The sequence below is a fragment of the Biomphalaria glabrata genome, chromosome 4 (assembly GCF_947242115.1).
Source record: "Biomphalaria glabrata chromosome 4, xgBioGlab47.1, whole genome shotgun sequence".
Classification (NCBI taxonomy): domain Eukaryota; kingdom Metazoa; phylum Mollusca; class Gastropoda; family Planorbidae; genus Biomphalaria; species Biomphalaria glabrata.
In genome coordinates, this window is record NC_074714.1 from 54,815,379 (window position 1) to 54,926,008 (window position 110,630).

The 110,630-nt window shown below is 37.2% G+C and overlaps 4 protein-coding genes across 13 annotated transcripts; 2 read left to right on the forward strand and 2 right to left on the reverse strand.

The window, feature by feature from the left end:
- Nucleotides 1-292: 292 nt before the first annotated feature.
- Nucleotides 293-41,640, reverse strand: LOC106051419 (uncharacterized). Of its 6 annotated transcripts, none has more exons than XM_056026155.1 (12): nucleotides 41,485-41,640; nucleotides 28,819-29,167; nucleotides 24,463-24,505; nucleotides 20,583-20,768; nucleotides 19,101-19,210; nucleotides 16,077-16,221; nucleotides 13,884-14,068; nucleotides 10,425-10,496; nucleotides 8,273-8,417; nucleotides 7,217-7,474; nucleotides 3,154-3,224; nucleotides 293-3,033 (listed from the first exon to the last, which is right to left on the reverse strand). In XM_056026155.1, the coding sequence occupies exons 2-11, from the start codon at nucleotides 28,936-28,938 to the stop codon at nucleotides 3,163-3,165; spliced, it is 1,326 nt and encodes a 441-aa protein (XP_055882130.1). In that variant the 5' UTR covers nucleotides 28,939-29,167; nucleotides 41,485-41,640; the 3' UTR covers nucleotides 293-3,033; nucleotides 3,154-3,162. The 6 variants fall into 6 exon arrangements, with proteins under 6 accessions (XP_055882130.1, XP_055882129.1, XP_055882128.1 ...); XM_056026154.1 differs by lacking the exon at nucleotides 41,485-41,640 and adding an exon at nucleotides 30,510-30,758; XM_056026153.1 differs by lacking the exon at nucleotides 41,485-41,640 and adding an exon at nucleotides 30,505-30,758.
- Nucleotides 41,641-43,412: 1,772 nt separating this feature from the next.
- Nucleotides 43,413-53,647, forward strand: LOC106053417 (small integral membrane protein 29-like). The gene is made up of 5 exons (XM_056026571.1): nucleotides 43,413-43,553; nucleotides 48,129-48,331; nucleotides 49,196-49,221; nucleotides 50,309-50,417; nucleotides 50,608-53,647. Exons 2-5 carry the CDS (start codon nucleotides 48,170-48,172, stop codon nucleotides 50,665-50,667), a joined length of 357 nt encoding a protein of 118 aa, XP_055882546.1. The 5' UTR covers nucleotides 43,413-43,553; nucleotides 48,129-48,169; the 3' UTR covers nucleotides 50,668-53,647.
- Nucleotides 53,648-54,521: 874 nt separating this feature from the next.
- LOC106053420 (high mobility group protein HMG-I/HMG-Y-like) lies at nucleotides 54,522-69,639 on the reverse strand. 3 transcript variants are annotated; one of them, XM_013208969.2, is made up of 5 exons: nucleotides 69,486-69,639; nucleotides 59,628-59,719; nucleotides 58,765-58,842; nucleotides 58,407-58,451; nucleotides 54,522-55,934 (listed from the first exon to the last, which is right to left on the reverse strand). In XM_013208969.2, exons 2-5 carry the CDS (start codon nucleotides 59,697-59,699, stop codon nucleotides 55,884-55,886), a joined length of 246 nt encoding a protein of 81 aa, XP_013064423.1. In that variant the 5' UTR covers nucleotides 59,700-59,719; nucleotides 69,486-69,639; the 3' UTR covers nucleotides 54,522-55,883. The 3 variants fall into 3 exon arrangements, with proteins under 3 accessions (XP_013064423.1, XP_013064419.1, XP_055882548.1); XM_013208965.2 differs by having other exon boundaries at nucleotides 58,765-58,845; XM_056026573.1 differs by lacking the exon at nucleotides 69,486-69,639 and adding an exon at nucleotides 68,024-68,159.
- Nucleotides 65,701-109,260, forward strand: LOC106053422 (uncharacterized). Of its 3 annotated transcripts, XM_056026568.1 has the most exons (12): nucleotides 65,701-65,747; nucleotides 68,009-68,100; nucleotides 79,559-79,790; nucleotides 83,856-83,895; nucleotides 87,318-87,485; nucleotides 88,449-88,561; nucleotides 90,300-90,438; nucleotides 95,798-95,994; nucleotides 98,322-98,399; nucleotides 101,049-101,124; nucleotides 104,217-104,576; nucleotides 108,874-109,260. In XM_056026568.1, the coding sequence occupies exons 3-12, from the start codon at nucleotides 79,644-79,646 to the stop codon at nucleotides 108,900-108,902; spliced, it is 1,347 nt and encodes a 448-aa protein (XP_055882543.1). In that variant the 5' UTR covers nucleotides 65,701-65,747; nucleotides 68,009-68,100; nucleotides 79,559-79,643; the 3' UTR covers nucleotides 108,903-109,260. The 3 variants fall into 3 exon arrangements, with proteins under 3 accessions (XP_055882543.1, XP_055882544.1, XP_055882545.1); XM_056026569.1 differs by lacking the exons at nucleotides 65,701-65,747; nucleotides 68,009-68,100 and adding an exon at nucleotides 75,224-75,312; XM_056026570.1 differs by lacking the exons at nucleotides 65,701-65,747; nucleotides 68,009-68,100 and adding an exon at nucleotides 75,237-75,365.
- Nucleotides 109,261-110,630: the final 1,370 nt, after the last annotated feature.

Below are 110,630 nucleotides of genomic sequence, written 5' to 3' on the forward strand. Positions count from 1 at the left end.
AATGGCGGGGGTCTTAGTGTACGCGGTCTCTTGCCGCGAGTCTGACCCACCCGTCAGACAGAACAGTGTACACTGTTCTCATTCAGGCCAGTGAGAGGGAGTTCTTGTTCACTTTTGCTGGCCCAGAGTTCCAAGAGCCGAAGGCTCAACTCTACCTGACAGTTTCAAGAAAAAGAAGAAGAAACTACAGCAGAGAAATCTAATACAAGGCTTTATAAAGCTAGAAGGGAGGAAATAGACTTAGGACATTCTCAGACATTACGCAACCATAAACAACAACTCCACCACAGTGTTGAATGCAATTCATTGAGAGTTTAATATCTCCAAATTCAATTCAATAAAATAATTACTCCAAAGATAAACAATATTGACATCCAACATCAATCAAAGAAATAAATCATGCATGTAGTAAAATGGCTTGACTGAGATAAGATAAACAAGAAAAACATTAAAAAACCCAACTTTTTTTTACAGACAATACCCTGCTTTATACAAAGTATAGAGCGATTATTTTTTTTCTTAACTAATGAATATTAGATTTGTTTAAAAAATCATCCGTTCCTACATGCTTGGTATCCGCTACTTGCAGTCAACTTTGACAAGTATCACATTTATTACATCAATGTTTTGACTGTATAAATATAAAAGTTGTTATAGATCTTTTCTTTAGTAAATATTACAAATTCTTATTGTTCTGCTCAGAGGCGTAGTGAGGGGGGGGGGAGGAGAGGCGCCAAAAAATATAAATGTATTGTAGATATTTTAGTTAGGTAATACATGCTAAGGTTATTTTTATTATATTATTATTAAATACTTTTTCTTTATAAGCCTATATTTCTACGTAATGTTCATGGAAAATGGGAAGGTGGGTGGTGGGGCAACAATAAAATTGCCCCGGGGGCGCACATTTTGCTCACTACGCCTCTGGTTCTACTAGTCATGTTTCAGTTGTATGCATCTACTTTTCCTTATTGTATTTAAATAAACTTTCTCAGACGAAATGGTCAAAAAAGCTTCTAGGAATCAGTCTGATGGGATTTATGGTGTCTCTCATTTCCTGAATGTGATCTTCATTTACCTCTTTGGATACTCTGTAGAGAATTGGCTGATGGAAGTTTGATAGCTAAATCTATAGGATGTGAAGGAAATGTAGGATACTGGGAAATGCTTCACTTACTGTATAGCTGAATGTGTAACAAATGTATCTGCTATATGTTTTAATTATAGTATAAGACTAACATTGTAAACCACTTGTAAAAAATAGCTAGGTCTATTGCATTGTCTTGCCATCAGCTAGATCTAACTTTATGATTGTTTGAGCAACATCTAAAACTCTATGTTAAGTAAGTAGAGAGTTTTAAGTGCAATTAAAAGAATGGAAATGGAGCAGTGGATCTCTGCTGTGTTTATTTTCTTGTTTTTTGAGTTTATTTTTTTGATAACATTAGTGAACATTGGCTTCTGAACGTGGGGGTCCTGTGTTTGAATCTCGGTGAGGACAGGGATTTTCAATTTCTGAATTTTTAGGGCGCCCCTGAGTCCAGCCAACTTTAATGGGTACCTGACTCATATTTCTGAGAACTGGAAGTGAGAGACCTGACTTATATTGGGGAAAGTAAAGGTGGTTGGTGGTTGTGCTGGCCACAAGACACCCTGCTCGTTAACCATTGGCCACAGAAACAGATGTCCTTAACATCATCTGCCCTATAGATCACATGGTCGGAAAAGGGAACTTTACTTTTTTTACTATACAGAAGAACAAAACATTTTTAAAACTGTTCCAAACTTGATGATTTGTAGAAATGTTAGTTTCAAGCTTGATGAGTTGTAGAGATGTTAGTACAAAACTTGATGATTTGTAGAGATGTTAGTTCCAAACTTGATGGGTAAATGTAAGTTCCCTACTAAGGGATGAAATGACTGGTAGTGTTGTTACTTCCCAACTTAATAATTGATAGTTATGTTAGTTCCAAATTTACTGAAGGTTTGGGATGCAGGGATGCAAGTTTCCAACTTAATGATTGATAATAATGTAAGCTCCCCACTTAATGAGTGGTGGTAGTGTTAGTTCCCAGCTTAATGATTGATAATAATGTAAGCTCCCCACTTAATGAGTGGTAGTTATGTCAGTTCCCAGCTTAATGATTGATAATAATGTAAGCTCCCCACTTAATGAGTGGTGGTAGTGTTAGTTCCCAGCTTAATGATTGATAATAATGTAAGCTCCCCACTTAATGAGTGGTGGTAGTGTTAGTTCACAGCTTAATGATTGATAATAATGTAAGCTCCCCACTTAATGAGTGGTGGTAGTGTTAGTTCCCAGCTGAATGATTGGTAGTTATGTCAGTTCCCAGCTTGATGATTGGTAGTTATGTCAGTTCCCAGCTTAATGATTGATAATAATGTAAGCTCCCCACTTAATGAGTGGTGGTAGTGTTAGTTCCCAGCTTAATGATTGGTAGTTATGTCAGTTCCCAGCTTGATAATTGATAGTTTTGTAAGATCCAACTTAATGATGGATAGTAGTGTTAGTTTCCAAGTCAATGATTGGTAGTTATGTCCATTTATAACTTTATGATTGGTAGTTATGTTAGTTCCTAATTTAATGTATGTTTTGGCATATGAGTTTCCAACCTAATGATTGGTAGTGATGTGAGTTTCAAATGTATTAATTAGCAGAAATTAAATAATTTAGTAATTGTAGCTGAGCTCACTTATTAAATTTGGTCTAGGGGTGCGCTCATCAGTATAAGATATGTTCTAAACTACTTTTAAAAAAAAAAAAGGTTGATTTAAATAAAATTACAAACATATACCTTGGTACATTTCAGTAAAGGAAATTATTTTTAAAACAAAATGTTCTGTTTGACACAAGATGATGAATAAAAAACCAATATCTGTGAAATTGATTTGTCCCTGTAATTTAGACTGGCTAGAAGTCTAGAAGTTTGTGAGGCAGTCTTCTTTGCCTCCGCCGACTTTTCTTTCCGAAAATTGTGTTTTCGCTGTTATTTTCATAGTTTGATCTTTGGTCTGAAAAAAAAAAAAAATGTCCATGATCTATATAAAGAAAACAAAAAAGATTTTAATTTGTGAAATGTTACAATTATTATAAGCTTATATTTTTTTAAGAGTTAGTACTTTCTTAATTACCTGTAGGGTCTATGTCTCATTCTTAGTATCAATAGACTGGTACACATCAGGTAATGGTGCTTTTGAGGTTTCTGTAAGGAAACATGATGCCATTCATAGGAAGCATTTAATAAAAATCAAAATTTCCTTAGCAATTTCCTTAGAAATACATATTCTTCCAAATGAAATATGGACATAATTTATTTAGAATGAAATGAAATAGTTTATCACCAAAATTCCTTTTCAATTGCAGGTTATTCTGTTTTAGTATTTATATGTTTCCTTGGTCAGACCTGTCAATATCAAACTGTGTTAATTAGTTTAAAGTCTTGGTCAGACTTCTCAACATCAAACTGTGTTAATTATTTTAAAGTCTTGGTCAGACTTCTCAACATCAAACTGTGTTAATTATTTTAAAGTTTTATTAAGTGAATCCTAAAGACAGTGTAATCACAATTTTTTGTGTGTTCATTAGTTAATGAAAAGTTTCAAGGCCAAATCTTATCTTATCTTATATAATACAGACGTTACTTCAGAAAAGAAGATGATTACGTCCTACGCGTCATGCATTTAGTCATGCATATTAACCAATGACTTAAATTCAGCCAAGTCACTGGTTTTCCTGGCTAGCTCAGGCAACCCATTCCATGCTCTAATAGTACTAGGGAAGAAGGAGTATTTGTACAAATTTGTCCTAGCATATGGGACGAGGAATGTGCCTTTATCTTTGTGTCTTTCAGAGTATTTTATTAAATTTTGTTTTTGTATTTGAAGATTATGGTTCAGTGTTTTATGTATGATTGCTACTTTACTTTTGAGCCTTCTGTCCTGAAGGCTTTCTAAATTTAGTGATTTTACTAAAGGTGTTACTCTAGTCAAATGTGAATATTCGTTTGTTATGAATCTCACTGCTCTATTTTGTGTCTGTTCCAGTTTCTTAATGTTTTCTTGAGTTGAGGGGTCCCAAACGGAGGATGCATATTCTATTATTGGCCTAACCAAGGTTAAATAACATTTTAGTTTTATGTTCTTATTTGATTTATAGAAATTTCTTTTAATAAATCCTAATGCTTTGTTTGATTTTTTTGTAGTTTCATCAATATGTGGATTCCATGATAGTTTTTCATTTATTATAACACCTAGGTATTTTGCGTTTTTAGTCTGTGTTACTGGTTTGCCATGATAAGATAAGTGGAATTAATTTGTTTTAGTTTTTTTGTTACTCTTAACAACTGACATTTTTCTGGGTGGAAAGACATGCTCCAATTTGATTCCCATTTCTGTAATTCATCTAATTCTCTTTGTAAAATATCTGTGTCTTGTGTTGTTTTTATTGTTCTATATATTATGCAATTGTCTGCAAATAATCTGACTTTTGTTCCTGAAGTAATGCAATTTGGTAAATCATTTATGTAAATTAAAAATAGTAGTGGACCCAAGACTGTTCCTTGAGGTACACCTGAGTTTACTGTTATCGGTGTTGATTTAGAGCCATTTATTATTACAGTTTGTTCTCTCCCTATCAGAAAGTCTTTAATCCACTGATGCAGTGAACCATTAATGCCGAAATATTTTAATTTTTTAAGCAAACTATGGTGGTGAACTTTGTCAAAAGCCTTAGAAAAATCTAGCAAGATAGCATCTATTTGTTCACTATTATCTAAACCTTTTGAAAAATCATCAATTAGTCCTATTAGTTGTGTTTCACATGATCTATATTTCCTAAAGCTATGTTGGTATGGTGTGAGGACATTATGTTTGTCTAAGTGGTTTATGATGTTGCTACATATTATGTGTTCTAGGATTTTACATGTGATGCTGGTAAGTGATACTGGTCTGTAGTTTCCTGGGTCAGATTTTTCTCCTTTTTTAAATAGGGGGGTGACATTAGCTTCTTTCCAGTCCTTTGGTACTCTGCCCTGGTTAAGTGAAGCCTGAAAGAGTATTTTGAACACTGGGGCTAGCTCATTGCTTAGTTCTTTGAGTAATCTAGCTGGAATATCATCAGGTCCAGACGCTTTATTTGGTTTGGTGTTGGCTAATAGTTTTTGAATTCCATTTTCTTGTACTACTATATCTTCTATGTTGTCTACTTGGTTCAAATTCAGTAATATGTCTTTTTCTCCTGGGGTTGAGAATGCTGATGCAAAGTATTTGTTTAGGATGTTTGCTTTAGTTTCATTATCATTATGTATTATGTTATGTTCATCTTTTAATGGCGCTATGCCTGTTGTTTCCATTTTCTTAGACTTAATGTATGACCATAGGTTTTTGTTGTTATCTTTAGATATTACATTGTTTATGTATTCACTCTGCAGCTGTCTGCTTACTTTTTGGGTTAAGTGTTTAATTTTTATATACTTTTTGTAAACTCTTTCTGCATTAGTTTCTTTAAATTTTCTATATAGGTTTTCCTTCTGTTTACAAAGCTTCTTTAGTCTATTATTAAACCAGCATTTATTTATTTTGTTTGATGTGTATTTAGTTGGTATATGATTTTCTATAATGCTTTTAAGATGGTTTTTAATGAAATTCCAGAGGTCATCGACTGGTTGGTTAATGTCTTTTTCTAATAAGAATGTTTGTTGAAAGTTTAATGCAGCTTGGTGTAGTTGTGTTAGGTTACATTTATTCCAGAGTAAGATTTTTCTTTTGGGTTTTGCATTGGCTACTGCTTTTATCTGACTGTGTATTTTTATGATCTCATGGTCTGATAGACCAGGGATAATATCATAATCAACTACTAATCCAGGTCTGTTGGTTAAGAAGAGATCTAATGTGTTGTTTAATCTAGTTGGCTTTTTAATGATTTGATCTAAACTTAGGTTGTGTAAAGTTTCTATGAAAAGCTCATTTATGTCCTTAAGGTTTTGGTGTTTATCTATGGTTAGTGTTTTCCAATTTATATCAGGTAGGTTGAAATCACCCATAATCCAAAAAACTGCATTTTTATTTGTCTCTTTAAGTGTAGTAATCTGATTACATAGTTCCTGCATGTATTCTAAACTAGAATTTGGTGGTCTGTAAATGCTGCCTATTATTAGGGATGTTGAGGTGGTATTAATTTTACAAAATGTTGATTCTATATTTTTTGAGTTAGGTAAGGTAATTTCTTCTGCTATAAGAGTGTTTTTTATTGCTAAAAGAACTCCTCCATGATTATCAGCCCTATCTTTTCTAAAAATTTCATAATTACTATTGAAAATTTCTGCATTATAAATTTCAGGATGTAGCCAAGTTTCTGTGCCTGCAATTATGTCTGGTTTCTCACATTCTAATAAAATTTCTAAGTCTGCTGTTTTGTTCCTAATGCTTTGAAAATTTATTACTAAGGTTTTAAGGTATTTTGGTGTTACTTCTTTAGTAGGTTTGTTGTATTAATTTTAGTTAGATTTAGGTTTAACAGGAGTGGATCTGGCTAGTGGTTGGTGAGTTTGGTTTGGTTTGGGATGGTGTTTAGGATGTTGTATGGGTTAGAAGTGTCTGCATCAAAGGAATCAAACAGTCCTGATGTAAACTGAGGTAACCCACAAATGTTCTATAAGCCAGAGGCATAAGGGGGGGGGGGGGGAATGGGGCACGAAGCCCCTGGCGCCACATTTAGGGGGGGGGGGGGGGTCCCACACACAGAGAGGCGAAAAAAAAAGTATTGTAGATATTTTAGTTAGTCAATACATTCTAAGGTTATTTGTATTATATTTTTATTAAATACTTTTTATTTATAAGCATATATTTCTATGTGATGTTCATGGAAAATGGGGGGAGGGGGGGTCTAATATTTCATATCAACATTAAATAAGACGTGCCATAGACCCCCCCTTTTTTTTTTTCCCCTTTTTGTCCCAAAACTTCAACTTGATCCCAGATTGTGAATAAGTAAAGTGGGAGAAATAATGTGTACAAACGTTTTGCCAGACAGACAGAGCGAGTTGATATATGCCTAAACTTTGTCAAAATATCTTACACCAGTGGTAGTGTGATCCTATAGGAATTTAGTTTAAAAAAACGAAAAGATACTGAGATACTGATGTCAATAGACTGTCCATGTATGGTTATAAAGCATGCCTTGTTGTAATGAACTCACTTTTAGCCAACAGATCTGTTAGTATCTCTCTACGCCAACACAGGACAACAATGATTGCCACGAGCAGGGACGATACTCCCACGGCACAAACAATGACAACTATGACGCCAAGTGACAAGCCTCTCTGATGACCTCCCTTGGCTTCCTCCCTCTCCTGAGAGTGCCCTATAAGAACACTAGGTGTTCGGGAAGCTGAGGCTGATGTCACTTGAGCTGGATAAGAGCCAGCAGCCTCTTGTGTAGTTTGTGTTTCAGGTTCTTGAAGGGAAGAGAGTGAAAGAATAATTTTAGTGTGTACTCTTGGAAATGAAGTTTTAGTAAAAATGATTACCATGGGAAGGGTTTGTAAAATGTCAAATCTTCATGTACCGTACTCATTGTGAAATGACCAGCATGCTATCCAGCCCACGTTTGCATTCATGGGATCGTGGGTATATGCGAAATGTTCACTTCTTCTAGCCTTCGTAAGACAGAAAGTTCAAAGTCACGGCCTATTTAGATCAGTGTTTCTCAAACTGTGATCCGCGGAACCCTACTGTTCCGCGAGGCCTGAATACTGTAATTACTAGAAGGCCACTACGTGAATTAATCTCTCAAAAAAAGTAAGCAAAGTGATCCACTAAATACTCTAAATCTAATAAAATACTCAGAATGACACAAAGATAAAGGCACATCCCTCGTTCCATATGCTAAGACAAATTTATACAAATGCTCCTTCTTCCCTAGTGCTATTAGAGCATGGATTGGGTTGCCTGAGCTAGCCAGGAAAACCAGTGACTTGGCAGAATTTAGGTCATTGGTTAATATGCATGACTGAATGCATGACGCGTAGGACGTAATCATCTTTTTTTTTTAAAGTAACGTCTGTGTTATATAAGATAATATAAAATACTCAGAATGTGCGAAGTGTTCCGTTAGGGAAAAGTTTGAGAAACGCTGCTTTAAAATTAAAACAAACTGGCTAGACCTGACAAGATAAGGGTTCTAAAATACTTAGAGAGTTTCAACTTATAATATATAGCAATATGACTCGAAGCATCAACTGGATCAACCTACCAGTGACATTGAGTTGAAACCACTGAGTAACTATCATCATGCAGATGTTTTCACAGCATTGCTCCGCAGGACACATACTATGTGATATCGTTTTCCAACACAGGCACTGGTGTTCAATATTGCTGAATGGGTCAATCGGCTGCAACTAAACACAAGAAGATCATGAAAAGATGTTCTGAAAATGAGATTCGTGGTGTTGAATATTTTATTAGACTTACAGAAACATTACTTTAAGACGCAATGAATGAATGGCTATCAATGGACCTCATTCACCAAAAAAAAGAACGGTCACGTGATAATATTGATAAAACAACGGGGAAAAAATGTCACGTGATAACCATTGTTGATTAAAATTAGATCGTAATTTGTATAGAAGAGAGAGAAAATGACGTAGCTAAATGTTGTTTGTTTACGATTGGTGAATGAGGTCCAACTCTGATGGTACATATGAAACATAATAATGTTTCTTGCTTCTTCTTTAAGTTTAAGATAAGAAGATAATTGTATTGGTCCAATCAAATAGAAATTCAGTTTGACTACAAGAGACCAGCTCAGCGTAACTACTGTAACAATAACAATATAGATGCAACTACGAACAACATTCACACACGAAACATATACACACTCACAACCAGGGCTTTATGAATTAGACTTCTATGTACTTCTCGATGACGACAGATGACCTTGTAACACTGACCGAAAGTGGGATAAAGGAGTTTTTAAATCTTTCTGTTTTAGTTTCGACTTCAAAAATTAAACAGGAATACGGCATTTTAAATGGCTACACAATCCTAGCTGTGACCTACATATTTTGCTTGAACCAATGAAGACAAAGCCGTTGTCTACGGTGGTCGATTTCAGTTCTATTTTCGCCGTTTACGCCTGTCTTCGACGGTAGATTTCCTGTCTTGTAAGAGCTCTCCAGATGTCTTTTTCGAAATCTGCTGATCTCTTCTATGCCAGTTTAAGCAAACTGGAGCCTTAGCTGGTCTTTAAAGCGTTTTCGTACAGCACCTCTAAAGATTTTTTTTTATAGAATACTACCTACACAGTCAGAAAGCCTGCTATTCTAACTGGATTAGGTCACTTAAATAGCAAAATACAAAAAAATACTTTTTTATTAAAGCTTATATTAAGTGTATCAATTTGTTTGAATCAGTCATGTAATTAAATATGTAATAGATCTAGACTACAATATAAAAAATCTGTGTGATAAGAATTTTTATTTTTACCAACTGTTTTTGTTAAGCGCTGCTTCATGCTTTTAGCTTTCTCTATACGCTATGATCCTATCACTTGTCTGGACCAGTTGGGAAGGGGAAGGGGGAGAAAGAACGTGGTATCTGGGTGATCGCTTTTTAGATGTATTTTTTTCGAACTTGCCTGCTCATGTTTCTTAAGCGAACGCAGTAACCACTCTGCTAGCGAAGAGTCTTGAACATGAAAGATTGCGTAGTTATCTATTGTTTCTATTTCACTCAGACGACAAGCTAAAATAAAGGGGACTAATTCAGCTTATACCACCACTTCAGTCAAGTACTATTTTCCCCTTGTTTAAGATACCAAACAAATTAATTTATTACCAATAGTTAATTAACTAATTGGTTATTTTTTCTTATTGCTTTGATTCTTGTGCTGTCAGTGTGAATAGTAAAAAGTAAAGTAAAGGTCCTCTTTCAGACCTTGCGATTTATGGGGCAGGTAATGTTTAGGCCATCCGCTTCTTTGGCCCACGGTTAACGAGCAAGGTGTCATGTAGCCAGCACAAGGACCAACTGTATTTAGGCTACACTCCCCAACTAAAGTCAGGTACCGGAACCCATTAGAGTTAGATGGTCCAAGGGGCACCCTAAAAATCCCGAAATTCAAAATCTCAGTCTTCACCGAGATTCGAACCCAGGTTCGGAAGCCAATCACTTAACCACTCAGCCACCGCTTAAAATGAATAATTGTGCAACATTTCAGCTTCATCCGAGATTGGGTGTTGGAGAAATAACTTTTGGCCAGACAGACACACAGACAGACAGAGTGAGTTGATATAGGCTTTGTAAAAACAGATCGCAAATTCAGGCCCACCCAACGGGTCACTTTTACCAGCCACACTTCCAAATGTACATAGAAATAATTTGAATGTTTCGATGCTAAAACTTACTACAATGCTGTACAGGTCAGAGGTCAAGTTGAGGAAATGAACCACACCTTCTGGCTCTGATGGTGTGTACAACTGAAACAGGGACGAAATACATTACTAATATGAAGGTCAAGGCTTAGATGGATATATTAGGTCAATAATAGTTAAAGTTTAGAGTAATGGATTAGTTCAATAAAGGTCAAGGTTTAGAGTAATGCATTAGTTCAATAAAGGTCAAAGTTTAGAGCATTAGTTCAATAAAGGTCAAGGTTTAGAGTAATGTATTAGTTCAATAAAGGTCAAGGTTTAGAGTAATGCATTAGTTCAATAAAGGTTAAGAGTAGCCTAATGTATTGATTCAATAATGGTAAAGTTTTAGAGGAATACATTAGTTCAATAAACGTTATTTTCACCATTTTACTACTAATATTTTTAAAGTATTTTCTTTATCATTAACTTGTTATCTTATAAATTACATTCGTTCCTTTAAAAAAAAATTATTATATTCAAAAAAGAAGATTATTACGTCCTACGCGTCATGCATTTAGTCATGACTTAAATTCTGCCAAGTCACTGGCTAGCTCAGGCAACCCATTCCATGCTCTAATAGCGCTAGGGAAGAAGGAGTATTTGTACAAATTTGTCCTAGCATATGGAAGGAGAAATGTGCCTTTATCTTTGTGTCTTTCTGAGTATTTTGTTTAATTTTGTATTTGAAGATTATGGTTCAGTGTTTTATGTATAATTGCTACTTTACTTTTAAGTCTTCTGTCCTGAAGGCTTTCTAAATTTAGTGATTTTACTAAAGGTGTTACTCTAGTCAAATGTGAATATTCGTTCGCTATGAATCTCACTGCTCTATATTGTGTCTGTTCCAGTTTCTTAATGTAATGTGTTAATCTAGTTGTGCATGCTAATTAAAAACTTAAATTCTGCGAAGTCATTTTTTTTTTTATCTGATTCAGGAAACTACGAATTATTTCCAGCTATGGACTAAGAAATTTAGATTTTAATTTGGTAGAAAAAGATTAATTTAATGAAAATGTATACATACATCTTATCTTATATATTAAATACATTTACTAAAAGAAGATCTAGTTGTTGTTTTTTATATAAATAGGCACTACCATGTACTCTCTCTAGAGCATTTACGATTGTAATGACTATTTTAAACTGAGACAGGATGGAACGTGATAGCACACTAATGCAATGGACAACACTGAACAAGGTGAAGGACTAGAAGGGGTGTTCACTCTGTGTTTGTGATGTAACGCTGTTATTGCCGGAAGTGGAAATAGATATAAGCAATCCACTTCTTAAGTCCATATCTCCTGTGGCTCAGATATTGACTCCGGCGGAGCTGTTATCACTGAAAGGAGAAGGGGAATAGGCAAGCAACTGGCGCCTAAACCAGTAAGCTTGGGAAAGGAGGGGCTCGATAGCATCGCCTGGCTTTCAACCTAACAGAATTCTCAACCTGTGGGTCGCGACCCCTTTGGGGGTCGATTGATGATTTCCCAGGGGTCGCCTAAGACCATCGAAAATATGGATTGTATTTGTTTACTTTTCTATTGCTGTATGTGAGTGTCGGGGGGAGGGGGTCGCGGCAGAGTGGGGGGGGGGTGTTGTAAAAGGGGTCGCCGAGAATAAAAGGTTGAGAACCGCTGAGTCCTAGGAGAATGAAAACTCTGAATTCATACCCCTGCTGCCTTGCGGGTATATCCAGACAGCTTGTAACACACAGTGCTACCTATTGCAGAACCTGCGACGCTGCTGACAAGTATCGGCACTTGACATTTCTTTTCCTGCCTGATGGGGTTGTATGTGTTCTTGGCTGTCGTTCGGTGTGTCTCCTAGGTTCGAACCCTGGCCGCTGAAATCCCCGTCGTCCAGCGGGCGGTTAGGACTAGGATGTAGTTATCTCCAGAGTTCGAAAGAGTATCCGAGAGATGTGAAACATTTTACAACACATCAGTTACGTGCAAGGGCAGACTGTATGTCAAAATCCCCCCTGGCATTTCTATACAATCCGGCCCACAAATTGTATATCCTCCAATGCTAAGTCTACCTGTCCTCAAAATCATAATGTTAAGTTTGATAATGTATCGACAACTGAACCCATGCAAACAGTAACTCTATATCTTTATAAGTTTACTAGTCGACCGGCGGCATAGCATAAGCCGCTATTTTGCAGGGCCGGCCTTAGGCCACTGCAACCTATGCGACCGCAGTGGGCCTCGCACTTTCATAGGACCCGCACTTTCATAGGACTCGCTCTAATTCAAGGTGTATAAATTATTAAATTAAACCATTTTATAACTTAAAACAGATTTCCCGCGGCCTCCTGTCGAAATTGCAAAATATACAAAAAAGTCCTTGAAAAAATACGAAAATATATAGACAAAAAGTGTCATTTTGGGGTTCGATTCAATATGGAAAAAGCCAATCCTACGCGCGGCTCATAAAGTAATTCTGTACGTAGTAAAGAATGAATACAATGCATAGACGAATTTATTTTCAAATTTAAACTCTTAAATTTCACTTATTATCCGCTATCCTACCCAAACTTGGCCCCGCGAAATCCGTTTCGCATAGGGCCCCAAAATAGTTAAGTCCGGCCCTGCTATTTAGTGACGGGTGAATATACATAGTAGATTACTAGTTCTCTTTCCATGACTTCTTGGTCACAATGGTTAAGTCCGGCGCTGCTATTTGGTGTTTGTATTTCGGAAAATGTGTTAAGATTAAATTAGCATTACACTGTAGAGTCTGTAAAAGCTTTACTTTTTAAACTCGACGTTCAGAGGTTCACTTTTGGAAGAGTATATTATAAAACCTTTTACAAGTTAATACGTTCTATAGTGGCATTCAGGAAGCCCTTTTGGTGGCCAAACAGGTTCGTTTGGGTACCGGCCCACGGGGCATTTGCCCGAATGCCCATATTGCCAGTCCGCCCCTGAATACGTGGATGGTGAAAAACTCCTGAGTGGGCGACATTGTTCGGACCATAGACAATGCCCAGACTTTGATCAATGAGAAGATCTATAGTCGCCCACGTGACACAAGTAGCAACAGTATAGCAGCGAATAAGATGTTTTTGACTTGGGTATGGTGTGATTAGGTCTACAGTGTGTTACAAGACTGCGGTGCGTAACTAGTGTGTGGATAACACGATAACTAGAGTGTTTGCGTTGGGTTGTCTTAATGTGGCAATAGCGAGTGTGTTGCACAGCCAGTGATTGTATTACCTCTTTCTCTCCTAACTGACGATACCAGCGTTGATTCCACCAGAATGTGGTAAATAATTACGGAGAGAAAGAGTTAAGCTACGCATTAACTAATAAGTTATAGCCAACTGAACTCTCATATATATTTGGGGGGGGGGGGAGGAGCCCAAAAAGCTACCAGTTTATGACAACAACAAAGTCAACAAATACAAGAAAATACAGTGCCTTGGTAATAATACAAAGATATACTCACGTTGCCATGGTAATCTTGGGCTTTGTAATAATTATTAAGGTCATAGGAATATTTCACAAGCTGTATTCTGAACTGTGTTAGTTCAAATTCAGGAGGGGAGAGAGTAAATTTGACTTCTATGCTTCCCTTGGGCGACGTCTTGAGTATTACTGAAGGACTCCAGAGTGCAGGATCAGCGGCGTACTCTTTGGAAAACACAACAAATCGTCTGATAAATTCATTGTCAGGTTAACCCTTAAAGTGCTGAGCCTGTTTTACAATGAGTGCATACAAAATGAAATTACAATTTTGATGGCTAGAGGCTAAACTACCACACGCATCTTAAGGGTTAAGAAGCACTACATTTTTTTAAAAAATTAAATGCTTAAATATAACAATAAGGAGTTTGAAGTGGTCAGAGGCGGAGGGAAATGGGTGCATTAATATAAAGACATTTAATGATGTATCAAAGCGTGTAAGGCAGTGGCGTAGCAACTATATCGTGAAGGGATTCATTGCATCCTGGCCCATGACTATTAGGAGCCCGAAAAGTAATCTTTTAAATAACAGTTAAAACGTATAATTACGTTCAACGCGTTTCAAAGTGTTTATCTAGCCTATTTATCTAGTCGTGTGTTTCCATGTGTTTACCTAGTCGTGTGTTTCCATGTGTTTACCTAGTCTATTTATCTAGTCGTGTGTTTCCATGTGTTTATCTAGTCTATTTATCTAGCCGTGTGTTTCCATGTGTTTACCTAGTCTATTTATCTAGTCGTGTGTTTCCATGTGTTTACCTAGTCGTGTGTTTCCATGTGTTTACCTAGTCTATTTATCTAGTCGTGTGTTTCCATGTGTTTACCTAGTCTATTTATCTAGTCGTGTGTTTCCATGCGTTTATCTAGTCTATTTACCTAGTCGTGTGTTTCCATGTGTTTACCTAGTCTATTTATCTAGCCGTGTGTTTCCATGTGTTTATCTAGTCTATTTATCTAGTCGTGTGTTTCCATGTGTTTATCTAGTCTATTTATCTAGTCGTGTGTTTCCATGTGTTTATCTAGTCTATTTATCTAGTCGTGTGTTTCCATATGTTTATCTAGTCTATTTATCTAGTCGTGTGTTTCCATGTGTTTATCTAGTCTATTTATCTAGTCGTGTGTTTCCATGCGTTTACCTAGTCTATTTACCTAGTCGTGTGTTTCCATGTGTTTACCTAGTCTATTTATCTAGCCGTGTGTTTCCATGTGTTTATCTAGTCTATTTATCTAGTCGTGTGTTTCCATGTGTTTATCTAGTCTATTTATCTAGTCGTGTGTTTCCATATGTTTATCTAGTCTATTTATCTAGTCGTGTGTTTCCATGTGTTTATCTAGTCTATTTATCTAGTCGTGTGTTTCCATGCGTTTACCTAGTCTATTTATATAGTCGTGTGTTTCCATGTGTTTATCTAGTCTATGTATCTAGTCGTGTGTTTCCATGTGTTTATCTAGTCTATTTATCTAGCCGTGTGTTTCCATGTGTTTATCTAGCCTATTTATCTAGTCGTGTGTTTCCATGTGTTTATCTAGTCTATTTATCTAGTCGTGTGTTTCCATGTGTTTATCTAGTCTATTTATCTAGTCGTGTGTTTCCATGTGTTTATCTAGTCTATTTATCTAGTCGTGCGGTATGCGTACTGGACTGCCGTTTGGTAGACTCGGTTGTCCCGGGTTCATTTCCATCTGCCCTACCCCCTCTTTCTGAAATAGATTATCTTCAACTCTGAAAGAACACCCAAAACATGTCAAACATTTTATAAACATCATTAATCATTTAGAGGCGAGGTGGCTGAGTGGTTAAGCGCTTGGATTCCGATCCGAGAGATCCGTGGTTCGAATCCTGAAAGGGGAACTTTTACTTGGGGGGGGGGGGGAGGGGAAATCGATATGAACTTGAACTCGGGCCTACTGGTGTGAAGGGAGGAGGGAAAGTGTGTGTCTTCGTTCTATTGGAAGGCTGTCTAGACTTGTGATGTGCGCTTTGGACTTTAGCCACATAAGTCCCCAGTTCGAAACTGCCAATTTTGACCCCTGCCTTCCTGCAGCAGGTTTTGAACCTAATCATTTTCAAGAGCTTTCGAAACTTATAAAACAAAACAACGAAATCATTTATATATTTAAATGTGTTAATATTAGCAACTTTCCCGTTCCTAAATGGGAATTTAAAGAGATCACTTACTATACATAGGAAATGACCTCAGCATCAAGGCAGAATTGTCTATCTCTTCCTTGCCTTTTGCTTCCGATGAGAGAATGCTATAAGCACGGACTATATAGTTTGCGCCGCTGGCGTAGAGATACTGAATATCATAGTAAAATCTAACCTGTAAATATGAGACAATGTTGAACAGATAACTACTTTACAAAATAACGCCTTAATTCAGCTTTAAAAAAAGTTTTTACGACATTGTTTGTATGGTATTAGATTTCCATGTCCAGTCTAGATAAAATATATTTCTGTGTGTAGAACTAACTTCAGCATACTGGCCACGCTAGGTTTAGAATCAATATATTTATCACTTCGAAGATGCTGTGACATCCAAAAATGGGCTGTTATAAGATAAGATTCATAAGAATATAGCTAATTGAAAAGATATACGCTTTTTAAACAGGTTTTCAAGAGAAAGAATCACACTTTTGTTTATACATTTTTTTTAAACTAAAATTGCACGCTTTTGAAACTATTCCCTGAGTATGGGAATATTGTGATATAAATCATAATTTTGTCTTTGTTCAATAAAACGAATCCAGCCATGGAACTATACTAATGATCCAACAGTTAACGATAATTACACACATCGCACACACTGAAATGTGAATCATGTGACAGTCCCAGTCACCAGATTGTTTCCAACGTGGTATCGATACCACTAATGTGTTCTTCCTAGGCATCCGAAAAATGGCATCTGAATATAAAGCGGTTAATTTAATATGGCCAGCACAACGACCCAACCGCCTTTACTTTTCCCTAACTAATGTCAGGTACCCATTAGAGCGGTGTGTACTCAGAGGCGCCCTAAATATCCCGGAATTAAAAATCCCGGTGTTGAATAGAATTCGAACCTGGGACCCACGGTTCGGAAGCCAAGCACTTTACCACTCGGCCACCGTACCTACGCCCAGCTAGGTGCCCGATACGTTAATTGTGCAAAGGAGGGTGGTCTTGTGCTGACCACATTGCTATCTCATTCATAGAAACTGAAAGTCTAGGTTTCATCATTTGCCCCAGAGATGGCAACTAACGGGGGACTTTTACTTTCTATTTTATTATTACTTTGTTTTTTATTTGTACTACTTTAAGAGTGCCCACGTGATCGAGTTGGCAGTGCCTAGAGATTTAAAGTAGCTGTTATCGGCTTGTCAATTTGGGGTGTGTGTACTGTGTACTCATGGCACACCGGTAAAGAAAAGGGGAATAACCTGGGTAAAAAAGAATCCTTAGCTTTGTATGAGTATATTCAAGGGCCACTGCGTATTTCATTCATTAAAAAGAAAACAAAATTGTTACAGCCACACATAAATCTAGTTCCACGGCCCAGTTTTGTATGTCCCAGCATCTTTGAAGGGATAAATAATAAAATATAAACCTAGCGTAGTAGGTATGCTAATGTTGGTTCTACGCAAACCTAGACTAGACATGGAAATCTCTAATGCTATACAAGAAGCTGAAACAAGGCGTTGTTTTGTAAAGTTGTTATAAGATGTAAAGCTTTATTTTCAACCCTAATCTATGTCATATATAATTTAATGTTTAGATCTAGTGTCGGCCTCCTTCAGTCGTAGTAGAACGACTATGGTTCATCTCGCACACTTTTTCATGTGGCTGTGGAGCCCTATTTTGGAGAGACACTCCCGTCCACAAATATCGCCGGTTAAGGGGGCTTTCCCTTCGGTGGTAGAGGAGCTGGCCACCTTTCGCATTGTAAGTTTTTCTTCCAGAGCTGAGGCCCATGTCCTTTCGCTGTCCATAGTTTTCTTGGTCACTGTCTCTCTCCATCTGGTGAGGTCTAGAGCTATGTCTTCCCAATGGTCAGTATTGATGTTCACTGATTTGAGGTCCCGTTTTATTACATCTATGTAACGGAGGTGGGGGCGACCAGTTTTTCTTGTGCCAGACGCGAGTTGTCCATAGAAAATGACTTTCGGGATGCGATTGTCCTCCATCCGGCGAACATGTCTAATCCAGCGCAAGCGGCGTTGTCTGAGGCTGTAAAGATGCTGGGAATACCTGTTCGCGCAAGAATCTCAGTAATGCACACTTTTTCTTTCCATGTGATTTTTAATATCATACGGAGACATCGCAAATGGAATAAATTTAGTTTTCATCCCTTGCTATGCGTAGGTGTTAAGATCTAGATCTAGTAATTAGACATCAAAATAAGAGCACTATTATCATTTTGCAATTTTTAGATACATAATCTAGAAAGATCTAGGTAATCAATCTTAAATGTACATAAGATGATTAATATCAACAGATGAATATTTCGAATAAGGATTTTCGAAACATTATCTCAACGGGTAGCCTACTATCAGGAAATGGCTTTATTTCATAGATTTGCGTAAATATATAATTCTGTGTTTAATAGACCATTCTTTTTAAAATCCGCAAAATGGTATTGCATTATTTCTAAACTTTGAAAACTAAAGATCATTACAGACAGAAAAGGTCGATTTTCCTAGATTCGAGTCGACTTCCCTTACAGCTTGAGAAAGAGTTACGTAAATAACAATCTATATATATAGGTCTGTGAGCTGATCATTATCGGATAAAAATTTGATTTCGTTTCCAGTCTAGGTATAATATATATAGGTCTGTGGTTCTACAATAAACGCCGTTCTTCACCTTAAGAAGTTTCAAAATTAATTGTCTGCGTCAATCTACACAATTTATCATTTGAGGTCACTCACAAAGGCCGCGGGATACACATTTAAGACCTAAAGAAAATCCGCTGACAGGCGCAGACGGCGAAAAGAAAATCTTAATCGACCAACGGCGGACACTGGTTATGCTTGCCCTGGATCATGCCTGCGAGTAATTCCCAGCATGGTTCGTTACTTATGGGGTTTCTGATTCGGATCATGCCTGAATGTGACAAAATATGTAGGTCACAACTGGGATTGCGTAGCCACAAGAATTACTGCATTCCTCAATAATCTTCGGACTCAAGCCTTATATATATATCACTGTGCTATCATTTTTTACCTTTTGTAACAAGAGAGTGTTTGAAGAGTTGAAATGGAACAGACGACAGCCTATATTTGTTTCATACTGCCAGTGTATCAAATAGCCCTTCACGTTTTTGTAAGAATCGTCTGCACAGAAAAATGGAAGAAAACAAGTGGAATCTATAAAAAAATAAATACTTTATTTTTCAAAAACAAAGCTTACATTGAGTGAAATCGCATCAATTATTTTGATCATGAAATTGATTTTTAATGGGCCTAGACTAACAATAATAAATGTGTGCTATTTGGAATATTGTTTCTGTTTAACGCAACTTTCATGCTTATAGCATGCTCAGAGCGCTGTGATTCTATAACTTTTGTCGACCAGTTGGGAAAGGGGGGATGTGGAGAGAAGGATGGGGGGTGTCTGGAGAGCAGGGGGGGGGGGGAATGTAGAGAGAAGGGGGGTGTGTGGAAAGAAAGGGGGGATGTGGAGAGAAGGAGTATCTGGAAGGTTTCCGTGCTATCTTTCAAAAAAGCAATTTAAAAAAAAAAAAAAAAAAAGAAGAGCTGCTCGAGCCTGGATTCATGGAAGGCCGACATGTTTGCTACCTGGCTATTAAATTACTTATAAAAATAGTATGGTTTATTGTTTATTGCCAATTTGTAAAAAAAATTTGTGAACGACCGAAATCTCTAAACAAGGAATCTTCCTTTAGCTCATTCTCTATATAAAAGAAAAATTAATTAATTACGACATATTGGTTAACTAACTGGTTAATTAATTACAAAATTTAAATTAACTCACTCCGTCTGTCTGTCTGGGTGGAATCTTTTACACGCTATTTATAATTTATCTCAATTCCCGTTCTCGAACCAAGTTGAAGCGTTGCACAATTATTCATAGTCGATGTCAAGAGATAAATGAATTTCTTTAAAAAAGTTATTCTAGCGCTGATTCTGTTGTTACCTGTCGTGTTTATTCATGATTAGTTTTTACAAAGCTTATTTCAGCTCACGTTGTCTGTCTGGTATACAAGTTTGCACACGTTATTTCTCCCGACACCCAATCTCGGATCAAGCTGAAATGTTGCATAATTATTTCTTTTACCTGACAACACAATAATCAATAAAAAAAAGTTGAACTAATCAGTTAATTAACTATTGGTAAATAATTATTTTGTCTGGTATCTCGAAAAAGGGAAAGAAATTGTACTTAACTGAAGTGGTGATATACGTCGCCGCTTTAACTGGTAAATCTTCGATAGTCATAAGTAGCTGGTCGTGCGCTTTGCGCGCTGGACTGTCGTTCGGACTTATCGATGGTCCCGGATTCAAACCATGCCCGCTCCCATCCCCCGTCGTCCTGCGGGAGGTTTGGACTATGAGGTAGCTATCTCTAACTCTGAAGGAACATCCGAAACATGTAAAACATTTTACAAACTAGCAGAGTGGTTAGAATGTCGGATTGAGGTGTCGTGAGTTCAAATTACAGTTCGTCCCCATGTGATATATTTACCTGATTTCGGTGCATCCCATTCGATTCTAAGACCTGGGCATTTATAAAGTGTGTTCGAATTGTCAAGATAGTCATTAACTAAGCCTACGATATTTAGGTTTGAAAGTTTGACTGCAGAGAATGAGCTCCCTTGAAAGTCTGAAGGCAAATCGTCAGTGTTAAGGCTCTTGACAAAGGGCGAACACTCTGTAAAAAAAAAAGTCAATGATTTCTTAAAAGGTGACTGACTACCAAAAAAATTGGCTTGTGTATACAGACAAATCAGTGGCGTAGCTAGGGGCGGGGGGTCCAAATTCGACAGTCCTCCCGAGCCACCACATAAATGTCCTAATTTTTTTTTACATTAATCTCCTTTCGGGGGCCGGTAAAAAGTATAGTAGCTATAATACATAAAACACTAAACCATAACTTACAAATAGTAAAACAAAACTCAATGAAATACTCATACAGACACAAAGATAGAGGCACATTTCTTATTTCATACGCTAGGACAAAGTCATACAAATGCTCCTTCTTCCCTAGTGCCATTATAGAATGGAATAGGTTGCCTGAATCAGCCAGGAAAAATAACGACTAAGCAGGGTTTTAAGTCGTTGATTAACATGCATGACTAGATTGACACATTAAATGCGTAACGTCTGTAACATATGAGATAAGACGAGATGGCTAGGGATCCAATCTCCACCTAGCTGCACCACCGCCGTCTTCTAACAAAGGGCGTGCATATAACAATGTTTTTTTTTTCCCCGTATCGTGACATATCCACTGCAGTTTATTTATCACAGTCAGAACATGGTGGGGAAATAGCAAAACTCTACAATTAAATTAATGTAAAGTAAAAATATAAAAGTAGCCTATGGTAGCCGCTATTGTCAGTGTAAGGCGAGGACACTTCATCTAATTTACGAGCCAAAGTATGGGTGGATATGGAGTTACGATACTGAATGATATTCCTACCTTTGGATTGTTGTGATGATCTCGAGTTAGAGCCCTTGCTCACCGCCATATTTTTAAAAACATTTTCAGCACTGACACTATTTTTAGGCCGTTAGATCGTATGTCGGTGTTTGTGTCAGACGTGTCAATTGAACATACCAGATGGCAGACTTCATAAGTGGATGACCTCGTACGATTTAACATACCAGATGTCAGACTTCATAAGTGGATGACCTCGTACGATTTAACATACCAGAAGGCGGACGTCATAAGTGGATGACCTCGTACGATTTCACATACCAGAAGGCGGACGTCATAAGTGGATGGCCTCGTACGATAACGAACGCGTGAACTGGTTTTCACTAGAATGTTCTCGTAGTGTTGACAATGATGTCAGTCTGAGACTTTGCTTTTAACCACCGTATTACGCTAATACCCGGATGAAAATAATACAATGGAATGCTTGGAAAAACTCCTACACGTCTGGTACAGAATTCATTCACGAAAAAAAAAAAAACAACGACCGGATCATTGAGCGGGCTATTAAGCAACCGTCAAGTCGGCAGAAGAGCTGAATTAAGCTAGAAATATATACTACATATTATGCTAATTTAATTTGAAAACTCACGGAGCGTCTAATACAGTAGCACCATATTATCACTATATCGCGCAGAGATTTCGTAAAAACATAACATATCTCAGTACAAGTCTTCACCTAGTTCAGGAGAGAGACTTTACGATTAGATCTAGTTCCTACAAACGTGGGATAACTCGGTACAATCTAAGCCAATAAATTTACCATATCAGTGTTAATGCTGTTGACTACATGTTTAAAAAAAGGCTCACTAAAGAGTAACGTCCTTACTGTTATAACTCTTCTTCATTTGAAGTGACAAAAACTTGTCAACGCCTTTCTAAACAAATATTTATAGCAGGCCCCTATTTTATTTGTTTTTAACTCAGTAGGCCTACAATAGAATTAACAAAAAGCTATACAAAGCTTTCGTTGCTTTGTAAGACAACAAAAAGACATGCCCAGACTTCTTTTTGTAAAGAATATTCTAAAGAAAGATTAAAGGATTTTTAATACTAAAGAACACTCTTTGAAAGAAGATTTTTTTACTAACACATTTCTTATACAGTATGCTAGGTCAAATTCGTACAAGTGCTCCTTCTTCCGTACTGTCATTAGAATATGAAACGGATATCCTAAATCAGCCTGAAAAATCCATCAGAGTTTAAGTCTCTTATCAACATGCATTTTTAAATTTAAATGTGGATAACTGTGGCGTAACTAAGGATTTGGGAGACCGAGGGGACTTGACCTCTTTAGGGGCTCCTGCATTTTGACCTTTTACATCATGACATGAGATAGTGACGTAATATTTAATGTAAAAACTAATCTCGGACCCCAAGATGACTGGCTAACTTTAAAAATCACAAACTAAAACTCTATGACTATATTGTTATAAACTTGGTGGTGGCACAGAGAGGGGTAGTGGTGTGTGTGTAGTCAGCCGACGCAAATCGCCCCAGGCCAGCGCTAGACGAGCGGTCAACCGCGACGAGCTCCGACGGTCAGCCGAGTCGAGTGTCAACGAGACGGAGAGGCCAGTGCAAGAGTTGATACGGCGGTACGGTGTTATCGGAGAGATATTTGTACAGTGTACGTGCTGCCAATTGTACAGTATTGGCTGTTATTTATTCAACTATTAAAGTGTTACGTTACGTTACTTTGGAGCCTTGAGTTGTCAAGTTCTTTAAGTTGGTGGTGTCTGGTGCAGTTTGCAGAGAGCCTGGATAGTGATATTCGTAACAATATTTTAAGGTTTTCAGGACTCGCAGAGACCTTCCTTCTGAGAACAGTACCAAGAAAAAGACGAGGCGGACAAAGAAAGCGATGGGAAGACACCATAAAGAATGGACGAGCCTGCCTTTGAAAGAGGTTCTATCCAAGGTAAAAAAAAAACAAACAGGAGAAAGATGGTCGACAAATCCTTTGTAGTGTCCCAACGGACCAACAGACTATAGGATAGGTGAAAGTGAAACTTGTGTTTGTCGATTAAAGTCTATTTCACGTCTAATCTTTCGACTCAGAACCGGACACAACAGAATGAGACAACATATGTTCCTGAAGCTCAAAATTGGAACCAATGAAATCTGCCCATGTGGAGTGCCACCAGAGAATGCTGAGCATGCCCTTTAAAACTGCATTCTTTATCAAGAATTTCGAACAAAACACTGGCCCCCCAAAAATCCTATAAAAAAAAAATTACATGGAGAGCTCCCTGATTTGGAAACCACTGCGCAGTTCATCTCATGTATTGATCTAGTCATCTGAACGCCCCAACAGTCCATCTCATGTACTGATCTAGTCATCTGAACGCCCCAACAGTCCATCTCATGTACTGATCTAGTCATCTGAACGCCCCAACAGTCCATCTCATGTACTGATCTAGTCATCTGAACGCCCCAACAGTCCATCTCATGTACTGATCTAGTCATCTGAACGCCCCAACAGTCCATCTCATGTACTGATCTAGTCATCTGAACGCTCCAACATAAAAATGAGAACAAAGAAAAAGAAGAAGAAGATATTCCATTTCGAATGTTTCACTGCAGTTGTTGTTATAATGTATTCGATAAAAAAATCTATTAAGCTTAGGCCTATTATAATTTAATAAAATGAACTAATGGCCATTCTTTGGCACTGCCAGGATGGATAAGCGAAGGAAAAACAATTTTCATTGTTCTCTCCCCTAAACTGTGTGCGCTGAGACAAGTCTTTGGATAGATCAAGACGTCCATGGCTCTCAAAAAATAAAGTCTTTTTTTTTTTTAAAGTGGATTGAATCAGAAAAGTTTCTTCGAATCATCTTGACTACATAGAGAACCCAATCCTTCCTGACTGATAGTCTATCACAAGTGTAATGTTGGTAATTACCTTTGGTGACAAATTCAGCTAAGCAAAGCTCACTGCTTGAAACCTGAAAGTAAAACATGTCAAGTTATCACAGAACTTATCGCAGAACGTATCACTAAACTTATGACAGAACTGTTGCTAAATTTTCTCTCAGTAATTTATAGTGATGTATCGAAAAGAGATACAAAAACAATAGTAGATGTGTTGAAATGTGACGTATGAATCGACGTTTCGGATGTATCCATAGTCAGCCTATTAATGAGAATACCATATAATGTGTTAGCAATTGTATAATAAATGGTTTATCAGAAGTTAAATACCAAAGGTGATAAGAAACAAGGCTACAAAGAAGTTTGTGTGGAGACACAAACTCAAAATCGGCCCCCGAAGTGGTCCACCAAGGCAGGTAAAAAGGCAGGTTTCGATATTTTCAGAAAGAACATCAGAATGAAATTCTATTTAAGACAAAAGACAGAGAAGAATGGAGAAAGAAGGTTGACAGATCTTGTGTGGTGCCCCAAAGGTCCAGCAGACCAAGGGATAGGTGAAAGTGAAGGTGAAGTTAGATGTGAGTCTGGTCTAACTAATGTCTTATAATGAATATATAATTGCTCTAATTGTTTTGTAAATGGACAATCTCTTATTTCTCAAGAAAAAACAACATTTCCTTAAAAAAAATTCCTTTAGGTAAAGTTACACTGCAGTTCACGCGATAATATGAAAAACTACTAATTAATTGATGTTTTAAATTATATCCAACTTATATGCATACTAAATAGATTTTTTTCTCTTCAAAAAAAGTTAACATTTTTTTTGTGTAAAAGTAATAGTTAGTATAACAGAACTTACTTAGCTTAGCAATACAAATATATATAAAAAATATATATTTTTGACAAAAAAATCTAAAACTGTTTGCATAAATATGGTATATTGATAGTTCTCCTACTAAGGAGCTTCAGATCTTTGTTACTTTTAATAGTGAATAGTTGTAAAAGTGGTGTTTTTATGAAAAAAACTGCTTGCATAATTGATTTAAAAAATTAGATTTTTCACTTTCAGAAAAGAAAAAAGTAGCCGTTGCATCACAACTTTGATTGGTCTAAAATTTTATGATGTCGGATTTTCAGTATCTTTTGTAGTTTACGAGATCAAAACGGGACGGACGGACAGACGGACCGACAGACATTCCACACAAAACTAATAGCGTCTTTTCACCTTTCGGGGGCCGCTAAAAATAGGTGTAAAATACACATTTAAATTTAAGTATTGTTCCACGGTTGAGACATAAGGGGAGAACACTTCAGGGCTCTAATAGCTACAAAGATTTAATCATTCTAATCGCCCCTTAATGTTCAATTGTCTATTAAAATTCTTATTATTGGGTTTCGATCTTAGGCCTGTGGCCAATGTTATTGTTTGAGTACTCTGTGACTTTAAATAAATTGTGTAATTGTAGTTTTTGACTGTTTATTTTTTTATTTTATTTGGAGGGCAACCAAATTCACTTCGCTTAGGGCCTCCAATTATCTTAATATCTGATATAATCAGCGACAACAAAGTCATTCTCGCAATAGTTATTGTTTTCTTATTATTTTATTATTTTATGGAATTTGAAAATAATATGAAGTATGCTTATAGCAGAATGTAAAAAAAAACTCAAATTAATTTTTCGCTACTGATTCATTGGTCGTCACTCATTGATAATAAGCCTGCAGTTATTCTTGTTGCTATATGTATGACATATTCCAGGACTATGTTGAATATTACAGCTAAGAGTGTATAGAGTATACTTTTATCACGTACCGAGTCATACCCTGAAGAAGTCTCCTCTTTAATTGTACAGCTTTGTACCGAGTCATACCCATAGACATAAATAAATATAGACTGGCCGATAAAAGAGTTTTATGAAACGAAAATTTGTGACTTGCAATTTTGTGTACTTCATTATACAGCAGTGTAGTTATGTTTAATCTCTAAGACTGAAGATCATGCAACTTTTCAGAATTCGGAAATCCGACAACAATAGATATACATGTTTTCAAGTTACATGAAGTTATTTCCTTTTTCCAGTCTATATTTATTTATGTCTACGGTCATACCCTGAAGAACTCTCCTCTTTAATTGTACAGCTTTGTTTAAGTTTATATTGAATCGCTTATCACCCGTCAGATAGCTTTGTGCCTCGATCCATTAAACGTTATTTTCTTAATAAGCTAGTAATCAACCGATAGGTAAGCGCTGAGAGACTCTACTAAAACAAACTATCATGAGACATAAACTTCCTTGATTTCAGACTCAATTCTGAGAAGGGGAGGGATACAGTAAGACCCATTCATTCAAATTCCAGTGACTTGACTGAAATTTGACAAAATTGGAACCAGTGAAATCTGCCCATGTGGAGTATCCCCAGAGAATGCAGACCACGTCCTCCAAAACTACTCTCTATACCAAGAGGCCCGTATAAGACATTGACCCCAAATCACCCCAACTATATGGAGAGCGCCCTGATTTGGAAACCACTGCGCAGTTCATCTCATGTATTGGTCTATTCATCTGAACACTCCAGCATAACAATGAGAACGAAGAAGAAGAAGAAGACGACGATACTGAACTTCCTATATGGAGAGCTCCCTGATTTGGAAACCACTGCGCAGTTCATCTCATGTATTGGTCTACTCATCTGAACACTCCAGCATAACAATGAGAACGAAGAAGAAGAAGAAGAAGACGATACTGAACTTCCTATATGGAGAGCTCCCTGATTTGGAAACCACTGCGCAGTTCATCTCATGTATTGGTCTACTCATCTGAACACTCCAACATAACAATGAGAACGAAGAAGAAGAAGAAGAAGACGATACTGAACTTCCTATATGGAGAGCTCCCTGATTTGGAAACCACTGCGTAGTTCATCTCATGTATTGGTCTAGTCATATGAACACTCCAGCATAACAATGAGAACGAAGAAGAAGAAGAAGAAGACGATACTGAACTTCCTATATGGAGAGCTCCCTGATTTGGAAACCACTGCGCAGTTCATCTCATGTATTGGTCTACTCATCTGAACACTCCAACATAACAATGAGAACGAAGAAGAAGAAGAAGAAGACGATACTGAACTTCCTATATGGAGAGCTCCCTGATTTGGAAACCACTGCGCAGTTCATCTCATGTATTGGTCTAGTCATATGAACACTCCAGCATAACAATGAGAACGAAGAAGAAGAAGAAGAAGACGATACTGAACTTCCTATATGGAGAGCTCCCTGATTTGGAAACCACTGCGCAGTTCATCTCATGTATTGGTCTAGTCATATGAACACTCCAGCATAACAATGAGAATGAAGAAGAAGAAGAAGAAGAAGAAGACTGGCAAGAAATGAAATAATGTAACTAAAGGTAACGCCTGGTCTCCGGTGGCTGGCGATATAAAGCTCGTCTGTTCCTAACCCTAACACAGTCAACAAGAGTGTCACGTGGCCAGCACAAAGACTAACCTCATGTACAGGCCCTTTACTCCGCCAAAGTATGCCAGGTACGCATTACAGTTGAATAGACTCAGTGGCGTTCTAACAATTCATACCTTTTTTGGGATTCGAACTCGAGACATTTAGTTTCGTAAGCCTATCGCTCTACCACTCGGCCACCTCGCTCCACCAAGTAATAATCTGTATTTAATATTCTTATATCTTTTTCAGTATTGCATCATGTATACAGAAGAATCCAAGCCATCATTTTACATCGTAAAACGAATGAACGCCCCCATCCCGTGAAAGCACCCTGATTTAGCGAAAGTTCAGATTTACTAGACTAACAAAATTCCTTTATAAAAAGGCCTTTAGATCTAGACTTTGAAAACGGTGCGCAAAATCTGCTTCTTATCTTATATAGTAAGTTATTGACTATCGATTGAATAATGCCACATGCGGAAAAATCCAAAGACGTTTGGTCGGTTCAAGATACATATTTTTTTCGCGTTTTTAAGCCAAATTTAAATTTATTTATTTTTTACTTTGAAAAATTATTACGGTCAAACAAAGTTTTCCCAGTGTGGCCAAAGAGCTAGTAATTCTTTTCCAAGCGATACACAGTAACTCAAATATATAGGAAAATAATTGGAGACGTTTTCGAAATCCGTGTCCAGGTTTCGCCCCCTCAGGTTCCATGAAGATGTGAGTTGAAAAGAGGTAGTGTAATAATTAAAAACGCTTTTTTTCTTCTCATTTACACATGTCTATGATTTATTCATTGAATCGCGTGCAATGTACGCAGTTTGTTTCACCTTAACCTCAATCTGAAAACGAGGCACGAATAATTGAATAAAGCTATTTATATCTTATCTTATCTTATCTTATCTTACATAGAGACTTCACCTACCTTAATGTCTCCATCCATTATATTAAGCAGGTCACAATTTCTGGAGCCGTACACTGCTGAAATGCATTGTAGTATGCAACCAGAGAGCAACAAAATGGATGTCGCAGAGCCGGAGCCCATACTGGGGATGCCTTTTGTGTCTTGTAGTGCCTCTTTCTTGTCCAGACTATCTGGCAACGAACATCTAGGACTGGTTACGCAATGCCTATGTTCCGATTAGATTTTATATAACTTATAGGCATTGCTTTAAAGAACAACATTCAACCAAGCTTTTTTATTATTATATTCCCACGTATAACATGTGTCCTTTGTTCAAAAAGATATTAAGGTGGAGTTTGAAACTTTATTGCTGAAAAGAATAATGAATAAAAATGACAATAACAGATTATAGCAACACTTATTAAGTTACAATAATTACTAAGAGAAGAAGATGAAGATAGAAGGTTGAACATATAAACAGAGATAAAAGACTCGAACACGGACCTACGAACTTGCCTCGGAGCCTAGTCGCGACCAGGTACAAGGCTGTTTCTTACTAAGTGATTGTTTTTTTGTTTTTGTTTTTATATTGTCTATAATTAGAAAAAAAAATTTAGTTTTTAAAAAAAAATAAGATTCCCCTTTCAGAGTCAGACCCTGTGGTCTAATTGGCAGATGAAGTAAAGGTCATCTGTTTCTGCGGCCCACGGTTAACGAGGGTGTCATGTGTCTAGCACACCAACCTTTCCCCAACTAATGTCAGGTACCCATTAGAGCTGGGTGAACTCAGAGGCGCCCAAAGATCCCGAAATTAAAAATCCCATTGAAAGGATTGTACTGTTGGTGCTATGTCAAAGTGCTTTCTAAACCAAAAGAATAGGACGGCCCAGCTTGTATGTGTATGATAATGAAGCGTTTTACTGTTTTCTTTTTCTTGACTCTACTTTTGTATCAACCATCTTCCATGCTCTAGCATGCTCAGTGCACTAAGGTCCTTATCTCTTTGCAAGACCTGTTAGGGAGAGGGGTATCTGGAGGAAGGTTTCATTACTGTTTTTAGGCACTCAGCAAGTTTAGATTAGAGTTTAGATTTTGTTGTCTCTGATTAGTATAAATAATATTTTAAAGTCAAATTAATATTTTAAGAAAAGGTAACCCTTTTAAACCCTACGATATATATTTGTTTTTATGTAGCACCGTCGACGAAGAGGATCTGTTTCTTTGGCGAACGGTTAACGAGCAGGGTGTCATGTGGTCAGCACAACGGCCAACCGCCTTTACTTTCCGCAACTGAAGTCGGGTACTCATTAGAGTAGGGTAGACGGGTAGATTCCCGAATCCCGAAATTAAAAATCCCATTTTTCAGCGAGATTTGAACCCAGAACCACAGGTTTAGAAGCTAAGCGCTTAACCACTCAGCCACCGCGCCTCCAGATGGCATATTGATAGGAAGGTCTGAAAAGAGTGAGTTAATGTAATCTTTGTAAAAAAAACAAAACAACACTTTAAGGTGTAACGGTTTAATTAACCCTATTTCAAAAGAAACTGTTTAAAAACCAATGCTTCGAACGATAGTACATTGAAATACAATTAAATAATTTTATTTAAAGAGCCTCTCTCTCTCTCTCTCTCTCTCTCTCTCTCTATTCTGACTTCTTTTAATGTGTTTATTATACATCTAACTACTAAGCCCTACCTGCCTGTTACCTTACTCGAACTTGTAGATTATATTGTTATCCGTAAACCAAGTAGCTGTCAGGAAGAAAAGTCGGGAAGAACTAAATATATTCAACAGTTGAAGCACTAAGCCCTACAAATTAATTTAGCGTTACGCTACCGTATTCTGTGCGTTTTGTTATTCGTTCATATTAAGTTCTAGATCTAAAGCTTCGAGTGGTTCTTGAATAGTATTATCTAGTGATATGGTTCCTAACTTACTAGTCAAGTCCCCAGATTAGTTGGGGTTGGTAAAAGATTTCTATGAACCTATGCAGAATTCTGTTCACTCTTATTCCATTACCAGGTAACATTAACAAAACAAATAAGAGGTCACGAGGTCAATAAAATTTTGAGAAGCGCTGACCTAAATGAACATCAAGGAAGTTTAAATGATAGGCTGCTATTCTAGTTTCCGAACCAGATTTATGTCATTTCAGTCTCTGACATATATTGGGAACATATTTTATTGTGTTACATACACACTAAATTTACCCACATTTCTTCCTTCAGTATTTACTTACTGATATTGTCATGTGGCAAAATATGTAGGTCACATCTGGGACTCCGCAGCCACCACGTGAAATACTGTACCCCTCTTTAATATTCGGACTCGAAGAAAAGCCTTATTATTATTATTATTATATTTAAAACGATATAATATTAATCTCTGGCACTGCAAAGATCGAGCTTAGTTAGAGAGAAACAAAATTCATTGTAGTCTCCCTTTAACAGTGTCCACTGAGACATGTTCTGGTGATGTGGCAGATCTGCAGCAGTACCCTCCCCTGACAGGCAAGAATCTTCATACAGATGTTAAGGACCTTGAAGGTATCTGTGAGGTCGGGTGTCATTATCCCCTCAGTTCCCTTAGTTGATATAACAACAGGACTGTTATTGTTATTTTAGACAACTTCCATAACTGCTTAGTCTCCAAGCTTAGGTTACCATATTTTCTTTGTTTTTTTTCGATTTCATTTTTTCTTATATTATGGTATAGTGGTTTGGTGATGTCAATAATGGTAGCGTTGTTTGTTTGTTTTTTTCTTTTGTTGCGAAGAGCCATCATTCATACCTGGCCTCTAGGCAGTGGCGTAGCATCCATGGCGCAAAGGGGTTCAATGAACTCGGGCCCACGACCATTAGGGGCTCACAGCCTGAGGCGTATCAACTATGGCGAAATGGGGTTCATTGAGCATGGGCCCATCATTTGTGTCCAGTCTGGGCTCACATGAGAACTTGGAAAATATTAATTACTTGTTTGTAAAAGCCGATTTAAACAATAGAATAAAAAAGGTACAATATTTGCATTGAAATTCTTTTGGTAAATATACCGATATAACCGATGCCTGACTTGTACATAGGTATGTCATATACCAGACTCCTCTTTTTTTTTTTTCATGTCGCACACTAAGTCTGGGAGTCTGGTAGTTGGGAGGAGTGGGGCCCACCAAGATATTCTTGATCCCGGGCCTACGGGTACCTTGCTACGCCACTGCCTCTGGGTAAAATCTTTCCCTTCGGTTTAATGTCATAAAAAAGGGAAAAAGAAATAAGAAAAAGATCTACAGTAACGGGAGGTAACTCTATCAGACGCCGTAGATATTAATCATTTAGAACACGAGAGACAGAGATATCAGTTTGTATTCGAATACGTTTTAGATGGCTTTACCAACGGAGATGTATATTCCTTGCTGAAGATAATATGTTAGAAAAACCTAGCGATATATGATACTAGTCAAAGTTGTGCGACCACAATTTTATGCAATAAGCAAAATATATAAATAATTTATTTAAAAACATCGCATCATTGTGACATAGAAATATATACATTCTGTCATATATGTCAATAGTGTATGACATTTTCCCTTATTATCAAACCAAATTAATTAGCTACCATGTATTAATTAAAAGTAAAAAAAGTAAAGTTAAAGTTTCAGAACTTGTTGGTTTAGAGGGCAGATGTAAAGGTCATCTGGTTCTGTGGTCTACGGTTAACGAGGGTGTCATGTGGCCAGCAGAACGACCAACCACCTTTACTTTTCCTCAACTCATGTCAGGTACCCAGTCTTCACCAGGATTCGAACCCCGGGCCCAGGTTCGGAAGCCAAGCGCTTTACCGCTCAGCCACCGCACCTCCCAAGTATAAATATAATTACCATTAATTAGTTAATCAAGTGGCTTTTTTTTATCGATTCCTATTTTGTTAGCAACAATGAAGATAATGTACCCAAAGTTTTAACTCGTGAAAAGGAAAGTAGGAGCCAACGTGTACAAAAACTCAAATGTTATTTCACCTTGGTTAGGCCAATAATAGAATCCTCTGTTTGGGACCCCTCAACTCAAGAAAACAGAAACTGGAACAGACACAAAATAGAGCAGCGAGATTCATAACAAACGAATATTCACATTTGACTAGAGTAACACCTTTAGTAAAATCACTAAATTTAGAAAGCCTTCAGGACAGAAGACTCAAAAGTAATGTAGCAATAATACATAAAACACCGAATTATAATCTTCAAATACAAAAGCAAAATCTAATAAAATAATCAAAAAACCACAAAGATAAAGGCACATTCCTCGTTCCATATGCTAGGACAAATTTGTACAAATGCTTCGCTAGTGCTATTAGAGCATGGAATGGGTTGCCTGAGCTAGCCAGGAAAACCAGTGACTTGGCAGAATTTAAGACATTGGTTAATATGCATGACTAAATGCATGGCTCGTAAGACGTAATCATCTTCTTTTTTGAAGTAATTCTGCATTTTATAAAATAAGAGTAAGTTAATAAAAGCTTTGTAAAAATAATGACAAATAATATGAACTCTGACTATTGGTCTTAATATCAACTCTTGAAGGCTTCGAATAATGAAATTATAGATCTTTGTATTCAATGAAAAAAAAATAATTATCATTTGTCATGGTATTTTAAGTAGATATAAATATACATATAGAGGCCTATATATAAAGAAAATAATGTTTATGTATATGTGTGTGTGTGAGTCATGGGCGTAGCCGGGGGGAGGGGGGCATTGGAATTTAGTGATGGATCATTGTGTGGTCCGACTCTTCGAGGGGAAATAACGATCGAGATGTGTAGGCCATTTTTATGTTGCTATAGCACATATCCAATGTGACTATTTACTGCACTTTATCAATGAAGACCAGCCACTGGTAGATATGTGTAACCTCTTGTACGCTCTTGTAGGCTACGTTTAAAACCCTTCCAGATGGTTACGAGTTTAAAATCCCCCTATACAGTGTTTTGAGGTTGAAAACCTCTCTCTTCAATATTATTCTTAAAGGAAACTACAGTCACCAAATTCTATGAGCGTAGCTAAGGGGGTTTTGAATTAGTTTGAGTTAGTTTAAAACCCCCCAACAGATGATTTTGAAGATAAAACTTCCCTTTTCGATATAAAATCTAAAGCAAAGTACAGTCACCTAATTCCAACAGCGTACAAGAGGTTACACATATCTACCAGTGGCTGGTCTTCATTAATAAAGTGCAGTGAATAGTCATCTGCCGAAATTGAAAAAGGCTAAATGTGGCTCAACAAAGATGGCTAAGACGGATTTTAGGAGTTAGTTATAGAGAACGGGTCTCAATCAGTAGACCCCTTAGTAAGGTTTGTTGGCTTTCAATACCGGAAATAGTGCTTGGCGGCGGGGCTCCACCCCAAACCGCACTGAGGGAGCTCACATCGCTTCCCCAGACCCCCCCCCCCCCCATCCCTTTGCTGCAAGGGCGGAGAGTCTACAATTTTTCCGCTAACTCCAGGAAGAACCTATTCGAGGGTACAATAAACGTTTTCCGAAAGAATGGAGGCTTAGAATGTAATGAAGGTTAAATATGCACACACGTACATACACACACACATATATATATATTTATATTGGCCGGGGGGGGGGAATAGTGTGTGTGCGTGTACAGTGATACAGTTCCAGAAATAACGTAGAATTTCCAAGAATTAGAGTTACGCTTCTCAGAACTGTCACAGCAGACGAGCGAGTTTTCGTGCTACTGTGCACGCTAATTCTCGTAGATTCAGTGATTCCCCGGTGTCGTGTGGAGTCTAACCTTAAGATAACATCAATCAAAAGAAACTAGATCTCTAGGATCTCATCCGCATTGGAACTGCTGCTTACATTAGAAATAAACACTTATAGAATATTTACGGTGTAAATGTTATGAAATAGCTCAGTATAAATTTTCATGTAAAAAAAAAATATAAAAAAAAAATAAGTAGCAGTTATTTAATCTATCAACATTTTTTCTTCTAATTAATTATAAATGTTTCTTTTTTTTAAATCTCCATTTTCTATAAAAAGTATCGACTTAAAAAGTGGCATTAATGACACTCATTCTATCAGCTCAGCGCATTTAGCGATGGCAATAATCTAAAACAAAGTCATAGAATTCGCATTGTATTTCTTTTCCATTACGTTCCATAGTAATTGTGTCCCCTCTTTTTTATTTCATTGTTATATAAAATAGATACAATCTAAACTTTTTGTAGTTTTTCGTAAAGTGAATGTGCAGTCGTTAAATGATGCAAGTGTAATTTATTCAAGCCTAGGAGAAGGAAAACTCTGAATCCAAACCTCCTCTGCCTTGCGGCTATAGATAAACATTTGGAAAAGTGTCGGGAGACAACCCTGAGAAAAATCAGGAGCGTGAGAGTGGTGACCCTTAGGCAGAGAGTCGGACACTGTGCTACAACCTGACAAAGCCTGCGGCGCTACTGATCCCAAACTGTATCGATATGTCCGTTCGTTTGGTCACATTAGCGGTGTTGAGGGGGGGGGGGCAGCGGCGGACTGCTGTGTGGGTTACATCGTTCAGATCATAAATAATCCCCAGGCTTTCATCTCGCTTATCCAAATCCCTAACATCAAAAACTGGAGAGGACACCATTAAATAATCCCCAGGCTTTCATCTCGCTTATCCAAATCCCTAACATCAAAAACTGGAGAGGACACCATTAAATAATCCCCAGGCTTTCATCTCGCTTATCCAAATCCCTAACATCAAAATCTGGAGAGGACACCAGCCTCGCCTTTGACGTCAGCCAAACACGTGACGTTGCAGATAGTGGTATGACCCTCTCTCTATAGAGAGCTCCACATGCACATTAAAAACGTGTTCTTTGAGATAAACCATAGCCATTACGACTGAAGGAGGCCAACAATTTATTCACGAATCATACCCTAGACACCACAGGACACCTTAACACCCTAAAAACACTACACTTGTCAGTGATACCGACCCCAATGACGCCTCTCTATAGTGCTTATGTGTGAATGTATTACATTTCTTTTTAATTGTTTTGTCATGGCATGAATGTTGACTATAATCTCCGCGGGACATTTAAAAAAAAAGTTTTTGTAGTTTTGTTGATCTTGTTGGCTTGTAAGAGGATCTCTTCCATTGATAGATCTTTACGTAGATAAATAAGTGGGACGTGGCGCCTGAAGTAGACTGTGAGTGCCAAGTGTGTTTTGTTAGGATTCTTGCATAAGACTAGAATGCTAAATGTGGCTGTTTACGGCCAGTAAGTAGGTTAATAGATTCGTAATCATATAAAAAAAAATAAATTCGGAAATGAGGCTACGAGAATTTGATCAAGTAGACGAAAAAATCTGGGAAACGTTTTGGTGTTGACCTTTGGGGAGTGTGATGTTGCTTGTTCTGGCTGTCTTGAGGTCAACTATGGATGACTGTTGAATTTCAACCAATTACTCTGCAAGCGTTTGGGTTTTATTGTTCGGGTGTATTCAGTGTAGTTGATCAACAATTCAGTCAGACAAAACGAGACACATCGGTTTTTAACAAGTGAAGAGATGTAGTCAACGCTGAAGAACAATTATCCTATGTTTATTCTAAGAAAAGGCCACAGTAAAAGTCTCTGTCAACTAAACACGTCGTTACCCTAGAGGATTATATCGCTAACTGATTTTCCGGTCTCTAACCCAACATATCCCAAACGTCACTAGTCCCGTTCAATATGCGTCTTCTATGGTGCGTCACTAAATAACTAATCTATAAATAAGGTGTCTAACAGGAGACATAGACATTTGGCTGTGTCGGAGAGTTCAATCAAGACTAAAATCGTTACAGAAGGGTTGAACACTGGCCTGCAACGTCACAACCTGTGGGCAGTTTAGACCAATAGCTCGTTGCCACGTCGTACATCGTTGATGTCTCCACACGTCTTGTCAAGTATTTATTTCCCTTGTTTGATGAGGACCAATCCTTAGAGAAGGGGACGACTAAATCGATATATATATATCCACATCTCTCATTAAGTAGCATTTATTCCCCTTATTTAGAAAACTAACAAAATAATTAAAAATAATTAAGTTAAAACTTGGCAAAGTTATTCATTGAACCTGACCATACATGAATCAATATTTTTTTTTTTTAAATTTAACCAGATAGTTAATTAATTGTTGGTGATTAATTATTTTGTTTGATATCGAAATAAGGGGAATAAATGTTACATAATGAGAGATGTGGATATATATATGGATTTAATCCCCTTATTAGGCCTACGTTTTGACACTTTTTTTTCCCGCATCCCAAGTTGATATTTTGCATAATTATTCATCATTATCATTGGCCTCCTTCAGTCGTAGGACGACTATGGTTCATCTCAGAGCACACTTCCTCATGTGGCTGTGGAGCCCTATTTTGGAGAGACACTCCCGTACACAGATAGCGCAGGTTAAGGTGGCTTTTGCTTCGGTGCTTGAGGAGCTGGCCGTTTTTCGGATTGTACGTTTTTCTCCCTGAGCTGAGACCCATGTACTTTCACTGTCCAAAGCTTTCTTGGTCACTGTCTCTCTCCACCTGGTGCGGTCTAGAGCTATGTCTTCCCAATTGTCAGTATTGATGTTCACTGATTTGAGGTCACGTTTTGTTACATCTATGTAACGGAGGTGGGGGCGACCAGTTTTTCTTGTGCCAGTCGCGAGTTGACCATAGAGGATGACTTTCGGGATGCGCTTGTCCTCCATCCGGCGAACATGTCCAAGCCAGCGCAAACGGCGTTGTCTGAGGACTAAAGATGCTGGGAATACCTGATCACGCAAGGATCTCAGTATTGCACACTTTTACTTTCCATGTGACATTCAAGATCCTACGGAGACATCTCAAATGGAATGAGTTCAGTTTTCTCTCTTGCTTTGCGTAGGTGGTCCATGATTCACTGCCATACAGCAGTGTACTCATAACGCATGCCTTGTAGACTTCCATTTCGGTCACCGTAGTTAGCTTCTGGTTTTCCCAAACTCTTGGTCTGAGTCTATGCGTTTTTTCATCTCCTCTTCTAGAGACAGGTCATCTGTAATTGTGGATCCCAGATAGCAGAATTCGTTTACGGTATTCATAGTCCATGACAAAACATGAATCAACCCAAAGATTGTTTTATATATAAATAAGAGTGCTAAACCCAGTATTTTTCAGATAAATGGCAGTAATTAGCGGTTCTTTCCCTTAGAAAAGCTTTGTTGTTTTATATACTTTTTCTTTTGATCGTTTTTCTATTTCACTATCCCTTGAGCCAGGGCCGGTCTTAGACCACTGCAACCTATGCGGTCGCAGTTGGCCCCGCACTTTCATAGGCCCAGCACTTTAATATGCCCCGCGCTAATTTTAGGAGTAAATTATTAAATTAAACCATTATAACTTATATATAATAACAGAGGTTCCGCGGCCTCTTGATTTTCTAGGGCCTCCTGAAAATCTCCTGAAATGATTAAAATCTCCTGAAAACTCATAAAAATCTACTGAAAAATAGACAAAATTGTCATTGTGGGATTCCATTATAAAATAAAAACGGCACTGTGAGCATTCATTTAATAAAAATTTATTGCAAAGAAGAATATATTTTCTAATACAAAATCTTAATTTTGACATTATGTTTATCCCTACCCAGACTAGGCCCCGCGCAATCCGTTCTGTTTAAGGCCCCGCAATTGTTAGGACCGGCCCTGCCTTGGGCCTATAATTATATAATCTATATGTAACTGTTATGATATTGTGTTACTGTCCTGATAATGTGTTAATGGCATGATATTTTGTTTACAGACAAAATGGGGGAGTGCGTATTTTTAATCACGATAACTCAACTACCAGCTAATATATTATCAAAGCCCCACAGCGAACAGGATCTTAATCACTTCCTTGTTGTGAGATAGCAGATCTCAATGACTTTGTTCCACGCACTGCTTGATACTGACATAGCGTCCCTAGATCCTTTGTGTCTTTAGACCTAATGTCTAGGAGACTGTTATAACACGGTGTCCGTGTCTGGAAATACTACACTAATCAGGGAAATGTTTTTTTTTTTTTATCACTTGATATCCTAATATTTCTGAAGACACTATATAAATGCAATCCTTTCACTCAGAGGATTGACTTTCGGTGCATGGTGTATATAGAGAGATACTAGCTGTTATACCCGTCAAAAATGGGGTGACAATAACAGAATGTTTTTTTTTTGTTCTTGGCTGTGGCCTGCTAGCGGTAGAAGATCAATACAAAAGTCGACCAGACCTAATGGTTTCGTTATTAACCTTAGAGATATGACTGCAGTTTATAGAAAAGACAGTAGAAGAGATATGACTGCAGTTTATAGAAACGACAGTAGAAGAGATATGACTGCAGTTTATAGAAACGACAGTAGAAGAGATATGACTGCAGTTTATAGAAACGACAGTAGAAGAGATACGACTGCAGTTTATAGAAAAGACAGTAGAAGAGATATGACTGCAGTTTATAGAAAAGACAGTAGAAGAGATATGACTGCAATTTATAGAAACGACAGTAGAAGAGATATGACTCCAGTTTATAGAAACGACAGTAGAAAAGATATGACTGCAGTTTATAGAAACGACAGTAGAAGAGATATGACTGCAGTTTATAGAAACGACAGTAGAAGAGATATGACTGCAGTTTATAGAAACGACAGTAGAAGAGATATGACTGCAGTTTATAGAAACGACAGTAGAAGAGATATGACTCCAGTTTATAGAAACGACAGTAGAAGAGATATGACTGCAATTAGTAGAAAAGATATGACTCCAGTTTATAGAAAAGACAATAGAAGAGATACGACTGCAATTAGTAGAAAAGATATGACTCCAGTTTATAGAAAAGACAGTAGAAGAGATGTGACTGCAATTAGTAGAAAAGATATGACTCCAGTTTATAGAAAAGACAATAGAAGAGATATGACTGCAATTAGTAGAAAAGATATGACTCCAGCTTATAGAAAAGACAGTAGAAGAGATGTGACTGCAATTAGTAGAAAAGATATGACTCCAGTTTATAGAAAAGACAGTAGAAGAGATATGACTCCAGTTTATAGAAACGACAGTAGAAGAGATATGACTGCAATTAGTAGAAAAGATATGACTCCAGTTTATAGAAACGACAGTAGAAGAGATATGACTGCAATTAGTAGAAAAGATATGACTCCAGTTTATAGAAAAGACAGTAGAAGAGATGTGACTCCAGTTTATAGAAACGACAGTAGAAGAGATATGACTGCAATTAGTAGAAAAGATATGACGGCAGTTAAAATAAGAGTTTTGAATGCTGTTTGAAGAAGATTATCTGCTACATCTAGGATTACTTCTAGTAGAAGCTCAGCATTAAAAACTGATTAATGCACATAGAGGCTCGGGGGCTGAATGGTAAAGCGGTTGGCTTCCAAACCGGGGTCCCGGGTTCGAATCCTGGTGAAGCTGTGGTTTTTAATTTTGGGATCTTTAGTCTATCCAGCTCTAATGGGTACCTGACATTAGTTGGGGAAAAGTAAAGGCGGTTGGTCGTTGTGCTGGCTACATAACACCCTGCTCGTTAACTGTGGGCCATAGAAACGGATGACCTTAACGCCATCTGCCCCATAGATCACAAGGTCTGAAATGGGAACTTACTTACTAAATAGTCCTGCATCTTGTGATTGCTCGCCTGACATTTTCTTCTTGTTTTTATTTATTTTTTCCTATTGAATCACAAATGTGTTTGTTGTTGTTATTGCTGTTGTTTTAAGAGAAAAGAGTTCCCTTAATTTAATCTTATATAATGCAGACGTTACTTCAAAAAAGAAGATGATTATGTCTTACGTCCCCTTATTTGTATTTGTAGCCGGATGCCTTTATTTTCCAATCCAGATAAATATTCTTCATACGTCTTTTAATATTTTCAATTTTAGACTTTCTGCCACCTATTAAATTAAGTAACAAACTTCTATTTCATTTCTATAGAATTGGATGAAAATAGCCAAAACAAAAGCAAATTTTGTTGCTATTAAGTGTCTAATTCATTCAAGTTAATAAGCCTCTTATAGAAACATTCTTTCAACACCTAGCTTACTTTTCCTTTTGCTCTGGATAATTTTATTTGTAAATCTTGTGAAATAGGCACGTGCCAAGAAGAACAGTCTCCTAAAGTATTGAAGCCTATAGCATTCGACTGATTCCTTATATCATTTCCTTTATCTTGGCTAGAGCTTCTTTTACAGTCAACTTCTGAAATTACATCATAGTCTTTAAAAATCTCAATTGCCACTTAGTTACTTTCCAATTCTGCGGAATTTGGAATTGTGGCGCGTGATATTTTTAAAATATTTTCTGCCTGAAGAATATCGTCGTTTGATAAACAGTGATTATTGGTTGGTATCCTTGTATTAAGAAACTAGTTAGTAGCTACTACTTCAATAGATTCTATAAAATAGATCAATACAAATATTTTTTAAATCAAAGCAGTATTCATATAGCTGGTATACAGATGGGAATAAGCTAACACGCTTGTTATATAAAGTATGATGTAATGTTTTGGACATTTTGATAGAATTTTATAAAATATTAAAATATGTATAGCCGAAATTGAAAAATAAATGTAGGCCTACTTAGATATATTTATTAATTGTGAATAACATGTTCCAATATTTAGCCACTTACTTTTTAAAAAATTGTTCGTTATTGCAAAAACATTTTTCCACTTGGTTTCCTAACGGGTGTCATAAGTCCATCTACAATTAAGAAATGTCCGTGTACCTCAGCGAAATGATCAGCCCACGTGTTCCTCAGAAAGCCCTGCGCTCAATGGACTCAACACTTCTAGTGGTGCCACGTTTCTCCTTCAAAGTTACGGTCTGCGGGCTTTTTCAGTGCACGGACCAAAGGTTAGAAACGCACTCCCCATTGATCTCAGACAGACAACATGCTACACTACTTTCAAGAAGAACATTAAGGTCTGACTATCTGTTCAACACTTTTTTTTTTAGATTAGCTTGTCATTTCAGCGCTCGTGTTTATGTTGTAATGTTATCACAGCGCCTTGAGTCTACATTTTGCTTGTTAACATAAATTAAATTATTGTTATTATTATTATAACAACAACAAGAGCAAAAGTTTTTTCTTCTCTTTTCCCATTACACAAATATTTACAATGTTGTTTTTTTTTTCAAGGGTCTCTGTTGTCTTAGATCTGGGCTCCATGCGCAAGAACCCTGCCGAATTCGCGTCATGGTTTCTTGCCACTCAGTCCACTGACACAGATTAAGGTGACCAGACGTCCAGACTTTGGAGTAACAGTCCCACTTTGGACTGTGTATCACGTTATTCATAAAATGTCCGGGCGGGACGGCCAATGTCCCGCTTTCCTTCATTTAGGAGGTCGATCAATGCCACTTTTCTTATTACTCTTTCTTAGTCTAGTTAGCCTCCATTAAGGTAGTTCAACATTTTAATACTTCATACTTGTACTAAAAGTTGTGACGAGTATTTCAGAGAGAGAAGCGCCCTATTTGACAGGTTAATGCTTTCAGATGGATCGCACGTTAAATTGTCTGCATTGTGTGTAGCCTAAATTGTGTGTGTACATTGTGAGTAAATGTACTAACATCTTTATAGTTATTGAAATAGTAAAGTAAGTTCACCTTTCCTTATACGGCAGATGATGTAAAGGTCATCTGTTTTTGTGTCCCACGGTCAACGAGGGTGTCATGTGGCCAGCACAACGACCAACCACCTTTACTTTTCCCCAACTAATGTCAGCTACCCATTAGAGCTGGGTGGACTCAGAGGCGCCAAAAAGATCCCGAAATTAAAAATCCCAGTCTTCACCAGGATTCGATCCCGGGACCCCCGGTTCGGAAGCTTCGACGCTCAGCCATTCCGCGCCTCACAAGTTGTTGAAATATTGCTCGAAAAAATCTTATGTCTGTTCTTTTTACGTCCAATGATCGACATGTGTCCCGCTTTCGCTCCCCAAATATCTGGTCACCAGGGGCGTAGCTAGGATTTGCCATCATTTTTGCCCAGTGGGGGGGGGGGGCTTGGGATTGATGATGTGGAAGCAGATCTGAAGCAGCTTGGGGTTAGGGCGTGGAGACGAAAGGCCCAGGAGAGATCTGAATAGAAGGATGTGTTGAAGCAGGCCAGAGCCCTCCATGGGCTGTAGCGCCACTGGGATGGATGGATGGAGGGGGTGGCTTGACCTCTTTGGGGCCTCTGCATTTTGCGTAATATTTAATATTTAATGTAAAAAAACACTCATTTGGGGGCCCCTCTCAAATGAGATTACGGGGGGGATTTTCTAATTCTCCCCCCACCCTATAGCTACACCACTGCTGGTCACCTCACCTAGATCTAAGTAATGGTTAAATAAAGTTAGTTTAAAAAAAAGTTCTTCATGCCTGGTTAATTCTACAGATTTAAATTACCTAATTCATAGAATCTAGACTCTATATCCAGAATTTTTTTTTCTGTGCTCACATTATAGATTCTACTTTTTATTCCTTTCGTCTATTTCTAAATTATCTGACTATTCGTTTTGTTTTCTTTCTATTTGATGACCCAGTCAGGTTTTTATAACACCGCATAAACAATATGGATGATCGTTGGATAATTTGATACTACCTTTAAAATCTATCTAGATCTAGAATTATAAAGACAATGCCTATGCTTTACTTGGTTTAAACTTCTGCTGCTAAAATACTAGATCTATAGATCTACATCTATAAAAGGTAGAAAGAGAATATATATATATGTACTATTCTAGATATCTCTTTTACTACTAGAATCTTAGACTTAGCTTTGTGATTAGTAGTAAGTAGTGACTATTATTACTATTAATTACTACTGTAACTATTAGTATTATAGTAGCTTCTTATATTAGGCACAGCTCATCAAATTCTCCTTTTAGAAACACGTCGCTTTTTTTGTTTATAATTAATTTGTTTTTATGTTTGGAGCTAAAAACAATGTTTCGGGACAGTGCATGTCCAATTTAAGATAAGTTCCTGTATTTTTGTTCCGCTTTTCCAAAGCAGATGGCAGTTTTTTAGATTCTCGGTAACCAAGTATGTAAAGCTATTGTTTAAACCTCCCCCGGCAATTCATACCCATATAAGGGATGAAGGCTATATTATGAGCCTGTTTGATCGTAGGCTGGTGGATCTATCAAAATAAGCTTCCAAACATCTTTAGAAAGACATTCCAATCACATTCATACTGTTAGCTGTTAAATAAAATTAAAAAAGGAGGTGTTTCAATGAATAATAATGAATTAAACACATTCTCCTATAGTGCACAAGGCAAAATCGTAATAAGAAATATTATTGGGATTAATAAATCTATGATTTTTTTCAATAAATAAATGTGACCTAGATCGAGATATCTAGAATATATAATTTATGAATGAAAGAAAAAGTGCGGGCTGCTAATTTGAAGCCAGAGACCATGCCCACTGCAGGTGATCACGCCAGGCGAGCGCTGGTGGTGAGGAGAGGTATACACTAAGCGTGTAGTGTCACAACCTATCATACAGGCAGTGGAGGGAAGGGGGAGAGAGTCATGAAAAGAATTATAAGCATCTATGGGAGGGAGGGGATGTAACAAAACGAACATCCAAATTATGAAAAGAAGAGGGTCCTTGGATGGGAATTAAAAGAAAGAGACAGAGAATACATGTAGCCTAGTTGAAAATATCATGTTTGTTGCATTATAATAATTAATTTATAGATCTATAATTATATAGATTTATTTCTGTTTCTACACATAGATTATATAGGTAGGCATATATATATATATATATATATATATAGAGAGAGAGAGGCAATATACTATAAATACATATTGCAGAAGTGAATCTACTTCTTTTAATACAATCTAAATAATTTTTAATTAACACAGATATAATTTATTAGCAATAACATAGTGGTGTTTCTTAACGGTGCTCGATGTGTGCTGAAGGAGAAAGCACAAAAACTGCATTTATTATAGGAGCATGAAGTGACCTGATTTATTTTAAAATAAAATCTTGACTATGAGTGGTAATTCAAAGAAACACAGCTATTTTTATAGTCCTTTAGTTGCAGAATAAGAATCTGCTTTCAGTTTTTTTGTAAGTTAAACCGTCACCAAATAAAAAAATAAAATAAAAATTTGACCTAGTTCCCGAATACGGTGTGCCTAATATAAGAATCTACTATACTATTTCTAAGTATTAAAGTATTTCAATTTGAATTTACAATGAAGTATGAAGTTACAAAGTACATTACTACTTAGTAGTATTACTATTAAGTATTACTAGTAGACTTAGTGACTTATGACTTAGACTTAGCCGTCTTAGCCTTAGCGCCTTAGCCTTATCCTTAGGCTCGTACTACTCCTAGGACTAGAATCTAGATTTTCACTAGATCTAGAATCTTAAATTGATCATTCTTCTAGATTTACTAAGAAAAAAAATTCTATATCTAGATTCTAGATAATAGTAGATCTAGAATCCAGAGACTATAATGTTTTTTTTTAACGAAATTCAATTGATTCTTAAAGCAATAATTACTAATTCTTTGTTAAAATTTACAAAATTTTTGAATTTAGATTTAATTTTTACTTATTCCAATATGGTGAAAACCCACTACTAGTACCTTACACTTATTACTATAAATGTCTGTATAATAATATCTACTAGATTTATATAGACATAGATCTCAAACCATGGCCATAGAAGAACTAAAACAATACAAGACATAAACAATAGATCTAGATGTTGAACTGAGGAAAAGGATGTGATAAGAAGATGGACTGAATACTGTAATTAGAGTTGTAGAACTTTGAAATCTCAGGATATCCAGAGCTACTAATCTAAATGTCCTGACAGTAAGATTATCCAACATTGATGAATATCCTAGATTCTACACTCTGAAGTAGCATCAGCAGTGAAAGCCCTAAAAAAGGGGAAAATCAGATGGAGTTGACAACATTCCTGGTGAACTTCTACAGGCTGGGGGAGAAACCATGAAATATATTTTTTTTTATATGCACTTTTTAAAAATTTGCAACAAAAGATAATCTGGCATTCAGAAAAATGGTCCAAGCCCTGTACCCAATCACTCATCATTATTCTACCAATTTACTACTCTGTCAAAACTACCACACCAACAGCCTCATAGCAATCCCAGCAAAGTACTGTTGAAGATTATATTAAACTGGCTAAAACTGATAGCAGACAAAATTATGTCAGAAGAACAAGATTGTATAAGACAAAGTTGCAGCTCAACAGAACAAATCCTAAACCTCAGGATACTCCTTGAAAAATACCTTCAACACCAAGAGATTTTTTTTCATGTCTTTATTGATTTCAAGAAAGCTTTCAACAGAGTATGGCATGGGGCACTCTGGATGACATTGGACAAGTATAATATAAATAAAAATATAAGAAAAGAAATCCAGAACCTCTACAAGCAAGCCACTAGTGTGGAGTACAGTAACACTGGAGACTGGTTTAAAACCACATTTGGAGTAAGACTAGGCTGTCTACTTCACCAACTCTTCCTTGAAAGGATAATGGATGATGCTCTTGAGGGCTATGAAGGTACTGTAAGCATTGTAGGAAGAAGACATAAATAATGCATTCTGGTGATAGAAGAGGGATAGAAAAAGAACTAGGTGACTTTTGATGCACTTAGACAAGATTTTCACAGCCTCTGGTATGCAAATAAATGCTGAAATAACTCAAATTATTACCAATAGCCAACAGATTTTTTAAAGTGAATCAGTATTGGAGGTGAAAAGCAAACAAGTGTTAGTAGTTTTAAATACCTTGGAGCTATCGTCTCAGATGATGAAACCAAACCTGAACTACTGGCCTGAATTGCACAGTCCACAGCAGCACTCACAAACCTCAAAACAATATGGAAAGACACAGGCATAGAAAGCCCTCGACACCAAAATCAGACTGATCATGACCCTGGTCATGGCCACATTCTTATATGCTTGCAAGTCTTGGACCCTGACTACAGAACTAGAGAGGAGAATCCTAGCAATGGAATTGAGATGCTACAGAAAGATCCTAGGTGTCACATACAAAGACCGCATCACAAACAAAGAGATTAGAGATTATTACAGCAATTAAACCCCATTATGACCTGCTAACTACCATCAAAAACATGCAAAGTAGAACTCTATGGCCATATGAGGGCCAGTCATTGAAAGAGATTCTATCCACTGTCCAACAGACTAAGAGATAGGTGAAGTTGATAGATCTTTTAGTTATTAGACTAATTATAGTTGTTAGTATTTATCTAGAATCTAGGTTACAGATCTATTCTAGTAATAAGACTAATATTATAAAATAGTATTCATACTTATTACTAGACCAGACTATATTATATATTAAAATAAATGATCTATAAATCATGACAAAGGTGCATAATTTCTTATAATTGTGGTAAGTGTAGCTACATAGTTCATTTGAGCAAAGTTTTACCAAAGTTAATTTTTAAATCAGTGATGGCAAATTTACAACTCACTAATTTGGCAATATTGTCAATTGAACAAGAAGCACTGAACTATATAGAACTATATTTAACTTTAGATCCAAATTAATTGAAATAAAAAGATATATACCCAAAGGTGCCTTCGCTTCATGATGGGCATATGCTGGTAAGACTACATTACAAATGGCGATGTTTTGAAGGAAGCCGGTGTGGACAGTATAGAAGGACTAATTATCATTTGACAGCTGCGCTGGGTCGGACACCTATCATGCATGGGAGATGACTGAATCCCAAATACAATCTTCTTTGGCGAGTTTAAAGAAGGACGGTTTAACGGAGGTGCCCCCAGTAAGCGCTATAAAGATCAACTCAGTGTCATTTTGCCCTTAGACGAAAGTAGCTGGCAGCAGATGGCACCTGAAAGAAACTGTTGGAGAGCTCTCACAAAAGCTGTATGACAAACATTTGAGACTCAAAACAAAGTCATTATTGAAGACAGGTGCAGAAGACGAAAAGAAAAGTTAAATATAATGCCAGCAGACAACGGCTTTGTATGCATGCGATGCAGGAAAAGTTGCAGGTCACAACAGGGTTTGTGTAGTCATGTGAAACACTGCATTCATCCTTAATCTATGGAATGAAAGACATTTTCATTATTATTATTACATATATAGTATAAATATAATATAAATAAATCTTGAATGGCTTATTAAATTTATAGTATTCTATTTGAAATAAATGTAATACATTTATATTTTAATTTATTGACATATTTTTGTGGTGTGTATAAATTAAAATTTTGGTTGTCCATTTCCACAGTACAAGACAAAAGCAGCAGTGCTACCTGTGTACTATACGTGATGTCTTGGAGGGATACCCAGATGACAGAATCCTATCTCAACACAACTGAAACAGTGTTGGCCGTCAACCAAGAGCATGATGGATCCAGTAATAGTAATGTGCTGTTAATCATTCTCCTGCCAATTACTGCTTTGATCTGTGTTGCAGTTGTTATTGGTGTGGTGTGTAAACCCAGTTGGGATTTTTTATATTTTTTATCTTATCTTATAAAATACAGACGTTACTTCAAAAAAGAAGATCATTACATCCTACGCGTCATGCAGTCATGCATGTTAACCAATTACTTAAATTCTGCCAAGCCACTGGCTTTCCTGGCTAGCTCAGGCAACCCATTCAATGCTCTAATAGCGCTAGGGAAGAAAGAGCATTTGTACAAATTTGTCCTAGCATATGAAACTAGGAATGTGCCTTTATCTTTGTGTCTTTCTGAGTATTTTATTAGATTTATTTAGATCTTATATAAATTGGTTTGATTAGTTTTATATGGTACTGTATGGGCCTCTTGGGTAGTTACTATTTGACTTTATGAGTCCAATTCAGATGTTGTTGGCAAATAGAGTAGCCCCATTCAGATCTCTTTTTAGCCTTTTGTTTATAAATAGTTGTAGACTTAGACAAGACTTACATAGGAATTGAACTTTTCAGTTATGCTCTTTGATTTTTTCCCCCAATTTATTACTATATCATTTTGTGTCATTTCAAGATATCCATAGCCTATTCTTGTAATAATCAATCATGATACCACCCCCTCACGTGTCCTGCTATCTCTCTTGAGACCAACAAACTTAGACCTGTATAGTTATTGATACTGTTTATAAGAACATGTGTATTATAATGGTCTTATTTTTTTTTTTAGTACCACTAAGATTTTCATTACCACCTGGACTTTTGACAATTTCATTCTAAATTCTAATATATAATAGAACAAGTGGAAATGTTGTACAATGTTTAGTTTTATAAATATATTAGAACCCATGTATCCTAACCACTTGATTCAGATTTGTGTTCATTTCTTTTTATTACAGATTGTCTGGATGCTGAAAAGAAGCAGGTAACTATTTGATTTTTTAAAGCTTTTTTTTAACTCTTTCTCTCCGTAGTTATTTACCACATTCTTGTGGAATCAACGTTGGTATCGTCAGTTAGGAGAGAAAGAGTTAAGTCTATTATATTTAAATATTATATTATTACAATATATAGTACTACATCCTTATGGTTGTAGAAACACTACGCTAATTCAGGCTCTCATGGCCTCAACCTGATACCTCAGTGGAAGCAGATAGGTGAACAATGGGTAGGGAAACTGGCTTCCTTCAGGTTACCTCAGTTTGCTTGTTTTCTCTTCAAGTTGGCCCAGTCCAAAAAGTCTACTATGCAAGAGGATCATCTTTAGAAACCCGAGGCTGGAGTGGGAGCCCTTGAATAGTTTGTGGCTGCTACAGAATAGGAATATGAAAAAATTCCCAGTGGTTAGCTTGGCCGTGGACCGGAGGACTGTGTGCCATGTATATGGCACATCCCAATCTTAGTAATAGTCAGTACCATTGTGGAACCTTCATGTAGAATTTTGAGTGAAAAGCTGATCCATGCCTGTCCGTTAGGAGAAATCTTTCTTAACGGACAAGAAGATTTGAGTTTGAAAATACTCTTCTATTTCATTTGATTTATCCCTAACTTCATGCATCGCTCTTGAAATTAATTGCCATCTTACGAGGTTAAATCCTCCATGACCAAATATTTTAGCAAGATTGCGCCAATGTGGAGTCATGCTTTTGTAGGCTAGAATAGAATAGTTTCCCCTGTAAGATGTAGCACAATAAATAGCTGCCAATACTTTTAAAATGATATCTAGTATGCATTGCCTAATTTTTTTTTCTCTTTTCCTGTACACAAGCTACAAACAAATGATACAGAAATGAAAAAAAAAAAATGTATATTGTAAAATTCAGAAAGAAGGGTGATCTAGGATAACTATAAGAGTACAAGAGGTACACTTTGATATTAGAACTGTTCTTTAATGTTCTCTTCTCAGAGAAATTGAGCAAACTCATCAATGAAATAATGGATCAACATTTTTTTAAGAGTGACCTTCTACTTTATTTTCTGGCTTTATGAAATATTTTTGGTTTATCTGACAGAATGGATAAATTACGTCACCACTTGATGCCCCTGTACAGCTTCGAGCCATCAGATAGCAGTCAGGATTGGGAAACAGATTTATTGACTCAAGAAATTCGACTCAGGAATGTATGTAATATTTAGATTATGGTACTATTTCTTTTTATTATTTTATCATGCAGACTGAAGTGCTAGGTCTCTCTTTTTATAATACTCAAATTTGATATATTCTCAATATATAAAAAAATAGTTATTCATTCATGCTACATTTCGCTGTGTTTTCAAGGCATTTGATAATCTATGTTTTTCTTTTCTTAAGAGTACCAGCCCGCCAAGTTCTCCGATATTGAAACTAAACACCATGCACTCCGAGCTGTAGCAAACATTTAAGTTACACATTCTGTACCAAGTCTTCTAACAAGAGTCCATCTGCTTTAGGTAGTTGCATGCCTCAATTGTTATACGGTGAATCATCTTAAGGCAACTGCTCTATTCAGCTCCATGCGAGACCAACCTAATGGATAGTGTTGAGTTACAGAACAGTTTGAGACCTAGGACCTACTGGTGTTCACTGAAGTTATAACATGTTACAAATCTCTCAAGGCTCTTCCATCAAATTGAATTCTAGTTTTGGCTTTTATAGTTTTGGTTTATAGATCTGAACTTAGACAAACTGAATGCACTTTGTACTTAACTCTGTACATAGCCAAACTGATTGTACTTTTGGTACTTAACTCTGTACTTAGACAAACTGAATGTACTTTGTGTACTTTAACTCTGTACTTAATGCAACCTCAACTCAGTATTTTATTTATTTTATTTTGTATGCACCTTTTATGTGCAATGTGAGTATTTTTTTTTTATTTTTTTTTTATATAAATCATTTCAGTATCAGAGCTATTAAAACATATTTTAAGTATATTAAATTTTTTTAAAGACATTGTGCATATGACAAGGGTTCAAGAATTAGAAAGTAAAATATATGAACCACAGTCTCAGCAATGTAAAATATTTTTATTTTTGAGAAAAAAAGCTTGTTCTGAAAATTTGAGTGTCTTATTAAACATTTACATTTTTAAATAGGTTTACAATTTTTATAATAAATTTGGCCAAATCTGTAGCTGTGTATTACGATACGTTTTTCAACATTTTCATTGCCATCATCAGTTGTATCTTGAAAAGTTCACATTGTTTTGTGTTGAAGCATCTTATTATCCATTTCGCCTAAACCATTAAGTACGTTAAGTTACACTTAAAACCATAATGGACGTAATGTTACACATAAACCCATAATGAATGTAACATTACACGAAGATCAAACTTAATGTGCAAACATTTTTTATCTACATCTTGATTCTAGTCTTTACTTTTATTTACAATATCTAGTTCAGTGATTTCTCGCTACGCTTCAGCTTCCACTACTCCAGGGTTTTATAAGAAACTAGCCGGTCATTGCCAGCGGCCTGCGGACCTTATTTTGGGGGTTACTAATCTATGTCAAAATTGTACCTTTCAATTTCTTTCGACATGAAAGTAGATTGTAGAAATGAGTTGATCTGCTAAGCCAACATATTCATATCAAATATAAAATACTGTGAAAAACGGTTTGCCTGAGTTGTCTAAAATGTTTCGCCCTTTAATAGAGATAAATTTTGGCATTTTCTTGTATTTTTGTTCCACTCCACCCCCTCCCCCGTTGTGGGAGGACATTAAAGGTAGACAGCGGTCTCTAGTACCATTTATGCCAAGGGTTATCCAAACTGGTTTAACCTTTTGATTTCTATGCGGGACATACATACATACGTCTTACTTTGTGCTTTATATATCAGATTAATGGGAAAACATACATACTTACTTTTTTTATTTTTGTTTGATTTTCCATGAAATTCAATCAGTGGGAAAAAAATACTTTATATATGTATTTATATATTATATATATGTAATGATTTTCACATTAAAAAATCTCAAAATGTATGAAAATGTATTGCTAATGTTAAGTCTAACGTGAGATGTGAGATGCTACACGCATGCTCAAAATTGTAGACAACCCACTTTTGGTTTCTAGTTTGTCTAGTATACCAGCCCTTGATTGTCTCAGTACAGTGATATTCTTGCAAGAGAGACAGATAAAGATCTGTTACTTTATTGTTCAATTTTGTCTACTGTATGTATGTACATTGCAGCACATAGGTTCATGTAGGATGAAATTGGGGGGTGAGGAGGTTGGTGGTTATGAAGCTTAAATATAATATATAAATACTTTAATAAATATACCATTTCTACTTTGCAGAGATCAGTTATGGCGGGTGGTTCTGGTACGCATGGCCCGTGATAAATGAGGAATCACTGTATAAGTTTATTGTTTGGCAGTGTGGGTGCATTCCATTTGTTGACTTTCCCCACAAAGTCATAGTAAGCTCAGGTTTTTAATCAAATTATTTCCTATGCTTCTAATTAGTTTAAAATAATTTTGTTCTTAAATTTACATATCATAAAGCAATAGATCTCATATTTATGTTTTTGGGTCTTACCTTTTTTTTTTGTTTATATTAATGATCCAAATTATTCTTTGTAAATTTTGTGTTTGCCTGAGAGTTGAAACAAGGGAGATTATTTTTGCGTACATCATCTATAAGTCATTATACTATGAAGTACTTTTCACCCCCTGCTAACCACATCATCAGCACAGAGAATCTTGTTGAAGAGTTTTGGTCACAAGTCAATCCTCTATTAGATACTATCACCAAGACTGAGGGCCTTTAAATACCATTAGAAATTTATTGTTTTGCATGGTGTGATCATTGGTCAAAATATATAAATGTAAACACATGTATATAAATACCATGGAGCTTATTTATCCAAATAGTCCTACAGGGAATAGCTTTACAGTCTAGTTTTTAGACGTTTCTGTACTCTCAAAACAGTTTTAAATTTTTTTTTTCATTTTTATGATTTTCCTAGTCAATCCAAATGATGCATTTAAATGGTACCTAAATGTCTTGTACCTTATTCACATGTACAAACCTAAATGTCTTCTTTTTGAAGTAACGTCTATATCATATAAAAAATAATATAACATTTTTCATGTGTACAAAGTATTTCGTGTATGTCATTTGTATTTTGTGTGTTGTGTTTTTCATATGATTTTGTATTCCTTAGTATTACTATACTAGTAAAGTTAAGTTGCTCTTTCAGACCTTGCGAGTAGGACAATAATTATAAATTTGGCCTTGTATTAAAGTGTTCTGCTTGAAAATGTTTTGGTCAATGTCGCTCAAGATATAATCAATGTAGTTGACACTTTTGGTTTTAATAAAGATGTCATGATGTCAGTCTAGATCAAGACATTTACTATTATATATTTGTCATATCAATCTTGCGTTTTTGATATTGTGCAATATTGTTTGATTATATCATGTCTTTCTATTTGGGAAATGTTTTGCACTCAATTCTTTTATACCGAATCATTTTAATCCATCCTTTTTATTAAGTTTTCTGTCCCAACAGATCTTCATCTCCACTTTGTTGATAAATCTGTCAATAAATTTTTTTTTTCCATATTTAAATAAATTGCTCAAAATGTGAACATATTTTTTAAAAGAAATATTAATTTTAACTATGACATGCCATTTTTTTTACTCATTAATTTTGAGATTAAATAGAAAGAGTTTTGTTTCAGATTGATTTTTTAAATTCATTTTTATCAAAATGCAGGCTGCACTTTTATTAAAATTTTATTGTATTATTTTTATTGAGAATATTATTTCTTTTGTTATTATTATTTTGGCTAGTGGTCACTTTTTCTCTTGCAGGGTTATTGCAAGAGAAACATCTCTCTGTAGATAAGCATCCCAACACACACACACATTTTCAAAATGTCAGTTCTAGATCCAGATTCAACCTTTATCTATAGATTGCTAACTTAACACTCTCCAAGAATAAACATATTCTCTTTCAGAATGTAGTCTACATAAACTTTCATAATTTTAAAAAAATTTAGAAATTTAAATATTTTCACAGGAAGTTGTCACTCCCCACCACCCTGTTTTTGTTTTTCTTGAATTCTTTGTTACTTTGGAATTCTTTTCTGATCAGTTATTTTCTGTAGGTGTAAAATGTGTTTGTTATTTAGAAACTTAATCATATGATGTCTTTTATCACTTAAATTCAGCATACACCATGTGATGTGCATTTAATTAACTTTTTTTTTTTTTATAACCACAAGGCAGTATATTAAAGGACACAATAATTCTTTAATTCAAATATACACTCTGCTGACAAACAGGATTTTTGAAAATTAAATTAAAAAAAAACAACAAACACACATAAAGACAAGAAAAATAAAGTGAATGTTAGATCGGTTACAATAGTTAAAGACACAATAACATAAATGTTCACCCACACTAATTAAAATAATCTGGACACTAAAATAGAACAAAATTTTGTAATTCTCTTATAGATATTGTGTAATCCTAGTCTATTAATAGCCACCAGTTCACCACTGCTAAAAGCAACCAGTTGTAAAAAGACTGGGTTTGAAAAACAACAACATAGAAACCTAGTTTGAAATATAAAAACCTAGACAAACAATGACAAATGTAAAAGCTACTGTACTGTATTATGAATGTAAAGTCCATAAATACCAAAAACAAAATTAATATATATAAAAAAAAGTATATATATTTAAACAAAATAAATGCCTTTGAAAATAGTGTACTCGGAAAACACTGAGATTCATCCTTACCTATTATTTCTTTGAAAACAAAAAAAAATGTATTGCAGGATCCTACACAAATTTATTACTTGTGAAGTTTATTCAAAGAATAATTCAAATGATGCAGTCTTAAGCTTTGATTGATGTTTAAAATAATAACTAATGTATAATAAAAAAAAACCTGACAGGATGACTAGGAATTTTAGTTTTAACAATGAACTTAGATCTAATTAATTAAACAGTGGGGAAAAAACGTCATATAAATATTCAAATTTTTCATAAAATTTTAAACACACCCGTTGTTTGTTAAATTTTTGTAGAACCATTAATATAATTTACATGTATATACTTATTGTTAGTTTAAGATTGAACAAACTGTTGCTAATATTTCTAAAAGTATACAATTTTCCAGCAATATGTAATATCACAATTACTCTTCATCCTTATTAAAATAAATTAACCCTTGGCATGCAGCTTGACAAATCTTTTAATCCTGTATTTCACGTTCTAAATAAGTAAAAGATTAATCGGACTAAAACCTTCTATCAGTTTTTTTTACTTTGTACAGAGTTGTTCATCAATAGTAAAAGGGGAGGGGCTGATTTTAAAATCCTATAAGTAACTCGGCTTTCCTCTTAGAAGCTTTGGATTTCTTGAGATAACACGTTAAATAGGAGTGTATAGTTATGGACTACAAGAAGATTTTAACCAGAAAAAAAAAAAGATTTCTCACAGATGAGACGAACACAGAATGTAGGTCACACAAACAATCAGTACAACCACTTAGTGATTTCATCGGTCAACAGAAACAGACAAAGGCTTAAACCCCAAGCATAAACACATCTCTCATGGAGATTGTTTCAACACAAGGCGGCTCTGATTTAGGATTGCTCTTCTGCTGATTTGGAGTCCTCTTCATTAGTTCTGTCCTCCTAAAAAACAAATGTATAAGCCATTAAAAGATAGGAACAAATCATAAAATACAAACGAAAAAATAAATTAGCTCAAAATAGTGCAGTGAGTTTATTGGTGACACTAGCTACGCATTTGATAAAAAAAATCATACAATAATAATAATAATTTTATTTATTTATAAAAAGCTGTTAACAAACAAAACGTAGGCTCAAGGCGCTGTGATAACATTACAAACATAAACACGAGAGCAAAACATGAAAATACAAACAGAAAGATACATTAGATCACAATAGTGCCATTAGTTTAGTGGTGACACTAGCTATGCATATAATTGATGTTTAGTAGAATGTGTTTTAACAGAGTTTATAACAGGTAATATTTTTACAAAGCTTATATCAACTCCACTCTGCCTGGTACAAATCTTGTACACATTATTTTTCCTACTTCCCATTCTCGGATCAAGTTGAAACTTTGCTCAATTTTTTTAAAGACCATTGAATTGATAGTCAGAGGCACATGACACATAACCAGGTAGTTCTGCATAATAAAATATTATGATCGTAACCTTCTTGAAGTTGTAATTCTTTACAAGAAAACAAAAGTCACAAATTTCAATCTTTATTAAGGCGTGTTTCAAATATTGTTAATACTGAATTATCTTCATTAGGGCGTGTTTCAAATATTGTTAATACTGAATTATCTTCATTAGGGCGTGTTTCAAATATTGTTAATACTGAATTATCTTCATTAGGGCGTGTTTCAAATATTGTTAATACTGAATTATCTTCATTAGGGCGTGTTTCAAATATTGTTAATACTGAATTATCTTAATTAAGGCGTGTTTCAAATATTGTTAATACTGAATTATCTCCATTAAGGTGTGTTTCAAATATTGTTAATACTGAATTATCTCCATTAAGGTGTGTTTCAAATATTGTTAATACTGAATTATCTCCATTAAGGTGTGTTTCAAATATTGTTAATTCTGAATTATCTCCATTGAGGTGTGTTTCAAATATTGTTAATACTGAATTATCTCCATTAAGGTGTGTTTCAAATATTGTTAATACTGAATTATCTTCATTAGGGCGTGTTTCTTTTAAATTTTTGTTCTATTTACAGAGAAGCTATGAAACAAAAAATACATGATGGCTGCCTGGTCGTGCGGTTTGCGCGCTGGACTGTCGTTCGGATTTATAGACAGTCGAGGGTTCAAACCCTGCCCGCTCCCATCCCCCGTCGTCCTGGGGGAGGTTTGGTCTAGGAAGTAAACTATCTTCAACTCTGAAGGAACATCCGAAACATGTAAAACATTTTACAAACATGCTTAAACACATGATTGCTTAGTTTTTTACAGATTTCAAGATGTTCCTTCAGAAATAGATATTATTATGTCCTAGCTTAGACCTACTGCAAGATGGCAGATGTTGGCAGAGTTCAAACTCAGGATTATAGTGATGACAATTTTAGGTGCATACTACATGACCATGAAGCCGTCCATTAGTTATTGCTAAGCATAGCTTAGAATGCAAGACAAAGAAAGAAGGGTGTACAGCAGGAACTCTCATTTGTGATCGAGTCAAAGTAGCATGCCTCCAGTGTCAGCAGCAACAGGCGCCCAATATGGTTCACAATCACATACAATGTGCCTCAGACAGTTGTAAAGCCTCCAGTGTCAGCAGCAACAAGCACCCAATATGGTTTGCAGATCACATACAATGTGTCTCTAGACAGTTATAAAGCCTCCAGTGTCAGCAGCAACAAGCACCCAATATGGTTCACAATCACATACAATGTGTCTCTAGACAGTTATAAAGCCTCCAGTGTCAGCAGCAACAAGCACCCAATATGGTTCACAATCACATACAATGTGCCTCTAGACAGTTGTAAAACCTCTAGTGTCAGCAGCAACAAGCACCCAATATGGTTCACAATCACATACAATGTGCCTCTAGACAGTTGTAAAGCCTCTAGTGTCAGCAGCAACAAGCACCCAATATGGTTCACAATCACATACAATGTGCCTCTAGACAGTTATAAAGCCTCCAGTGTCAGCAGCAACAAGCACCCAATATGGTTGACAATCACATACAATGTGCCTCAGACAGTTGTAAAGCCTCCAGTGTCAGCAGCAACAAGCACCCAGTATGGTTCACAATCACATACAATGTGCCTCAGACAGTTGTAAAGCCTCCAGTGTCAGCAGCAACAAGCACCCAATATGGTTCACAATCACATACAATGTGCCTCTAGACAGTTGTAAAGCCTCTAGTGTCAGCAGCAACAAGCACCCAATATGGTTCACAATCACATACAATGTGCCTCTAGACAGTTGTAAAGCCTCCAGTGTCAGCAGCAACCAGCACCCAATATGGTTCACAATCACAACAAGCACCAAAAATACAATGTGCCTGAGACAGTTGTATAGGGATTGTCCCTATCACATCCAAACATAGAAAGAGACTGTTAAGTAAAGTAATGTAACCTACCTCACTCTCTGCTTTTTTTGCCTTAGACTTCTGAGCCTTGGTGACCTGCAACGACATAATGAAATGCCAGTTTAGTTTTCAAACTACTGTGTCAATCTGTTAATAAAGATAACAAACAATCAATCAAGGGAGAAGACTATAACAAGTATTGTACGGTAACTTACAGATTGACTCTTACATATGTAAAGATGTTAAAGTTATGTATAATGCACAGTTGTAAACAAAAAGTTCCTTTAGACTAATACAGCTTCTCTGCAAGATTACTAACTAACTAAGCTATAATTTATTTTTAGAAAATAGCATACAATTCAGTGTTAGCTTTAGTCTGCTAAGATTATTTGAAATTTTAGTAACTTACCTTAGCTTTAGCTGGCTTGGATTTGTTTTTGCTGCCTTTTGGTCTACCTCTTCCTTTTTTCACCTGAGGTTCACTAGACTGCTACCATTAAAAGAAAAAGAAAGAAAAAAAAAGTTTATATATAAAACTTTATAACAGGTAACATTTTATGATAAGTAACTTGATAATTTATAGTAAGTTTAACGTAAAATTAGTTGTGACAGGTTTTCAAATGAAGGGACACACATTAGACAGAGGAATTGATCTTACTATTAATTCTTTCTCTCCTAATCGACTATACCATCGTTGAATTGACCTCATTAAATTTAAATAATGTTTAATTTTTTTAAACTTGACTTTGTGTTATATAAAAAAAGCATGCATTCTGCTTTAATTCTATACCAAATACAACTTTTTCTGATAACAACAAAATATTTGAAGCTTAATCATAAAAGGGAAGTGAAATAGTAACGAGCAAAATGAAGAATTCCTTCAAAACGTGGACAAATAATTACGGAGAGAAAGAGTTAAAGTTTGCAACACAAATGTTTTTTCTATGACAAAAGATCATTCTGTTCAGACTAACTTCAATTTTTGTTGAGAATTTTAAATGATTTAATATTTGAATGATCTCATTTGGTGTAACAAGGCCTGCTATTGAAAAAGGTTTTATCTAAGGCAAAAGACAGAGAGGAATGGAGACTGCATGGTGCCCCAATGGCCCAGCAGGCTAAGGGATAGGTAAAGGTAAGTAATATATGAAAATCAGCTTGATGGGCCCACACATTTGAGAGTGACTTCCCATCTTGACTGAGTTCAACACATCTGAGATGGTAAAATAACAGCCGATGCACTGAGAAACATGAAAACCATTCAGTACTCACCTCTGATGTGTCTTTGGTGTCATTCTTCTTCCTCTTCTCAGCAGCCTTAGTTTCAGTTTTATCATCAGTCATTGTGTACTAGTGGAAATAATCTGGCGAAGAGAAAACATAGATTACATATATCTATCTATCTTATCTCCTTAATCTAAACATATTACACATTGTTACTTGAAAAAAATAAATAAATAAATATGTCCGACGCATTTCATGTGTCAATCTAGTCATGCATGTTAATAAATGACTTAAACTCTGCCAAGTCATTGGTTTTCCTGGCTGATTCAGGCAACCCATTCCATTCTCTAATGGCACTAGGGAAGAAGGAGCACTTGTACAAATTGGCTCTAGCGAATGGAATAAGAAATGTGTCTCTATTTTTGTGTCCTTCTGAGTATTTCATTAGGTTGTTTTTTTTCTATTTGTAAGTTATGGTTCAATGTTTTATGTATTATGACTTCTTTACTTTTAATTAGTAAGTCCTGAAGTGTCTCTAAGTTTAGTGATTTAACAAATGGTGTTACTCAAATGTGTTAATCAAATTGGAATATTCGTTTTTTATAAATCTCACTGCTCTATTTACCTATATGGGGTGCATTAAAAAAAAGAATCACCATAGCTATGATTAAACCAGACTATATTTTGGTCACATAAAGGCTATGAAAATTCAGAGCCAAAAAAAAATTATAATAAAGCTTGTCTTAAGTCAGAAGATTGAGGAGGAGGGCAGTCCTAACTGTGGACTACATATTATGCCACATTCGATGCTGATCAACCTGATGGTCAATTAAACTTCTCTTTTCGCTGTCTATGTCATCTTCAGCAACAGCTTTCCTTTTGGTCTTAAATGTGTATCCCCCCACCTTTGTAAGAGTGTTCCAATTGTCTCTTTCGGAAGCCAAAATTGCTGCAATGTGTTCTCCTGTATGCTAGCTAAGACATGTTCTGGCATATAATATGTGGTCTTTGAATGCCATGAAAATAAGACTTAAGGAAATGAAGATTGCAGCTGTTCGTTAAGCACAAGCAGAGTCTGGGGAGAGGGGGGAATAGAGAAATAATCACCCCTAACCCTACTGCGAAGAGATTCCACAATGTATGCATATTATAAATAAATAATTTCAATTACAATTATTACTTTTAACTCAACAGGTATCATAGGTCTTACATATTCAGAATATTGGGGGGATTCCCCCCCCCCCCTTTTTTTTTAACAAATGAGTGAAATGTTTCTCATGTTACCTTTTTAAGTAAGGCTGTTGCTCTATCTCAAAATACCCAATTTATTGCGTTACAGTTAAAAAACACAGAATATTTATCATCCCAATTTTCATTTTAGGATTTTCCCCCATACCAGCCATTGTTTGATCATTCACAGCTACATCATATTAGTGGGAAATATTGTCCAGTCTAATTGTATTCAAAATAAGAAATAATTATTAAACCCAACTTGCCAATGCATAAGGCCTAGTTACCTCCCAAACCATTCTGAAGAGCATAGATCTAGGTCTAGACCTATATTTGATCAAATAGCAAAGTTAGGAAAGGTAGCCAGGTACAAGGTGGGAGGCAAACTAAAACCGTAAACAAATAGGCTTTTGGCTCAAGCTAATCTGTTCTAATCCCTGACCATAGACATAGAATATATATATATATATAGGTCTGTGTTCCAACCATGTCGCCATGGCTTATTAACCAACGCCAGGACATAGCACTAGGACAGGATCTTTTATGTAGATCTACTAGATCTAGACTCTTCGTTAGAAACACCATTGTTTTTTCTCCATCACGTTTATCCAAGTTCACTTTTTTTTTTTAGCTTATTACAAAATGACGTAGACCTATAATTGTCATTTTTCTTTGTAACGAACATCTATAATGTATAACATTTTTGTTTGCCGAAATCTAGTGGCTGCATTGCTGATTTATAGCAATAAATATTAAACACACTAATCCAGCGGTTCTCAACCTTTTAAGCTCGGCGACCCCTTTTTACAATTCCTCACTTTGCCGCGACCCCCCTCCCTCACACACACACACACAGCAATAGAAGAATAGACAATAACCATCCATAGTTTCGATGGTCTTAGGCGACCCCTGGCAGATCGTCAATCGACCCCCAAAGGGGTCGCGACCCACAGGTTGAGAACCCCTGCACTAATCTCTCCCCCATTTTTTAAATAGGGAGATTTCGAAACAAACAATGTCAAGGACACTATAGTTAAAAAACAATACTTATACCGTAGACACTAAACAGGGCCTATGCTACACGCGACAGAGCTGAGACATTTGGTTTTACGGAGCTAAATATTGCACACACAAAATGATCATACACTTTTTAAAATATAGATCTATAGCTTATTATAACACTTCATATATTACGTCACCAGATATAAATAACATGAAAATAAAAGATGGAGCTGTATATATCAGGGTCTGTGACTGGATATTTGGGTTTAGTCTACTGCGCACTCAGAACGCACGAGCGCGTGCTTCTACCGGCACTTCCGTTTAACTCAAAACACAATGTATACTCTACGAAGCAACAGTATATAATAGAACTCGATCATCTATAGTGTTGTGGAACTGGTTGTAATCCACATATTAATTAATATGCGCATCTACATTTTGATGTTCGTTCAACAGGTATTCGTCATCATCTGTCCCCCCTTGACTGTTCGAGTAACCAAATTTCCCCCCTTTCCCCGGTCAGAAGTTGACAGAAGATGTTAGATGTTTGCGTGTATTTAAATACAAATACCCAACCTAAAAAAAAGTAATCAGTGAACACAAAAATAAAAGCACATTTCTTATGTGCTAGGACTAATTCTAGCTATATAGTCGTTTGGTATGCGCTCTGGACTGTAGTTCGGTGGTCTCAATGGTCCCATCCCCCGTCGTCCAGAAAGAGGTTTGGGCTAGGAATATAATTATCTTCAAATCTGAAGGAACATCCAAAACATGTAAAACATTTTACAAACAATTGTTACAAGTACTTCTTTCCCAGTGCCATTAGAGCATGGAACGGATTCCTTGGATAAACCGACTTAGCAGAGTTTAAGTCTTTAAATTGCATGCACGACTTTATTGACACATGGCTACGGGTAGGACGTAATTATCTTCTCCTTTGAAAGACAGTCGGTAATTTATAAGATAAGATCCAACTAAGACCAGGACACACACCTCTGTTAAATTACCATCTTGGATAAAATAAATTCCACACAACTCCCCCTTTGTAGACACATCGCCCACCCTTATGAAACCTTTAACCAGGTCCTCTTTGAATGCCCCTTCCTAATCCACCTTAGGCAGACCCTACTTCCACTACAGACCAACATAACCACCACCCTGTACGGCAGTGCTGAACAACTGAAGAAAACAGCACACTATTTTTCCTTGGCACAGTCTGCAAAAGAGCTCACAGCTCAGCAGCAAAAAAACTGGCTAGAAGAAGAAGATAAGACAAAATAATAGGTCTACAAAGTCTACATGGTTATCGTCACACTTTCTCGCGTTATTTTGTCGCAATAACAATTACCATATCCCATGGTTACCTTGCCGACTCACAATAACTTCATGCACATATATTATTATAGCTTTTATATAGCGCTACTTTGATGCTTATAGCATGCTCAGAGAGCTTTTTGGTCCAATCTCATTTGTGGACCAGTGGGAGGGGTGGGGGAGGGGGTATCTAGGAGTTGGTTTTCGTGCTGCCTTTGGGCGCTCAGTAAACACAACTCTGCCCGAGTCGGGTGTCGGCACAAATCCGAGCACTCAATGTGTCACCCAGATCGCGACGATCCATGGTGGCGACTGAGAAGGGTCAGAGGAGTCAATTATTGCGCAGTGCAGAACGAAACACTGTCCTATTGGGGCATATTTTGCCCGATTCCGCACGAACTTTGACTCCCGATGCCGTCACTGTGGAGAGAGCGCCGAAACGGTGACGCATGTCTTGTACTAGTGTCCCCAGCTCCGCGAGCTAAGGGGGGACCTGTCTGTGCAGTCACTCGACTTGTATGGTAGCTATGAGGCACTACGCCGGACGGCTAAGTTTCTTGCCAGAGCACTACGGGAGGACTAGTCCTTCCCGCTCTGATTTTTCAATAGGAGTTCATCTCAGGTGTCGAACCTCGAGCCCCCTTCTAGGTAGCCAAGCCAAGTTCAAGCGCACTTGGCCTCTCGACCACGCTTCCCACATATAGGCCTATCTAATGTCGCTAGAGAGAGAAAGAGCATATCATTGTTAAGCTGAGTGTTAAAACGGATTCGTAATAGGCAGTGACAGAGTCATGGGCTCAAAAGTATTTTTGAGAGAAGGTCTTAAGTCTTAACAGATGTTTGTTTCATCAGGGCAGATTTAACGGCCCGCTTTTTAGTTCTTGGCTCATTACACAGGTAAACAAAGAAATAATGCTTGTATTCGTTACACAGGTCAACTAAGAAAGAAAGATTGCTTTTACTCATTACACAGGTCAACTAAGAATGAACCATTGACTGCTCACTTTGCTAGTTGAAACTAAGACCTTCACCTATGCCCCAAGCAAAATGGGGGGACGGCACCCAGACGAGCGAGACGATATGTCTGATCGTGGCGACAGCAGTGTTGACCTTGGCCTACATTCTGTTAGCGCAGCACATCATTCAGTAAGTTGATAGGTAGCTGTAAACGGTATGGCGACTATTTGACCCAATGTCCAAAAGTCATGGTGACCACAAAGGATTCACTTCGCACACAGCTAGATCTCGATCCAGAACTGACACGAGATTCTAAGACTCTCACACTATGAGTATCGTAGGCAACACACTCAATGACCATGAATACGTTTGAAATGACCCCCATTCGTCAAAACGAACGGTCACGTGACGAACATGCGTACATCAACGGCAAATACTGTCACGTGATATCCATGTTTGATTCGAATGAGGTCGTTAGTGGTATAGAAAAGACAGGGAAGCACGTGACTTAAGGGTGTTTGTTTACGAATTTCGTTATTTTGCAAGAATTTCGACTAGATTGAAAGACCTGTTGACTCCACGAAATATACGTGAAGCGGTGGCCATTGTTAGGAAACCATGGGCAATACCAAGGGGCAAAATTCAAAACGAAGCTACAGAAAAAAAAAAAAAAAACATGCAACTATTTCAATGACACCGGATATTGACGTGTGTAAAAAAAAATACACACATAAATGTAGTCAAATATAGAAAATATATATAAAGAGAAAGATTACTTGTTCTCCCCCCCCCCTCTTTTTTTTCCTGAGCCGTTCTCTCTACTCCGACTTGCAGAAATAAAAGAGTTATCTTCCCATGACTATTCGTGTTTTACCGCATGGTTATGCCACGAAGAAAATTATATATATATCTAGAGGCATTGAACTTGGTATGATTGTTGCAGTACTGCTGGTGGTAATTGTATTCACGTGTCAAAGGCTAACGTTCTTTTCTTCCCCAAAATAGTAGCCCTACAGATTTGAACTCGGTACTTTAATCTTGGTTAGCATGATCTATGCCAGCGGTTCTCAACCTTTTTAGCTCAGCGACCCCCTAATACGATTCCCCACTTAGGGGCGACCCCCAACCGTAAAATTGTTTTCGTTCATAGGCCTAGGTAGACCCTAAATGTGATTTTGCTAATGTTATACAATCATAATCAAATTTTAAATGTATATATGTGACATCCATGGTGTATTTACATAGCAAAAGCTCTATGTAATTTTATTTGGTGTAAAATAAATTTGTGCTTAAATTATATATTTAACAGAAATTTCTTTAATTTATACCATCTATGGTACAAATGTGCTTGTTACAACACTTAAGAAATCGTATGACAAAAAAAAAACAAAAACTTCCAATGAAAAATAGACGAAAAACCGAAATTTCCGATGGTCTTAGGCGACCCCTTGCAAATGGTGATTCGACCCCCAAAGGGGTCGCGACCCACAGGTTGAGAAACCCTGATCTATGCAGTCTAGCTTAATATTGCCTATTACAATTTCGAAATGTATTAGACGGTGTATACAGTACTGCATGATTTTCCCCCCAGGGCTGATACTTAGTAGCCACAAGTATTCAACAACGTCAATTTTGAATAGCGACCGGTCTCTTTCCCAGTCTCAGGTAAGCCTCACTTAGAGAATTAAAGCATTGATTTAAACAGGTCTACATCCTCACGGAAACGTCTATTTTGACAACACTGTCCACGTACACATTGAAGACTTTCCTATAAGAAAACACGAGTTTCCTGGCAGATTCGGGCAACACTTGGGGGTCGATGGATGATTTTCCAGGGGTCGCCTAAGACCATCGAAAATATGTATTGTTATTGTCTACTCTTTTATTGCTGTATGTGTATGTGGGGGAGGGGGGGGAGGGAGAAGGAGGGGTCGCACCAGAGAGGGATTTGTAAAAAGGGGTCGCCGATCTTAAAAGGTTGAGAACCGCTGCTTTAAGGGAATCTTTTGTTTCAGACGTTCTTTCGGAAATGAAGATTATCTGGTCCAAACTTAGGCTTAAAGGCAGGGGATGGAAGCAGGCATGGTTCGAACCCGGACAGATAGTTAAGACAGTCCGAGGCGTATACTACACGACCAGGCAGACTCGGTAGGACAGGGGTCCGCGTGCAGTTTTTGAGCACGCCCTGGAAATGTCCTCACCCGAATCAGGATAACACATGTGCACTTCCTGGAAATGTCCTTACCCGAATCAGGATAACACATGTGCACTTCCTGGAAATGTCCTTACCCTATACTCTAAAAAATAATGATGTATTGCCTATTGGCTACTTCTTAAAGGTCCTTTGCTCATGCCCTGCATTAACTGACTGAATTTTCTTTAAAATTAAAGACTTTATATTGTATATTACCGGTATTTTAAACCTAACACTGTTGATTGGTAGGCCTCTTGTGGCATCAAAACAACAAACGTGGAATTTGGGTCTTACACATTTAATGCATATATCATACGACGCCATCTTAGGGTTCACAAGAAATGAAATACAACAACAACGACAAAGAAACATAGCTCAACTATAACAAGTATTAACTCTTTCTCTCCGCAATTATTTACCACATTCTGGTGGAATCAACGTTGGTATCGTCAGGAGAGAAAGAGTTAATAAACAAAGAATCTAGAAGAAATTAACAATGATAAACATTTCACATACAATTGTTGTTTCTATTAGTATTTCCTTGCTGTTTCTATCAGTATTTCCTTGCTTAGACATTAGTAGATCTTTATCAGACTTTTTTTTTATATATATACATTTCTAAATTAACTAAGTTAACTCTCTGTCCTAAAATATTTTTAAAATGAACTATTTTTTGTTTTATTATTGACTTATTTCTGTAGTGGAAATAAATGAGCTACTAAGACCAAACTAATGTTCATAAACAATTCCAAATTGAAGATTTTAAACTTAAATAAAAAAGTCTTGTTAGCCTTTTTGAAAATAATTGAATACATAATTAAGTCATCATTTTCATAAGTTCTCTGTCAACACCTGACACCAATATAGTAACATCGGATGGCTGCCTGGTCGTGCGATATGCACACTGGACTGTCTTTTGGCCATCTCAATGGTCCCAGGTTCATACCCTGCCCAGTGCCATCCCCTGTCGTCCTGTTTGAGGCTTGAACTAGGATGTAGTTATATATTTATTATCAATTTATACAGGGGATGGCACCGGGCAGGGTATGAACCTGGGACCATTGAGATGGCCATATATATATATATATATATATATATATATATATATATATATATATATATATATATATATATATATATATATATGATAAAAATAGATTTTCAAAGTAGACGCCTTTCCGCTTGATCCTAGCATTTTTCCCCCACACTTATGCATGCGTTAATTAGACAAATAATATTAAAATTTAGTTCACAAGAATTATATATATATATATATATATATATATATGAAGGCGTGGTGGCTGAGGGGCAAAGCACTTGACTTTGTGTTATAAAAAGCACATGCATTTTCCTTTAACTCTATTCCAAATACAACATTTCTGATAACAAACAACAAAGCTACTAAAGCTTAATCATGACAGGGAAGTGAAATAGAAATTTATATAAGCCAAATGAAGAATTCCTTCGAAACGTGGAAAGATAAAAACGGAGAGAAAGAGTTAAAGCGTCAAGCTAATTAAGAACACAAAAGTCAAGGGTTCAATCCCAATACTGAACATTTTCTTCTCTCTATATCTTTCAATGACAAATTAAAAAAAATGTTTAGATTATTTGAACATAAAATTGTAATTGATGTTTTATTTTACTGTGGTTATAACTCGTAGTAACATTTTATTATATATATAATGCAATATTTACCTAGATCTACATTTATATTTTGCATGACAATTAGAGCCAAACTACTTGCATTTATGAGCCACAAACTGCTTGGGAACCACATCATGCCAACCTCTTCTGAATGGCTAAATATCTTTAAAATTATAGGTAAGTCTTGTAAATGTAGGCTACTAAATAGATCTAGATCTCTCGCCTGTTATTAACTTAAAACCAAGTATAATTCACACATTCAAAAAACCGCATCACAAACCAATAGATTAGAGACAGGGTTACTGCAGTGATTGGACCCCATGATGACCTGCTAACTATCATAAAAAAACGCAAGCTTAAAATCTATGACCATATTACAAGATCTTTGGGGCTCGCAAAGACCTTCCTTCAGGGAACAGTACCAGGAAAAAGAAGAAGAGGCAAAGAAAGCGAAGGGAGGACAACATAAAAGAATGGACGGGCCTGCTATTGAAAGAGGTTCTAACTAAGGCAAAAGACAGAGAGGATTGAAGAAAGACACTCGACGAATCTTGCATTGTGCCCTAACGGTTCAACAGACTAAGGGATAGGTAAAGGTAAAATAATCTACTGATATAATAGTAAATAAATATAGAGTCTAGAATGAATCTAAATATTTAATAAAAAATTGCTAATATATATTTTTAAACTTAACATGACCTGGTGCCACTGAAATGATATCTGCTAAATATTAAATATAGATATCTACTACCACGATTTATTTAGAATCTATACTTAATCTGTATATTTGTATAATTATAAATAATAGATATATCTGATATAATATTATAATATACATTGTATCTAAATACTAATAGATTTTCAATAGATTTTAATAGATTCATTCTTGAATTTCTGGAAATATATATTTATATAATTTACTTTATTTATTTAATATATATATATACAATATATATTGTAAATATAGATCTTAGACTTAGTCTTAGATACAGATTTAGCTAGATTTATTATATATAGGAATATAGGTTAGATCTATAATCTATATCTTATATAGACCTCTATGACTTTATTCTTAGAGTTAGATACATTTTTAGGTGACTTTGAGTTGACAAGAAAAAAAAATTGAAAGTGAGTTGATTGCCTTGTGTCAAGTCTAGATCAAGATCTTGACTCTAGTCTATAATAGATAGTCTAGATCTAGTAAATATATATTCTAAAAAGATCTAGGCCTAGATTAAAGTATGAACTAATAATAAAGGACTTGCGATCGTCTACTATTCTATAACTAAAATTTATCTAGATCTAGACTAATCACTAGAATAGATTCTAGATCTCGATAAAATCTCTAGCCTAATCGATTTAAAAAAAAAAAAGGAATGCGTCGCGTCACTGCCCTAACCGGCAACCGTGGAGCTAAAAATTCAAGAGGCTGAAAAAGAACATGATAAAAATAGATTTTCAAAGTAGACGCCTTTCCGCTTGATCCTAGCATATTTCCCCCACACTTATGCATGCGTTAATTAGACAAATAATATTAAAATTTAGTTCACAAGAATTCCTACCTCTTTGAATATTGGGAGTGAGGGTTTAATCAGATAGATCTAGTCCAACGACGATCTACAATAATGAATGCAAAAGAAATAAAGAGGTGGAGAATGGCCCGAGAAGGGGGCGTGTTTGTAACGGAAGTTTTTAACTTGGGCGGTCATGTATAGAATTTTTTTACCTAAAAAAATCAATTAGAACCCTTTTTAATAAAATAAAGGACACATAAAATAAATCAATATAATTTTTTAGAGGTTCGTTAAAAATGGACTTATGAATAGATCTACAGAATAATAAACCGAATTATTAACTAACAAGCATTGAAAATGTTTCTTTATTAATTCTTCATAGATCTAGAATCCCAGATCTATTTTCTCCTAACTTTGCGGCGGGTCTCTATTATTTGTTCAAGTAACTCTCTCTCTCTCTCTGTGTTTCTTTTTTCTTTGTTTTGTGATATTCAGCTAAATAAAGCATTGCAGATCTGTTAGAGAAATAGTTTTGCATTGTGACTGCAGTGAGAGCTTGCACATATTCTGCCACTATAAACCTTTGAAACTAATAGAAAAGCTGATACATTGGTCGGAGGGAGGAACTGCATTAAGAAGGGACATATAGATCTATACGTGAAGAAATTACACACAAATATTGTGTAAATAAATCTTTTTCTATGCTCCTTCTTCCCTAGTGCTATAATAGCACGGAATGGGTTTGCCTGAGCCATGTGCAGGAAAACCAGTGACTTGGCAGAATATATGTCATTGGTTAACATGCATGACTAGGTCACTAGATCGTCTAGATCAGCGGTTCTTAACCTTTTAAGCTCGGTGACCCCTTTTTACAATCCTCCACTCTGCGGCGACCCCCACCCACAAAGCAGTAGAAGAATAGACAAAAACAATCCATTTTTCGATGTCTTTGGCGACCCCTAGCAAATCGTCAATCGACCCCCAAAGGGGTCGCGACCCACAGATTGAGAACCGCTGGTCTAGATGCATGACGCGTAGGACGTAATCGTCTTCTTTTTTTGAAGTAATGTCTGTATTATATAAGATAAGATAAGATACGTTGGTGATATGACTATTATATATCCCACTCCAAAAAAAATAAAAAATAAAGACCTATATAAAATTAAAATTCAGTTTACGAAGAAGTCCTACTACACAACGTACAATAACATGTCAAGAAATATAGGCCTACATATAGGGATAATTTATAATATGAAATGAAGTACGGTGTGGTTTACAATAAACATCCCCCCCCCCCCATCGTTTTCCATAGAGAGCCTATATAGGCATTAGCTGTGGTCACTACAATGTCTTCTGCATAGCAGTTCTCCCCTCTCCACGCAATTGATGTGTCCAAAGGAACGGTAGATAACGATATATACAGTTTAGGGTCAGCGGAGTCGCAGCATTTTGCCAGGCAGCCAGGCGTAGCACTTTGTGTCGCAATCTGCCTATGGGTCACCGGTTCCTTTTTTTTTGTTTTTTTTTTGTTTCCTAAGGGTTGTCTCTCGAAGACTTGTTCGCAAGGCATCCTATAAGTTTGGATTCAGACTTTTTATTCTCCTAGGTGGGAAGCCAGCCATAGCTAATGAGTCCTTCTGTCCTAACTGGTTTAGGAGTCAGTTGCTCGCCTTTGCTATATTTCATCTGTCAGGGATAACAGCTACCCCGGATCCCTTAATTCCTAGCCACACCGTCATTTTATAAGTTGAAGCATTTTATAAGAAGCGGAGCGGTTTACATCCACTTTTTTTTAAATAAATGTAGTAGTTAGGATGACAGAACTTACTTAACTAAGCAATATAATTGTAAATAAAAAAAATTGACAAAAAAAATCTAAACCGTTTGCATAAATGTGTTTAAAATATGGTAAATTGTTGTCTCTCTTAGTAAATAGCCTCCCGTGTTAGTTACTATTAATAGTGAATAGTTGTAAAAATGGTGTATTTTTATGAAAAAACTGCTTGCATAGTTGATTTAAAAAATTAAAGTTTTCGCTTTTATAAAAGAAAACAGTAGCCGTTGCATAAGAACTTTGAATGGTCTAAAATATCATGATGCCGGATTTTCACTATCTTTTCTAGTTTATGAGATCTAAGAGGGACGGACGAATTGACGGATGGACGGACGGACAGACAGACCACACAAAACTAATAGCATCTTTTCCCGTTTCGGAGACCGCTAAAAACAGCTAACTAATAAAATTATACAATTTATTTAAAAACTAGTCAGGCTAGTGTACTTCAACAATAACATTTCATTTCGGGGAAGCTAATATATGATTAAAGTTTCAAACAAGAGCTTATTACTAATATATTACTCTAAAGCAGCGGTTCTCAACCTTTTAGTCTCGTCGACCCATTTTTGCAACCCCCCACTCTGCCGCGACCCCCCTCCCCCCGCACACACACAGCAATAGAAGAAGGGACAAAAACAATCCAATTCTTCGATGGTCTTAGGCGACCCCTGGCAAATCGTCAATCGACCCCCAAAGGGGTCGCGACCCACAGGCTGAGAACCCCTGCTCTAAAGCAAGCAGCCATCTTTCCCGACAGTCTCTCGCGACTTCACTGTATAGGTCTAGTAAAGAGTGTTTTTTTTTCAACAGGATAGGGCCTATATATCAAGACTCTGATACATAATGTCTCTAGCAAGGGCGGGAGAAATACAAGGCATTGAATGTATAAATAGAAGAAATCAGAAATTAAACATTGTTAACTAATTAACACGTTTTGTTGATTATTTTAAATTACCTCATTGCGCTGTGGAGGTGCTGTGGCTGAGAGGTAGCCTAAAGCGCTTGGCTTCTGAGCCGGGGGTCCCGGTTTCGAATCCTGGTGAAGACTGGGATTTTTAATTTCGGGATCTTTGGGCACCACTGAGTCCGCCCCAGCTCTAATGGGTACCTGACATTAGTCGTTGAAAGTAAAGGTAAGTAAGTTGGGCGTTGTGCTGGCCACATGACACCCTCGTAGAAACAGATGACATTTACATCATCAAAAGGAATAGATCGTTGTGCTGTATATTTACAATATTTGTTGTAAAGCTTTTAACATTGAACGGTTATACTTTTGTTGAAATAAAAAGAAAACTTATGTATTATACTATAAGAAGGGATTGGAAATATCTATATAGGCTATTGAAAAAAACAAAACAAAGCCCCTTAAATAAACTTACATTAACCCCAACTTGACCCCAAGCGGACACAAGCTTTGTCTGAAATATGTGTTTGGGTGGTCATTTGAAATACTGTACTAGTGGAAAGTGTGGTCAAGAGGAAGAAATGATATTGTTTCTGAAGCTGCAGAGACTATTGAAATAGTCCACTATTTTAAATACCTATTAGTACTATCCTAGACAATAAACTAAATTTTAGTGCGAATACTGATTATATCAGCCAAAAAAAGGGCAGCAAAGATTACGATTACTGAGAAAACTGTCCTCGGTTAATGTTAGTCAAAAAGCCTTAGCTATGTTTTATAACGCTCACATCTGCAATATTTTAAGTTTTAATATCACTGCCTGGTATGGCAGTCTGAGCATTAAAAATAAAAATAAACTTCATAGAAATCCTAAATGCTGCTGGTAAAATCATTGGCAAAAAACATACCCCATTTGGGCAGCTGTTTGAGACAAACATCCATAAAAAAAGCTAAAAAAGATCCTAGAAATAAAGAATCACCCTTTGTGTCAGAATTTTGTGATTTTGCCATCACAAAAGAGGTACAAGACACCGATAGCACCAATGCTAATAGAAGACAAAGAAACTTACACGTATTACTTCAACTACAAAAAAAAGCATTCGATTCAGTTCCACATGATTGGCTATTAAAAACCCTGGATATTCATAGAATCAATCCAAGAATTAAACAAACTATTAAAAGTCTGTATGAATGATTGGAAGATAAATCTGCACCTTAATCGTGATAAACTAGGTCCTGTGCACATAAGAAGAGGTATATACCAGGGTGACTCACTATCTCCACTCTGGTTCTGCCTAGCGATTAATCCTCTATCTACATTATTCCATGACACTAAAAACTGTTTTAGGGTTGACGCTAAATGTACAAAATGTGTGTCCCACTTATTATACATGGATGATCTAAAGCTATATACTGTAATTTACAGCCCATCGACTCTTCAATGCAACCTTGTTGTTCCTCTGCTAGTAGCTTATGGGCAGAGCAAAATATATACATTTTACTTTTTAAAAGCGAAGTTAATAGTGTATACACAACTGACAGACAAGTGATAGGGCGATAGTTTGATTGTTGATTCGGATCACTCTTTTTATGGAGAGTTCTGCCTTAAGTGAGTTCTATCAGCATTGAAAACGGTTCTGATATTAACTCGTTAAAACTTCAATATTATTATTATAACACCCCCTCCAGAAAGTGATATAAAGATCAGATAAGGCGTTTAATATCGGCTAGTAGTCTATAGGCCTACGAGAAAAATCAAAGCATTAAAAGCTTAGGGAGTTAAATCTGGGGAATAATCAGGAGACGATGACCCTTGGGAAGCTTCAAGCAGATATATATTGCAGGGAAAAAAACTGCTAAGCTTTAAGGGTTATTTGTTCTTCCTTTGAAACCAATAGCTTCGCGGAGGAGGAGGATCATCTGTCTGAGTAACCACGCTTTTCTGAAAATGAATTCCAGGTTTTTTATTGCGCTCTTCTTGCACACACCGAACCGGAGCTTCAACTTGCCGTCCAAGAATTTGCTGAGGCTCCTGCCTCGTTTGGTCTGTTCATCAACCTAAAAAAGAAACGGAGGTATGCTTCAGAAGTCCCAATAGGAATTAATCAGGATCCACAAATCAATGTGAATGGTCGTCTCCTTAATGTTGTTGACCACTTACCTACCTGGGCAGCACAGTGTCCATCGATGCACTTGGTCGCCTCAGACTGAGAGTATGGCGGAATATGTATCTTCACCTAGCAACAAAGATCAATGTTTTTAAAGTAGTGGTTCTCACTACACTCTTGTATGTCTCTGAGACCTGGGTACTCTATCGAAGGCACTTAAAGAGGCTCCTCGAAAGCACAAAAATGGGGGAAAATATGCAGGTCGCAACTGGGTTTGCGTAGTCATGTGAATCACTGCACTCACCATTAATCTTTGGAATCGAAGACACTGCCATTATTATGGGATCAACCATAGTCATTTAAAGTGCTTTTTTTTTTTTTTTTTTTGTAAAACAATAGGTGCCGGTACTCAGTGATGGATTGCCTAACTTTTAACATTTTGTTTAATAAATGTTGAAATACAAGAAAAGTAATACACTTTTCCCCACATTGAAAAAGGTGCTGGTACGCCGTACCGGTGTGTACCGTCACACACAAAAAAAGCACTGGTCATATAACTAGAGGAGGATAAATAAATGAAACAAGCGATCCACGGCGTAGCATACGCCGCTATTTATTGACGGGTGAGCACACGTGTCCTGAAAGACACATTTGTCCAAATGGGGTGGGTTTGGGTCAACGACTGTGTGCGCATGCCTGGAGAGCGAGGAAGGCTCGGGTGTGAGCGGGAGGGGCCGGGAGGCGGGTTAGACAGTCGGCGTGCGTGCGTGGTGTCCCGCAAGGTTGGCGACGTAGAGAATTATACATACAGAGAAGATAATATCTTATTATAATAAGCTCTCCCTCGACGGAGTTAAATGGCGACGATTAAAAGTACATCAAAATGCGCACCAGCTAACTTTAGGCCTGTCGTCCTACCAAGACGATCTAGAAAACGGAATTTCCCGAATATGCGCCTCAACACCCTAGCTAAAAGTGGCAAGGCGATGTCACACAACAGTCTTTGAAACATTAAATGCCATTTAAGTAAGTAAAAATGTTTTAAATACAGTGAAAGCTCCAAGTGTTCCTAATGCAATGTAAGCCTTTGATTTGTAATCTTCATATAAAACTGCGTGTTATATACATAATAGATTTAATTCGTTTTGTAGGCCTATACTTTGGTTGGCATTTAGAAGAAGGTCGAGGTGGATTCATTCAATGTCAGGGTCACAAGCCATGGGCGCTCTCCTAGTCTAGATCTAGTCTAGATCTAGTTCTAGTCTAAAGAGTCTCGACCTAGGCTAGATATAGCTCTAGATCTAGATCTACATTTCCACTGATAAAAACGCTTTATTTGTTGTTCATTTCTCTACGCAATAGAAAAACAAATACTAGATCTAGGCCCTAGATGAGTAGATCTAGACTAGAAAAGGTGATCTAGACTATAGATAGGCCTGGATGCCTGGTCGTGCGGTTTGCTCGCTGGACTTTCGTTCGGATTTATCGATGGTCGAGGGTTCAAATCCTGCCCGCTCCCATCCCCCGTCGTCCTGCGGGAGGTTTGGACTAGGAAGTAAACTATCTTCAACTCTGAAGGAACATCCGAAACATGTCAAACAAAACAAAACTATTACTATAGTTTATAGTATCGATAGTTCTTCTACTAGTAGTAGGTCTACTTAAGCTGGATCACTTTCACCTATAACAGTAAATTAGTTTGTTGGGCCTAGGGGCTAGGGCCGGCCTTAGGCCTAGGCAAACTAGCAGCAGCCTATGTATAGGGCCTATGATTGGTGGGGGCCTCCGGCCTCGCACATGCCTTAAAGAATTGTTTTAGAGGGAAAAAATACGAAACATTGATATTATCTTATCTTATATAATACAGACGTTACTTCAAACGTAGCAGAACTCTATTGCTCTATGTCTTACTTAGCGAAGCTCTAACTAATTTAAGTCTCTGCTATGATTCAAAGTTTATTCACAAATGTTTAGATCTACTCTTTAGACATAGAGGATATATGTTTCTTCATTTTGTCGAAATGTCGAAACCTTAGGTCTATTTATAGTCTGGTAATCATGGATCTTCCATGAAATACATTAGTCCTATCGGCGCTATATAATATGAATTTTACTTATTTGTTGATTTAGATATAGATACAGGATGGTTTAATGAACTTTAATGCTTGTGTTTCGGCCTTAATGTTGTGTTTTTCTATTTTATTTGAAGCCACAATGTTCACTTCTCCTGGATCTTCCTATTCGCTTGCCTAGGGCCTACAATTACCTTAGGCCCATTCCATGGTGTTGTCTCCCATCGTTCACCACTTCTTTTGTCTGTCTCTCCTTCTTTTCACTGGTACTGTTCCCTGCAGAAAAGTTTTTGCAAGTCGCGAGGATATCGTTATATGGCCGAATTCAAGAATCTAGTGGAGTAGCCTAGTCGAGATCTAGTAAATATACTCACGAGTCTAGCAGAGGCAGCCTTGGTAGCGCTCGGGGCACTGGGCTAGTGTCATACGTATTACTATACGTATAGGTATGTGTATTTCAATGCTGACTACCAAATGTAACTAAGTCATGAAGATAACCGTAAATAAATACATAAATAAATTATGGCTTTTATATAGCGCTATTTTGTGGACCAGTGGGGAGTATCTAGGAGAAGGTTTTTCCGTGCTGCCTTTAGGCGCTCAGTAAACACAACTCTGTCCGAGTCGGGTGTCGAACCTCGAGCCCCCTTCATAGGTAGCCAAGCCAAGCGCACTTAGCCTCTCGACCACGCTTCCCAAATACAAATGCATACTAAATAGACATTTTCTCTTTCAAAAAAAGTAAACATTATTTTTGTAAATGTGTAGTTAGTATAATAGAACTTATATAACTTACCAATACAATTGAAAAAATATTATTATTTTTTTTTTTACAAAAAATACAAAACCATTTGCATAAATGTTTTTAAAATATGGTAAATGGTTATATCCCTTATTAAAACGCCTCCGTGTATGTCACTATTAATAGTGAATAGTTGTAAATGTGGTGTACTTTTTTAATGAAAAAACTGCTTGCATAATAGATTTTAAAAATTAGATTTTTCACTTTTAGAAAAGAAAAAGTAGACGTTGCATCAGAACTTTGAATGATGTTGGATTTTCACTCTTTTTTTAGTTTACGAGATCTAAACGGGACGGACGGACAGACAGACAGTTCACACAAAACTAATAGCGTCTTTTCCCCTTTAGGGGGCCGCTAAAAAAGTGAGAGCCCTGAATTCGAACTTGAAGGCTAAGGCCTCCTCAAGCCAATACCATTAACACTGCCACGGAACTGCTTCTGAAAGTTGGTTTTGTTTTTATTCACATTTTTTTAAAATCCACAGACAATAAAGGGGACTAATTCAACTTATACCACTTTATCAGTTAAGGAAAAATTCTTTCCCTTGTTCGAGATATAAAACAAAATAATTGATTACCAACAGTTAATTAGCAATCGTTTAATTTCAATATTTTCTTTATTCTTGTGTTGGCATGTAAAAGAAATAATTGCGCAAAATTTCAGCTTGACCTGAGACTGGGTGTGGTAGAAATAACGTGTACAAACTTTTTAAACAGACCGACAGACAGACAGACAGAGTTGATATAAGCTTTCTAGAAATAGTAGTAATGATCAGAGGCGGAGTGGCTATATGGGCACAGAGACGGTACTACTGGTAGGCTTCAGCCTACACAGTTAGGGATTATAAGGCAAAATAAGGACTATATTTCTTATAAAGATTGGGAGCATGCGTACAGTTATCGATACGTTATCAAACTTAGCGTAATGATTTTGAGGACATGTAGGCCCCTTGTCCTAGAATTGGATGCCCAACATGATATAGGCCTACAATTTGTAGGCAGGAATTTTTAGAAATGCCTGGGCCGATTTTGACACCCATTCTGCCCCGGGTAATAATAATAATAAAAATACAAGTGGTAAAAATATTAATAGATTATAATTATACGAATATTTGGATGGCTGCATGGTCGTGCGGTTTGAGCGCTGGACTGTCGTTTGGATTTATCGATGGTCCCTGGTTCAAACCCTGCCCGCTCCCTACCCCGTCGTCCTGCGGGACGTTTGGACTAGGAAGTAATCTTCAACTCTGTAGGAACATCCGAAACATGTAAAACATTTTACATTTTTAAAAATTTTATATGATATGCTGACGGGGTCACCCTTAAAGCTCGAGGCCTGGGTCGATTGCCCCGCAAAAGGTAGCAGCTGAGTCTGTATAGATCTAGACATGAAATCTAAAATATGCATTTTGAAAAGAAAAAAACACACACTTTTACAATTGTTTTTGAAAAAGAAAAATACGTTAGATTTAGTTTAGATCTTAATTTACCTTCTAAAATACAGACGTTACTTCAAAAAAGATGATTACGTCCTACGCTTCATGCATCTAGTCATGCATGTTAACCAATAACTTAAATTCTTCCAGGTAACCCATTCCATGCTCTAAAACCACTAGGGACAAAGGAGCATTTGTACAAATTTGTCCTAACATATGGAACGAGGAATGTGCCTTTATCTTTGTGACTTTCTGAATATTTAACCCCCGTACCAATGAAATACCATGTAGACTCCGTTCGTAATTCATTGCAAGTCGATATCACTAACCTACATATTTATGTGATGGACCTTCCCCTACTTAAAACCGCGGAGCTGTCTTTTGTTTCATGTTGATCTAGTCCTAGATCAGAATGATATATATATATATATATATATATATATATATATATATATATATATATATATATATATATATATATATATATAATATATATATATGCAGAGAGAGAGACAGACAGATAGAGAAATAGTCAGACAAAGACTGAGAGGGCAATAGACAGAGACAGGGCCGGCCCTACAGATTACGGGGCCCTATGCGAAACGGATTGCGCGGGGCCCAATCTGGTTAGGGATAAGGATAATAAGTGAAAATTAAGATTTTTTTGGTCTATTTTTCAGGACATTTTTATTGAGTTTTGAGGAAATTTTAATAATTTCAGAAGATTTTTTTCGTATACTTTACAATTTCAGTAGATTTCCAGGAGTTCCAGACCGAGGGAACCCTGTTATAAGTTGGAATGGTTTAATTTAATAATTTACACAAATAGTGGGGCCCACTGCGGCCGCATAGGTTGCAGTGCCCTAAGGCCGGCCCTGGACAGAGACATAGACAAAGAGAGAAAGAGACGGGCAGACAGAGAAATAGATAAGATAACCTAGATTTAGATATATCGTTCAACAGGCCCCAACAACGGCCCAGTGGTGGCTTCCTAAGGAGGTTCGCTTGATAGTCAGAAGTAGATCGAGGCCTCTTCCATCTTTAAGAAATGTCTACCAAGCACCTAAGCCTACTTCATTGTCTCACGGCAGTGATGCCCCTTCTCTTTTGGTCAAGTACAGTTGGAAACGAACTCATGAAGTATACTATGGATGGATCAGGCGAATTTAACACGACCTATAGAAACAATGAAACGGTCTGTATACTGTTTGATCTCAATTTTAGCTACTAAAATATCAATATGGGGGGGGGGCGCGGTGGCTGAGTAGCTAAGCGCTTGGCTTCCGAACCTAGCGTCCTGGGTTCTAATCTCGGTGAAGAATGTGATTTTGAATTTCTCACCATATTTTTAGTTTGGATCTATAGGGGGCGGGTGCGCGGTGGTCGAATGGTTAAGCGCTAGGCTCCCTCACCTGAGGTCCTGGGTTCGAATCCCGCTGAAGACTGGGATTTTGAATTTCGTGATTTTTAGGGCGCCCCTGAGTCCACCCAACTCTAATGGGTAGCTGACTTAAGTTGGGGAAAGTAAAGAAGGTTGGTCGTTGTGCTGGACACATGACACCCTGCTCGATAACCGTAAGCCAAAGAAACAGATAACCTTTACAAGTTAACATCGTCTTCTCAATAGACCACACGGTCTGAAAGGGGAACTTTACTTTGTCTTTTCTAAAATAACAATATGTGTGGTTTAAGCCTATTTAACCCAGTGGTTCTCATTTGTATTTACTAGTGAAACCCTCCTAACGTCCTAAAATTTTAAGTTTGCACCCTACTAAACCAGGTTTTTTGTTTAGAGGGGGGGGGGGGTATAAGGGAATATATATTATGGTTAGGAGGGCTTCACTAGTAAATACAAAACGTCCTGCTTCGATTGGCAACACGTAACACTGGCTGTTTTCTTCGTAAACAGCCGTATCGCCGTATCACTCTTGTACCTCCGTATCACTCTTGTACCGCCGTATCACTCTTGTACCGCCGTATCACTCTTGTAACGCCGTATCACTCTTGTGCCGACGTATCACTCTTGTGCCGACGTATCACTCTTGTAACGCCGTATCACTCTTGTACCGCCGTATCACTCTTGTACCGCCGTATCACTCTTGTACCGCCGTATCACTCTTGTACCGACGTATCACTCTTGTACCGCCGTATCACTCTTGTACGGCCTTATCACTCTTGTACCGCCGTATCACTCTTGTACCGCCGTATCACTTTTGTACCGCCGTATCACTCTTGTACCGCTGTATTCAACTCTGTTGTCCACTCCGATTCGTCCCGGACTTGCACTAGGTACAGAGCTGACCTCACACACTGGGCTCGTTGTGCCGGACTTGATTAGATCGAGATCAAGACGTCGTCTCGTACTCACGAGATGTCTTGACTCTACTTCGCACCGAACCGTCGTAATGCCCGCACAGAACTACGCCTCTGAACAGCACTGAATTGAACCTAACCAACGTGTGTAATGAACTCCCCTTGACTGCGACACCGCATAGGAAAAAAAAAGTTAAATATCTTCCACCTCCGATGCCTAAGGCGGATCATTAAAATAAGGTGGCAAGATAAGATAACCAATGAGGAAGTGCTACCAAGAGCAGGGTGCCAGGACATCCGCTCTGTTATCAACAGCAGACGCCTTGGCTGGCTTGGCCACGTTCGTAGAATGCCAGTAGGTCGACTTCCACAGGACATCCTGTATGGCGATCTAATAGAAGGCAGGAGAGCCGCTGGTCGTCCACTTTTAAGGTATATGCAAACGCGACACTAACAGCTTGGAAAAAGTGGCACTGGATAGACCCACATGGACAGCGAGCATAAAGGAAGGTTCCCGGATTGCAGGTGCCATACACAACAATAGTAGAAAGAAGGTTGAAAGTACAATCGCGCCTGGTGATTACAGATGCCCAACCAGTGACCGCAGCTGTGTATTAAGGACTGGCCTCTTTAGTCACACAAGAAGTTGCAAAGAGAAAAGGGCGTCTCACGAGACGTAAAATACCACAAAGTAACAGAGTAAGGTTAAAAGAAGTAAAGATGTGTGTTCACTGTGCTCAGTTGTATAGCCTCTATTCAGAGTGGCATGATAAATTACTCGGTTATTCTAGTAACCAAGTTGCGTTCTCACTGTTCCCATGCTTGTGATTAATTATTAGAATTTGTATTCAAGATGTTAGCTAACGTTTTTAGTCCTAAAAAAAATAATTTAGAGCTCCTCAATTATTTTTTTTTATATAGTATCGCGGCGGATAATGCCATAATGGCATAATGCCAACGTGGACGGGGTGTGTTTTCGCTAATCAAAGCACCGTGGGCAAAAGTGAGGAATGAACTTTGCCCTGACTCACGAGAGTTCTTCTGTTCACAAAGTACAATTTAAAAAAAATAAATATCCTGCTCGCGCGAATGTGAACGCCGAATGATGAGCTACTGCGAAAAGTCGGATTCTTCTGAGAAACTAGCTTCCCCTTTTAGACCTTGCGATCTATAGGGCAGATGATGTAAAGGTCATCTGTTTCTGTGGCCAACGGTTAATGAGGGTGTCATGTGGCCAGCATTACGAACAACGGCCTTTACTTTTCCCCAACTAATGTCACGTTCCGATTAGAGCTGGGTGGACTCAGAGGCGCCCAAGGATCCCGAAATTAAAAATGTTCATCAGGATTTGAACCCGTGGACCTCGGTTCGGAAGACAAGCGCTTTACCGCTCAGCCACCCCCTCCACATTACAGCCTAAGATTTACTATATGTTTTATATATATTTAATCAAATGAATATGTCCGGCTTATAAAATTTATTTTTTTGTCCTACTTTGAAGATTGTGTCCTCCTTTTTGTCCTCCTATGGGTATGTAGGTATCTTGTAACCCAAGCCAGTCTTGGCTGTCGGCCGTCGTCACGAATGACCACACGTCTGGCTCTAGCCTGGGGCGATTAGTGTCGGCTGACTGGACACACACTACTGCCCCTATCCACACCGCCACCAAAGTTATAACTATAAGCTTTGTTTTTTTTATTTTAAATGTTGTTTGCTTCAAGTTATCAGCAGGGCCGGATTAAACAATAGGGAAAAAAGAAGCTTTGGCTTAGGGCCCCCAAGAAATATTTAGTTCTAATATAATGTGGGAAGCGTGGTCGAGAGGCCAAGTGCGCTTGAACTTGGCTTGGCTTGGCTACCTAGAAGGGGGCTCGAGATACCCCCTCCCCCCACCGGTCCAAAAGCGCTCTGAGCATGCTATAAGCATGAAAGCAACATGAATAATACAACTTATGAACTTTAACAAGGACCTGAATCAGATGTCCTTTGTGGTTTGAGACTTCCGGTCCCTTTTACGAACCACGTGACCAGGGAAAGGCTTTAACCCCGTGGCCAGGATGAGAAATTGGTTCTTGGATCATAGAATCGCACCCGTCTGATCGTAGGACACGGTCCCTTGAGCCAACGACATGAGTTCCTCCTCCCATGCGAGGCGAGGCGGGGTCCCCCATATGCCTATAATGTCCCACTGCATCCGTGGGGGGGACCATCACCACTCGTATGGGCCCCGTTGGGGAACGGAGCGATGGACTGGGTAGCATTATTAACCAAAGACCAGAGGATTCCGTAAGTTGAAGTGTTAATGGATATAGACAATTCAATACCTATTATTATAGCTTTTTATATAGCTCTACTTTCATGCTTATAGCATTATAGCAGTATAATGGCGATTTTATAGCATTATAGCATGCTCAGAGCGCTTTTGGTCCAATCTCATTTGTGGACCAGTGGGGGGGGGGGTATCTAGGAGTTGGTTTTCCGTGCTGCCTTTGGGCGCTCAGTAAACGCAGCTCTGCCCGAGTCGGGTGTCGAACCTGGAGCCCCCTTCTAGGTAACCAAGCCAAGCCAAGTTCAAGCGCACTATAGCGCCTCTCGACCACTCTTCCCCTATAAAATGCTTCCATTGGCATGCGTCTCAATTTGCCTCTAACAACCAGCCAAACTCTGGCTGTGCTACGCGGTTCGGCTACGCAACTTTGTTTTCCTAACAGCACTTATCTACAAAATTCTGTAACTTAAAAATGGTGCGGAAAAAAATTATTTGTGATTACTTTTAATTGCTGAAAGGCTTAAATATATATTTTTTTAAAATATATTTTTAAAATCATGCAGGTATATTCATCGACATATTAAAGATAAGGTCATACTTCTGATACCATTTTATTTTAATGCTCGAACCATAGAGGTGAACATATCTAAATACGCTTTTATGATTTTCTTTTCTTAGAATTCAACAGCTTTATTTACCAAAAGCTTTAGTGGCGATTGTAAGTATCCCTCTCTTTTATTTTATTTACAATTCCTCTTTTCAGCTTGCAAATTCTTCATCAAAAACATATAACTGGGTGGACAAGCTTGTCGAAAACGGCTCTAGTGATTTTTTCTAGAAAATAGAAAGTTGATGTATATCTTTGGGGAAAGAATTACTAGCTTATTTTCCAGACTGGGAAAATTTAGTCTGACCGTTATCCTTTTCTGAAATGTTATTTTCTAAAAATCTTTATCTTAAACAGACACTTCAGCGGGTTCTGCCGTATGTGGGCTTTATCCATTAAAAAGTTAAATAGATACTAACACTTTGTGCACTATATTTTTAGTTTGGGGGGGGGGGCGGGGGCGCGGTGGTCGAATGGTTAAGCGCTAGGCTTCCTCACCTGAGGTCCTGGGTTCGAATCCCGCTGAAGACTGGGATTTTGAATTTCGGGGTTTTTAGGGCGCCCCTGAGTCCACTAATGGGTACCTGACTTTAGTTGGGGGAAAGTAAAGGCGGTTGGTCGTTGTGCTGGCCACATAACACCCTGCTCGTTAGCCGTGGGCCATGACCTTAACATCATCTGCCCCATAGATCCCAACGTCTGAAAGGGGAAACATTACTTTACTTTTACTATAGACTATAGAGGCATATCATTAGAATTGTATAAACATTTTTTCACCAGGAATTTCTTGGTCTGTGGTGAAGGGGATATGGAGATCCATCTTATGTTCATTAGTTATTAAGAGCAACAAATTACTCTTACAAAATGGCAGATCTTAGGCTGATTTGATCGATTGTTCCAAATAGGGAAGACTCTCAATTTATCTTTAGAACATCACAAACAGGCCGATCTTAGGCCGATTTGACCGATTGTTCCAATTAGGGAGGCGCGAGGCCCCTCAATTTATCATTAGCATATCACAAACAGGCCGATCTTAGTCCGATTTGACTGATTGTTCCAAATTGGGTGGCGCGAGGCCCCTCAATTTATCTTTAGCATATCACTATCAGTTGTGGCTTTTGTATCAGGCATGTAAAGATGTAGAGATGAAAAGGTTTACCTATTTAGCCTTCCTCGCTCTCCAAGCATGTTCACCCGTCACTTAATAAAGGCGTATGCTAGGCCGCGGGGCCGGCTTGTGGTCTATATTTTACTTTTTCTGTCTGTCTTTGAGTATGTGTGTCTCTTTTCTCCCGTTCTCTATCTCTTTAATCTCCCTCCCTAGTCTAGCTTTCTCCATTTCCTTTCTTTCTATCTCTTTCTGTATCGTCTCTCTTTTCTGCCTTCTTTTATTTTTCTCTCTTTCTCTCTCTATCTCCATTTTTCTGTTCTATTCCCCACTTTCTCTCTTCTACTCTCCTTCCCCCTTTTTTTTTTTTTTTTTTTTTTTTTTTTTTTTTTTTTTTTTTTTTACAAAGTTTATATATGTCCGTCTGTCTGTCTGTCAAGGTGGAATCTTTTATTACACGTTGTTTCTCACACTTCCTATTCTCGGATCAAGTCGAAACTTTGTGCACATTTACTTATTGTCGACAACAACACACGAATTAACAAAAAAAAACATTAGCCAATTAGTTAATTATTCGTAATTAAGTAATTTTATTTTTATATTCAAAACGCACGAAGCTAGGGTGAGATAAGCCTTGGGTAGAAAATAATGTTAAGTAGGGCCCCGCATTTGTTAGAGCCGGCCCAGGTTGATTATATCGCTGAGAAAAGAATTGCTAGCTCGTTGGCCACTTAGTGAAAACTGTTTTTTTGAACCCTGCAATTTTTCAAGTAAAATAGGAAATACGCTTAAATTTGGCTAGAGATCTAGGTTTAGGATTCTAGGTCTAGATCCAACATCGGTTTCGAAAGGACTATCAAGTTCTTGAAAGGACTATCGCTTTCGGGAATTTCCGAATAAACGCCATTAATGATTGACTCCAGAGTTTAATAAATTACTTTTAGGAAAATGTTGCGCATCGTCTTCTAAGTCTAAATCTAAAGGCCTATCAGTGGAATATTATAAAGTGTAGTAGATCATGTCAGGAAAAAAGCTGAATGTCTTCCACCTCCGATGCCTAAGGCGGATCTTTAAAATAAGGTGGCAAGATAACATAACCAATGAGGAAGTGCTACAAAGAGCAGGATGCCAGGACATCCGCTCTGTTATCAGCAGCAGACGCCTTGACTGGCTTGGCCACGTTCGTAGAATGCCAGTAGGTCGACTTCCACCGGACATCCTGTATGGCGATCTAATAGAAGGCAGGAGAGCCGCTGGTCGCCCACTTTTACGTTATACGGATGTATGCAAACGCGACCTGAAGCTCTTCAAAATTGACACTGGCAACTGGGAAGAGGTGGCACTGGACAGATCCACATGGAGAGAGAGCATAAAGGAAGGGTCACAGATTGCAGATGTCATACACAACAGAAGCAGAAAGAAGGGTGAAAATGCAACGGCGCCTGGTGATTATATATGCCCAACCTGCGATCGCAGCTGTGTATCAAGGATTGGCCTCTTTAGTCACACAAGAAGTTGCAAAGGGAAAAGATCGTCTCTCGAGACGTAAAATGCCACAGAGTAGATCTATACACCAGGATTCTTTTTAGGGGAGAAAGGGGTGGGCGGGGTAAGAAATGTTCCATTGTTTTAAGAGTCATCAATATTTAAGAGAAAAAAAACATACCGCTTCAAAAGTTATATAAAGGAAGTAGGCCTATCGTCTTTTAAAAAAAAATGATCTTAATGTTATTTTTGTTGGTTCATGTCTTGTCTATGTCAATGAATAGTTCTACAAAGTTTCAACGTTTTACCAGACAGAACTTAGGGTAGTTCTTTGTATAGACAACTGGCTCGATGTACTAAGGGCATGATTCTATGAGGGGCGTAATTTAATGCCCCCAACTGTAGATCTTTACAAGCGTTTAAGTATTGTAAAGTGCACTCAACAAATGAGTATAACATCAGTATTCATTTACAGCAACAAATGTCTTACACATACAATATGGAATGCATAATCATCAATACTAAAAGAACTAAATGTGCCCAAATTAAAATACTACAGGGCGCCTAGACTAGATGCAATGATAAAATTACATAAGGGTTATCATGACACAACATAGCATTACCCCAAATATTCGGTAAACACAATGCAATAATAATATCTCCTTAAACTAGACAATACAACTGACAACAATCACCAACACCCTACTCAGACCAGGTCAGCTCTCCAACTGGCTGACCACAGGAAACCATATTGCCCCCCCCCCCCCCTTGAAAACCCCGTGCTAAAACAGTTCACCACTCACAACTAATAAAATAAACAAACACACACACACACAATCTCACATCTTACGCAACCCCGTGCTCTTGACAGATAGGCTGACAGACAGACAGAGTTAATGAAAGCTTAGTATTAAAATCCTGCCGTGGTGTATTCAATTAGCATGCAGGAGTTTTGCATATAACTGGTCGTTGCATGAACTACCCCCTGAGATAGGTAACATGACAGGGGAGCCAGCAGACGATCCAGTTGATGTTCACGTGACGATGAACGTAGCAGGTCAAGACAATGGTACTACAATTATGGTCTTCTTCCAATACCCACAAAAAGGTAAGCTTGAGGTGCAGTCGGTACGCAGAGGTGTCACCTGCTGCGGTTTGCTATGGGTTCCAACTGTCCACCAATCACCAGCAAAATATTTCTTTTTTTTTTTTTTTTAATTGTTTTTTTTTTAATTGTATACAAACTGAGGTGGGTATCTAGCAAATGCAGAAAATAAATTAGGCCTATCTTTTTGTATCACTCTAAATTAGGGTCAAACGGCGCAGTCCTCCGCTCTTTTCTCTCTCTTAGCATCGCCGCTGACGGTATTCTTTTTTCATTTTACGTTCGAGGTATATCTTTAAAATCTCTAAAGCATGACATTAAAATGAAACATTTAGAAAATAAAGTGCAAATTAAAAGCATATTTCATGACAAATTTGATCGTAATGTGAGTACGACTTTCGATTGAAATTATCCATGAAAATGTATCATTGTTTGAAATTACCAATGAAATTGTATCACTGTATGAAATTATCCATGAAATTGTATCACTGTATGAAATTATCCATGAAATTGTATCATTGTATGAAATTATCCATGAAATTGTATTATTGTATGAAATCACCCACGAAATTGCATCATTGTATGAAATTACCTATGAAATTTTAATCAGTGTATGAAATTATCCAAAAAATTTTATATTTATATGTAATTACCCATGAAATGTTTATCATTGTATGAAATTATACATGAAATTTTACCATTTTATGAAAATATCAATGAAATTGTATCATTGTATAAAATCGCCCATGAAATTTTATCATTGTATGAAATTATCCATGAAATGTTATCATTGTATGAAATTATCCATGAAATTTTAATCGTTGTATAAAATTACCCATGAAATTTTATCATTATATGAAATTAGCCCTGAAATTTTTATCATTGCATGAAATCGTCCATGAAATTTTATCATTGTATGCCTTACATCTTTGAATTCAAATTAACCATGTATTCATGATTCAACAGCTATGATAAAGCCGAAAGGTTTTTTTTTCGCTGCCCATGGAGGGAAAGACCCCATGAACCCTCAATGCTACTTTGTAATAATAGATATGCTACACCCCGCCTTCCAGGATGAGGTAAGGGGAAGTAATCGTTTATTCGATATTAATAATAATCCTTTAATTTATGAAGCGCAATTAACTCTTTCTCTCCGTAATTATTTTCGACGTTTCGAAGAATTCTTCATTTTGCTAATTACTATTTCACTACCCCTGTTATGATTAAGCTTCAATAACTTTGTTGTTTGTTATCAGACAATGTTGTATTTTGGTATAGAATTAAAGGGAAATGCATGCTCTTTTTATATAACACAGTCAAGTTTATAAAATTAAACATGAATTTATTTTAATGAGGTCAAAATCAACGATGGTATCGTCGATTAGGAGAGAATGGGTTAACAAACAAAATGTAGGCTCAAGGCGCTGTGATAACATTACACACATAAACACCAGAGCTTAAATGACAAACTAATCTAAAACAGTTTTCAGCAGATAGGTCTTAATGTTCTTCTTGAATATAGTGTAGCATGTTGTCTGTCTGAAATCAATGGGGAGCGAGTTCCAAAACCTTTGGTTTTATCTGACTGTGTATTTTTATGATCACATGGTCTGATAGACCAGGGATAATATCATAATCAATTACTAATCCAGGTCTGTTGGTTAAGAAGAGATCTAATGTGTTGTTTAATCTAATTGGCTTTTTAATGATTTGATCTTAAGTTAGGTTGTGTAAAGTTTCTATGAAAAGCTCATTTATGTCCTTAAGGTTTTGGTGTTTATCTATGGTTAGTTTTTCCCAATTTATATCTTACTGTACAAGGTACAGCAGAGTGATTTTCCTTATCCTTATACAGTCAGTTTATGTGTTTTAAAAAGAGTAGACTAGCCTATGCCTAACTCCTAAATTCCCAAAACCCCAACCTCTACTTCCTTGCCCCTGACTTAACATTAACACAACTTGTTTGAAATGTTTCTCTTGATAAATGTTTTCTAGTGCCCTAGTCCTAACCCTAAATTCATTTTTGTTAAATACATTAATGAAAAATTATAACGGTCAAACCAGGGTTTCACCAACTAGTCTTTTCCATACGATATAAATTATAAATCATATTTAGAGCCGTTTTTTCGAGAACCGCATCCACCCAGATTTTGTCCACCTTTTAAAAATGGGCGACTTGAATAGAGACATATATATATAAGGGTGGGGGGGGGGTGAAAAGTAACTAGCGCTGGAATTTGGATTTAAGTGAGGAGGATGCGCGCAACACGTCGACCTGACTCTCTCGCCCTAAAGCCCGTCCTTTTCCGGAAGCAAGATTTGGTCAAGACGTCAGGGACAAATTTGGGTGCAGTGGATGACCAGAGACTTTCTGTGTGTCTTGTCCTGCTCTTGAGTGCTCCACAGCACTGTGCTGGTACTTGCCTTTCTGTCCGATTCGTCTAGTTTTGTGACGTTACGCACAGGCCGCCAAGTCCAGACTTCACATGCTAGGTTTTGACAGAACCTCAGTGTACTGAGTGCCATGGACACGTCAGATACCCTCTACGTGGTTTAGCCGGCCAGTCAAAGCCGTTTCCGGGGTGTGGCCGCTGCGCATGCTACAGCCTATGGGAGCCACAGATGAGAGTTGGGTACCAAGTGGGGACCAAAAGTGAGCCAAGCTACCCTCAAAAAGAGGGTACGACTGCCTGTCCACTAGAGGTGCTACCCCTCCTAGATACCCCATACACCCCAAAATAGAGGCATAGGTCTAAATGTCTGCATGGCACTCACATCTTGACCTTACATTGTGTGTGTCTGCTGTTCTTTCCCAAGGTGCCCCTGTACTACGAATTTCCAGATGCTCTTTATGACCATGATACTTACACGGTGTATGCGGTCAGTTTGCCTCTGCCTCCAGTAAGACCAAAAATGCCAGAGGAGCCTGTCGTTCTTATAAAAACTGGCGATACAGGTAAATGTGTTCATTTTTGGGTTTTTTTTATTTAGGTTATGTAAACTATTTCATATTATATGATTTCGGTTTTCTAACAGATATCTGAAAAAGTTAAAGTATGCAGGCAGGGCCGGTCCTAACAATTGCGGGGCCCTATGTGAAACTGATTGCGCGGGGCCTAGTCTGGGTGGGAATAAGGATAATAAGTGAAAATTAAGATTTTGTGTTAGAAAAAAAAAATTCGTCTTTACTAAGTACGAAATTGCGATCAAATTATCTTTACTTTACGAACCTTGCAACCTATGGCATATTTATATGCCAGTAACTATAAAAGTAAAAAAAGATTTGTCGTTTCCGATTAAGGTGAAAATTCGCCCGATTATTACATTTTATTACATGAAAGCTGACAAAGCCTTTTTTTCTTTTATCGCGCATTAGGATTGGAGTTTTCCGCAATGTATGACACCCATAAATGACAATTTTGTCTATTTTTCAGGAGATTTTTATGAGTTTTCAGGAGGTTGTAATAAATTACGGAGATTTCCAGGAAGTTTTCGAATATATTTTGCAATTTAATAATTGCACCTAGAATTATCGCGGGGCCTATGAAAGCGCGGGGCCCACTGCGACCGCATAGGTTGCAGTGGCCTAAGACCGGCCCTGTATGCAGGAGTTCTTTAATAGGTACCGGTTAAATAAATAATTAAAACAACAAGCGAAAAATTTAAAAAAAAAAAGAAAAAGAAAATAAATAAAAATACTTAAACAAAAAAAAAACAACTTTTATTACTAGTGGCGTAGCAAGATACACGTGGGCCCGGGTTCAAGAATATGGTGGTTGGCCCCCCTCCCGTACTTTGAGTAAAATAAAAACGTATCTAACAATCAAGTAGGTATCAGCACATTTTTAAAAAGGCATTCTTTTGTCGGTACTACCTTTTAGAAGTAATGGAGTCATTCCATTCCATTCATCTCTTAGACTTTGAGCCTCCCACGCCATTTGGCGCAGAAATCAGTGTCGAGTAGAAGTCAGTCTCGATGGTAGTCAGTCTCGATGGTAATCAGTCTCGATGGTAATCAGTCTCGATGGTAATCAGTCTCGATGGTAATCAGTCTCGATGGTAATCAGTCTCGATGGTAGTCAGTCTCGATGGTAATCAGTCTCGATGGTAATCAGTCTCGATGGTAATCAGTCTCGATGGTAGTCAGTCTCGATGGTAATCAGTCTCGATGGTAGTCAGTCTCGATGGTAGTCAGTCTCGATGGTAGTCAGTCTCGATGGTAATCAGTCTCGATGGTAATCAGTCTCGATGGTAATCAGTCTCGATGGTAGTCAGTCTCGATGGTAGTCAGTCTCTATGGTAATCAGTCTCGATGGTAGTCAGTCTCGATGGTAGTCAGTCTCGATGGTAGTCAGTCTCGATGGTAATCAGTCTCGATGGTAATCAGTCTCGATGGTAGTCAGTCTCGATGGTAGTCAGTCTCGATGGTAGTCAGTCTCGATGGTAGGTAGTCTCGATGGTAGTCAGTCTCGATGGTAGTCAGTCTCGGTGGTAGTCAGTCTCGATGGTAATCAGTCTCGATGATAGTCAGTCTCGATGGTAGTCAGTCTCGATGGTAATCAGTCTCGATGGTAATCAGTCTCGATGGTAGTTAGTCTCGATGGTAATCAGTCTCGATGGTAATCAGTCTCGATGGTAGTTAGTCTCGATGGTAATCGGTCTCGATGGTAATCGGTCTCGATGGTAATCAGTCTCGATGGTAATCAGTCTCGATGATAGTCAGTCTCGATGGTAGTCAGTCTCGATGGTAATCAGTTTCGATGGTAGTCAGTCTCGATGGTAATCAGTGTCGATGGTAGTCAGTCTCAATGGTAGTCAGTCTCAATGGTAATCAGTCTCGATGGTAGTCAGTCTCGATGGTAATCAGTCTCGATGGTAATCAGTCTCGATGGTAATCAGTCTCGATGGTAGTCAGTCTCGATGGTAATCAGTCTCGATGGTAGTCAGTCTCGATGGTAGTCAGTCTCGATGGTAATCAGTCTCGATGGTAGTCAGTCTCGATGGTAGTCAGTCTCGATGGTAATCAGTCTCGATGGTAGTCAGTCTCGATGGTATTCATCGCGTTTACATCCTTTTGTTTTATTGCCTTTTATTTTCAATACCGAGATCTCTACACTCGATATAATAAAAACACAAAGTAAATTATATACTTATTTGATAGATTTAAAGTGCCATTGTGGGCCCCTATTACTCACGGGCCAGGTTTCATTGATCCCCATCGCGCCACGATGCTGATAGGAAAAAAAAGTGGAGGAATTCAGTTATGCCAACTGTCATAGTACGATGTCATAGTACGACGAAAATTAAGGGACTAATGATGATGGTGATAAATAAAGTCAAAATACAAAAGTAGGCAACGCAGAAAATCAATTTCTTATTCCATGTCCTAGGACAAATTTGTACAAGTGCTCCTTCTTCCATTAGAGCTGGGGTTCTCAACCTGTGGGTCGCGACCCCCTTGGGGGTCGATTGACAATTAGCCGGGGGTCGCCAAAGACCATTGAAAAAATGGATTGTTATTGTCTATTCTTCTATTGCTGTGTGTGTGCGGGGGGAGGGGGGGGGGTCGCGGCTAAGTGGGGGATTGTAAAAGGGGTCGCCGAGCATAAAAGGTTGAGAACCGCTGCATTAGAGAATGGAAAGGTTTGCCTGAATCAGCCAGGAAAACCCAAAAGACTTAGCAGAATTTAAGTCACTGATTAATATGAGTGTGATAGGCCTTGATCTTGTAGTTTAGTCAGAAGATGTTTGAGTTCCTTGTGCGGGTGTATTAGATGCGTTTAAACTAGTTGTGAACAAGACCTACACATTAACAAGACGTAAGGACGAACAAGACCTACACATTAACAAGATGTAAGGACGAACAAGACCTACACATTAACAAGATGTAAGGACGAACAATACCTACACATTAACAAGATGTAAGGACGAACAAGACCTACACATTAACAAGATGTAAGGACGAACAAGACCTACACATTAACAAGATGTAAGGACGAACAAGACCTACACATTAACAAGATGTAAGGACGAACAAGACCTACACATTAACAAGATGTAAGGACGAACAAGACCTACACATTAACAAGATGTAAGGACGAACAAGACCTACACATTAACAAGATGTAAGCACTAAGCCCAGACCGTTAGATACGTGAATAAAGTTTAATGCAGAAAGGTCACAGTCGAGTCTCCGTACGTAATACGTACGTAATGTCATCTTGGATTCCTAACACCAACTGACTAATAATAACATACATAAACTAGAGAACACTAATCCAGGACGTCACTAGATGTCGCGTTCAAAGTCCGTCACCTATGGTGCGTCTCTATACTAGCTAAGTGTCTAACACACAGACCTATAAATATATTATTATTATATTATATCTAGCTATAAATATATTATATCTAGACTGGACATGGAGATCTTATAACACTACAAAAAATCTTTTTTTTTTTAAAAAGTTGAAACAAGGCGTTATAAAAAAAAAAGTTCCCCTTTCAGACCTTGTGGTCTATAGGGCAGATGATATAAAGGTCATCTGTTTCTGTGACCTACGGTTAACAAGGGTGTCATGTGGCCAGCACGACGACCAACAGCCTTTACTTTTCCCTAAGGTCAGGTACACATTAGATCTGGGCTGACTCAGAGGCGCCGGAAGATCCCGAAATTTTAAAATCCCAGTCTTCACCAGGATTCGAACCCCGGTCCCCGGTTCGGAAGCCAAGCACTTTACCGCTTAGCCACCGTAATTTATTTTTCAACCCTAACCTATGTAACAGAATTTAATGTAGAGATCTAGATATCTAGATCTAGTAATTGAACTTCGTAAAAAGAACACTCTCGTCTCATAATTATTATTTAGCAATTTTTAAATACATAATCTAAAAAGATCTAGGCAATCAATCTATTTAAATGTACATAAGATGACTAATATCAATAGACTGAATTATTTCGATCTAGGATTTTCCAAACATTATCTTAATGAAAACTAACAGGAAATGGGTTATTTCATGAATTTGCGTGAATACATACATAGTTCAGTGATTAATACATAACAATATTATATCTATATCTATATCTATAAATATATATATATATATATATATATATATATATATATATATATATATATATATATATATATATATATATATATATATATATATATATATATATATATATATATATATATATATATATATATATGTATAGGTCTATGAGTTGACCAGTCGCTGATAAGAATTCGTTTCCGTTTTCCAGTCTAGATATAATATATCTTATCTTATATTATCTTATATAATACAGACGTTACTTCAAAAAAGAAGATGATTACGTCCTACGCGTCAATCATTTAGTCATGCATATTAACCAATGACTTAAATTCAGCCAAGTCACTGGTTTTCCAGGCTAGCTCAGGCAACCCATTCCTTGCTCTAATAGCGCTAGGGAAGAAGGAGTATTTGTACAAATTTGTCCTAGCATAAGGAACGAGGAATGTGCCTTTATCTTTGTGTCTTTCAGGGTATTTTATTAAATTTAGTCTAGTCTATAGTTACTCATCTTATATAATACCGTCGTCCTGCGGGAGGTTTCAACTCTGAAGTGACTGAAGGAACATCCGAAACAATTGAAACATGTAAAACATTTTACATTTTACAACGTAACTTCAAAAAAGAAGATGATTACGTCCTACGCGTCATGCATTTAGTCATGCATATTAACCAATGACTTAAACTCTGCCAAGTCACTTGTTTTCCTGGCTAGCTCAGGCAACCCATTCCATGCTCTAATAGCACTAGGGAAGAAGGAGTGTTTGTACAAATTTGTCCTAGCATATGGGACGAGGAATGTGCCTTTATCTTTGTGTCTTTCAGAGTATTTTATTAAATTTTGTTTTTGTATTTGAAGATTATGGTTCAGTGTTTTATGTATGATTGCTACTTTACTTTTGAGCCTTCTGTCCTGAAGGCTTTCTAAATTTAGTGATTTTACTAAAGGTGTTACTCTAGTCAAAGGTGGACTATATATAGGTCTGTGGTCTAACGTTAGATTGACAAATGCAATACTTAGGACGTCATTTGTATTCTCGTTTGATTTAGGGCATTAAAAACTCTTCTGACATTAAAGATGCATAGTATGCTGCTAAATTTTGAAAGATTGTAATCTTATATTTTTTTTGGTGAGCATTTTATTTGGTGTTTGTGTTTGTGTTTGCAAATTATGTGTTTATGTTGCATAATATTGACCCTAAAAGATGTACAGATCAACCAAAATTTTTTTTTTCTCTCTCTCGTAATGCAACATTTTGAAGCTTATGGAAAGACAACCTTAGCAGAGGTAGCTCCGATCTGGAGCCCCTACATAGTGTTACGTCGCTTAACGGACGAGGACGACTTTGAGGTGAAGTTTAATGAGAACAGAAACTTCTTCTCGGGCAGAACATTTGGTGTGACCTACACCCTGTCCGAAACGGGGGAGCAATCGCCGGAGCAAATGGTTGCGTATGATGTGAGTATCTTCTTCTTATCTTATCTTATATAATACAGACGTTACATCAAAAAAAAGAAGATGATTACGTCCTACGCGTCATGCATTCAGTCATGCATGTTAACCAATGACTTAAATTCTGCCAAGTCTCTGGTTTTCCTGGCCAGCTCAGGCAACCCCATTCCATTCTCTAATAGCACTCGGTAAGAAGGAGTATTTGTACAAATTTGTCCTAGCATATGGAACGAGGAATGTGCCTTTATCTTTGTGTCTTTCAAAGTATTTATTAAATTTTGTTTTTTTGTATTTGAAGATTATGGTTCAGTGTTTTATGTATGATTGCTACTTTACTTTTAAGCCTTCTGTCCTGAAGGCTTTCTAAATTTAGTGATTTTACTAAAGGTGTTACTCTAGTCAAATGTGAATATTCGTTTGTTATGAATCTCACCGCTCTATTTTGTGTCTGTTCCAGTTTCTTAATGTTTTCTTGAGTTGAGGGGTCCCAAATGGAGGATGCATATTCTATTATTGGCCTAACCAAGGTTAAATAACATTTTAGTTTTATGTTCTTATTTGATTTATAGAAATTTCTTTTAATAAATCCTAATGCTTTGTTTGATTTTTTTTTTTTTGTAGTTTCATCAATATGTGGATTCCATGACAGTTTTTCATTTATTATAACACCTAGGTATTTTGCGTTTTTAGTCTGTGTTACTGGTTTGCCATGAGTATCTATCTCGTGGGGATAAAAGTACGTACAGTTCAAGGCAGCTCTTGTGACAGGAAGGGGGGCGTAACCCTTGAAGGATGACGGGCACAACATGGCCTAAAGTGTGCCGATGTGCCAAGCAAAAAACTCAAACTCAAGTAAAAGGTCCCTTTTCAGACCTAAAGGGCAGATGATATAAAGGTCACCCGTTTCTGTGCGCAACGTTAACGAGGGTGTCATGTGGCCAGCACAACGACCTATCGCCTTTACTTTTTCTCCACTGATGTCAGGTAGCCCAATGGAGCCCAAAAGATCCCGAAATTAAAAATGTCCATCAGGAAGGCTGTATTGTAGTTTATGTTTAATGTTCTTCCCACAACTGGAGGGCCCTTAAAAAAAAAAAACAATACCATATTGTTTTTGAAGAATGAAACTTTTTAGCAAATTGACTAAACCCTTTTATATTTGATATGAATATGTCCGCTATACGGGTAAACCAAGGCCGGCCATAGGTAATGGGAGGCCCTATGCGAAGTGAATAGGGTGGCCTGAAAGGAAATAGAAATACAAAATATTAAGACCGAAAAATATGTAATGAATTATAAGCAGTCCTGTATCTATATAAGTTAGATTCATATAGCGTCGATAGCACTAGCGCGCTTCCTGGACGATTCGTGATCACCAGACAGGAAATAACGTTTCGACAATTCACCACAAGGAAGAAACAATGGTCCTCAAACTAATGTAGTCTGACAAGTAGATCTAAACATTCATTAATAAACCTTGACTCGTAGTAGAAACTTAGAACTAGGCTAGTTGACATAGAGCCATAGAGTTCTGCTATGTTGAGAACGAGGCTAGCAGACATAGAACCATAGAGTTCTGCTATGTTGAGAACGAGGCTAGTAGACATAGAACCATAGAGTTCTCCTATGTTGAGAACGAGGCTAGTAGACACAGAGCCATAGAGTTCTGCTATGTTGAGAACGAGGCTAGCAGACATAAAGCCATAGAGTTCTGCTATGTTTGAGATTTGATTCATGTTTCGAAAACTAAAATTCTTTGTTTGTGGCCCACATCAATTGGAGGCCCCATGAGGCTGTCTAGTTAACCTTAAGCCTAAGTCTGGACCCATATTCACGCTATACTTTATTTTGGTGGCAAAAAATTTTAAAGTGAAGGGAACAGTGTTTGACAGATCTAAATCCAATCCACTAGATAAGGAATACCCAAAACTAAGGCCCGCAGGACGTAGGTCATATCCGGCTAAAGTAAAGTTCCCCTTTCAGACCTTGTGGTCTATAGGGCAGACGATGTAATGGTCATCTGTTTTTGTGGCCTACGGTTAACCAGGGTGTAATGTGGCCAGCACAACGACCAACCACCTTTACTTTTCCCTAACTAATATCAGGTACCCATTAGAGCTGGGTGGACTCAGAGGCGCCCGAAGATCCCGAAACTAAAAATCCCAGTCTTCACCAGGATTCGAACCCAGGTCCCCAGTTCGGAAGCCAAGCGCTTTACCGCTCGGCCACCGCGCCTCCTCCAAATCCGGCTAGTTTATTCTAATGTCGTAACCCACTTCATAAAAATACATCTAGTGTATCTTCAATAATTGTAAAATGTCTCTCTTTCTCAGGAAACTTGCCAAACGAGCGAAAAAAAACAGGAATGCGCCATTACTTATGAAAACGTGGTTGGAACTTTTAAAGTTTCTGTAAGTCTGTATACAAAGCTTGTATCCACTCACTCAGTCTGTCTGTCTCTCTGTCTGTCTAGCGCAAAGTTTGAACACGTTACTTCTCTGCACAATTCATCTTGTTCGAACATTTGAGTCAATGAACTAAATTAATCAATTGTGGTAAATAATTAAATTTGATATCGAAAAAAGGATAATAGATCTCACAATAGATAGAGAATATTCCTGTAAATGTGGAGTTCTTCTCCTTGGATATGCGTTGTCTTTGAAAAGTATTTTTTTTATATTTAGCATGTTTTGTTTTTTTTAATAGTTCTATTAACCAAAGTTGCCAAGCAAGTCTCTTTCTCGCTGACTATACATGGTGAGCCGACAAAACAGCGACAAAATAGCGCGAAATTTCCCGACAAAACGGCGCATGACAAAATAATGCATAATTATACATGATGTGTATAAAATATTGGGGTGTATATCCTGGGAAGCATTTTCGTTGAGGTGGTGACCCCATTCAATGGTTAGCTATAATAACGGAGAGAAAAAAGTTAAGTCATTTTACTTTCGTAGAGTAAAGCAGATTGGAGTGTTCCGATTGAATAGAATTAAGGAACTCATGCAATAGTCACAAGGCAGTTTGAACAAGAATGTCCAGGAGAACAATATCATTCTCGGAGTTGTTTACATTGACCATTTTATTTCCCGAGATTGGAGCTCTATCATTCGTAACAGTGCATATCATTAACACGAGCTCTTTCAAAACTCCTAAACCTTGTGCAAATTTATTGAAAAATGACTGACCTTTTTATTGAAAGCGTGGTCGAGAGGCTAAGTGCGCTTGAACTTGGATTGTCTCGGCTACCTAGAAGGGGACTCGAGGTTCGACACTCGTCTCGGGCAGAGTTGTGTTTACTGAGCGCCTAAAGGCAGCACGGAAAACCAACTCCTTGATACCCCCACCGGTCTCACAAATGAGATTGGACCAAAGCGCTCTGAGCATGCTATAAGCATGAAAGTAGCGCTATATAAAAAGCTATGTTTCTAACTCATATTAAAAAATCTGTATGATTTTTTTGTTGCCCAGTGTGCATATGCCTAACGCCGGCCCTGGATCCTTCTATAGAATTTCGGTTCTAATTCTGCAGTTAGCGTCCAAGATTTGCAAGGCCTCTTTATTTTGTCCACTTATAGTACTCCAATATTTGTACAAAGCTTCTATCAAGTCACTCCGTCTGTCTGTCCGTCTGTCTGTCTGGTACAAATTGTGTACACGTTTTTTCTCCCACTTCCCATTGTGGGATCACGTTGAAACTTTGCACAATTATTTATAGTCGATATCAATACATGAATCAATCAGCGAATTAGCCAGCTAGTTAATCAATTCTTAATTTTGTTTTAAATAGAAAAAGAAATTTAAACCTTGTAGTTGTTGCGATCTTACCCAAGACTATTCAATCTCATGCGAGTTCGCACGGCCGCTCGGCTTCTCTAAATAACTTGATATCATTTTAATCAACTCTTAAATCAACATTTAATTAACGTTTAAATGTTTGATCAAAACTTTAATCAACACTTTAATCAACACTTTAATCAAAACTTTAGTCAGCATTTTAATCAACATTTTAATCAACACTTTAATCAAACCTTTAATCAAGATTTTAATCAAAACTTTAATCAACACTTTAATCAACACTTTAATCAAAACTTTAGTCAGCATTTTAATCAGCATTTTAATCAACACTTTAATCAAACCTTTAATCAAGATTTTAATCAACTTTTTAATCAACACTTTAATCAACACTTTAATCAAAACTTTAGTCAGCATTTTAATCAGCATTTTAATCAACACTTTAATCAAACCTTTAATCAAGATTTTAATCAACTTTTTAATCAACATTTTAATCAACACTTTAATCAGAACTTTAGTCAACATTTTAATCAACATTTTAATCAACATTTTAATCAACATTTTAATCAACCCTTTAATCAACACTTTAATCAAAACTTTAATCAACATTTTAATCGACACTTTAATCAAAACTTTAATCAACATTTTAATCACTTTAAATTGACACTTTAATCAGCATTTAATCAACACTTAATCAACCTTTAATCAACATTATGATCAACACTTAATCAATATTTAATCAACACTTTAATCAACTTTTCATCAGCCTTTAAACACGTATTTACGGGGGAACTGTCATGGAGTCCTCCATACTAAACGTCCATTTTGTCTCTCATTCGAGCTTGTAGTATTTCAAGGCTTATTCTATCTACTCGTTTGGGTTTGAGATAACTACTCAATATACTATTAACTCTTTCTCTCCTAATCGACGATACCATCGTTGATTTGACCTAATTAAATTTAATTAACTTGAATTTGAATTATGTAAAAAGAGAATGCATTTCCCTTTAATTCTATACCAAATACAACATTTTCTGATAACTAATAACAAAGCTATTGAAGCCCAATCATAACAGGGTAGTGAAATAGTAATGAGCTAAATGAAGAATTCCTTTAAAATGTGGAAAAAATAATTACGGAGAGAAAGAGTTAAATCTGTGGCCTAACACAGTATAGGGATATAAAGCAGTGATTTTGAGTCCCTTTTCATTAGATGAGCTTTGTCTATGAAAAAAGTATTTCTATATTGGCCTTGTTCTTTTCAGATCAGATCTTTCCATCCATTATGTAACGACTCCTGCGCTGTAACTGAAAGTGACTTTTACACAGTCTTAAAGAAAGGTACGTTCTGATTTGTATAGAACCATGATCTTCATCTTAATTCCTGGGCTGCCTGGTCGTGCGGTTTGCGCGCTGGGCTGTCGTTCGGATTTATCGATGGTCGAGGGTTCAAACCCTACCCCGCTCCCATCCCCCGTCGTCCTGCGGAAGGTTTGGACTAAGAAGTCAACTGTCTTCAACTCTGAAGGAAACAAACAAACAACAAAAAGTAGAGCCTTTTCTTTCGTCTGTTATTTATGCCATTTCTCTGTGCCAGTGAGTAACTATCGGTGGGAATAAGTAGATATTTACCGTAACATGTTGTACACATTTCTCACTTAACTCTTTCTCTCCGTAATTATTTACCACATTCTGGTGGAATCAACGCTGGTATCGTCAGTTTGGAGAGAAAGAGTTAAGCTAGCTCACAGCTTTGCCCCCATTCTGTTTTGAAGATGATTGACATGTTTCGGATGTTCCTTTAGAGTTGAAGAGTAGTTGTTATCTCAAGAAAACATGAAGAAACTGGAACAGACACAAAATAGAGCAGTGAGATTCATAACAAACGAATAGTTACATTTGACTAGAGTAACACCTTTAGTAAAATCACTAAATTTAGAAAGCCTTCAGGACAGAAGACTCAAAAGTAAAGTAGCAATTACACACAAAACACTGAACCGTAATCTTCAAATACAAAAACAAAATTTAATAAAATACTCAGAAAGACACAAAGATAAAGGCACATTCCTCGTCCCATATGCTAGGACAAATTTGTACAAATACTCCTTCTTCCCTAGTGCTATTAGAGCAATGAATGGGTTGCCTGAGCTAGCCAGGAAAACCAGTGACTTGGCAGAATTTAAGTCATTGGTTAATATACACGACTGAATGCATGACGCGTAGGACGTAATCATCTTCTTTTTTGAAGTAACGTCTATATTATATAAGATAAGATAATTTATTTCCTAGTCCAAACGTCTCGCAGGACGACGGGGGGGGGGGGGTGGCAGCGGGCAGGATATGAACCTGGAACCATTGAGGCGACCGAACGATAGTCCAGCGCGCATACCACACGACCAGACAGCGACCCGTGTTATTAACTTTTAATTGTCTGAGATCTATAGCGCTATGCTAAAGATGAAGATAGAGTTATTGTTAATAACAAAGCAAGCCTTGATTTGGAATAGAAGCAGAACAAAACAAAAAAGTGAAGACACCGTTGAGATAGTGTTAGTACGCAAAGGTGATAAAAAAAGAACTCTTTTTTATGGATAAAAGATAAGACACTGAGTTGGAAAGACAATGAGATTCTGGTCTTGTGTGAAGACAAGACATTGGGGGTCTTTCTTTGAGGAAGAGATGGAAAGACATGGAGGTTTCCGTTATGGATAAAGACAAGACACGAAGGCTCTCTCTTTGAGAGAGAAACAAAAACTCGTTCGTACCTCACTCGGTCAGACTCTATCACCGCCACTCATTGATCAGGGAACATGAAATGCACCAAGATACCTGTGTGTAGTCGCTGAATGAACTCTTTATGTTGTCTGTTGTATTTATGTGTATTTTTCTGTTGTGTTGTCTTTAAATGAGAAACGAGTCCTTGTAATCACAACAAATTTCCGTAAGGATCAATAAAGCAGTCTTAGTCTTAGTCTTGAGGAAGAGATGGAAGTACATGAAAAGTCTCAATTTAGTATAAGTATAGGGATATGTCAGAGAACAAAGGTCAATGAATTGATGGCTTGTGTCATGCAGACAACTTAAGTAGCATAAGACAATCTCAGAGTACCGGAAGTCCTTTTCTAACACCCAGTCTAAAAGTGCATTTCATTGTTACTCATTATGTCACAGTCAGATACTTAAAGTGTATGTTATTATGTCACAGTCAGATACTTAAAGTGTATGTCATTATGTCACAGTCAGATACTTAAAGTGTATGTTATTATGTCACAGTCAGATACTTAAAGTGTACGTTCTACAACGCTAGGGAACACAGAGCATTTGAAGGGATTTGTCCTAACATATATGGAATAAGAAATCTTTCTATATGGCAATGAGCGAAATGAAAACTATACCCCCACCAATCTCAACCAAATGATTTTTTGTGTGTTTTCTTTAAAGCAGTGTTCCCCAAACTTTTGACTTAAGTGTACCCTTTTATAATTTTTGTAACGCTGAGTACCCCTCGCCTTGTGTCTATGAGAAGACGGAACATAATAAATGGGTACTTAAAAAGAAGTCAGCATGGTTTATGAGGTGCATCGCGTACCCCCTTTAAAGTCTTCCCGTACCCCTGGTGGGTACGCGTACCCTACTTTGAGAAACACTGCTCTACAGTAAAGGTCGTGAAAGCCGAGCGGTAAAGCGCTTGACATGCGAACCGAGTGAACTCTGGGATTTTAAACTTGGAACTTTTAGGCAGGGCCGGTCTTAGGCCACTGCAACCTATGCGGTCGCAGTGGGCCCCGCGCTTTCATTAGGCCCCGCGCTAATTCTATGTGTAATTATTAATTTCAAAATATATGCAAAAAACTCCTGGAAATGTCCTGCACTTATTAAAATCTCCTGAAAACTCATAAAAGTCTCATGAAAAATTGAAAAAATTGTCATTTGTGTGTGTCATTCATTACGGAAAATGCCAATCCTACTCGCGATACAAAAGGCATTGTCAGCTTTCATGTAATAAAATGTAATAATCAGACGAATTTTCACCTGAATCGGAAGTTCTAATACTTTATTTACTTTTATAGTCACTGGCATATAAATATGCCATAGGTTGCAAAGCTCGTAAAGTAAAGTTAACTTGATCGCACTTTTGTACTTAGAAAAGAATGAATAAATGCAAAGCCGAATTTATTTTCTAATACAAATTCTTAATTTTCACTTATTATCCTTATTCCCACCAGACTAGGCCCCGCGCAATCAGTTTCGCATAGGGCCCCGCAATTGCTAGGAACGGCCTTGCTTTTAGGCACCTAGCAGAAGTTGGGGGAGTAAATGCGATTGGTTGTTGTTCTGACCACGTGACACATTGACCGTCAGACTTTGAAACAGTAGCATTAGATCGCAAGGTCTGAATGGGGGTACATTTTGTTTTACTAAACTCTCTGCAGAAATTCGCGTAATGACTACTGTCCCGAAAATGATTCCACAAACAATGACCACGACCGCAATGATGACCACTATGCCTGCTACCACCATGAAGGCCGTCACACATATGGAAACAACTACACAGTCGACGACCATGAGCACACTAAGGCCGTTAACCCATTCGAGCACCACCGAGAGGACCACAGTGCTGGAGACTTCCGAAATGATAACGGAGCCTCAAGTTCAAGCAGCCATGTCGAACGAGAAGACCAAGAGCAGCAACAACACGCTGGTCGGGGGTCTGATGGGAGGACTGGCGGCCGCGGGCCTGTTCACCATGATCGTTGTCCTGTTTGCCGTCATGGAGAAATCGAAACCAGCAAGTAAGTGAACAGCGTAGCAATCTAGGGGCAATGAAAAAAACAAAAGTAGCTAGGGGCAATGAAAGAGCGAAAGTAGCTAGAGAGCAATGAAAAAACAAAAGTAGCTAGGGGCAATGAAAGAGCGAAGTAGCTAGAGGGCAATGAAAAAACAACAAAGTAGCTAGGGGCAATGAATTGAGCAAAGTAGCTAGAGGGCAATGAAAAAACAACAAAGTAGCTAGGGGCAATGAAAGAGCAAAGTAGCTAGAGGGCAATGAAAAAACAACAAAAGTAGCTAGAGGGCAATGAAAAAACAACAAAAGTAGCTAGAGGGCAATGAAAAAACAACAAAGTAGCTAGGGGCAATGAAAAAACAAAAGTAGCTAGAGGGCAATGAAAAAACAAAAGTAGCTAGAGGGCAATGAAAAAACAAAAGTAGCTAGAGGGCAATGAAAAAACAAAAGTAGCTAGAGGGCAATGAAAAAACAAAAGTAGCTAGAGGGCAATGAAAAAACAAAAGTAGCTAGAGGGCAATGAAAAAACAACAAAGTAGCTAGATGGCAATGAAAAAACAAAAGTAGCTAGAGGGCAATGAAAAAACAACAAAGTAGCTAGAGGGCAATGAAAAAACAACAAAGTAGCTAGAGGGCAATATAAAAACAACAAAGTAGCTAGAGGGCAATAAAAAAACAACAAAGTAGCTAGAGGGCAATGAAAGAGCAAAGTAGGTGTGAAACAACGTTAAAAACACAGTAGCCAGGGGCAATGACAAAACAAAATAGCTAAGGGCAATTACAAAAAGATTAGCTAGGGGCCTTGATGAAAACAAAGTAGCTAGGGGCAATAAAAGAACATGTCAGCTAGGGACAATAAAAGAACATGTTAGCTAGGGGCAATAAAAAAACCTAAAGTAGTTAGGAGCAATAAAGAACATGTTAGCTAGGGGCAATAAAAAACCTAAAGTAGTTAGGGGCAATAAAGAACATGTTAGCTAGGGGCTATAAAAAACCTAAAGTAGTTAGGGGCAATTAAGAACATGTTAGCTAGGGGCAATAAAAAACCTAAAGTAGTTAGGGGCAATTAAGAACATGTTAGCTAGGGGCAATAAAAAACCTAAAGTAGTTAGGGGCAATTAAGAACATGTTAGCTAGGGGCAATAAAAAACCTAAAGTAGTTAGGGGCAATTAAGAACATGTTAGCTAGGGGCAATAAAAAACCTAAAGTAGTTAGGGGCAATAAAAAACCTAAAGTAGTTAGGGGCAATTAAGAACATGTTAGTTAGGGGCAATAAAAAACCTAAAGTAGTTAGGGGCAATGAAGAACATGTTAGTTAGGGGCAATAAAAAACCTAAAGTAGTTAGGGGCAATAAAAAACCTAAAGTAGTTAGGGGCAATAAAGAGCATGTTAGCTAGGGGCAATAAAAACTTAAAGTAGTTAGGGGCAATAAAGAACATGTTAGCTAGGGGCAATAAAAAACCTAAAGCAGTTATGGGCAATAAAGAACATGTTAGCTAGGGGCAATAAAAAACCTAAAGTAGTTAGGGGCAATAAAGAACATGTTAGCTAGGGGCAATAAAAAAACCTAAAGTAGTTAGGGGCAATAAAAGAACATGTTAGCTAGGGGCAATAAAAAACCTAAAGTAGTTAGGGGCAATAAAAGAACATGTTAGCTAGGGGCAATAAAAACCTAAAGTAGTTAGGGGCAATAAAAGAACATGTTAGTTAGGGGCAATGCAAAAAATAAAATAGTTAGGGTCAATAAAAGAACATTGTAGTATGTGACATTTTTTATTTTCTTTTCGCCGTCTCTGGCAAGATATTTTCTTTGTGTCTCAAATGTGTGCCCAGCAAGCCCTAAATCTGTCTTTCAGAAACCAGTCACTGACAGACATCTTCGCTCTGTGCCTCTAATTCTGAGTGTAAGCTGTATGTCCACTTTAGGTGATCATTTCAAAGGCCAGTGTGACATCTGATTTTTTATTGCTACGTTAGTGTTTTAAAATAGAATTTTTATATTTCTAAGTATCCATCAATAGACATTTGCTGTTAGTTTTGATTAGGATTGATGGGCTGAAACGCAGTGTTCCGTCTCTCTTGAAAGACAGTGGCGCCCAGAGATAATACCAGTGTTAGTTTCTACTCCTTCCATGGGGCAAAATCTGCCGATTCTGGAGAGGCAAACATGGCCACAGTTCATGCATGAGGCGGCATCTGTTTTAAGGCTTTCTGATAGAGCAGAGTTTATTTTCCTCTTAAAACTATGGCCTCTGTCTGTCAGTATCTTTACTGGGCTCAGTAGGTGTATTTACCTCGGATCGATACTAAACACTATATATCAAATATACTACTAAATCAGTGGTTCCCAAACTTTTTTGTCTCGTAGACCCCTTGACATGTTTTCCAGTTTTCTGTAGATTTCCTGCTTAGATAATTATGCATTTTTCAAAATTTCACATCTGAAGTTGATAAATTTTGAAAAATGCAATATGATTTTCCTTCTTCCTCTCGACCACATTCTTTGTATTTTTCATATTTCTAATGACCACCCAAACACATATTTCAGACAAAGATTTTGTTCGTTTTTCTGATTTCTAAGTCGTGCATATTTACGGAATTTTAATTTAAAAGGAGGCGAAATAAAATTTAAATATTTATGACATGAATTGACCAAACAAAAACGATACACCTATAAGTGGGCTGCATGGTAAACTGATTTCTTTTTGGGATTCGGCCGTGTTTCACAAAATACAAGTAAGATATTTAAAAATGATGTTAAGTTACAATTTTTAAAATGCACTGAACATTCTATTGCGTGTAGTCCTGAGATCCCTCTAGCAAAACATCGCTGTTGGTTAGTCTTGAGTCCCTCGTTGAGATGAGGTGAAAGAATGGCTTTGGGAATTCTTTCATCTGGCCTGCGGGTGGCATGTCCGAGCCAACGCAATGACTGAAATGTGCCAATATAACAAAATAGATATAACCGATCTGGACGAATGAAACTTTCTTCTATTTCCGGGTCAAATGTCATATAATAATGATTAGGCTTGTCTTCTAATGAGGAATGCAGTATTTCCCGTGGCTACGCAGCCCCAGCTGTGATCTACATATTTTGCCACATCCAGGACAGACATAACCATTGTCAGCTGGTGGTCGATGACGATTTTCTTTTCGCCGTCTGCGTCTGTCCTAGGCAGCGGATTTTCTTTAGGTCTCAAATGTGTATCCCGCGGCCTTTGTGAGTGACCTCCAGCTGTCTTGTTCTGAGACCGCATGCAGCCAGGTGCTCTCTTCTATGTCATATAAGTTATCATGGATTAAAATTGCAGCTCGGAATTAGGTTGATATATATCTAAGGAAATAAGATTACGATAACTTATAAAAATGTCATTATTTAATGTTAGCGAAAAAGCCTTGGTAATGTATTATCACGCTCACATCTGCAGTATTTTAAGTTTTCATATCACTGCCTAGTATGGCAATCTGACTTACTTGACTTAATCCTGTGTACTCCCAGGGGAGCATAGGGCCGCAACCACACCTCTCCACCGAACTCGGTTCTGAGCAGCTTTCTTCATCTGCTCCCATGTCATTCCAGTACCCTCAGCTTCACTGATGACTGATCTTTTCCAGGTTTGCTTGGGCTCGCCCACTTTCCTCTTTCATTGTGGGTTCCACTCAAGTGCCTGCCTTGCAACATTGGTAGCTGGGTTTCGCAGGGTGTGTCCTATCCAGCTCCATTTTCGTTTTGTGGTGTCTTGGGCTATGGGCTTTTGTCTAGTTCACTCCCACAAATCGATAGTAGTTATCTGAACATTAATAATAAAAATAAACTTCATAGAATCCTAAATGCTGCTGGTAAAGTCATTGGCAAAAGAACATCTTATCTTATATAATACAGACGTTACTTCAAAAAAGAAGATGATTACGTCCTACATACCCCATTTGGGCACTTGTTTGAGACATCCATAAAAAGATTCTACAAATAATAAAATCTTCCTTTGGGTCAAGATTTTTTTACCATCACAAAAGAGATACAAGACACCGATAGCAAAGACAAACAGACACAAACAATTTTTTTGTTGTCCTGACAAATCAAATCGTTAATTAGAAACTGATATAAACTTTTCACGTGTAAATTATGAGTGAGTCTGGTGTGAATGTATATTTTGGTTTTCGATAGTTATAATGTTTTGTTTGGTGTAATGCACAAATTGTAAGACAAATTTCCTTATCGATTATTTAGGTTTTCACAATTATCATTATTCTTATTATTATCAATTATATAGTAGGATTTAATCAACTTTTTTTCGCTTTTAGAAGTGAAGGGTAAAAAATCAACGAAGTAGCTGCGAGCAATGAATACAAAGTTTCCACCCAGAATCTAGTTTTTAAACATCAAAACCACAAACGCTGGGCAGTGCTTGCTATTCAAATACCATGGAGCCTTTCTAGGGATTGAAGAGCAGATAGATGTTGCCAACTACACATCCAGAAGATTTTCAAACTCCATAGATGGATAGAATGTTTTTATTTACTTTATGTATACTCGCCATAATTTAGACAAGGTTGTCCATCTAGGATCTTGTACAATTTTAATTTATAATATTTATTTATGCATTCATATTTGAATGATAGAACAAAGAATATTTTGTCTTTGAATATTTCATCAAGTAAATATTCGATTTATAGAAACTGATAACACAATTTTTGACTTCGTCTATTTGTTTTATTTTGCTTTTTTTTTTTAATTGATGAAATGTTTTGTTTTGTTTTGTTTGTTAAAATCGACCTTTTTTTATTTTGGATTTTTTGTAAATTGTTGAAATGCTTTGTGTCGTTTCTTTGTTAAAATTGAACTTTCTGAATTCCTACTTTTTAATTTTTTAAAAATGTTTACCACAAGTTTTGACTTCGTCTATTTGTTTTATTTTGCTTTTTTTTTTTTAAATTGATGAAATGTTTTGTTTTGTTTTGTTTGTTAAAATCGACCTTTTTTTATTTTGGATTTTTTGTAAATTGTTGAAATGCTTTTGTGTCGTTTGTTTGTTAAAATTGAACTTTCTGAATTCCTACTTTTTAATTTTTTAAAATGTTTAATTAAAAAAAATGTGTATAAGTTAAAAAAATATATGCATTACAGTTTAGTCAAACTCAAAGATGAAAATATCCCCACGAAACAGTTAAACACAAAGACAGTAAATATATTTGAGCTGAATTATCTAGAAAGAGGCGAAAATATAACTATATTTCTTATCTTATCTTATATAATACAGACGTTACTTCAAAAAAGAAGATGATTACGTCCTACGCGTCATGCATTCAGTCATGCATATTAACCAATGACTTAAATTCTGCCAAGTCACTGGTTTTCCAGGCTAGCTCAGGCAACCCATTCCATGCTCTAATAGCACTAGGGAAGAAGGAGTATTTGTACAAATTTGTCCTAGCATATGGGACGAGGAATGTGCCTTAATCTTTGTGTCTTTCAGAGTATTTTATTAGCACTAGGGAAGAAGCAGTATTTGTGTCTGCAGCAGTACTGTGTCCTCGCAAATTAATGATATAAATGATTGCCCCGTTTTATACCTCTAACGAAAGAAACAGACACTAACTAAAGAAACAGACACTAACTAAAGAAACAGACACTAACTAAGGAAACAGACACTAACTAAGGAAACAGACACTAACTAAAGAAACAGACACTAACTAACGAAACAGACACTAACTAAAGAAACAGACACAAACTAAAGAAACAGACACTAACTAAAGAAACAGACACTAACTAAAGAAACAGACACTAACTAAAGAAACAGACACTAACTAAAGAAACAGACAATAACTAAAGAAACAGACACTAACTAAAGAAACAGACACAAACTAAAGAAACAGACACTAACTAAAGAAACAGACACTAACTAAAGAAACAGACACAACAACAACAACAACAACAAACAAAACAAATTAAAGCAGACATCTCTGCAACAGACCCCACCTACCCAGTGCCTTGTTTGCTGTCGGATATATATTTACAACAGATTGTTATCAAATTATATAAATGTTTACTTTTTTTACTA

Coding starts and splice junctions, on each gene's coding strand:
- LOC106051419 (XM_056026155.1), bottom strand. CDS start 28,938: ATGGGCTCCGGCTCTGCGACATCCATTTTGTTGCTCTCTGGTTGCATA. Junction 10,497..13,883: donor CCCAAGATTACCATGGCAAC/GTGAGTATATCT, acceptor TCCCTGTTTCAG/TTGTACACACCATCAGAGCC. Junction 7,475..8,272: donor GTTTCAACTCAATGTCACTG/GTAGGTTGATCC, acceptor CTTCCCTTCAAG/AACCTGAAACACAAACTACA.
- LOC106053420 (XM_013208965.2), bottom strand. CDS start 59,699: ATGACTGATGATAAAACTGAAACTAAGGCTGCTGAGAAGAGGAAGAAG. Junction 58,846..59,627: donor ACACCAAAGACACATCAGAG/GTGAGTACTGAA, acceptor TTTTAATGGTAG/CAGTCTAGTGAACCTCAGGT. Junction 58,452..58,764: donor CCAAGCCAGCTAAAGCTAAG/GTAAGTTACTAA, acceptor ATGTCGTTGCAG/GTCACCAAGGCTCAGAAGTC.
- LOC106053417 (XM_056026571.1), top strand. CDS start 48,170: ATGTCTTGGAGGGATACCCAGATGACAGAATCCTATCTCAACACAACT. Junction 48,332..49,195: donor TTGCAGTTGTTATTGGTGTG/GTGTGTAAACCC, acceptor TTTTTATTACAG/ATTGTCTGGATGCTGAAAAG. Junction 49,222..50,308: donor TGGATGCTGAAAAGAAGCAG/GTAACTATTTGA, acceptor TTTATCTGACAG/AATGGATAAATTACGTCACC.
- LOC106053422 (XM_056026568.1), top strand. CDS start 79,644: ATGTCTACCAAGCACCTAAGCCTACTTCATTGTCTCACGGCAGTGATG. Junction 95,995..98,321: donor AGCAAATGGTTGCGTATGAT/GTGAGTATCTTC, acceptor TCTCTTTCTCAG/GAAACTTGCCAAACGAGCGA. Junction 104,577..108,873: donor GGAGAAATCGAAACCAGCAA/GTAAGTGAACAG, acceptor TTTCGCTTTTAG/AAGTGAAGGGTAAAAAATCA.